The sequence below is a fragment of the Trematomus bernacchii genome, unplaced genomic scaffold (genome assembly GCF_902827165.1).
Source record: "Trematomus bernacchii unplaced genomic scaffold, fTreBer1.1, whole genome shotgun sequence".
NCBI classification, from domain to species: domain Eukaryota; kingdom Metazoa; phylum Chordata; class Actinopteri; order Perciformes; family Nototheniidae; genus Trematomus; species Trematomus bernacchii.
Genome location: NW_022987720.1, coordinates 6391810 through 6527141, shown reverse-complemented (window position 1 = coordinate 6527141; position 135332 = coordinate 6391810). Strand labels below are relative to the sequence as shown.

The following is a 135332-nucleotide window of genomic DNA, read 5'->3' as shown; positions in this document are numbered from 1 at the left end:
GGCTCATTCAAGTCCGTAGGTTTGCCTCGTTGATTTGGCTTAAATCCAAAATATTCCCACACCGGAGATGGAGTTAGGTTTTGCAACCAATTCCATTTAACTTCAAATTCCCCTCGAGTAAGTCACACGTTGTCTCCTGCTTGTCTCTATATTATTCATTTGGCTGCTACACTGCTGCACGTGGAGTGTCCTGACCTGGCTGTGTGTGAGCCCTGCCCCTCACAGCGCGCCTGGCCGGCAGCCACAGCGCACCTGGCTAAAATGCAGGTCACTTCCTTATGTAAACAAACACGCATGTAAACGGCAATTTATCGAGGTCAGAAAAGTTCATTTGTATTTATCGTACAATAAGTCAATGAATTGCTTATCGTGACAGGCCTAGGTAACTACTGCCTTATTAGGCCCATATTGAGCAGAGCATATTAAAGCTCCCATGTCATGCTTTTCCGGTTATTACCCGTCCCCTTGTGTGTTATGAAGGTTTTTATGCATGTAAACGGTGTGCAGAGTCAAAACCCTCAAAGTACACCCTGTAGCGAGTAAAACTCTAACACAGAAAATACCTCCCCAAAACGCCTCGTTGGAGATACGTCACTGCCCATTTGAGTCTTCCATTTAGTTCCGGGTACCGCCTGATGTCATGCGGTACCCGGAACGAAATGGACCAATCCCGAAGAGCTATGGCCACACCAGCAGCGGCGTGTTCCTCCTCCAGAGGTTCGAAGAACCGGCATTTCACAGACGAAAGCTTCCAAAAACATTGCCCAGTTTGAGGCCGGATATGCACAGCTTGTTTGGACCGTTTGGAGCAGGGGAAGATCTGGGTATACAACCTGTAAGTTTGCATTGTTATTTGTGTATTTATCAAACAAGACTGTTTAAATGTGTAAACTGTGTTGGACTGCTAAGCCATTGACACAGTGCTAACTGTGCTAACTAAGTTGCTAGAGTTTCCATATATCAACTCTAATATCAGCAGATGGCCTTGCATACATGTATCTCATAGCAGGAGAATGTCTGCATTCACACACAAAATACCTATTGACAGTATACTGCGGGTGATTTGCCGGTCAGTCGCGAAACGTAATTACATTATAGCTGGCGTAGCGATCTAACACACGGAGCTTGAGCTAGTTTTGGTCAGAAAAACATTTTTGTGATGCTACGTTGCTAGCGTTTAAATATATCAACTACAATGTCAGCAGATGGCCTTACATGTTTGTCATGGCAGGAGAATGTCTGCAGTCACACACACGGAATACTCATACAGTATACTCCGGTTTACCGTACATTGTGACCGTACATATACTGCATGTAGCTAACGAGGCTAGCTGTATGCTAGCGCAAAACAATGTATTCATGCAAGTTACATTGTATGGTAGCAGAATACCCGTATACGATTGCAATTATAAACACGTTATTGCTAGCCTAATATGAACCACTAGCTTTTGTTCATAGTAGTTTTATTACACTGCATTATAGTTGCCTTTCCTCCAAGCTAACGTTCATATCGTGTTAGCTACCAAGGTAAACAAAGCTAGGTTAGCATATTAGCAGGCAAGCTGTTCATTACACAACTACTACTAACGAATCTAAAACAACTAAGTTTCTCTAATATTTTGTGATTTGCATTTGATTTCGTCCAGCCAGATCCTGGCGGACAATCCATGACGGGGAAGGGATTCTACTACTACTGAGGCCTCGTGCTAAAAGGCACCGCACCGCACCGGCTGTGCGCAGGCAAGAGGAGGAGGAATGGATGATATACCGTGTATATATGTATATTTATGTTCATTTTGTACATTTCTAAAAATAAAGTTTAATGGAAATACTTAGTAGGCCTATCCTTTCTTCCCTGAATTCATATATAGCAAACCATGATTTGATTTCTCATCAAACAGTAGTAGTTTATAACGGGTAAAAATAACTTACTCTTTGTTATGAGAGTAGCTCGTAGGCCACAACGGAAAGACAAGGAGACATACACGAGTTTACAAAACCACGGCACATTTATTGTGGTAAATGCAAAGATAGGTGGTTGAGAGGATCGCAGAGTTAGTCTTCCTGCAGCCGCTTTGGAGAGAGACTGGGGCCGTAGTGTCCGGAGGTGTCCGTGATCGTGCTGATTAGCTTCTTCAGCTCCACCCCATCGTAAGACAAAGGCCCTGGGGCCGTCACACTCTTCTATAACAACAGTTAAAAATATATATGTATATAAAATATACCGCTGTACCGACGCCATGATAAGACTGATGTTACGCTGAGAGCAGCCGGGAAAAGCACTGACATGGGCGCAGCCTCTCTGGTGGTTGACTAATCAGAACGAGTGGCCGAGCTGACCAATCGGAGCACACTAGGCTCACAGGGAGGGGGGGGGCAAGAGCTCCAACGAGTCGTTTAGTGGAGAAAGTGAATACTGCTGAATACACATGCTTGACAGAGATGCTGTATGCGAAACCAATGTGAGTTTGGAAAATTTCACAGTATAAATCTATTTTAGTATACCTCAACAATGTAATTATGATCAGTGGAAATGGCCATGACATGGGCCCTTTAAGACCAAAACTCATGTACAACAACTTCCTTACTTGCAATAAATAAGCACTAATTAGAGGGTTATTGAGGAAAAACTCTATACTAATGGCCTATTGTTGTTTTTACATTGTTTTACATTGCGTTTACATTGTCAATTGTGTTTGTTGATTTGTGAAGCCCTCTTTTTTTGTGATATTGGGCTATATAAATAAACTTGAATTGAATTACTTGTAGAATATTGTCATGTAGAATAAGGCATTAATAAGTGTTTTATAATGACTAATAAAGAGCCAATATACTGCTAATATGCATGTTAATTAACAACTAGTTGATGGTGAATTTGTGTACCTTAAAAGTTTGACTGAAGTTTATTGTTAGTGTCAGAAAACATTTAAACGTTATGGGTTACAGCTGTTTCTATACAATTTGTGATGTAGCTTTGTTTTTGTTATTTGATATTTTGGTCTGTTTTGATTTGGCTGGTGTTGTGTTGCAGAGGCTTTTTGGTGCCTGTTAGGTTGTCCAGACAGAGTTTCATGACCAGCTGGCTGAGGATACATTTCTCTGGATTTAGCTTGAAGCACATTATGTCTGCCTGATGGTATGGGGGTTATTGTAATTCATGCTTTTGTATTTTAAATAAGAGGTGAAATTGGTAGGATATATACTGTATTTGGTAAAATGTTGGTAAGAATCCAATATGGTATTAAGTCAAATAATTGTGATCTTTGATAAATCTAAAGTATTTTATTCTTAGTATTGCAAAACGTTTCCCCCAGGTTTCTATTTTTTTTTACAGATATCACTGTAATTATTTAGGTTGTTTATAAATACGGTTTTATTAATAAGTTCAGTTATATGTAATGTTTGAGTGTAGGTAGGTCAGAACTTTAGATCATGTAATTTAAGATGCTGTCAAATTTAAACTTTCAGGGATTGGATGTTGTTCATTAGCTTTTCACTCCTTGCTCTGTCATTGACATATCTTATTATGTATTACTCATACTAATTATGATATGATTATTGTACAATACTAGACGTTTTGATGTATTGTTCTTTGGAATATTGTTTTATAATTCAATAAGATAATAATTCGAAATGCTGCTGTTTTAAAACAATGGTCCAATAGATCTTGATCTTGTTTAGTTTTGATTACTAAACTTTTGCCAGAAATTGTTTGACTTAAAAGATTATTTATTTTTAAAGACTTTGTTCCCAGTGTCTTGTTATTGTGTTTTAGTAATGCTTCTTTGAGTATTTCTTGTATTGTTGTAATAATTGTCAAACTATTGTTACTATCTAATTGAATCAGCTTATTGGTCAGTCTTGCCGAAACTCAGTTTTCAGTCAAAACTAAAAATCAAGTCTAGAATCATGATGCTAAAATATTCAGTGAGATTCATTTCAATTCACAAAACAAGCAATCAGACATTTACAGATTGGATTAATGTTTTTTATTGATGTTTTTCACTCTTTGCAGGAAGGCAAGTTTCAGTAAAATGTTACATTTTCAATGTTTGTACACAACAAACCATCCAACTTAAAATGAAAAACAGGTGTTACTGTTGAACTCATTGTTATAAATATGACAATTAACGAGTAAATTGTCCATACTCCTTCTGGGACATGTTTTGAACAGATGATAGTGTTTCATATGGACTTAGGACTCAGTATGTGAGGGTTCCTCAATGCTTAAAGGGAAATGGAAGGTCAACCTCAAGTCTTCCTTCACTAACTTTTATGTACGCTTGAGCGTCCGCTGAAGCTTGCTGCAGGAAACCATTAACAGTGGTATTGAACTGATCCACTACATGAAAAAACATGTCGATAATGTACTCAACTGAGTGGTTGAGCTGCTCAATATTTATGGCAGAGATGTGGTCAACAACATTCTTTAAGGCTGTGACAAAGTTGACATAAGTGAGATTGATGTAGACTAATACTGTATCTAAATAGTCAGACTTGACAGAGTCAACAAACTCCTGAGATTTCTCAACAATAGCCTTAAGGGTCTCACCAATCTTCTCTAGCATTGTGTCAACACTCTCCATATGTTTCACAAAGTCCACCAGTTTGGCAAAGATGGTCTTGAAAGTTGTTTTAACCTGATCCATGATCTGGCCTCCAGTGATTACATCACCAACTGGCATGCGCATTTTCACACTGCTGATCTGCTCAACAAAGGAGTTAAAGGAGACCTCAATGTTTTCATAGATAATATGGAGGGTAGAATCTAGAATAGTAGCAATGCTGCTGGTCAGCTTCTTGAGGACTTCAGGGAGGGTGGTCATCTCATCAGACCCAGGCAGTTTGAACTGGGTTTCCCTCAAGACCTTGACGACAGCATCAATAAATACCTGGACAGTCTTCTGGTACTGGACAATGATGTTCCTGAAGAAGATTGACAGCTGGCTCATTTGTGAGTCATAGTTGATTGCAGCTTCATAGGCCTCACTGATGCGGTTAACAACAGAGTTCCTTAACTCTTCCATGTAGCTTGTGATCTGGTACTTGTCAGCAAACATAGTGAATGCAGAAATGATGGAAGGGATTCTGGTCTTGAGTTCAGAGAGTACGACTTTGGGTGCCTCCATGTTGTAGGCGATCTGCAGGTTCATCTTATCAGCGTCCATTGAGGATGATTTGATAACTAGGACTTCAACATCATCCTCCGGGGCAGACTGTTTAATGGAAGGAAATTACATATTTTAGCTATATTTTAAATGTTGGCATTCATTTTCCATGTCAAAAAGGTAATGTTAATGATACTTACAGGATAACGACCATAGACTCTTGCACTCATCTGAGATGGGACTTCTCCATTGAACTGAATGCCCATGAACCCGGTTGAAGGGGTAGATACCGATGCACTGATGCCATCTTTGCCAGCAGCGTAACGAAGGTGAGCATCAGTGAATGTAGGACTGGTGATGTCCACGTTCAGGGTGTGGTGAGAGTTACTGAAAGAGAGATAAAGCATTTCAAATAAAAAGCCAACATTTATTTTTGACCTGGTATCATGAAAACAATCAATCAGATTTATACACATTGGAAAGAAGAAGAACAAAAACTGTAGATTGAATATTTACCTGTCATCAGCCTGGCGCTTTCTCCTAAAATGTGAAGAAAAGGAGTTAAATGCTTTAAACCTTGAATATCAGAAGTAATTATTCCAAATATGTTATGAAACAAAGACAACATTTTACCTCAAGGCTTGGGTAATGGCATGATTTACATCCATTTTCATGTCAGCGTGTGTCAGGACAACTTTGCTGACCATGTTCAGAGCCTCATTTTCAAAGTTGACAGTAGTAGAAACTAGTGAAATACATATTTTGTTATTTGGAGCTCAACAATGTTTGCAACACAAATCAGATACAATTAATGAGGAATTTAAATCAACTCACCATCCATGTCATAGTCCAACAGCACAATGACAGAGGTAGCAGAGGACTTTAGGGTGACTTTGAAGACAGGACCATCACCCTCTACTTCAGCTGCCACGTTTGTGGTGTACAGTGGGCTCACAAATTTGCCATTGGTAGAGATCTTCTGCTTGGTGGCTGTCACCTCAGCAACAGTTTTCCCAAAGATGGTGAGGTCCCCCAGGGTGTTTGGCTGAGAAATATCAATCTCAATATCAGCAGTCAAGGATGAAACTGGGGCAAGATCAATGGTAGCCTGGACCACATGCTTCCCATTGGTGCTAAAACTGAGCAAGTTTGCCTCGTTGTTGCCAGTATACTTCAGCACTGCATAGACACGACTCAGGGAGGCTTCAACAGCAAGATTCTCATTTACATCCATTGCAATGACTTTGTTGGTACCTTGGTTGAGCTTAGCATCAGCAATAATCTTGGAGGTGGAGCGTAAACCATCATTATTCAGATACAAATTGAAGTCATTATCCAGCACTCCCAAAAGGAGATAGTCCTCAAGCACTGTGCCATCCATGTTGGCCTTGTTTGTTGACTCCATGGAAACCTCCAAAAAGCTTCCCTCCAGCTTCAGACTATGGTCTACCTCTGCCTTTCCAACAGCCTTGATCAGAGGGAAGTTGAAATCACCTGTCATCCTGAAGGTGGAGACAGCATTGGTTTTGGTGTCTGCAACCAAATTTTGGTTTGCCTCAAGGTTGAGTATTGGCAGGGCAATCTTTGCAACAGTAGACACAGAGACAGCTGTTTCAAAAGTCTCAGTACTCATGCTGATGGTGCTGTCATGGGTGCATTCAATGTGAGAATTTTCAAGGGACAGGGAATTGGCCAACTTGATTCCTCTCCTGGTAGTCAGACTGGTGGTTCCATCGAGTTTGGCTTTAAGACCCTCAAACACAGAGGCTGTGGTAGCTCCCAGACGGAACACAAGATCTTCTTCAGCATAAAGTCCAGCATTAACATTCAGATTTAATATGGCAGACTTGACGGACAGCTCTGTGATCAGGTTACCAACAGAGGGAATCTGGATCAGACCCATCATATCAACAAGGGGGGCAGCCTCGCTTTTATGGTAAACAATCTTGGCATCCACATCCACAGTTTGCTCAGTTGTAGTCAAAATGTTGTTCAATCCAGTCTGCTCATACAGATTCAGATCAGTGATTTCTGGTGTACGGAAGTCAACGAATGGCAGGTCAAACTCAGGAATGCTGATGGGGGATGACAGGAAGTCAAGATTGGCCTCACTTTCGATGGCAACAAAGATCCCAGCATCATGTGGATTATTGTCAACAGTGTAGTTGTAGGATATTTTGTACTGATTAAGACGAGCCAGAGCTACTGTGTTAATCTTTTGGCTGTTAGGTTTTAGGGTGGCTGAGTAATCATTCTGCAGATCTATCTTAGCAATCAGAATTTCAAAAAGGTTGACCTTGGCATTTCCTTTGTTTTGGAAATCAAAGATGAGCTCAACAGGACGGACTACAATGTTGATTCCATTGGACAGGACTCCACTGATTTCGCCATACAGTTCTGTGTCATGGTTTGCTTTCAGCTCAGCCTTCAAATCATAAAGGTTTACATGTCCAGATGCCACCATCAGACTGTTCTTGATGATTGGTGCCTCTGCTTCATTGCGGACATTAAACTTGAAGAAGGAAAGGGTGCCAGATTCAGCAGTAATTTGCTGTTTCATTTTTAAGATGGTAGTGTCTGTGTCACCGGAGAAAGTTAGAGTGACAGTGCTGGGATTGATTGTCAGTTGCAAGTTGCTCTTGTGGGTGCCATCATTAGCATTGATTTTACCAGTTCCTGAATTGTCCACTGTTAGAGTGAGGGTGTAGCCATCTTGGCGGGCAACTGCTTTCTGGGTAACTGTCGCTTCACTCGTGACCTTGACAATTGGGAGGTCCATAACATGATTGTAAGTTGTATCGAGAGATGCAGACATTCCTTCTTCCATAGCAATAAAGGCTGTGTTCATAAAGTCAGCTGTGTAAGGTGTAGTGATAACCTTAATTGTAGTTTTGCCCTGGGCCTGGGCTGATTGGCCATAGAGAGTTACAGATGCCTGATGTTCAACTCCAAGATTAACATGGCTGAACTTAAGTGTCTCTGCAAGGACAACACGACTCATTTTTGGGAGTGCCAAACGAGCAGTGGAGTCTAGTTTGTAATTAAGAATTTCAAAACTTGGAGATGTGGCAAGGGAAGTAAGGAATCCAGTGAATTGAGGTGTCATTTCACTCTCAGTGGAGTTCTGGAACTCAGCAGAAGTCTTGACGGTGTAGATGGGAGTTTGGAATTTGATCTCACCATAGAGTTTACCGAAGCATGGGACCATAATATGAGTTGGAATGGTTGGCAATGTGATCTCAGGAAGCTGGAGAGACTTAACAAGCTTTTCTACAGGAACCTGGGGAATGGTAGGGAATGAGATCTCAGGAAGACTGATTTCCGGGAAGGACATCTCAGGCATTGAAGGAAGGTAGTTCATGGTCAGGTCTCCAAAGAAAGCATCCACATCAATCATTTTGATCTCAAAGTTTCCAATGAATTCAATAAGTTCAATGATTCTCTGCTTGATGTCCTCAAAGGAAATAGTGGTTGCGTGTACGGTATAAAGTCCCAGGATAGTGAATTCTGGGATGTCAAGCTGTGTTGGGATTTCAAACTGTCCAAGTTTATCCATGCTGAGCATTACAGAGGGCACAACAAGATCAGTGAGAGGAAGGGTGAAGGTTGGAATATTCAACTCAGCTTTCTTAAGTTCAACAATGAGTCCCTCAACAATCTGCTGAATCTCATTGATGATTTTTTGTTCAGGTGCCATGTTCTTAATCATCTCAACCATACTGGTTAACAACTCAGTGACCTTGGTGATGGCCCTAGTGTAGTATTTGCTCACAAAGTCCAGATAAGTGGTAATCGCAGCATTGACATTCAGATTTGTAATTTCTTCTTTAATGAACTCAGCCAAGGGCTTAATGATGTCCAGCACAAACTTATTAATTACATCTTTAACAGATGTAATCATTTCTGCAACTTTGATCTCTCTCAGGCTTTCCACAAATCCTCTGAATGATGAAAGAACAAGGTTGACAAAGTCTCTTGTTGCTTCAAGTTTCTGGGGGATTTCAAGAGCTCCGATCAGCTCATTGATGTAAACAGTGTACTCAGCAATAACTTGATTGGCATGATCCACAAAGTCATTATACTCCAATGACCTGAGCTTTTGCACAATAGTTTCAATATGCATATTCAGCTGTTGAATGATATCCTCAACGTGAGTTGTTTTCAAGTAGTTGATGGCATCCTGGAAGACTTGCACAAGTTTGGTAGGAATGTCTGCGTCCTTCACCTTGTTGACTACAGCACTGATTGTTTCCTCAATTTTCAACTGATGGATGAACTCAACAGCCTTTTCCAAGACAGCCTGGACCTTTTTGTCAACCTCAAACTTTACAATCAGCTCCCTCATCTTGGCATATAAATTGTTGATCTTTCCTAGGATGTCAAGATCCTGAATAATTTCCTTAACAGAAAATACAATTTCATTGAAAATCTCAGTAGGAATCTGACTCACAAGTGCATCAATGTAAGCTTTGAATTCGATTGATGAAATGTAATCCTTCAGCTCAACAACACATTTTTGCATGTCGAAGGTCTCAATCATTTGTTTCACATCACTCATGATTGTCTGTAGTTTAGCCTTGACTTCATATTTGGAATCCAAATCCTGCAGGAATGAGATGCTACTGCCCGTGAGTTTTTCCAAGTCGATCTGCTGGATCAGCTCCCTCATGGTATCAATCACATGCAAAACCATTGCCTGGATGTCATACTCCTCATTAATGGCATGCAGCTGTTCCTGGATCTTCTGGATGAGGGTCTCGGGCAGATTGCCACTAACAATAATGTCTTTCAGCATACCAGCAAAGTGGTGGATGTAAACTGACAGATCAGCCAGAAGATTCTCAACAGTAACCTTCAGGTTTGTCAAAGAGGCTTCCACGTCCTCCATGGAGATGACATATTCTTGGGTTAAATCATCAAAATACTGCTTCATCTGAGTGACCTTGCCTTCTACATTTAGTTGAGAAACAAAGTCACTTACATACTGGGGAAGAGCCTCAAGTTTAGCCTTTATCTCCTCATTGTTGATGTAGTCGTGCAGTGCCTCTACCACACGCACAACAACAACCTTGACACTTTCCAAGAATGCAGGGAGAGTTTCAAGTAAAGGAAACAGAATTATTTGACATTCTGTGATCTTGTCATACTTGAGGAAGGAAGAGATGGTGAATTCCTGGTTCTCTGTGGACTCCGCATTGAACATGTTTGTGAGGAAAGTGCCAGAAACCTCAATTCCAGTTCTCTCAGCAGTGTTGTAAACACTCATGTCCTGGTTAAAAGCGTGTTCATTCAATTTAGACTTCATTCTAAAACTGGTCTTCTGCTCTTGGGGTGACAGAACGGTATCCATCTTGTTGTCTAATGTGGTCTCAAGAGCAAAACCGTTATCTAGCTGCTGGTTTACTGATGCTCTGCATTCATGTGAGCTAGCAAAAGCCAGGGGTTGTGCTTTAAGGAGGAACTTGCCATAGAGCTGGGCACTATGCTTTCCATACATGGTCATGTCTCCATCAGCATTGAAGATTGCATCAAGGTTGAAATCAAAAGGAACAATGCTGCAACGGATGGTGTGATCAAAGCGGAATGGCTGTGAGTTGAAGCGAGCATCGTTGGTAATCCTTGCAGCAAGACCGACAACCTCAAGCTCAGTGTTGTGGCTCATGTGAGTTCCAAAAAGTTTTCCAATGGTGCTGCACTTTGCATTAGCTGTCATATCAGCATAGTTGACCTGATAGGTGTGCTTGATCTCTTCCTCACCATAGATGGCTTTCAGGTTTCCAGTCAGATCCATCTTGTAAAGCTCTGCCTGCAGCTGGGCCTCATTAATGAAGTTGGCAGCCAGAATGTTCAGGTTGTTATTAACATTTGCAGAGGCAGTGTATGGTTTCAGGTTGATGGTGATATCATGAGTGTAAGATGCATACTCACTGGCAGTAGCTTCAGCCTTTGAGTTGAAGTCAAGGCTAGAAAGAGTAATGGTCAAAGTATTGGCATTATCAACCTTGATGTCACGTATGGCAGCCTTGTTGGCGATGGATAGAGTAGCCGTTGAAGCATCAAGCCCAGCATTGAAGGTGTTTTCCAGGGACAGGGGGCTCTGGAGGGTATTTGTTCCACTTGTGGTCAAACCATCCTTGTTCATTTTAAGAGTAGCCTTATGGATAGCCTCATTCTCAAGGAGCTTTATGGTGGCATCGCTATTCACAGCCAGACCATTGACATCAAGGGAGGCAGTCAGCAGGGAGTAAACACGGTTTTCAGTGTGGTCAGCATTTGTCTCCATTCTCATTACAACTTCACCAGCACCAGCAGAGGCTTCAGCTTGGTTGTGGATCTTCATGCCAAGAACAACAGCATTTGCATCACATTTCAGTGACAGCTTGCTGTCTTTGAAGGAAAGCTCAGCAACATGGGTCAAGTGGTCTTCAAAGGCATTGGTGTTAGACACAACTGAGAGTTCACCATTGGCAAGCATTGCTGCAATTGTATTCTGGGCCTTGACAAGTGTGGAGTCAAGCTGAACCGTAGAATCGATCTTTGCTTCTTGCTTGAATGGGAAGATGGCAAATGACTGGGTTGAAATGGTCTTGCCATACACTGGTCCAGCAGTGAAGTCTCCCTTAAAGTCGCTATGGGCAGAGATTTCTTCAGCGTTCATTCCTGTTGTGCCATCGTGGCCTAGGATGAAATGAACACCAAGTGGGCTTTTGGCTTCAATCTTGCTGCTTGATTTCAGGTTAAGTTTGTCTGTGAAGGTTGCTTCTTCAGTGATAACAACAGTGGCTTCAAGGAATTTATGAGCCAAAGAGCTTTCCAAATGGGCCTTGATGGAATCAGTAGTGGCCAACACTCCAGAGCCTAAATAAAAAACAAAAGGAAAAAATGATGATTTAAAGATGAATAGCTATTGATTATTTCATTAGGGAACATTGTAACTGAAATCTAGAACGTTTTACTTTGTATACATCATTGGAAGTTGAAGACGAACTGAACACTCCTCAACCAAGAGTAAACAGCACATAATTGTAATGTTGAGTTAATGATAGCCATATAACAAATTAGAAATCATGAATGACATTCACTTTTAATTACCTGTCATCGTAAATGAGAGGATGTCAACTGGGGAGGTTCCTCTCACATCAAACTTAGCAGAGTAGCTTGGTGTATCAACAATATCTTTGCCGGCAGCCATTGAGGCCTCTATTTCATATAGGTTGCTTTTCATCAAAGTTGAAATCTCAGCTTTGCCAAAAAGAGGAATGGACAGAGTAAAGCTCTCAGGAACAACAAGCTCTGGGATGGGAATTTCCATGGACACAATCTCCAGTCCAAACTGGGGTAGTGACACGCTCGGTGTGGTCAAGGCTGGTGGGAAGTGAAGTTCTTCTGTTGACTTTCCTCCAAGAGGGAGAGGGATAGCAATGCTGAAGTGCTCATTGTTGAAGTGGTAGACAGCCTTTCCCTCGCTGTTATAAAGAAAAACGTAAAGTGCATTAATGTTTTGGGAAAAAACGATAATTTAAACATTTACCTTGTAGTTTTTCACACTTACGTCTTGAGGAACAGTGTCTCTGGCAGGGAAATCTCAGGCATATCAGGCACTCTGAAGTCCTTAATGTAATGGAATTCATCACCATGCTTTTCCATGTAGTTGTTTGTTTCCTAAAAAAGTGACAATCAGTCTTTTATTCATGACCAACCATTTAACAAATAGCAATGTAAATAAGTGTTAAATCCGAGATTCATACCTCTGCAAATGTATTGAAGATCTGACGGACTTTCATTTCAGTATGCCCCACCTGCATGTCAAGAAGTTGGTTGCCATACATATCTACCATATCAGCCATTGGCAAGCTGGTTGTCTCAGTGTTCACATCAGACTTGAACTCAACCTCAAACTTGCTGGCATCTGTAAATATAGAGAACAATATATTAAATCCAGAGAAATTAGGAAATATTTCTCTAATCCTAAAATTTGAATCATTCTGGGAGTAAAAGTATGCTAGCAAACAAACCAACACTTTGCTCACGTTTACCAACAATTCTAACACTGTCAGATGTAGCTACATTTAGGATGTGAAACTGGTTTATATGCTACTGTCTAAGAAGTAAATCACTTTTAACATGTCTTATGTCATAGTCTGAAAAAAGGGCCCTTTGAAAGTAACATTACCATATTTCATTGCGATTTTCTGCTCGGATTTGGCAGCCATAACCTTGATTTCACTTTTAAGTTCCAACTCCAATTCCTCATCACGTTTCATGTTAGCTGTGAAAGTGGCATCAGCATTGATTGAGGGGACAAGAAGTTGGACTTGCAGCATAGCCTCCTTCATCTCTTTCAAACTGAAAGAAAGGACACAGAGTTAGCTTAATCTCAAGGATGAGGGTGAAATATATGTCATTTTATGAGCATTTATGTTGTTTTTCTTACTTGGCACGGCCAACCAGAGAGAGCTGAGGGATGTTCTTGTTTATGAGGTCAAGAGAAATGGAGTGAGTTCCTTTGCCCTTGGTGTTTCCATCGACAACACCCAGCCTGAGTCCAGCCTCCACATCGTAGTCTGGGATCTGGATGTCAGCTGTGATGACATTCTTTCTCCTGTTATATTTCATGATCGCTCTGGCCTCAGTGGGCTCTGCACCTGATGTTGAAAAACCAAAAGGTTAATATATATTAACTGCACTTAATGTGGGTTTTTTCAAATTGAGCTATTGATAAGCCCTAAAGATCCTTCAATATTTGCCCCTACCTTCAGCCCTCAGAACAAACTTCACAGAGTCGACCTTCTGCCGTCCCTCTTCTCCCTCTCTCAGAAGCTCGTAGGCAATGGTGGCTGTGTACTCAGTGACTTCACCAGTGGGGTGGAGCTCCACGGCAAATCTGTTTAGATAATTCAGTTAATTAATCAATATTGTTAGGTAACTTAAACAAAAGACAATGATGTGCCGGTGGTTTAGAAAGTCTTGCTTACTTGCTGTCTCCTGTGATGGGGAAGAAGGGGGCTGTCTCGTGAGAGAAAGCATCGGTGTACTGAAGATCAGTGCAGTATTTCATTCCAGCAAAGAAGGGAGTGCATTCGCTAACATCAACCTTGTCCATCACCATAGGGGGGATGGTCTTCACCTCTGATCCAGTCACTGCCACCAAGGTGTTTCTATATGTTAAGGGTAGATAAGTTAGAATACAACTTAGAAAAAAATAAATTGAAGATTGAAGATCCCTCTCATTATTCTAATGCAGCCTTTATTACAGACACAAAAAAAGAGTTGCACTTAAGCTACAAATACAGCTGCTTTCCATCTTGTTAAACAACATTGTCCCCTTTAAAATGTTGTACATACAGGTATACATATTGTTGCTGCTTTCCAAGCAGAGTTGCAAGGCATTTTTTTCCTGTTACTTACGTCATTTTGATGAGCTTTGTAGGACGTGTTGGAGCAGGGATGGTCAGCTTCACATTGTCACTTTCCATGGAGATCTTTGCACTAAGCCCACTTTCGTGGAAAATGTTGGTATGCATCTCTAAACCAGAGTTGATATATTCAGGGATGTGGGAGCCAATCTGTGATACAAACTCAATGCCGGCGGAGGGCATGAAGGTCACTTCGCTCTGTGTGGGCAAATAGGAGAAAGGAGAAGACCTTTGGTGATCGGGTTTATCATAAAAATAAATACTTGTGTCATTATAACACATTTATGAATAATTACCATGTCACGGGCAATCTGAAGACCACCCTTGATGCCGGGGGTGAAAGTTCCAGACATTGTAATCCTCAGGGGCACACCAGTGGCAGTCGGCAGGAAGAATTCATTATCCATGAAGATGTAGTGGGCAAAGATTGTGTTGTCAGCCTTGGTCATCAGTGCCTTCATGATCTGTGGCAAATACAAATACACATTAGACATTTTAATAATTTACAAGGAACTTACAATGAATGCATTGTTTCTACTATGCTCTTTAAAGAAATGTCCTTACATCAGTTGGGAACATTTTGAACATGCTGTCAACCATCATGGCAGCAGAGTAGGCCAGCTCCTCCATTTCATTGGTCTTCAGATATCCCAGCTCATTACCCAACAGCCTCAGGTAAACCATCGCCTCGGGAGACTGTGCTGTCTTCATTTCATTTACGAGTTTGTTGAGGTTGCGTCCAATCTCCCTCATCAGGTTCTGTGATGCCTAAACAGAAAAGTCCATACTATATTACTTAATTCATTGCAGTTGGTATAAATCAAAATAAATTATCACTAATAACATCAATTAAACTTTTATACTTTTGATATAAAAACTATTTTTCTAAATACCTGTCTCTTCTTCCTGTCCTTCTTCAGAGCAGGGAGCATGTTCTGCAAGATCTCATTGACTCTGAGTGGCATGTTTTCAGAGACAAAGTACATTGTCTCCAGGGCAGTGTCGGGGAAGAATCCATTCTTTCCAAACAGGGCTTCCACAGTTGGCTCAAATCCATTGCCCTCCATACCAACCTGTTAGGGTGAAGAACATTATGACATGACACACTTACAGACCTCAGAACATTTTGTTCCTAGTTTATGGAAAAAACATAGCTCAAAGGGTTTACCTCCATCATGTCGATGTCATAGCCGAATGCCTTCAGAGTCATTTCAAGCATGACCTCCTTGGGCAAGTAGCTGCTACCCTCAAAGAACATGTTGCCTTCCACAGATCCAATCTTGTAGTTGCGAGAGAACTTGGTGGGGTCCATAGGTGCCCCGACCTCATTGCCCTGAAGTGCATCAAGGATCTTCTGTCTCAGTCTGAAGGACAGAAAACAAATATTACAGTTAAATATCTGATAATGATAAAATGGGGAAATATACTAACCATGTTGTACAACAACAAATGTATGACATTTGAATATAAATCTGAAACTGCGTTTCACTTACTCTCGGGTTGCTGGCTCAGTTGAGGACAAAATGTTGGTAATGTGGGAGATCACAAAGCTCTTGACTTGTTGGTCCTGCTCATTGGGCAGGGCATCAGCCAGCTGGGCCAGTTCAGTGGGCTGGGGGTCTTTCATGAGTACCAGATATGCAGCAATACGCTTTTGCATTGGGCTTGCGCCGTCCAAAAGCACTTGCATGAGAATCTCTCTGCCCTATGAAAGATAGACATCAATATAATTAGTAAAAGGTAGAAATAATTATTTAGACGTTTTGTCAAACCTTTGAATGAATTTGACTTGCCTCCTCTGGGACGGGAGTCAGTCTGAAGGCCTGGATGGCAGCCTGTTGCACAGCCAGGGAAGCATCAGGTTGGTTCACACACTGGATCACAGCAGATCTGAGTGCAGGACCAGCAGCTCCCATAGCTGCTGCCATGTTTCCAATAACCTGAAATCAAAGGACATATTAGTTTTGTGCTCATTGGTGTTTTATGTTATTTTGCTTTTGATCTGAAGCAAATGTTACCCACTCTCAATGTCAAGAAAGTGTTGTCCTTGTCACCAGAACAGTCACCCAACTGGGAACCCATGAACTCAGCAACAGCGAAAATCTCAGGGATCAGTTTGCCTTCAGCTTTGTAAAACCTGGTCAAAAACAAAATACATAATATTATAATTCAAAGCTTGCTTCTCCTAATAATCAAAAGAGGGAACATGTTTGCTGAAACATTATTCAGTGATTGAATACAGAATAAATGGGGGTTAACTTCACTCACCTCTTTACAACATTGCTCAGGGCATACATGATGGGCTTGCTGGGCTTATATTTGGCCATCTCGAGCATGTCATTGATCAGGAGGGCAGAGGGATTGGACACCAGTCCCATAGCAAAAACACCGGCATCAACCTCGAGTGAGGAAGTGTCAAAGGTCCTGAAGATCTGCATGATGGCACTGCTGCACTCAGGGGTTCCACACTGGGCCAAAACCTGGTAGGTCAGGGCACTGGACACTTCAAGAGCCTCTGGAATGGCGGGACTCAGGGTCTCGGTCTTCATTCCACGGACCATACTGACAAGCACGTGGAAGAGGTGGGCTCTCTTTTCACCATCAGTCTCGGGCAGAGAGGCCAGTTCTCTCAGGAGGTTCAGACCTGCATCTTTATCCTGGATAGCACTCTTGTCCTCAACAGCGTCCATGTGAAGACCCTTCACAATACCACCTGTGAAACAATAGCAACATAGTTATAATGTTACCGTTAGCTTTTTTTAATCAATCAAATGTATTTTGAAAGAATACACATTAAACAAAGGACTTACTGTGGTCAAAGACTCTTTCATTGCTAGGAGAGACCTGAACCAGAGTCAGTTCTTGCTTTCCAACATTGGTAATTCCATGTTCTCCACTGGTGAAAGAAAATCACATGCTTAACAATACTGTTGACCTCTTGTACAAGACATATCAGTATGTCACTTATATGACAACACACTTTTAAGAGTCTAATATGATGTTAAACTTACTTGTGAGAGAAGGGAAGGAGGATGTGGTTTTCAATGCATGAGCCAGAGGTCATGTGTTTTTCCGCATTGTCAAACTTGTAGTGGCAGGCCTGTGAGCTGCTGACCAGCTGGGCAAGAGGATAGTGCTGAAAAAAAGATCATATTAATGCAGTGAATTAATCAAAGTTAAGTTGAATAGTATCCTCCCACATACCACTTCAATTACATATACTTAATTCATGAATGTAATTGATTATCTGAAAGGTTCATTTTGCTACCTCAGCTAATTGGATATCTTACCATGCCAGAGATAAGTGCCAGTGGGCTGGTGTGGTCTCTCAGTGGGACAAATTTGTCACATCCGGACAGGTCCCTGTTGAGGCTGATGTCAGTTGCGATGTCCTCTCTTGCGTTGACTGTGGATTGGGTCTTGCACTTGCCATGGATGGTGGGCTGAAATAGATGATTAGAGATTTTTTGTATGTACTACAGGCAGTTTTTTTTAATCGTAAATACAAACATGACATACTTTTGAAGGTGCTACTAAAATATGCAAATTTCAAAGCATTCTTTCATGAATGTACCATGTTCTTGTTCTTGTCTTCTTCCAGCAGAGGCACAGCCAGGGCGGAAATGATTCCCCTTTTGATGTTCAGGATGGTAATTGTCTCACCTTCCTCGGGGTACAGTTTGACATCGTAAACTCCCTCAACCACGACCTTCAGAGGATACCTAAAACAAAATACATGATATTAAGATTAAAACTCATGAATAAGTTGAATTGTGATTAATGTTTGAAAGAAAATAATCTTTGATAGGGATTTTCATGAAGTGACATACTTCTCCATTTCAGCAGCAAAGGCATCAGAGGTGGCTGCAGGAGCGAACACAGGGTTGCCCTCTGTGTCCATATCGACCACCTCACTCAGGCTACAGCCAGTGGTGCGGACGATGTAACTGCAAGACTGGGGTACTTCAACTGAAACCTGTGAAAAATTGTATACGTTTATTTTTATCTCACCCTCTGAGAAATGTATAGAAAGAAAATAATCGGATGACTAAACAGATGATTGTGAAAAGATGTTTCTTGTACCGTGCATGAGCCCTTAGGTCCATTCCTGAGCTGTGAGGCTCCGTTGATGGCATTCAAAGATTCAGCTTCATATAGGTATTCATACGTGTGGAGGGTCTTGTACCTTTGGGCCACTACAAGAGAAGACAATATTAAGAATTGATTTTGTAAGCAAAAGCCATCTTATTACTTCCATAAAACTACTATTCAATTGTAGACTGGATGTATTCGAGTCAAGGAAACGTCTGGTGTAACTTACATAGGCAGGTAGGTTGGTCTTCATCTTGGGCAACTATTAAGAAAAAAGTCAGATTGTTTATACTTTAGAAATTAAAATGCAATTACAAATAATCAGATTGATTTGAACATAAAAACATTACATAGTAGAAACTACATAAATCCATAGTTAGTCTTCCATACTTATAACAGTGTTCATTTTTTAAAGATAATCATTTTAAAAGTGTATTATAACGTGCTTTAAACGATTCCAGTGGTGAAATAATTCATCACATTACACATTACAAGTTCCGCTCAGACTGAAAGAAAATATTCTTCCTCCTCTCCCAAGATTGGCAGAGGTCAGAGGTAGAGGTAACTTTACAAGAGAGTAAAACAGTAGACCTAATTCTCTAACTCGCCCAACAACAATATGTTTTTACTAAAAGACACTTTCAGAAGTCTATTCCAAAACCAAAGCATTTAACATTTACCATGTATACTGTTGGATATTTATAATGATTAGCATATACAAGCACAATTGAATGACAGTTAAAAGCTACAAGATTCTCTACAGTGATTTTTCTCTAAAATGTACTGCTTTATTTGCCCGTGATTTACTAATCTCCATTTCCAGCAACCATAAGCAATAATGTTCAGCATAATCTGCAGACTACTGTTCAGTAAATCAACAACACATTAAACAGCCTTGGCGACAGTAACCATCTTTTCAGTTTGCAATAATCTATTAAGATTTTGACCAATTTTATAGAAAATGTGTTTACAAAAATGTATTACCATTATTCACCAGAGATAACTGAAGTGAAGTTATCACATTTTTGTGTGCTTAAAGGCATTCTACTTTTGAGCATGCAGCTTTTGCATCTATCGAAAGCTGTATTTTCACATCGTTTTAACAGTGCTGTCTCAATTATTTCTGTTAGGATTATTATCCACATGCACTTATACTAAGTAATTTTCAAAGATATATACAAAGTTTGAGTGTTTTCCAAGAAGTACTTACAAGCCAAGGCAGCTGTGCTGAGGATCAGCAATACGCAGAGCTTTGTATCCCCCATGATGGGTTCGGTAAAGCTCTCTCCCTTAGTTGGAGCGAGTACTCGGTCGAGACTGATTCTTCTGCTAGAGCTTGGGACTTTTATACCTCAGCTGGGCTCTGTCAGGAGACTGGGAGGCACAGATAGTGCTTTGAACGCTCAAAGTCCACCCAACCCTCCTGTGTGGAGGGACAAAGGCAACAGTTGAAAAGATACCCATGGCTCAAAGCACTCAATTTAGTTTAATCTTAAAAACTTGCTCTTGTAAGAGCATTAAAAATGCATTTTTCATTTACAGATATATTAAAATGCGCAAAGGACTAGATGAAATATTTGTATTGATAAAGCACATTAAGCGTAGCTTTAAAAAAAATACTAATGAATTTAAAAAAACTTCACTATATGAAATGTAAATTAGCTATCCATGAAAATTAGTTGTGTCACAATGATTACAGTTTTCAGTCACTTCTAGGCCCATTTCCTTGTCCACTTGTCGATAAAAGCAAGACTTGCAGTAGGTTTAGTTATTATATACGCATTATTTTAATTGTATTATGTACTGTTATTCATTGTGCAGATTCTAATGGCAAAGGGTTAGATTTAATCTGGGTCAAATATTTTTGTATTTTGGAGTCGTAGTTAGAATTTAGGTTTCAAAGATTTCTCATTAGGCCGAAGTTGATATTCTTGCACTTCTGCTGCAAAAATACAAAGGTACTCATTGAAGATAACTAGCACCTCCACTGTTAATTAGATCACTGATAAACAGTTATTGGTGAGCACTGAGTGATCAAGGCGTGCTGCAAAAAACAAAGTCCCACTTGATCTGGAAGAGTGGATTAACTTGTCAGTTGATTTGATGATATTAGTAAAATATATTACATTAAATCTGCAACTTAATGTTTTAAATTAGATTGTGGCTAAACTTTACATTTAAATATTATGATAATGATCGTATACTTACAGTAATATAACTTGTAAAAGAGTTAGATGCTTGTTGTTCTGCTTCCACTGCCACAAGCCAAAATGAAAACAGTGAAAACATTTGCCAAACTAATATGGGTAAGATAATGAACTTTGATCTCCAAATATTCAAAGGTTTGTGCAGAGTTTTATTTGTTGTTTATGAGGGACTGCAGTCTAGTTCATGGCAGGTAAAGCACTAACCAGCAATAACCTTGGGTTTGCTAAAGTCTTTTATTTGTGTTATTTAAATGTAAGTATTAGTCATTCTTGTGTGTTCATATGCAAAAGAGATAATGTAGTTTATATATATTGATTTTACTTTTGCATATCAATCATATAACTGCACATGAATGTTGTGCAAGGGTCTGTTGCAATACATCCCCATCAGGAACTTTTCAAAGTTTGTCAGATACTGACACTGTTTGCACTGGTAGACATGTACACAGATAGAGTCCAAAGGGGCCTTAGCCTCTTTGACGCTTTCATCATGTCAGATTATGGTATTAATGTACATTTATATTATATTTTTAAAACATTTTATTCTTCTGAAAGACAATTTCAGAAGTTTGAAATGAATGCCGCCTCACCTCAGTTGAGTAACACGTCTCCGAGATCTCAGAGGGTTTAATGTTAGAGGACAGTTTGAGGGAAGGCTAAAACTATAAATATACACTTGTATTTTAATCATAAAACACATGCTGTATAAAAAAAGTTAGTGATGTGTGAAATATTTTATTATAAAATCAGTGTTCATCCCTTACAACCTAAGTTCACTAAGCGTACAATGTTAGGTTTTACAAAGAAAAGGATATATTGTGCAACCTTTTGCAGCCATCAACCTATTAAGTCAGACAATGGCTGCAGATGAAAATAGAAAATTGAAGAAAAGTGAAAAATTGGCACATAACCCTGTTGTCCTCCTGGTGAGGCCCATGGAAGTGATTATAAACTCTGCAACCCTTGTCACAGGAGACAGAAATGTTCTGTCACCCAGCATGGCAACTGTAGGCACTCTTACCTAATCAATCGTTGGGCATAAAGGTCGACTGTTTGATCGCCTGAACTTTTTGAACTTGTTCGACTTTATCATTTATTTAGTTCCCATTTCGGCTGAAAAGGTCCAGATAGCTTCCTGATGATAAATTATCAGTATAACTTCAAAACATGACAATTTGAAAGAGACACAGCAATGCAGATATGATCAGCGATATGCTTTGCTTTGTGTTATCAGTGGTTATCTATAGTCTTCTTAATCACATTTCCCCATAAAAATGATTCAGGTCAGCAAAATGTCACACATTCACTACTTAATTTTGCAAACTTAAAAATAGTAAAATTTTACAAAATGTATGGGAGCAACCATCGCCATGGTGACAATGATGTAAACAGGTAATCCATGAGGTATGTGTTTAAATATTTCACTGAAAAAGTAAAGAGGATAGACAAACATTCACTACAGTCTGAAGGGTACATCCTCTGGGGACCTTGAATTTGTGTTCCATCCATTAGTTAGTGGAATGTAACTAAGTACATTTACCCAAGTACTCTACTTAAATATAGTTTGGGGGACTTGTACTTTACATGAGTATTTCCATATGCTTCTTTATACTTCTATTCCACTACAGTACATCTCCAAGGGAAATATCGTAAAGAGTTACTAGGTACTTTTTACATATATAACAACTTGTGTTTATGTGATATATATGTTACTAATCTACTCAGTAGAATACAATGTATCCACCATTTGCCCAAAATAACAACTTACAGCATTATAAAACTCTAATATGTATTTTCTAATAATAAAACATAATAATAACATATTCTAAAATGATACAAAACCTTTAGAAAAGCCATCCTGCACAATTTGTACTTGAGTACACTTAGAACTTATGTGGTTTTACTCAACTAATTGTTACAAAAAACTCCTGCAGCAGGAACTGTGTAATATAGTTTGCAATATATTCAACTACAGTTTAATGACCTAATGTATTAGTCAATCAGTTTGGTCAACAGTGGCTGAAAGTGCAGACACAATGAAGTCATGCACAGGGTATCGCTGTGTCATAAACCACCATGCTCGCTCAAAGTGACATTGTTCTCCAGCTTTATCTGGAGCTGAGAGATAGCATGTTAGACCAAACCTGATAAAAACTTCACTGATAGAAAACATTATATGAAGAGAGATCAAAGTTTAGCACATACATGCAGCATATAGAATAAAGTCACATGTGCATAAATCCCTAAAGCTTTGCATTATTTGCATAACATCTATTTATTATAAGAGTCTCAGGAGCAAAGAATCAGAGAAAGACTGCTTTATCTTTTCCAATTTGATAGACATTGAACCCCTCCATCTTTGTTAAAAGTATTTTGAGATGCAACCCTTAGTCATTTTTGGAGCAGGAGTATTATTTGGAGAGTTAGTGCATAAGAGTTCTTTGTGCTGCCCATGTCATTCACTTCATCCCTTGTATTGAAAATGATATCTGTAAGGTAATTACAATACAAAGCACTGAGATACAATACTTTTTTCAGAAGAGCTTAGAAGTGTTTCTTGCAATCACAGAATCTAACTATGTGAGCATAGACACAGGATTACACATTTTTTTTTTATTTTTTTATTTAGCCTTTATTTATACAGGTGTAAAATCTCATTGAGACACAAGGTCTCATTTTCAAGAGAGACCTGTCAGTGGTAACACTACCACACAAAGTTACAGACAGACAGGACACTAAACACAGAGGCAACACTAAAATACAACATCGTAAAAAAAATAGTCATTGAAATCCATATAAAGTAGTCAGATATAGCAGGTGCAAACACCCACACATGATTGAATATATAAAGACACTTATTATTATTATCCTGGTTGAAAGTCCCTTCCCTATCATATGTGGGACACGCGCATTACTTCACTAGTACAGAACATTCCGTATACTGCCTAAAGAGAACATCATATATGTATTTGGCTCAATTCCAATAGACGTAAACACACACTGACCCACAAATTGTCATTGGACTTTGATTGGAAAAATTGTGTTGGATTTAACCTTTGATCTACATGTAAAGATCTGACTGATTGTATGCTGCCACAGTAACCATGTAATGTATGTACATATGAAAGGATAAAAGCATTGCTGATGGAATATACTGTACAGTACATCAGGCAGATTTATGGGTGTAATTGTTTGGTATGGTATTACATTTTAGTAATGCTTGTGTAACACAGATAGATGCAAACACTGGCCTTTCTACACACAAAACCTATAGCTTGTTCAGGAAGAGTAAACTATCACTGCAACAAAAAAAATGAAACCTCACAGAAATGGGGTTTCATACATCCTCTAACCACTAAATAATAAAACGAACATGCTAAAAGGTAAAATCCAGCAGATAAAAGGTTCATCTTGGTTTGTGCAAGCATGCTTATACTTGCTAACGATCACTTTGCATGTGCCTGCATTGATTATTGACTTGCTAGTTGTTATTACGCTTAAATACAGCCTATAACACATGCATTATAGTGAAGGGGCATCTTCGTGATCGCTATATTCCAATATTTCCATACAAGAACAATTCCCTTTATAATGTCAGTGTGTTCAAGTCATGCAGCCGTTCAGTTATGTCTACATCTACTTCTAAGAAAGTCTACTCAGCATGTCACAGCTCAATAAAAAGTAAAGTAGTGCAAATACGATAAGCAAGCTGCAGGTTTACAGCACATTTAGCTTATCAGTATATCAGCATGTCTGCAGTCGTTATCATGTCCTCTGCTTTGTAGCACGTCCAAAAAAAATGCATATAGAAGTTTAAAATAAAGGCTTTTGAGATGTAGCTGCAGGAATAGAGTTTGATTATTCAAACATATTAATTTAAATGACTTGACTTTTAAGAAACATATTAAGAAAGTATCAAATACTATTAAATTCAACTTGCAAAATTGTAAACAAATTAGACCTTTCTTAACTGTCAATGCTGCTAAGTCATACCTCCACTGTATGATTCTATCCCACATTGAATACTGTTTTACAAACTGGTCGTTTGCTTGTGCCACAAACCTGAAACCCATAGAACAACTTTACAAGAGAGCTATCAAGGTGTTTGACAGAAAGCCAAATTCATACCACCACTGTACCATCCTTGAAAAACATAATTTCTTGAGTTTTGAAAATGTTAAGTCTTTTAAAAGTATGTGCTTTATTTATAAAGGTTTACATGGACTGGCCCCCCCTCCCTTAGGGGAATTCATCCACAAAAAAGACACTGGACGCTGCACTGTCAGAAACCAGAGGAGACTGTGAAGTCCACCACAGACGGACCACTTTTGGACAAAATGTACTTTCAATTCAACAAGTCCTCCAACTAATACGACCAAATAGGCCGATTGTTCCGACCCATAATACGACCCACAGGAGCGTTACGTTACGTTTGTTATGAACGTATCTCAAATACGTTTATTTTCTACATATCTTCTAGAAACATATTTTCTCCCATGTTACGTTTGTTATGAACGTATCTTAAATACGGTTATTTTCTACATATCTTTGCCATTTATTGTCTTGCTTATAATAATGATAATAGTAATTTAACAAATATCATTTTAGAGCACACATTTGAAATCGACAATCGGGCTCGATATATGGTTAAATTAAAATCAGTAGGCGAGGCTGTAATTTCGCCAGCTGTTACTCTCATGAGCGAGGCAGAAAATAATAGTTGTATCATGCCAAAAAAAACAACTGCTGTGTCGTTTATTGCACCTCAAACATTAAAACAAATCCAGAGTTACGTTTTTATGTACTTCCTCTAAGAAGAAAGGACAGTAAAAGAAGAGCTCTGTGGCTTCAGGCTTGATCGCCGTTCAAATGAAAGCGTTGGTTTCCCCAAAAGTGGGCGGGGCTGTAAAGTGACGTAGATTTTACTCTCATCTATTATTCAAAACCATTCTATTTATTCTAACGTAAATTACATGCCAGTGTTTTATCTTTTTATTTAGCGATTTGTTTTTGCATGTTTAACTGGGAATGTTTTTACAGGAACAATACCGGAAACAGACGTAGGAAAGATCCTCAGCTCTGTGATTGGATTGTTTAGCCGCAATGCACGCTGGGTTTATGCAATGTGAAATCCGAAAACATTTAAAACAAATAATAATAATACTTTATTCCGAGTGTTCTTGCTTTTCTCTTTGGAAGTCATCACATAACGGCATTGTAATACACGGTTTGGCTGCATTAAATATTACACATCTGCCGTAGTTCGCTATTTATAGGGCCCTGATGAGAAGACTTCTAGACAAATAGGAAGAACTGCCGCCGAAACTGAATACTTGACGTGGATCATAAATATATCGGCAATTAAACAGCATCTTCCATTTATTTTCACACTATACGTCTCCTTGCAGTGGAAAACTAATTCGGCTGACTTTTATATTTGATCTAATTGGTAGATAGGTTATATTTACACCATAACGGTGCACAGCTGATAGAAAGGGATTTCTTTGTAGTTTTTAAAGATATTATTTACTGAACTACCTTTCCAACTCCTCATGCAGTTGACTGTTACAGGTCTATACAGGTTCATGGTATAATGCATAAGCTTCAAATCGAGAGACTGAAACTGAATTTTCCTTTACCGTTCTGTTTTAATTTCACAATAAAGTTAATAGTCATATTATGTTTGATATTATTATGTTTTATTAACTACACCACTGGTTTTTTAACCCTAGTGGTTAAAGCATGTTATTGAATTTTGTTGTTGAATAAGTTTTATTTGATGAAAACATTTAAATATTAAGAGTAGCCTACATACAAAATTGGGGGAAAGTAGAAGGCATGATATAAATATAGAATAGAAAATATCAAGAAGATACTGTAGTGATCTCTACAATAAAACAGTTTAGTGCAGGACGTCCAAAGATATTAACAGGAGGATGTGCAAAACAGACAAACTAATAAGGTTTTATTTAAACATTAAAGAACACTTTAAGTTAAGGTCTTCTTTTGAAAAAGAAAAAAATGTTGGGGGTATCCACAGATAAATATTAAGTCTGACAAAGTACTTAACGTCCAATATATTGCATAGTTTATTTTGGCACTTGACAATCACCTTCCCTGAATTTGACTCAGGTGTTACTAAAGTCTGATTTAAGGGTTGTTTATATTTCACATCATTAATCAGAATCTGCAAAGTAACTCAAATAAATGTAGTGGAGTAAAAATACCAGGTTAACCTCTGAATTGTAGTGGAGTAGAACAAAGTAGTATGCTGCTGTAACAAAAACATTTCCCAACTTGGGATCAATAAAGTATATCTTATCTTATCTTAAGAGGATCGATGGCTACTGCCATATTTGCAAAATTTGCAAGTGCATGTTTCAGGCTTATCAATGAACAACAGGAGGGGTCACAGACATAAGACCAGCTGTTAAATAAAGCTCTTCTGACCTTAGGTGTCATGTGGGTATATTAATTCACCCATTTATGAATTATATGTTTTAAATTTGATAACACCACTGTGTTTCGTATCCCTTAAACCTCCAGGGTGTACACAGTTTAATACTGGCAACTTCTAATTGTGGGAAATACGAAAACGTCTTATAAAGAGGGGGGGGGGGGGCTGGACCCGTCCAATTCCAGTTTTGGAAAGTCTGCCGTGGTTCCATTCCATTTCATAGAGCTGTTTGACGCTCAGCGTAACCTTGTCGCACTGCCACTCCAACATCCAATCAAAGGGCTTGATGACTAATCACGGGGTTTGTAAAGCAAGGCGGATGTTGTAGTCCCAAACGATAGCTGGGGATTCTGGGTAGTGTAGTGTCTTCGGAAACTGTAGTGTTTAAACTCCGAAAAAATTATTTGTTTCTCTGAATCGAAGGTTAAAAACACAAAAGCATTGTACACAATTTAAACCAATCAATATTGTGTAATTAACAAGGATAAACTGATGTTTTTTAGTGGATGAGTAATGCAGATATCACTGTGTAATCATTTGACAGTGAGGGGAATATATCCGGTTTTATTATGAAAACTTCGAGACCGGAAAAACTGTTTTCACCCACGCTAACTTTACATGGAAGCTGCCCCATATACACGTTCTCCTGGCGAGACCTCAAATCATCTTCGTAATATCTATCAAACTATAGATCCTACACATCCACTGGACGTGGATTCTAAGAGTACAATATACACTTCTCGGCAGAAATCGAATCAAAAAGCATTTTAATGGCCAAACTATTCCACAATTTAGGATTTTCCAGAGAGGGTTATTTGTGAATAAACGTCCCTCCGGAGCGTTTGCAATGAACGGGCCGGGAGCATGTTGTTTCTTACACGACCACTAGAGCACCTCTAGTGGTCGTGTAAGAAACAACATACACTTTAAAACGTGTCTCTGGGTCGTAATAAGGGCATTAACAATCGGCCTATATGGTCGTTTTTTGTAGGAGGACAGGCTGTTTCAATTAAAGGCAGCTCATTCTGGAATAGCCTCCCAACTGAGATACGGGATTGTCCCACTCTCAATAGTTTTTAAGGTCAACTCAAACAATGGTTGAGAAACAAACAGACGTGCAATCACCGCTAAATGCACTTCAAGGTTCAAGGTTCAAGGTTCTTTATTGTCAAACTGACATAGCTACAGAGTAATTATGTAGTTGAAAATCTTATGTCACAGGCTTCTCCAACAATGCAACATAATAATACAGATAGTAAAAGTAATACAAAAAGAAAAATAGTTATAAAATAAAGTGAGTATGTGGAATAGTGCAGTACGAGTCTATATACAAGTTATTGGAATGATATATATTAGATAGTAGATATATATTACTAAGTAGAAGATGAATGTTTTGAAATTGTTTCAGCAGTTCAATTGTTTAACAGTCTCACTGCCCGCGGGAAGAAACTGTCTCCGAATCTTTTTGTTTTTGCCAGGATGCTGCGGTAACGCCTGCCAGACGGCAACAGAAAGAACAGTTTGTGGCTGGGGTGATGGGGGTCTTTGATAATCCGTAGGGATTTCTTCCTGAGCCGCTGGGAGTAAAGGTCCTCCATGGATGGCAGCTCCGTCACTTTAATACAGGGGTACTGTATCTCCTCTTGCACTTTATGTATCGTTGCTGCTATATTGTATTGCCATGTCATAAATACTTGTGTATACTCTTGCTCTTTTGCACTTTTTGCATTTCTTGTATTTGTTTTTGCTATGTTTGTAAATGTCATTTTCTTAAATGTTTTATGTGAGGGACTGCGGATGGAAAGTAGCTCAAAGCTAAATCCGGCATATTTACGCTTGGTACATTTATTGTGTTACATTACTGTAAGTGTTCATTAATAATGTGCATTGTCCCGACCAAATAAACGATTAAATAAATAAAATCAATGATCAGAACACAAAAGTAAATGTATTGGTATTCTCTCAATGATCACATTATTATTTATTGTCATTTTGCAACACAGGGTTGTGCAAGAAAGCACAATTATTGTCCCATTTTGCTACTTTAAAAAAAAGGTCAGGAATCTAACTGTCTAAGAAAATAAGCTGCTTAGTAGTGTGGTAGTACGACAGTGGACACTTCTGTATCCTTTATCAGATAGTGGCCGGGTGTATGGTCTTTGGCTGGGATGGGGATTGTTCTTTAATTTTATTTAGACTCTTCACAGTCACCTCTTATCCCGAACACACAGTATTATAGATGGGTACCAATGATGTTCTGGGCTGTTTTAATCACCCAATGCAGTCCTGTTCTGCATATCCAATTCCTGAGTTGTTTACTGTTTCCAGTCAGGAAACTAATATATTGCTCATCTGGAAAAGTGATCAAACAATTAGCTCGGGTATTTTGACTTCTTAAGTTTCCTTAAGAAATAAAGCTGTTTTTGAGCTTTATTCACCAGGATGGAGATATGTGATGACCATGTCAGGATGTTTGTCATGCTGATTCAGGAACATAAATCTGTTCATTTTTCTCTACCTCAGCTGCAAAGATGTAGACAGGGTTGTGTGTCTCCAGCTCCTTTTATCTAACATACAACAATACGTTGTTCTCTGAGCACTCCCCTTAACGATTGTCCATTTCCTCTCTATATGTAGTCCTAGCGTTGTTTGAAATCTGGCCAATGATGATCTGTCCTATGCAAACTCCACAATGGAGTTCTCTTCATGTAATCGGTGCACAACATGAACAGTAGGGGACTGAGCACACAGCCTGGGGGAGCTCCGGGGTTTAGCAGAGTGACCACAGTGACTATGAATCTCGACTGCCTGAGGTCTATTAATAAGGAAGTCCAATATGAAGATGCACAGTGTGGTACTCAAGCCCATGGTGCTACTTCCGGGCACCGTCTCGGGCGCCTGCGTGCAAGAGTTGCTCCTCGTAGTTGTTGTCTTTTATCTATATATTTATTTACTTTCTCTAGCTCTTATACTTATTTATAGTAACAATGTGGTTTCGCATGTTTTATATTTGATATTTAGTATTTAATTGAATGTGCAATATGACTTGTCACCAAATGACTTGTCACTGTCACAGGCTGCTACAGTACCTATTCTCTACTGGGGCACTGTAATACGTTACTTTAAAACTTTGTATATTGTATATTGACCTATTGTATATTGCATACTTTTATTAAGATGTATCTGTATTATCTGTATTGTAATTTTGGAGCAACCTGGCAAAAAGAATTTCGGATTAATAAAGTTCTATCTAATCTAATCTAATCTAAATGTGCCATTCAGTGTAATAGGGGAGATGGGGTTGAATCTGGAGTTGAAACCAACTTCCTTTGTAGGTGTTGTTAGTTTCTAGATGCGTGAGTGGAAAGCAGTAGGAGACGGCATGTTGTTTGGATATGTTGAAATTATATGCAAACTGGTGAGGGTCCATTCTGGCTGAGATGTTGTTTTCATAAAATGCGAATAAGTGCCAAAGGGCAGTAGTCTTTTATCACGTGTTGTTAGTACACAGCCAGGCATGGTATGGGATAGTTTCAGGCCCGGCTGCTATCAGGAAAGATGATCTCACACATTATGTTTTTTGACATGGTTATGATTCTATCCAATTACTTTATATTTAATTAGGCTGGGTTAAATAATTATCTTCTGCTTGTCCCGCGAAAAAAGGATTATAAGGCCACTTTGGGGGAGCAACGTTTCATTGACTTATTATCAACTTTTTGATAAATATGGGAAAGTTGTTGGCATATAGCTACCTATTAACAAATGCATAAAGATAGGGAGCAACATTTGTTTGGAGACGTGTTTCTGGCCACCTAGTATACTCTAAAAATAAATGTTGAACATATTGAAATTTGCCTTTTTTTAATGCTGCAATCAAGTTAAACCTTGAATTCAGTATCACATGTTCCCTACATATTGACAGAGAAACATAGAGGGGAGCATTGCCCCTCTCTGTGTTTAATGTAAAGACGGTTAGATCAATATTTGAGGAGTACGTGGTGCTTTTACAGCTGCTGTTATTGCATGCACCGAGGGTCAACACATTTCCTATGAAGAACCTTTACTCTATTTTGCAACATGTCTAGACTTGAATTTAGGTATCTAATCTTTAGTTACATCAGCACAGTTGAAACCCTGTCATCGGAGTACGACTCCTGACCTTTCCCTGTGTTTTTTATATATCTGTTGTAATTTATTGTCTTTTATTGTGATTGTAGTAATGTGTTTTTATGTGATTGTAGTATTTACTTTGGCCCGACCAAAAATCGCTTTTAAATGTGCTTTATAAATAAACTTTGATTTGATTTGATTTGATCCAATACAACAGTCAGATGCCACTGTATATAGTCAAGTAACTAGAAAAATAATACATTGAGTAAGATTTGTCTCTGAAGTTATTGTAATTGTCTTGTGGAAACACAGTATGGACATTGACCTGTTCACTGTAAGGTAAGATACACTTAGACTAAAGGATAATAGGTTGCCACGTTACAACTATTTTTCTTAAGTGCTTTCACATGCCAGTGAAAAATGTGGTTAACAAATGTAATTCCTGTACTCATAAAAGGGGTTAGGCTGTGTTCCAATCTTTCTCATTGTAAACTAATTATATGATTATAATCGCCCAAATTCAATTATAGATTGAGGTTATAAAACTAATTGTCATTTGGCCAAAAGGTGATTCTAAGTTTTTTATTTGTTTTTACTTCACAGTAACAAGAACTTTGTCTCTTTTATTTACTCTGTGTGGTAAATAAATTAGCAGCATTAAACATATTCATGCCATGTTTTTGAATTGATTAATGATTATAATTTATAATCTTCTTTTAGTTTGCACAACAAATATATCATTTTTAGATACAGTATAAAGCTTGTATTTGTGTGTATGTGGTTGTACTCGTGTTTATGTGTTTTAGTTAGCGTAAATGTGTGAATACAAAAGTGATACTACTTGTGGGAACTTATTGTCCCATTAAATCAAACTGCAAGGAGAAATTACACAACATGGCACCACTACATCCAAATACAGAATACTCGTTAGTAATTGGCTAAAAAGGGACTGTGCCTGTGAACACCCCTACGACAAAGTAGCAGACCTGTGTGTCCAATAAAGTTTCACCATCAGCTGAGCTCAAGCTTTACAACAGACCTATCAACAACTCTACAGCAGAGTGGGGGCTGTCAGTGGCCTCTAGTGGATCATTATGTTTCTGCAGAACAGCACATAAATGTTCCCCCTCCATAAATTAATCCTACATAACTACACGTGCCCATTTTCAATCGGAGCAGTCATTATTTCCTGCTTTATTGTCCTTGAGAAAGAATTAAATAAAATCCTCACTCAATGTTAACCTTTTTCCTGGATTATATCATCAACTTGCTATGTGATGTCAAAAGTCCTAGAATTCAGTCTATTTGTAAAAAATAAGAACTACTATTTGATTTAACATACGGTATGTGTAGTTTAATTTATTGGTCAACTATCCGTTATTCCAGCACTCTCCTGGTGAGCTTTTTAATAAGTAAAGGAGAAAATAAATTTGACAACGGTGTCTCTTCTTGAATAGTCTAAAAAAGTTTTTTTTTAAATGAAAAAACAATTAACTCAAGGTCCACTTATTAGTTTAAAGTTCAAACCATCATGAGAGTTTGTTCAGCAGTGAGATGATTTTTGTCGATACTTAGCATGCTCAATTATCAAATGTGTATTACTAGGATTCAATGTTTAACATAATGGTTAATGGATGCCACTGGTTGTAATAATCATTGTTAATTAATATTTCAGTCCATCTATTAGATTTGACAGAGATTTCAACTCTATTGTCATTCTTAAGAACAAAACTTAAAAGCTAGTTTTCATGGACCTTGAGTCAAGTTTTTATTTTATATTATAGGCTAATTACCTTATATTGGCCTTAATGTGGCTATTGGGTAACCTTATAAATGGTTTGTGATCTAGTGGCTGCATGCTAAGCTATTTGTTCTATTTTTATTTGGCAAATTGACACTCAATGTGAGAGAGATCCTTCTGTTTGAAGGATGTTGAAACAATGCTTTTCATCCGCTTTACTCCAGCAGTGACAGGCTTGCGACAGTGTTGAGTTACAAGTTGGCAATAGCAACAAAAGCAACCTCAGACTACTTTATCACTGCTTCAAACCCCCCACCTAGTCTGTATTGTACTCACTCTTAGGTATAGATAAACACTCCATGTGCTAGAAACAGGTGTCAGGCTTCAGGAAGACACACACACACACACACACACACACACACACACACACACACACACACACACACACACACACACACACACACACACACACACACACACACACACACACACACACACACACACACACACACACACACACACACACACACATATACACACACAGTTAATTATTTATCCACTTACTGAAATGCTGACATACACACCGCCCTGCCTGCAGTGTCACTTTAGCCTGAGGTTACTGTCATAGGTACTGATGGAAGAGTGTACATCTTCAGAGGATCTGAGAGATAAATCATACAGGGGGAAAATTGAATTAGGTTATACCTTATTCATTATATAATATATACATTATGATATACCACTTTTTGGCTCAGCGTGTACCACATGGTCATTTGATGTATTAAATACAGGGTTTTTCATCCCAACACAATATGATGCTGGTGTTTGTAGGTTGTAATTAATTCCACCAAGAAGGCATAATATTAACACATTTGCTACTGTAACACTTTCTGTTTATTCTCTCTTTTGTGTACTTCGCAATCATAGGGGTATTACATCATTCAGTATAAGATGTCCTAGGCTACTGTAGTTTATCCATGAATTCCTTATAATCCATTTGTATACTAACTGTTTTACATGGGGTTCTGCATTGTATTGTGTATATTTGGTGAAGTTAATCAGTACATGTCATACTATCAAGATTTCCCCTCAAATGTGGACCGTTTATTTTAGATATTGTGCTAATAATAGTCTCCAGTGATAATTTTCCACAGAACGCTGCTGCGACTGTTTCTACGATGGAAGCAGTGAGTGTGGACGGATCCATTCTGTCTGCGGTGGGGGGTTTCTTTTTAGCACAACAAGTTGTTAAACCGTCATAAAATACATTTTAGCTAATGACTACATTTAATTTTGACACGTATTCTCATTCCTTTTATTCCAAACGATGCAGTTATTTCCAGCATTTAGACCAAGAATGTTAAATTGCCTTCGAAGGGAAAATAAAACCCTTTAGTTGTAAAGTGGGGAAGTCGGATGAAAACCGAGCTCTGTGCCACATCTTCCACTAAACGATAAAGCCGCTACACAGGGAACTGGAGGAAGAATCGACAAATAAGAAACAAAAATAACATTTAGCCTGTTAATATAATCTTTTTTCTGTCTGAAAGTGACACACCGTAGTTACAGCTACGGTGTAGCTGGTTTTTTGTTAAGAGTTTTATCAGTAGGAGGTTCGCTACTTAAAGTTGGCGTGAGGTGTGAAAGTGGGCTTAACCGAAGAGGACTTTTCAACTCCTTTATTAGGTAAGTTTACATCACTTTATATATAAAATACTGCTTAAAGCTATTTCCAGTCATCTCCGGTGCTTCCATATTGTATCCTGGTCTGCTGTGGCAATGTGTCCATAACGGAGGAGGCTGTTTATAGGATAAGGGCTACACCCTCCAAACCTCAGAGGTGGTAGAAGTACTCAAATCTTGTACTTAAGTAAAAGTACAAGTACCAGAGTGTAGGAAGGAATACTCTGTTACAAGTAAAAGCCCTGCAATCAAAATGTTACTTAAGTAAAAGTACAAAAGTATTAGCATCAAAATATACTTAAAGTACTAAAAGTTCTTAATTGGCCCATTCCAGATGATTTTAATTAAATCGATGCATTAAAGTGAATCAAAGCTGGTAAAGATTCCGATACTTTTAATTACTTTGTATACTGCAGGGTAGCTTGTGAATTTTACTCCATGTGTAACTAAAGTCCAATTTAAGTGTTGTTTTCATTAATCCATATCTGCAAAGTAACTAAAGGTTCAAACGTAAATGGAGTAAAAGTCTTAATTGGAGTGGGACAGAAGTACAAAGTAGCAAACAATTTAAATACACATGTAAAGTACAAGTATCTCAAAATTGTACTCAAGTACCATACTTCAGTAAATGTACTTAGTTACTTTCCACCACTGCCTAGCCTACATCTCACTTCAACTAAAAACGTTTTAAAGTGTTATTCAGCAAAATGATATTGTATTTAAGGCAAGCTTTCTACCTAGCTTGAAACATAATGTAAACCAATACAAATGACATAGTTGATATTCATGCATTCATTTTATTGAAGTCAGAGTAAGGCTGGGGCAAGTTTGAAATCATTATCAAAAAACTTTAAAAAAAAATGTAAATGTTCCTTTACTGGTAGGCAGAAGAAGAAGGAGTTCTCAGAGTATTTACTTAAGTAAAAGTAGCAATACTACATTGTAAAATTTGGAATTATACATCCCTTAAAACTGCATGCTTGCCAGGCAACTAATTTCAACTAATATTTCCCACTTTTTCATCTCCCACTTTTTTAATTCAACACCAAAGCCAACATGTGAAGAGTCCATCCAAAGAGAAACATCCTTTCAAACTCACTGGTCAAATAAAAATAACTGTGCTGATTTTCCAATAATGATCACTTGAGCAACGACTATTAATGATGCATTAAATCATTTTAGTTGATGGTCTGGTTTCTATTAGATTAAACCATTTTTGAAACCAACGTCACACATTTGAAATGCAATCACACAGATGTTCTTTTTTTCAGATACATCTCCTGACCTGATTGATAGTTACACCGTCTCCCTTTCTTAAGCCTTAGCACTACTATCCTGTTGCCTTGACGACTGGTGTGTCAGGGGACTTCATTCTGAACTACAGCATGTTTTTTTCTGACGCTAGTTCAAAGAGACTGCCACGAAGCAGTGCTGTACGTGTGAGATTTTGGAAAACTAATTGTACTCTTTCTTCCTCTAACACTAATGCCTCACCCACCTGATGCAGTGTCAGCAGCACAGAGCAGTACACATCAGTACAGAGCAGTACACACAACTTCAGGCTGCAGTGCTGCTCTGCCTTTCCACTGCACAGCAAGCACACCACACACACCACTACAAATTATGCTTTCTTGCTGTGCACCAAGCTATATCAGTTTTTTCTCTGTCATGTTTTTGCAGAGTTAAATAATAATACATCTTCTGTCAAATCTAGGACTGCAAATAATGAAAAAAATCATAATTTCCTATGGTAAAAGGTTATGGTGGTCTTCAATTGTTCAACAAACAGTCTCAAAAAGCTTTATGTGATTTATGTGTAGTTTGGACAAACAGTCCAAACCACACATATAATTGTTTTATTATAGACAACCAGGAACTATTTATAAATTAGAAGAAGGGACCTTAAAAAATGATCTTCTCATTTCACTGATAATCAAAAGAGCTACCACTTAATTCTGTCTATTGGCTATATCTATCAATTGTTTTGTTGCCAAACAGCTTGTTTCCTTGAACTGTCAGAAGCATAATGAGCTCAATCAGCATGTATCCAAACATACACCCTTCACCTCTCCCTTTTTTCCTTCCTTTGAAATGTCTTCTTCGCTAATACAAGAAGTAATGAGCATCTAGGAAAACAGTGGAGTGGCCTTCTTTGTTTTGACAAGCCCTTACCCAGGAAATGAAGTGTTCCTAAGAATGGCAAACAGCAGTGAAACTGGCCTGTTTGGGGGTTTACAAGATCTTGGGAGGGGGATACTTGCTGCAATGGAGCCAAATGTGAACCAGTCTCATTAGGAAGGGAACCCGCTGGAAAAAGTGGCCCATACAGTCAGAGCAGGACTGGCTATGGGGGTTGGGTACAAGGGGCGAGTTGCTGTGTATTTGAGGGTCATTTTAAACACCAAATCTGGATTTCGAGGGGCTGCTGCGTATCAAACAACACTCACAGACAGCTTATAAGACAACTTATTCTGCATCTGTTGCAGTGAGAGCGTGATTCTCTCTGCAAAGAAGATCATGTAGATGTCACAACAATATCTAGCAGTTATTTCTGACCACATTTCAAAATATTTTCCACTGGACACAAGGAGCAACCTTATAAAAAAAAATGACTGTCCCAGTTCCCAGCTGTGAAAACATCTAAAACATCCTGTGACGTCTCAAATGCAGGCCTGTGAATACCTAGGAATAAGATAGATTTTACAAGCACAAATGGAAAAAACAACATCGCTTGTCCCCCGCTTTCGATTTGGAAGGCTACTTTTTTTGTCCTGCTTTCTCTCATTTTTATTCCAGGATATGACTAACTCAAGTCATATTTAATACGCTCTAATTGTAACCCATGATTTGTTTGTGGAAATGTTTGTTTTTGTTTAGCTTTAAAGAGCATATTTCAGACGCCAGGAGAATCTCTAAAACTGTTTTGCGAGTTTGTTTTAACCAACATTCCTTTCACCAGAGAACACTCTGTTTTGCTGTTTTCCCCCCAAATTATAACTGTCTCCTCTTACAAGCCGACTCTTAATTTAGCAGCAGAGGGCCTTGAAATATCATGGCAGCACGTTTCAGTCTGCCAGCTGGGAATCTTACGGGTTTCATGTGGTTTTGTGAGTGTGAGGGAAGAAATAGCAACGCCCATATTTGTGTCTGCTCCGACTCAGCACTGAGCTGTCCTGGAAGAGGCCATGTGACCCAGAGCGGAGGAGATGCTGCTGCTTCCTCATCCTGTTTCATGTTAGAGCGGAAGGACGGCGGCCTGCAGGGCAGTGTGGAGTTTATCCCACAACCCTGTTTAAATAGCAGATAGTGATATAAGACTGTGAACGTGAGCGGCCCTTTTATTCTACTTGGTCAATCCTGCAATGTTAAGCCATAAAGGTTGCCACAGAGTTGGATAAGGCCCCACAAAATCGTATGATATTTTAATGCAATAGAAGGCTTTTGCTCTGATTTAAAGCAATATCACATCATATATTATATTTTTGTAGGGATTCCGTTTGGCCAAATCTGAACATTTAGCTCAAAGAAAAACAATCTTACAGAGCTTGTAGAATTTAAATCTTGAAACACTTATACTGAAAAAGAAATCAAAGTCAAGTCAAAGTCAACTTTATTGTCAATCTTCCAGTTTGTTTGTACAGACAGAGAGATCGAAATACCGTTTCCCACAATTCAGAATATAAAAACAATGTATATAAAAATATGTGTGCAAATATGTACATATATACACAGTCAAAGACACATTTTGACATGTGCACACATTAAGACCTAGATAAAAACACAACAATAAAATATATACAAAATAACAGTCATTTCAATATGTTGATAATGTACATCAGTGTGTGCATTTAGTGCGAGATTGTCGTTATAGCAATTAAATCACAACCTTTCACACTGCATCGGTTGGTGTTGAGCCTCATTCATTTAGGATAAGTTAGGACTGTTTTTGTAACAGTTCCAACATTTATTAAACCTTTAATTGCCCTTTGCTAAATTGCTGATTTTATAATTGAATATGCACGAATAAGGGAACTGTGGAGGAGAGCTGTATTTAAAGTGCATCTGGTTCCATTGATTTATTTTCCATCCCTAAGCCCCAGTGACATTGTTAAGACTTTATGTCACTGGCTGCTCCTCAGATCTGCCTCTCACGCTACTCTGTGACTACGATTCATGAAATTGCAGGAAATGACACCCCTGTGTGACAATTATGAGTAATGAGGGCGTCCGTGTGTAAAAAAAGAAAACCTCATCCAAATTCACACTGCGCTCATTTATTCTACGCCCAGATAAAATGGTGCTGTTGCCAATAACACAGGAGTAATGGGATTTCAATAACTGAACGTAAGAGAGCATGGGGATAATACATCTCTCTCTCTCCCGTAAAGTCATTATACGTAACACAGAAGAGTGGAGGTGTTATTCAGAAGAATGATTATGTAATTGAACCGCTGGTATTAGCTGGAAATAGTTTTTCTTTCTATGTGTCATACTTTTTCCATTCTTTCTTCCTCCCTGCCCCCGCACATCTCTCTTTCTGTCCCTCCCACACACTTAACCAGAGTCGTGTTGTAAAAGATTTGCTCAGGTTTTGCAAAATCTCTTCCTTTGATTTTCAAAAAAAGGATAAGCTGACAAAGGATACTTTTTTTCAATTCTTCAACTCTTACTAAGAAACCAAAATGCTTTCTTCTTATTCGAGAAAGAACATCTGCCCCCACCACACTGTTTGTAAACTTAAAAAGATAAGCAGCACAAAGTGTCCTAACCTTTTGCTTACTAACGGTTTGCATCATCAGTGGGCTGCATGCACACAGTGTCCCATCTGATCCTTAATATGCTGTTATGGCTTTACCCTGGATGTGTTGTGTTTATGCATCCTCATAACCTCAATCATCCGTACCCCTGCATACATGAATAAACCCATTTTGCAGAATATAACCATGGTAACGGATTTAGACAGAAGCCAGAGGTGAATAGGCCCAGGTAGTCAAATGCTTCATTCTCCCTGTTTACATTGGTATTTTTTGTATCCATCATTTGTCTTTCCATCTTCAATCAGTGTCTGAGCTCCACCTTCACAGATTATTGTTGAGCTGAATCAGAATCAGAATACCTGAATTAGTCCCACAGAGGGGACATGTACATTGTTACAGCAGAAAAGAGCCAAAGACAGCGTAATGTTACCTAAGCATGCATAGAAAAAGTACTAATGATTAAAAAAAAAAGAAATTATAATAAAAAAAGTTACACATTTGTCAAAAATACACACCCTGTAACAGTTCTGAGGATTTAGCAGCCAGGTATATATTGTACAGTTTTTAACGGCATATATATATTGCACATAGTTGGTATTTAATAATAGATTCATTTTTTTGGTAAGCGCTTTTACAGGTGCTCAAAGTCGCTTCACAGAGATAGTGAAAAGAAAAGAACAACAAATAAATATAGTTAAAGTCAAGCAATACAACAACAATCACACATTAAAAGCCAGATTGAAGAGGTGAGTTTTTGTACGTTTTTTGAAGGTGGTGAGGTCAGTGCAGTCTCTGATGGGTAGTGGGAGTGAGTTCCAGAGGGAGGGGGCAGCGACGGAGAAGGCTCTGTCCCCCCAGGTTCGGTGCTTGATGCGATCCATTTAACAACAAGAGGTGTTATAGTCTGTGTTGTTGTGTGTGAGGGGGTCTACTAGGATGTCTGACCATTTCAGTAACAACAGTCAGTATCAGTCTGACCTTTATTAAAGTGGATTAATTGAGAATGACAATGACCCAGGACACTTGCACCACCTCCACCATGCAGTTAAGGGTCGATAGATTATCACCCTGCCAGAGAATTAATAGTGTATTCACTGAGACGCACACATACTGTAGACACACATATTGTAACCTCCTGACATCTTGCTCCAGATTCCTCCCCCAGCCTGGCTGTTCATCAGCACACTTTTTACGATACAACAAGCTGAGAGAAATGATTGAACCAATGAATGATTTATGATACTCACATAGGGATATTAATGAGCGTTGTTGGTCACCTGCAGGAGCAGAGGAGGCAGAGCAGAGGACACGAGGAGAGTAGAAGCACAGAGGAGAAGTGTGAGGAGAAGGTCCACCCACCAGCTACCCGCCTGCCGTCCTGAGAGCGCTGAGTCATGGGGAAACAGAACAGCAAGCTGCGGCCCGAGGTCCTGAACGACCTCCGGGAAAACACCGAGTTCACGGACCACGAGCTGCAGGAGTGGTACCGCGGCTTCCTCAAGGACTGTCCCACCGGACACCTGACCGTGGAGGAGTTCAAGAAGATCTATGCCAACTTTTTCCCCTACGGAGACGCCTCGAAGTTCGCCGAGCACGTCTTCCGCACGTTTGACACCAACGGGGACGCGACCATCGACTTCAGGGAGTTCATCATCGCCCTGAGCGTCACGTCTCGCGGAGGGTTGGAGCAGAAGCTGCGCTGGGCCTTCAGCATGTACGACCTGGACGGGAACGGATACATCAGCCGGGCCGAGATGCTGGAGATAGTTCAGGTGAGGATAAACTGTATTCATTGTTTGTATATTCTGTGTTTATATATCAATCTGTTGTCTAGTTTGGGTCAAGATCAGCCTTATTCTGCATCTTCTGAGATGTAAATGCAACCTGATGAGGCTCAAATTATTATTTCCACTTATGATGGGTCTTATCAGTACATTTTCAAACAAATATACAGTATATCCATAATCATTTATATTCATTCCAGGCTGAAGGCAAAGAGGTTACTTTCTACAGATTTTAATTCCAAATAAAGCTGCAACTAAGTATAACTTTAATCTATGAATCTGATAGATGTTTATTGTCTGATTTAATAGTATAGTATGTCAAAAATATGCAAAGAAAACGATAAAGTCTAGTATTTAATAATAAAACATAGTATAGTATGTCTAAAAAATAAAATAAATAAAACATAGTACAGCATGTCGAATATAGTCAAACAAACGACATGCAGTAGTATACTATGTTGGGTACTATGTTGTTTGTATCGGCAAACAAACATAGTACTGTAAAAGGTATCTCGAAATATATTCATTGATCATATTCAGTTTACTAAAACATACATACAAAAAGCCAACCTTCACATCTCAGCTGCTGAGGACTTCTTAATACATTTGCTGCTAAATGACTGAAATAATTAATCAATTATCAAAAAAGCAGTTTCCAAATATGGATTCATCCACTCAGAGCTCAGAGTCTCAGAGCTTTCTGTGTTGAGACTGTTTTAGAGGTCATTTTCTGATATGTTCAGGCTGCCCCCTCTGTTTTCTTTCTTATCTCTATGGCTATATTTACTCTCCCAATATGGTGAGCTGAGCAGCCTGCAGCCCCAAATCAATATTGGCTCAGTACGTTGTTTGTGGATACAAATGAATGTGCAAAAAACTCAAAAGCATCAGAGCTTGTGTTATCAGTGAATGCTTTCTGTTTTTCCACAAAACCTCTCTCATCCCAGACCTTAACATGATTCTGAAAAAGTGTTGAGCTGTAAAAGATACAAATAGATGCATCTGAGAAATGTTCACAGTGTCTTATTGTGAGAGCAGGATGAGCTTCAGTTGCCAAAGCAGCAGCATTACCCAGGTAGCAACAGAAAGCAGGTCAACGCTTTCAGACAGACAGATGTAACAAACGGGTCAGGTGGGAACACTTCTTTTGTATCTTCTGTTCCTAAAAGCTTCACCAGACGACACAATAAAGATGCACATAACAGCAATCGTTTCCACTCCTCTCTGTAGGCAATTTACAAGATGGTGTCATCAGTGATGAAGATGCCTGAGGATGAATCGACCCCGGAGAAAAGGACGGACAAGATCTTCAGACAGATGGACATTGACAATGATGGTAAGAATAGGAGAAGTTGATTATATTTTTTCGTAAAAATAAGTAGTAAGAAGTGAATACTTACCCAAACCGACCCTTTAAAGTTGGACATAAATATTCATACTTTTTACCCCAGTGTTTACAGGAAAAACAACATCATCAAAACAGCCTGTCTTAGTCCCTTCCTCTTCGATCACCCATCTCATGTCCATTTATAAATGTTGTTTTAATAAAATACATGGAATGATCTTTGACATGAAACAATTACCACCACAGAGCAGGTTTCAAAACAACAGGACATTTGGAAGATAGAGAACAGAGAGAGAAAGACACTGACAGAGAATAGGACGTCATGTACTGTAACAACGTGACATAACATGACTCAGCAGATAATTAACAGCCTTTTGTATCTCTGCCTGCTGAGCCAGCTCGACGTCAGAGGCTTGATATTTAGTGTGAAAAGGTGATGCTGCAGCCATGTGCTGTGGACTTAACCATTTCACAAGCTGTAAGATATTTAGAGCCACTCCTCTGACATTGGGCAGTGTGTGTTGAAGCAGGAGGTTCAGGAAGTCTGGAGGTCAAACTGTGTGTCTGAAGTTTAATAAGATCAGCAGACCAGGCCTGGGGGCACAGCTGCAGCCGACACGCCTTCCTAATGCATTTACACAGATGCTGTGTGACGGAGAGCGGTATTTATTTTAAACTAATCACGGTCAACTGTTGCATTTTATCTTTGTGGTCGAACACTCAAACAAATGATGCAATATTGCAATATGCTGACTATTGGTCGGTGGAACACACTACCAATATACAAGATATACTGTTCAAAATTAAAATAGTGCAAGAAAATTGTTACTATTAAACCATTTAATTTTGAGTTACTATGCCGGGTTTTTGTAGTTATTAATTCATTTCTATCTTTATTTGTGTTGCTTCCAAAGAATATTTAGTTACCCCCTGTTTATAATCTAATCTAAAAATCCATATAATATGATAATATTTCTAATTAATAATATTATAGTTTTTATTTCTATTGGAATTTTTTTGCTATAATTTGATACAAATAATTAAAAATGTGTCATGATCTTACAAAGTGAGTTGGAACCAGTAATATTGATATATAAAATAAAATACAAGATGTTGCCAATTCCTATTTTTCTCAAATCAGTGCTGATAATCAGTGCACCGTAACATACCCTGAATTATAAGACTCAGCTGCAGGTTGATTTGTCAGCTATACATGGCTCAATTTTTCAGTCGTAACATGTCACTGCAAGTTCATTGTTATTTATTTTCTAAGTGTAGCACACTTTGCCTTTGCTGTTATCTGGGGCAGCAGAGAATATGTTGAAGGCACCGACACCTGAAATAACCATCAGAGATTTTCCTGCAGGTGTTGGAGGCTTTTTTCTGTGTGACTCACCCGTCCATCACACGCTCCACTGCCTGCGACTGAATCCTTTATTCTGGGTCTCTGCTTCACAGGTAGACTGTCTTTGGAGGAGTTCATTAAAGGTGCCAAGAGCGACCCGTCTATCGTCAGACTGCTGCAGTCGGATCAGGGAGCCTCTCGTCAGTTCTGAGGAGGAAAGAGACAATAACACACTCACACTCACAGAAACACAATCCGACCCCCTCACCAGACAATCCTTTCCTTTTTCAAACACTCCTTGTCTTATTGTTTACATGAATGAATACTTCTCTTTTGTCAATGTGGCCCCCTCTCTGTGGACTGACGTGCTTCAGTGGAGGTATTTTTCTATATCGCTTTTTCCAAAGCTCCCTTGCCTTGAAATGGCTTTTACCTGTTCTCCTTAAGTGAAGTGCCATATCATATATTTATACTGACTGGATAATATGCTTGCAAGTATTATCAATCCCATTATGTTACACCAAGAGGAAACTAATTATCACTTCTTATAATTTCAATTGTACCTGTGTTGATAAACGGCTCGTTGTTGTTCAGGATGTCACGTTGCTCTTCTGGACAACTTCTACATTTGGTATTGCATGCGCTCTGTGATGAGATTTCTGATATTGTAACAGTTTACGTGAATAAGGAGGCTGTGATTGTTTTTATCTGTTTTTATTTTTGTAACAAAAATTTTGTTTTCACACAATAAAGTCGTGTAAGAAAAATCTACACAAGAAGTCCCACGATATCCCCTTGTCCTGGAAAGACATGATGTAAAACCCAACAAGACACTCACTTACGGGTTTAAAAAACAGAAAAAAAAGATATAAGTCACATTAGGGTTGATTATTGAAGTGTTCCTTTGACAAGTCCACATTATAAAATAGGTTTTTTTAAGGGGGGCTGAGGAGGGGAGAGGGGAACAGTGTTTGAAAAAGACTTGAATGAACGACTGAAGTGCCACATTCAGAACCTCCTCCCTCCTCTCCTCAGCTGGGGGCGGCCGTTTAAATCAGCGACGTTCAGCAGGTATGTGAGGCAGGGGTCACTCCAGGGACACGACACAGCCCCCCCCCCCCCCCTCCCTCCTGGTCCTGTGTGATTGACAGATGTGAGAAACGGCAGGTGTCTCTTGTGTCTTTTCTGGAAAATTTCAGTAACTGGGCGACCGGGCCTCCCATTCGTCCACAGGAGAGAGGAGGCGGGTCGCGCAGGACCGGATCAGACCAGATTCCACCTGCCGGCCTGGATCAGGTCCCGCCCCGTTTGGGCTCATAACTCAATTTTAGACAAAAAGTCATCATCATCCAGGTCGACGTCACTGAGGTCGTAGTCGTCCTCCTCGGGAAGCTGCAGAATATAATCAAAGACAACTGTTAGCAAAGCATGGGATTAGAATTTCACTTCAAATAAAAAAAAATCCAAATTAGTAGATCTTTAAAAAGAGAAAACAACTCTTAAACTGAGACACATGGACTTTTCAAAAAGAAACCAAATGTAGAGGTTTTTGGAGAACTCCCAACTACCATATTACATAATCATGATTTATTGATATCCTGATTTGTTCTTCTGTGTGCATGAATGCAGCAAGGAGCAGGTAGAGGTAGCTAAGGCTGAAGCAGTACGCATTAAATCCCCTCTGATGTCTTTCAGGCATGACACTCGCTTTCTTGACTTTGCCGCAGGTCAGGACTATACACTGACTTTGACTGGTATTTAACTACACTGACGACTTTTCTTTAATAACATACAATCCTATGACTTTTGATGAAAGCTTCAAGCTTTCTGTCAAACAGCTGTAAACCTTTTGTCATTAGTTTTCCATCTTTGCCCATCATGTGATTTCTGGTCTGATCCACTCACCTGTCCATCTTTGCCGTCCCATGGTGCAACAGTGTGAACTTTGGGCATGGACCCATTTCCCAGAGTGGCAGTGGAGCCACGGCCCACAGAAAGCTCCCTGAAGAGAACATGAACAACATCGTTCAGCTTTGAGGCGTCATTTTATTTAGATATTTTTGTAATGCTAAAAAAAGAAAATGTACCTGAGGAACTCATGAATGCCCGTCTCACTGAAGGAGCCTCTGAGCAGAGCGAACTTCATCTTGCGTGAGTTGATGGCGGCCATGGCCGGGTAACCAAAGCCTCCGATCCCCAGAGCGGCCTCCAGCTCCATCTGAGTGCCCGCCTCCGTCCACAGCCAGCTGATAGAGAGACACAGACTATTAGCCACAGTCATAAGAGGTCATTTGTATAAACACCTGTGACTGGTCTATCATTCTTACCCCCAACTCTTCTTCTTGTACTTCTCTGCCATCTTCGTCAACACCTCCAGGTATCCGTTTCTACCTGCTGCGCCTGGTGAGATACAAACACAGAGGATGGCGAGCGAGTGAGTCAAGAATTGTTAGTAATAGATCTCAGCAGTTATTGGATTAGCTATTGAATAACACAGTATAACAATTAAACAAGTTTGAGCGGAAAAAACACAACAAATTGAGGTAATTAATCATCTTAAAGTTATGAAATGCTTGGTTTTTATTCAGTGTCAAAATCTCAAAGGTCTCCGTTGCGTTCTCTTTGGCGCCATCTATGGTGATGCGTGTTATTTGAAGGTTTATTTTTAGATCTCACTTTTACTAGTTTTTTAAGTTTGATTGTCGTCTCTTTCACTTGCAACTCTAGCAGATACTGAAAAGAAAAGACATCTAGTACGTAATACTGCAAATACAAGAGCTTTCGTCAGCGAGCCTCAATTAGGAACATGTACCTCTTTCTACAAGAGTGACTTAACAGATATTTCTTTAGGTGAATTTTAGAGCTCAGTGTGTAGAGGGTGAGAGTTGTGACAGTCTGGTCTCACCTGTGTCCAGGATGTGGGGCAGGACACCGATTACACACAGCTGACTGTCCTCACAGGTCTTCTTCAATGTGTCTTCACTGAGGATCTGAGAAAAAACATTAACATTATAAACTGATTTAGTTTAACTGATATCATGTATAGACAGACATCAAAGGGTCGAATACATATGATCCATGAGATTGTTTCCCCCTTTGAGGTGTGTTATCGTGCAACACTTCACAGATATATAATATGTATTGTTGTTTGACTGGAATGTTTAATTGCTGGTAGAATGAACTTTAGTTTAATCAACTAAGTAGCACAATATATTTAAAAAAGGGATTCTCTTGTGGTTAAAAAATGCAAAAAATATCACCTCTAGATGATTTACTTTTGCCTTTCTAGATCGCTTTTGTGAATATAGTCTAATGTCAACACTATAAACTTTCATCCACCAATGTATGACGCAAGAACGCGAGTGCACTGACCTCCAGCAGCTCAGGAGGAGGAGCGTGGTCGGAGAACAGATCCAAAGCCCTGGCGATGATGTCTCCTCGGGTGCGACCTCCCTGGTAGTCTTCGGGCTCCTCCCCTTTACGGAAGATCTTGATGGTGGGGAATCCACGGATCTACAAAATACAAGACACATATTTTTTTCCAGTGCTGCAAATAAATGCCATTGATTCAGTTGCTCATTAATAATAAACTAGAGATTCAACATTGGTAAAATACCCTTTCATTTATTTTGATGTTGCAATGATTGCTTAAACTCAAATGTTATCAGTACCTGGAACAGCATGACATGGAGCAAGAAATAAAAAAGTACAGAAAAAAAATTCTTAGGAGAATCAACAAGTTAGATTTCCTCATGCCTGATTGAAAATACATGTTCTGACTTACTGCATACCTGGTTTAATCGCTTTGTTCTCTCAGTAACAGATTTATTGTTCTTAAAGTCTATGTTTGAGTTTATATAAAAAAACAACAACACTCATTTAACTATTTAGTACCAAGATTTCAGATTAGACCATCAGGGATGATTAAAGGTCAAACCCACTCGTGCAAACAGATCTGACAGCTTGTGTAACATCACAGCATCAAGTTCAGACTAATTTGGCTATTTCATTTTAGTTGAACCTAAACCAAGGTTAAAAGCATAATTTGCAGCTGTGGCCAACGTGTATCACGAAAAAGGAGGACGTTCTAACTTTTCTTTGACTTTCATTACAGTAGTTGTCAGAACTTTGCCCCACAAGTGACTCCTCACTCACCCCGTAGCGGCCGGACACCGCCTGGTGGACGGTAGCGTCCATTGCTCCGAGACGAACTTTGCCCTTGGTCTGCTCCATCACAGCTGAGGCTGCAGCTGTCCACTCAGGCTCCAGGCTGCGGACCACATAAGAGAGCAACGCTTAAAACACACACACACACACACACACTATGATATACTAAAAAGGAATAATTCAGCAGTAAAGATTTTTTAAATTATAAATAAGATGTTTTCTTCTTTCTTAAACATCTGCTTCTGAAATGCTGCCCTCCAACGTAGAAAAAGTTCCAGAGTGGTGTCACATTAAAGAAATAAAAAACAGCTCAGATCTCAGAAACAGTTTTAATGAAGATAATAGTCTACTGAATAATACTTCCAACAGTGTTGTCAATCTGGTCCGTGGAATATCCAGATGTACTGGGCCATTTTATCCAGAAAGAAACATTGCTTAGTCTATCGAACAACGCATTTCAGTTCTTCGAGAAGCACAAACAAACCCTGATTAGCTCTGCAGTATTTGGACACCATACTCACTTTTTGCAGTGTCCACACCAGGGGGCGAAGAACTCCACCAGCCACACTTCCTCACCCTGCAGCACCATCTTGTCAAAGTTGTCATCAGTGAGCTCGACCACATCCTGCTTGCTGCCAGCACCACCACCACCACCACCACCACCACCACCGCTCTGTTGGGAGGCAGTGGAGAGTCACTCATCAATGCTGTCAGAAGTGTTTGATCTTATTCATTTTAAATAATGAGTCTGCGTCAGAAATGTCCTCCCCAGGATCCCTGCTGGAGCTCACCTGTTTGTACCCGGAGCCGCCGGACTTTCCGCTCAGCCGGTCCTTCACCAGACTGTTCAGAGCCTTCATCGCCCCGTCCACGATGGCTTGGCTAGTGCGACCCCCTGCAGAGCAAAGAGATGCAGAGCTCAGTTAATCCAACCAAACATGTATTATAGAAACTTAAAGACTTTGTTACAATAAACATTAACAAGGCCTGGGACCCCCCCTGGCAGTCTCTACTATCCACCCCATAAAAACATTAAATTAATGCACATCATGCAAACAATATCTTGTTCTTTATAATACTGTAAATCCTGCACAACCCCCTTGAACATCTGCACAGTTCTGCTCCACAATACCTCTTTTTAAATCTGCAAAGTTCTCCACTTTGAATATAGTATTTGTACGGTATTCAGTTTCTTGTATATGTGTATTTTGTGTGAAAATGTTCTTTATTTTTATTTGTTACAATAGTTTTTATAATGGCACCATATTTTGCTCCTTGTAAAAATAAACGTATTCTCTTCTGTGTTTTTGTATGCACCATTTATACCGAAGCAAATTCCTTGTATGTGTAAACCTACTTGGTAATAAACCGGATTCTGATAACTCCAACATTTAGAAAATACCCTAAAAGGCAATTACGTTTTTCGACTCATTGCCTAAGAGGAAACAGCTTTTAGCAGGGCCTGATAAGGTTACTCTAGATTTGAAGATGTAAAAAAAAAAAACGGAAGCTATTTTTTTGGTGCAGAGGTGTCGAGTGTACCTTGGTAGTCCTCTGGCTTGTTCTTATTGGCTCCGAAGACCTTGATGGTGGGGAAACCTTTGACGCCAAACTGGCTCCCCAGTGACTTGTGCTGGTCTGCATCCACGGCCCCAACCTTCACGATACCCTGAAGGATTTCAGAACAGACACGTTGGAGAGTGCAGTCTCAACTTTTAATTACAGCAAGCTTGTTATTCATTTCCTCACAGAACATTGGTGTGCTGATTCACAAACTCTGGAAGTGACGCATCGATAAACAGTAACAAGTGCCACAATCACTTATGTATGCAGGATCTGTCCACGCATACAATATTGTTTGGATAGATAAAATCTGAGGTGATAACTATGTGCGGAAAAGCACATTCCATGAAATAAACAATGAATAATATTAACTTTCAAATAAGAACAAGACTCACTAATATTTGACTACAGTCCCATATCTGCCCACGCCTCACGCCTGTTTGCTGTTATTCTCACTGCTGAGCTACAAACTTCTAAAACACTCGTAGGGGGAACAGAGCTGTGAACCTCGCAATCGGGATGCATCTTCAATGTTGTCTTTGCCGTGAGTGAAATAAACAATAATACCTCTAGCTTATCTGATACCATTATATCTTCCTTATTCAATTAGTTTTTCATGTCTGCAATCATCTAGGGAAAGTACATCGTCTAACCCATATGAGTCATATTGCTAATTGCAGTAAACAAAACGTACTGATATTTGATTTGACTGGTAAATGTCAGATGGCGTTTTGTTTACCTTGAGGGTAGTGGCAGCCTTTTTCCAGTCAGCAGTCAGACTCTGACAGTGACCACACCTGTGGTGATGAACAAGAGAAGAAAGGGGGTTGAATAACATTGATGGTTAGTGATTAATTACAATAGAAATACCAAAATAAATGACTGAATATCAACACACCCTGTATTTATATAACACATTTCACTTTCTGTTAACATGCTTAGGAAGGTAAATCTCCTGGATACTTGTTCACTTCACAATTTACTTCGCTCTTGGGATATAAAAGCATTTTATGGACCCTTTTATTGCCACTGAATAAATATGCAACATGCTTTTTCATGTTATTGACCTGGCAGATTCTTCCCATGACAGCCATGTCATCCAAATTAAATAAAAAAGGGCCACTTTTCAGAAGAAAGTCATTTTCTTTAAAGTGTGTTGTGTTCAGTGTGTGTAAGCATGTTGTCTACTTCTACCTATTGTATAACACATTGAATATTGTTTATATCCTGTGCCATTATATCCTGCACTTCGAATTACCTGAAAATAAACTTAGATGTAAATGCAATCTGACCAAATGAGGAACTACCAGTCTCCACAGATCATATGGTTAATGTTTCTATGAGGAGGAGCAACTACAATGAGTGAAAACTATGGCCCCTGTGCCACTACCAGGTTGATCTGAGGACACTTGTTGCCACTGAATATTGACCACCAAAGTTACATGGACTCACCAGGGAGCGTAAAACTCAATCAGCCACAGACTGTCACTCTGGAGCACCTCCTTGTTGAAGTTGGAGGGGTTGAGCTCAACAACATCATCACTGGCCGAGTAAAAGGCTTGGGCAGAGAGGACCAGGGAGCAGCCCAGCACTCCTGAGGACAAGGGAGACAACAAGGTTTACTTAACAATGCATGCTCAAATGTGTCCAATGGAATGGTCTTGGCACTGAAATGACATTGTAAGGCTATTATACACAGCTTATATGCAGAATGATGTAACAGCAAGTGAAATTGGCGTTTATTTATCAATTGATTCAACGATAACGCAGGCCTGGCACTGTTCTGTGCACTTAGCTATTCGAGCTAACCACAGTAGCCTAAACACCCCAGCACACCTCACGTTACAACATAAACAAAACTACTTTAATTACAGGAAATAAGTTACATGAATGCTTTCACTCACCAAGTATAAACGATCTCATGGTTAATAGCTGCTCTCTGCAAGGCTTCTGTGTTAGAAACTGCTGCCACTGCTTCCCTCAGAAAAAGTACATCGGAAAAACTCACCGTGGCCCACGCTGATTGGTCCACAGGCGGCGACGCTGAGCCTCAGCCAATCAGCGAACGCCGTGTAGTTTAAGGGGAACCGGTACGCTGAAGACAAGTGGAGGATAAAGAAGGGAGCATGTAAATTGCATCAGTGAAGATGCATTAACTAAAACAAGGATGTACCTCTTATTGTGTTACGCAAGAGTACATCATGTTTATACAGAATAGAAAGTAAAGTGATGTGTAAATTCAACATAAAAAAGGCTACTAAAAGCTACTGTTGTGTTTTCATTATTATGATTGGCAGTAATGGAACCAAAAATACAAATACAGACAGAAAGTATTGCCAGTATAATCAAATATATTGGTTGAGTATCAGATGTAAAAGTACTCACAAACAGCCCTTGTCAGTGTGGACTGGAATTTGTATTACTGATGCAACATCGTGTAACCATTATTTAATTTTGTAGAGAGGAGCTAATTTATGCCTTTAAATACTTTTGGATATGTTTTTGGATGTGTGTTTTTAAGCAATGCATAACATTTTACAAACTCATGTTCTGCAAAGTTACTTCAGCAGTTGTATAATTGCAGTAGACGTGTAGAGTAGTATAAAATTATACAATGGAAACCTTCACGTAAAGTACAAGTAGCTACCTCAAATGTGAACTCTACAGCATTACAATATTTAATGACTACTTCTCTCCTCACATTTGATAGATTCGCGGTAATACACAGTTGATTTACTAATCTTAATCCAAAAATTAAAGCTTAACTTGATGTTTTTGTTACTCTTGTCAGAAGGTTAAAACACTATAAAGACACTGACTTGACTCCACTGCATTGCAGGTTTTACTTTGGTAGTTTTTGGCTTTAAGAAGTGACAGTATTTTATAACACAAACACATCCTTTTGTTTTAATCACTTGTTAAAGGATTCCTATCATCAGTAGTTTCCACCATACTTTGAAAGCAGAACAACAGAAGTATTAAGGATACTGTATTGTGGAGGTTCTGCCACTAGGTGGAGACAGACAACACAGCAAAGTAGTGTCATGGTCTGTCTGACTGAACATTCATAATTCATTGAATGCACATGCAGAACTGGTCAGATAACTCAGAGTTCAAGTTGTTACAAATCAAATTCTGCAGTTATAATGGAGAGTAGCCTCATAAAACCTAATGAATTATTGCAAGATAATGCTAAAAAAAACAATAATACAAAAAAGAATAGCCATAATAATAATAACCCAACAACCATAATAATATCTATTCTTATTCTTATTCTTATTATTGTTATTGATGCACTATATTTACAGAGCCCATATTCTCACTAACTAAGCCTCTGTGTATTTGGAATTGTATGATTTATTTGGTGATAGCCTACAATACATTCAAAATGGATGATAGATAATGCCTCTAGGTCCGTGTATGAACAAAAACAAACTCTGGTTTTGTTTCCTATCAATCGATTACCCATAAACTTATAGTTGTAAGTCGAGCTTGGCTGGCATGGATGCCCAGCGGAGTGCGTGTCTGTGATTTTCCTGTTTGCTACTTCACAATTCTTTACTGTACATGCAGCATACATTTATAATGTGCTGCGCCTGGCTTCACTGCGCTGCGTCAATACAACCACACAGAGACATATCAACCGGAACACATGGATAGACTTAAAAATAAAAGCATGGTCTGTTTTGTTGCAATCAAAGCCTGTTGATAACAGTAAAGGCCAGATAACTCAATGTTCTTATGGCTGTGCTGAAGGTCTGTTATTTGAAGTTAGGTAAGTGATCCATGTGTGAGCTTGTACACATGCAGCAAACTAGATGAAAATAAAAATAAAGGTTTGATAATGGGAAGCGTTTTTTGAGACATCTGCTAAGTATTAAGATAGGTGAACTGATGGATGGAACAATTTAAAATATGATGGGCTCAAATTACATTAAGGAACGTTTGGAGGTGTAGCAAAAAAATAACTTAGGCAGATAGGCTTTTATTGGAAAGTTTTTCACCGGAAGTCTAGTGGTTTGATTATGGCTGACTTGACATTACGCGCACTTCAATGCCAACTTTTCAGAGCGCACAGGCGTACTGTTCTCTGTCAGACGCGGCTGTGTGGCGCTAAGAACACTTCACGCTGCAGTCACCTCTGAGCAAACATATCATTTACTCGCAGATTGGAGGGTTTTGGATGTTTTTCGCACAGCACCAGGGTTTCTGGTGACTTGTGTTTCACTTTGACAGTGCATCTCGATCACCTGGGCTGTTATTTGGTGGACTTGTTGTCAACAAAATGTGGGGGATCCAGAGGACGCGGTATGCAGACTGCAACGGATCTGAAGCCAGTGAAGAGAATGAGATTGTTGTCAACATCGGCGGTGTGAAACAGGTGTTGTTTGGGGACGTGTTGAATCGCTACCCGGACACGCGGCTGGCAGAACTGGTGGACTGTTCACTTAAGTCCCCTGAAGAAATATCCTCACTATGTGACGACTACGACCCGGACACAAGGGAATTTTATTTTGACAGAGACCCCAAAGCTTTTAAGTGTATCATTGAACTGTATTATTATGGAGAGATTCACATAAAACGAGGCATTTGTCCAATTTGTTTTATGAAGGAGATGGAGTTCTGGAAGATCGACCCTGATTTTCTGGACGACTGTTGTAAATGCCACCTGAATGAGGTAGAGGATGAACTTGCAGAGATCGCAGAGAAAGTGAGGACTATCCTGGTGGACAGAGAGGGAGATCCGTCTGCAGCTGGCTGGCAGCGCTTCCAGATGTGCCTCTGGAGGCTGATGGAGAAGCCGGAGTCCTCGCTGCCTGCGCACATAATCACCATAGTTTCTTTCATCTTCGTCCTCGTCTCCTCCGTGGTGATGTGTGTAGGGACCATCCCCGACCTGCAGGTGAAGGACTCGGAGGGTAACCTCACGGAGAACCCAACTCTGGAGGTCATCGAGACGTTGTGCATCGGCTGGTTCACTATCGAGTACATCTTGCGCCTGATCTCCGCACCAAACAAAATGAAATTTGTCCTGGCTTTCATGAACATCATAGACTTCATGGCAATCATGCCTTTCTTCGTGGTTCTCATTCTGACCTCCTTCGGCACAGGAGTAATGGAGCTGGCTAACGTGCAGCAAGCGGTGCAGGCTTTACGCATAATGCGCATTGCGCGCATTTTCAAGCTGGCACGACATTCCTCCGGACTCCAGACCCTCACATCTGCTCTGAAGAGCAGCTTCAAAGAGCTCGGGCTTCTCCTCATGTACATGGGCGTGGGGGTCTTCCTTTTCTCCGCACTGGGCTACACCATGGAGCAGAGCCACCCGGAGACCTTGTTCACCAGCATCCCACAGTCCTTCTGGTGGGCTGTGATCACCATGACCACGGTGGGATATGGAGACGTCTACCCCAAGACTACTTTAGGTCGGTGCAATGCTGCCCTCAGCTTTCTGTGCGGGGTGATAGCCATAGCGCTGCCTATACACCCCATCATCAACAATTTCGTTTTGTTCTACAACAAGCAACAGGTGCTGGAGACCGCTGCCAAGCATGAGATTGAACTGATGGCTCTGCGCTCGGGCGAGGGTGAGCTGGAGGCGGCTCCCGCTGCCCATAAACATGTGTGCGGAGCCGGAGTGTGGGACCACGCCATGCGCTCCTGTCACAGCGACACACACATCCCCTTACTGAAGGATCCTAGAGGAGGGGCGGGGGTCCAGACCCCCAGCATGGACACAAGCTTTGAAAGCACAGCCGAGGCCTCTGAGTATTTCATCTCATAAACACTAAAGACTCCAAAAAAAGACTCAGCAAAACAACAACAACAAAACATCGAATGAATCATTCATATTTGACCTATTCAAACTTAACCCGCACATTTCAGGGTTAATGGTACCACGATGACTGGATTGTAAATAGCCTCGTTAAATGATAGAGCTGCAGTGTGCTCTCTAAAGGAGCGTTAATGCATTTGAGGAATTGCGCCTTAAAGGGACATAAGTGTGAGATATTGACTTTATGAGCTGTGCCTTTGCGCAGTGACTAGGGTTGGGGAATTTTGTTTGAACTGCCAGTAGACACCAATTCCCCCATGTAGGCTCCTTATATAACAACCCCATCCCCAATCCTCACACTCCTACTGAAGACTGCACTGTAGCCTATTCCTTTGTACAGATATATACTATATTGTGTATCAAAATTGATGTTTTTTTTATAATAAAGATTCTTATCTCCACCAGGAGAAAAGAGAAAAACTCTTGTATGTTTATAAGGAGGGTGTACTGGCGTGACAACAAAACTGAAGAAAAGCCTGTTGGTATATAGAGACTTATAGAGCCATAAAGATAAAGATACATTAATGGTAAACAAGATACTGGGTATAGTAAAGAATAATAAAGTATCATCTGGACAGTTTGTTTCTGTTTCAGCGGGTGATCGTAAATGTAATTTCTGTAACCGACACTGCATTAGTATGAGGTATTATATCAGATATAAAACCCATCTGCTTTGCAGGCATGATAAAAGCAGTGTCTGTGTCAGAAGCTCACATGACTCCAGGATATGAACATTACATTTTTTAGCAGCCGTCACAACTCTAATCATCCCCGGAGGTCTAGTGGAATAACTGGATCCCCAAGATATGGGCGAGGGGAAGAAGCAACAGGCTAGAGGTTAGAGAAAAAAAATATCCCAATGGTTAAATTATTAAACTTCAACCTGAGTTTTTTTCAGAGTGCAGGCTAGCCAACCTGAACGTCTGGGTGGAAAAGATGAGAATATAAATAAAAAATATCAGGAAACATTATCATCTCAAATAAAAGGTGTGAGAGTATCAATAGGCAGTGTCAGTGTGTAACATGTGTCTTAAAGGTCACCTATCATGCTATTTTTAGGCAATAGCATAGGTCTCAGATATATACAAATATATTAAAAAAACATGTCTATGAAGTGTTTTGCTCAAAATACCAAACAGATCACCCATTCTAGCCATGCCTCATATACCTCTATTTCACTTCCTGTTTCAAAAGTGCTGATTTTATGTATATAGCTTAAAAAAAAAGGAGAGGGCTGAGCTCATGCGGGAGATTCTACCGGCAGATACTGCGGTGATGAAACGCCATATCATGGATTATCAAGGATTATTTCTGAAACAGTATGGAGCTCAAAGGCTTTCTCTCTTGCCGGTTATACCACAAGGTGAGTTTCTTTTTATTTCCTGCTTCTTCACACACTCTCCAGTACAGGTTAGCTCTGAGTGTTAGCGATGCATGCACCGACCATATTACGTCCAAAACAGTTGAGCATTGTTTCTGATAGGGCCGTGGGTGTAAAGCCAGCCTACATTTCCGATATTACGTCATATCGGACGCAAATCTGGATCAGCTCCGTTGTAGCCCCGTTTTTAGAGATTTGGGTACGGAGGAAAAGAGAGAGGGTTTTATTTTCTGACGCTGCGTGAGTTCCCTGACACACCGGGGACACATATTTATGTATAAAAGACATCAAAAAGTGCATTTTGCATGATAGGTCCCCTTTAATGCATTACTGCTCTTAGTTGGATGAAACTTGAAAGGATGATTTGCATTCACACTGTGCCCCATGTTTAAAAATGATCTCTAAATTGGCTTGATGGGCACTATACAGTACTTAAAGGTTAGAGTTTCACAGTTTGAAAGGTCTCAACTCCTACACCATTACTCTAAGTGACATGAAACGTTCTGCACCAAAAAACAATCTTTAGAAACTACATTAGTTGGCACGGTAGGGGAGATATAATTAAAGTTTGACACATTTAATTCAGATGTCATGTCTCAAATGTCAGTGGTTAGATTCTGGAAATGTATGATTTCTATCAAGACTGTGTTCCTGTGCCCAGTCTCTTTTTGTGACATTTTATGAAATGTCTTGAATGTAAAAACATGCTTTGTTTTGCCTGAGTTGGTACCTGAAAGTAAAACTCCAAAAAGTAAAATGTAAAGTGTGATTACTACAACAACCCACACATTTTAATCGAATGAAGAGGAGTGATACATCTTACTGCTGCCTCACTGACAGAGTGCCTGCTCATTGCATCAATCACTGGGACAGGATGTCAGATTGTTTGGAGGACACTCATTCAGTATAAGCTCTTTGCTGATTTTTTTGAATGAGCAACAGTTTAAGTTGTGCCGCTTGAAAGACAGATCATGATGGAGGTCCGGCAGGTCTCCGCAGCCTGTCCACCCACTCATGTCCTTAACAGCACTCTGCTATCTCTGCAGGCCAGCAGCAGATTCACACATGTCAAAGCCCGGGAGAAAGGCCTTTGTGACCGCTGACAGGCGGAGCTGGAATGTCAAAGGCATGTATTGTGTAACAGAACAATGTTCCTCCAGCAGATGCATGTAAATACACATGCGACTTCAGGTTCAAATTTAGATATACAAACACACTGCAGTGTACAAACATCCCCTCTCCTCTCCACCGCCTACCTTCAAGTGCACACAAATAATTGCATACACACACACTTCCTTACCCATATACCCACAGCCATGTGTGATGCAGTGAACTGCTGCGATACGCTGGCTAATCACCAATTTGTACACCCACATGTTGGTCATCTGCAGCATTCAGTGGGTGTGTAAGATGAGAGGTATTCCTGGGCCTTTACTCAAAACTGTGCTCATTATCCCTTCACAAGAATAGTCAGAGTCATTGTGAGAATGTTGGTTGTTGCTACTAAATCAATAAATATGTCTAGATGCTCATAGGCAATTTATTTTGAGACACAGGCTTTACTTTTAGATTTTTGGACCATTTTGAAGAAATGGTGGACAACATTTTTACTTGTCTCTTGTGCCTTTGAATTAAAAATAAGTCTGATACCTGTCTATAGGCAACACAGAATAGTCTAAATCCTTTAACCAGTCTAAGAAGATGCCTTTCTGTGTTCGTGTGTGTTCGAGGAAAGTTCTGGCAATTATATTACTTCTCTATTTTATGTGTACTGGTATTTACATCTTTGCTTTTATGGAGGAAGAATAATTAACAAGGCAAAGTCTAGCATGCTATGTTTGTTTCCATATCACACTTTAAAATGTCATTATATCTAGTGTTAAATTATGTATCCGGCTTGGAGGATGCTGTGAATAAACAGGATATGACATTCTGCCTCAACCCTCAAACACTTTATACAATATACTAACAAGCATTATCACATTAGACATTTAGGTGCCATCTAAAGTGTTTAAGGTGATCAAAATGTTTCCTGAAACACACGTGTCCCATCCAGCTGACTCGTGCCGATTGTTTTCTGGTGACGTACTGTCATGTTGGTATTGAGTTTCTCCCAACCATTTTAATGACAGCACGGACACACAGAGACCTTTCTTGCCTCTCGCTGCTCCCCTCTCTGTTGACCTTTAGGGCGGGGATCTTCTTCTCCACACATCTAAAAATAGGGGAATCCCTGTAGGAAACAAATGGTACATACAAATGGAGGTTCTTTACAAACTTCAGTTAAATTGGTTTTGCAAGCACGTTCCTAGAGAGTCTTTTGGTGTTAGGATCTTTATTGCTTTTTAATGATTGTTTTACAACTGTTAAAAAGTAGCTGTAATAGGAGAAGAAAATTGTCCTTTCACATTTCTAATTTCAATTTCCACTATATCTGAGAGTTTCAGTCATAAAATTAAGTATTATGATTGCTTTTTAGACTGGCAAATCTAATAAAGTGAAATGTTCAAAGACTAAGATTTCCAATATGAGGAAAGAAAATAAGACCAACAAATAGAAAAGAAGAACATTAGGCATTCAAAACACATCCGGAAGAGATTGCTCTCAAGGCCACACTAAAAGCAGATTATTTCTCCCCTCAAATGGTAGAAATGGGATATCTTTTATGGATTTATATCCTGCAGTAGATGGTCAAACACATTCATTTGAATAAGAATATGTTTGCATAATGATATGGCTTAACAGCCCATCTCCTCCGTGCACTATCTCTGTTTGAAAGATATTTTCAGCTGCAGGAGAAGGAAAAGGTAATATCCCTTATGTCAGATTGGAAAGGAAGAGAAAAAACATGCTTTAGGAGCAAATGAGTTTCATTTTTTCAACAGTTTAGGTTTAAAACGCTGCGTAGGTGCACCCTGAAGCACTTCGATTCAGGCAGAGAGCGGGATAAAATTGCATGACAATAATTACATACAATTAAATATGTCCTTCTATTCATATTATCTCTGTCCCTCCATTCTACATGGCATTTGAAAGGTAAAGAAATGGCAGAAAGCAAGAGTACAAGGTCAAAACAGCAAATAAGAAGTCATGATAATGGCATCAATGGCCTTTCCATTTGTCTCTGTTTCCGTCTCTTCGTTCTTACACGTAAAACTACTCAATTATTCCCCTGAAATAACTATACATGAATCTCTGAAACTAAAGAAGTATCTAAACAGATTGACAGCTTAAAAGCCACGTTGACTTGATGAAAGACATGACTGCCAAGTTTTTATAACAATGTTTTCATGAGTTAATTTTGATCTCTATGTCCATGTATGCAGAAACGCCCAATCTTAAAGTGACTTTTGTGTGCACATTAGCTGTTTGTCCGTATTCTATAAAAGTAAAAAACCTTCTAAAAATCTGCAGAAAAAAATATTTCCACATCTTCTCTTTCTACTAACCTTATCACTTCTCCCACCTGTCCTGATCGACTCTTGCAAAATCATCACGTCTGCACTTTCATGGCCCCTGCAGAAAATAATAACATTTTGAGTAACTTATGCCCTGACAGTATATTGTTTCAGATGCATTACTAAATAGTCTTGCAGCTGACTATGCCATACTCTTTCAAGATGTCAATGTAAAGTGTTAAACATTAAAGCCAATTCAGTTGTGCCAATACAAATAGGACTCCTTTCAAATCTACGACTGTGGCTCTGCACCCAGAGACTGACCAGTGAGTGCAGCCATCTACTGTTTGCTGGTACATAACCCTGGACTTATAAAAAGGGAAAATGTAAGAGGAAGTGGAATATGAGTAGAGAGATCTGCCTATAAAAGAGATTTCACTGGTGAGCCGGTTTCTTTTTCGCAAGACTGACTAATAAAGATGTGGTCTGAATCAAAGCTCCTGCAGAGAATTGTATGAGGGTTTTTGCAAACACTAAAGTTCTGCTCAAAGACAGCGGCAGGAGAATACTGAGTGATAGCTGGGGGTGTACTGATACTGTGAGTGAATCCCCTATTTATTTCAAACCATCCGTGAGTATCCTAATGGATAACATTCGTCTTGTATTACCTTTGGATGAAAATATAGTGTGTGCAAATGTGTGATAGATAGTGTAGACTCAGTTGACATAATATTCAGTGTGCAGAAAATCGTTCGCATAAAGAATATGGAAGAAAAGTTCAACGCTGCCCAGTCTCAGCGGGAGCTCTTGAGATTCGGCATGCAAGTTATATCTTCTTCTTTTTTCAGGTTGTTACCCGAGGCGAATACTGCTGTGCCTTTTATCTGAAATAAAAACCCGGTGGCTCCAGGCCATCACAGTTAAATGCTGAGCCTCAAGGAGGTGATGTGGCCTTTACTCACTAAAAGAATGTGTGGTGGCTCCTACTTAATATCTCCATAACATCCCTGCCCTCTACCAGCCCACTGCTGCCCCAAGAAGAAGCCAAGTTTCTGTGAATACAAACTCAGGGAAAGTTATCCAACGATCCTGCCTCGTGGAAAATACCTGATTATAATTATAGATTGAACAGTAAACCAAGGAAAGCAATCAAACTGTAAATGAACTTGTTATATTGGTCGAATCCATTACATTCTCTCATTATATTCCATTGGTTTCGTTTGTTATTGTTTCAAAAGCCTACAAAAGAGGAATGAATGACTGATTAGCCTGCAGCGTGGGTCTGTTGTCTCACATTGAATCGATACAAAAGAAACACTTCATCTAAATAATGTCCAAAACAGATGCCCACAAGCAGCTATAAAAGCTATTTAACACATTATGTTTGTTTATCGCACATATAGAAATGTAAAAATAACAGTACAGCTAGCCGTTTCCCCCTGCTGACTGTCTCTACGCTAAGCTATGTTTTTCACCACATCATTCCAGCTTTGATTTGAAAGCCAAAGCGTTTCAATGATCTTCTGATCAAATATTCCTCTAAAGGTTAAATAAAAAATATCATTGATGTTCAGCAGTGAAGGTCACACGACGAGTGATGCAGCACTGTTTCCCTCAGGCTTTGTTTAAACCAACTTCACAGAGGGCTGAAAATAATGTGAAATCCCTTCTTTACACTCGACTGTCTCCCCGCGAGTCCCCCCCGAGTACTCACTTATGAATATATAAATTAAAAGTCAGAAACCCTGATGCATTTATTCATGTTGTTACCCTGTAATGTATTATGTTGTGATGTTTGAATTGTTATTTAGGTGCGGTGTGTTTTGTGTTGCTTCTTGATTACTGTTGTGTTGACTGACTGCTTTGAACTGTCTGAAATAACACACTTCACATTTCTGCCAGTCCCCACATGAACTCGGGCTTTGAGGTCCAAAGACTGCTTCAAATAACTTGTTCAAAGCCTGTTAAAGCTGCCTAAGTTTATTCAAAATCAATCCACCCGTTGCATTTGAATCTAATTAGAAGGTTATAAACAACAACACATAAAATAAATAAACTCTGGCTCTCCTGTGTACAACGACCTGCATAATAAAGAGCTAAAACTGGGTCTGCTTACTGTCTGCTCCAAGTTGTTATTCCTTTCCCACTCAGTCACTTAGTTTATGTCCTTTGCTGTTAGTCCTCACTTCAAAATGTCTCACAAAGGGCACATTTCACTGCATCAGCCATGTTTTAGTGGCCCTGTGTCTCTTCTGCTGATAAATGTATGGACAGCTATATAAGGAAATTGGCCTCAAGGGACCGTTGCCGTAGTGATTGATCTGACCAGCTCTTGATACACTTGCCCCTGCTGATTATCTCATCCCCAGACAATGATGTTTTATAGAGTGGAACATCCTTGTCCCGCAGTTGCTTGCGACAATGATTGCAATTAATTCAGGGATGTGGGGTCATAACAACTATATTTTTTAGGAGGGTGTCATTAGAGTTATAGCTCCTCTGGGACATATGACTTGTCTCTGTCACAACATTACTCACACATGTCAAATTGTGACAGCCTTGTAATATTGTAATGTAAGCCTTGGGTACCTGCCTCGGGCTAAAGTGACACTCCTACATTTCAGAGGAAAAATGAAACATCTCTCTAATGAAAAATGTAAGATCAAGGCTAAAAGATGGATCGCTGCAATGAAAGTGAAATTCCCTTTGGAGAAATGAGATCTATATCAAGGCTTTGGCTTTCAAAACAGTAACATAACAGATGTGCTTATTTCTACTTTAATATAGGTACAAGAAACATACTTTTTTAAATTAATTTCAATACGAGGTATTCCATTTAACTATTTACAGAGATATTAGAGAAACGTGTCAAATGCATGTTTTTTAAAGTTAGTTAAATACCAAGAAGTATACTTTTACTCCTAACTGTGAGGGACTTAGCATAGCAACAATACTTAAAGGGGTCCTATTAATCTAATGTTCAGGTTTCGATATTGTTTGCCTCTACTGTGTTCCATGCTTTAATGTTCAAAAAGCAAAAGCACAAGCAAAGCTTAATAGGGCCCGTTGAACTGTTTGCCCAGAAATAATATTTATTAATATAATTACAGCATGTAACTCACCTTAAAACAATACTTTTTACATGTCCGTTTGTGTGTGGCTTAAACAAATGGGGTACAATATGTAACCAAGTAAGACTTAGAGCTGGTTGAAGGCTCATTATATGTTTGAACACAATAAGCAAGGCTAGCTGTTTCCCACTGCTTCCAGTCTTTGTGCTAAGCTTGGCTAATTGGCTCCCAGCTCCTCAATCAATGTAAAGCCAAGCCTGAAAAATGGATTACTGAAACAGAAACGTTTGCAGAAGCTTCTCAAATGCTCAAATCAATAAGTTATTCAATAAAAACCTTTATGCTAGCCTGCCCTCACACACTGTTGACCTGACCTCCTCTCGATCTTCATCATTGACCCATACTCTGACTCACAGTCACGACCTTGTTTTTACATGCTGTGAACAAGTTTTGATAGCTGCAGGCTCTACGAGGCTCTACGAAGCTCCACGCCAACCCCCCCAACAACAGGTGAAAGGTCTGATATGGGCACTGCAGAAAGAGCATAGGACAAAGTGAGCCTGAAGATAATCCATGAGCTCAGTGGGAAATAATGTCAGTGAGAAGATTTATAGCAAAGTATATGGGGAGTCATCGAGGAGATTTAGACATCAAACAGTGAAGGAATATCATGTTGTCTTTTGGGCCCTGAGGTAATTAAACTCCCTCGCCCCCTATTGTCCCATGCGTGGGTCACTGTGGGAGATTACAATGGATTGCAGTGTGGGGATCAATCTGCTGTCCCCAGGAAGACAAATTACAGAGTAGGACAACAAAGGAATAGTGCAGACGGAAGTAGCTAGAAAGATTTTACCTCTCACAGCAGCCTCGGATCAAAGCTGCAGGGATCGTACACAGAGCATCGCTGCGGAGGAATATTTACATAGTAATTAGAGAGAGTGGAGGTGTTCAGTCAGATGAGAATGGTTGAAGTTATGGGAGGAGTAAGAGATGTCAGTGATTTTCTTTTGAGGAGGCTATGAGCATGTAAATGAGATCAAAGCTGTTGTGTTTCCTGAGGGTGGGCTAATGACAAAAAACAGAAGGGGTCCTCCATATCTGTAAGGGGATCTTCAATAAATGATACACTCTTCCTCGTACAAGCGAAAAAACCTCGTATTGCCTACAGCATGCAATGTCATTGTAATTTGTCATGCTGTAGGCGAGCATACTATAGATAGATATTGCTATAAATCAGTTCACTGACTTAATTTAGATATAAACTGCAGTCAAAGTGCTACCAACAAAAGACTTGGTTTAAAATGTGTACTTCCCTTAATGAACAAACATACTCATACTTAAATTATGCAGCTGTGTAGCCTGTGAATTTCTTCCAAGGTTCTATTAACTTTTATCTCAATCTTTAATAATGCCATCTTTTACATTTTAGATTAAATATTGTATTATTCATCTGTATCTGCAACTACAATGACAAATAGTCTAGTAAAAAATGCAAAGTTTTCAAGTTAAATGTACTAGTTAAAGTAAAAAACATTATAATTAAAGGTGGGGTATGTAATTTTGGAGAAACCAGCTCGAGTGCGCTAGAATTTGAAAGTAAACAACCGGAAAAATCTGCCTCTTCCTTCAGACTTCCTTACAGAGCCCCTCCTCCAACACACACGAACACGCACATGACCAATGAGGACACGAGATAAGTTTGTGCACAGATGGAAGGCTGACAGGCAGGTAGGCCATCCAGTTATTTTAGCCGGGCCGGCTAAAATGATTGGTCGTGCTTTTTACAGTACCACGGCTTCCACAGATGAAATTTTTGTATGGATTTTTTGTCAAAGCACTTAAGATATTCATTGCTATCGGGATGTTAAGAGCATTCCATGGAATATAACAAAAAGTGTTTCTGAAATAAATTACCTACTGTACCCCACCTTTAAGTACAGCTTTTGAATAAACATGACTATTTTCTTTAGAAAACCGCCCCCGGCTTTTATTTCGGAAAAACACAGTGCTGATGAATTCTCTGGATGGAACTTTTAAATTATGTCTGACTCAAAAACAATTTCCTTTTACTTGAATTGCTTAAGATTGAGTAGGTAAAATTAAAATAATAAACAGCACGGCTGGATGCAGATAAACACTAAGTGGGATAATATGTATTTTGTTATTTTGGTGAAAGGCCCCTTGAGAAAAGAAGCAAGCTGTATCCGGCTGAGAAAACATCCATCAAATTGCTGTTTCATCTCTCCTAACATGCGTCATCACTGCTGTTTGTGTCTCCATTAATGTTGTGTTGTTGTCATGTGAATATTTTTGGTTTCTACTTCACACTTTCTCCCAGCACTGCTTATCCATCAATATCATCCGATATTGATGGATAAGCAGCTGCTACGTCTCTTTTAGGGTTAATGTGTTCTCCATGTGGTTGCTGTGTGGGGATATTGAGAGGGCCTCCATCAACACATTTGTTCCCGCTATAAAGCCGGCTGGATTTGTGGCAGGGTGTTAAACGCAACGTCCATCTAGAAAGAGCTTTCTAATGGCCCATTTCCCTGGAGAGCGTGCAGCCATTTACAACAACCAATCTCCTCACCTCTCTTCCCAAATAATGAGATAATGCACCAAGGTAACAGCACATTTCTTTCCCTGTGTTTTTGTAGTCAAGTGCAGGGTTTATTTATGAGCAGATCAGGATGAATACAATGCATCTAGGATTGTGATAAATGAAGATGCATGTGATCTTGCTATTTTGCCGCACCATCAGCCGCTTAATGGCTAAATTGATTAAACAAGCTAGATGAGGGATGTTAGTTTGTAGGCATAAACAAAATGCTGTCAATGCTAAGTAAAAAAACGTGTGGAGGTGTACAGATGGCAGTGGGATTGTTTTACTGCTGTTAAGTGTTTGCATGGTAATGGCCTCAAGCTTCTGAAGGCAGCAACGGTGTGATTCCTCTCCTCTCACCCACCTCCAGGTAAGCTTTTAATGAGACTGCAACCTCTTTCTTAGATCAGCCCGAGTATAAACACATATAACATCAGAAGGTGAGCTTCACAGTTTCAAGGTGTAAGAACAGAGATGCACCGCTGCAGTGACAAGTTAATGAACGCGTGTCTCGTTAGAGGGGAAACTTTGCCTTGGGAATTTATTTCTCTGTGATTAATTTTACCTCAGCCCACTGAAGTTACCTCAACTGCCCTGTAGGGACACTTTTTCATAAAACGGATGAGTTATGTTGGATGGCTGACTCATTTCTAATAGCTAAAGAAACATTCATATCCTCAAGCCAAAGGAGCAAAACTATAATATACATCTTGTAAAGGGAAAGTTTGACATTCACGTAAATTCACCAATTTGCTTTACTAGTGGAGAGTTAGATGACAATATGATACCAATCTAACAATTTATGTATGGAAAAAATGCTACTTTATGCAGCTAAAATCAGCATTCGGTTAGCTGAGCTTAGCAAAAGTGGATTTGACCAAAGGTAGTATACTGCACAATGGCCCTTTTGTGAGTGCTACTATTTTAAATAAATGATTAAAAAATATATGATTATAAATACGAATTATTACCTTATGATTATAAATATTATATTTGTATAATAGTTATTGATATAGAAATTATTATTTTTATTTAACATTATTTTGATCGACAACTATTATATTCCTGTTAGTTATCAAAAAAAAAATTAAATATTATAATTTCTTAACATGGAAAATACTTATCTGCAAATGTGTTGTTCTGGAGATTTTGGGGGGCGTTGGCTGACTCATTAGCCATTCTTAGTGACACCTGTGTGAAACACCTGGGGTTAACTTTGAGAGCTGCATCCTGCTCCGAGGAAGACGCGGGAAACAAGACATGTTGATAGACAAACGGCGTCAGTCTCCTACCTCGAACAATATCAACACCTGACAACCCGGGACATTTACACCGAAGACCGTGCTGTCTGAGTGGACCGAGGGTATCCTCCTGAGGAGCGGATATTGAGGATTTGCTCGCTCCCTGTGAGCTGGTAGTGAGTCAACAACCCTTTTCCCCTAGACAGGAAAGGTTGCATGCAAACAAAAGACTAGGAACACGTTTATGTCTAATACAACTCGTATCAAAAGGGCTCATAGGTTGCGAGTTTACTTGCTATTTCATATTCACTTTTATATCAAGAGCCTGACTCAGCAGCCCACCGTCAGAGTGACTTTCTATTTAAAGCTGTTAAATAAAAGTGTCCATGTAAAATCAAGAATATCCATATGAAATGTAATAGAGCATAAGTCAAATGGAAATTATTTGTTGTAGATGTCCATAGAGAGATAAGGGAAGAAAATGAATATAATAAAATTGTGTGTATTTCAAACGTATTTGTCAAGTAATTATTGCACTGATATATGTGCTAATGAGCAGCACTCAAAGAGGATACTGTCTCCACTATTATAACACCAAGTCAGAAAGGCCACAGTCATTTCCAAGTGTTAGCCTGACCTTTTAGATTTCAGTGTCAGTCAGTCATCATTAGCTGACAGTACGGCAGTGAGCCAGAGCGGCTCCATTATTCCAAACTAATCATTCTCATTTATCCAAGGAACAACCTGTATGCCATTATACGCTTAAAAAAACATCACAGCCTTGGGGATAACTTGGATGGAGATTAAATGTCTCTCCCCAAAGAACAGCAATAGTTATTGGTTCACTTTCCCCAAAGCAGATGTTTCCAACCAGACGGAATTATCTTACTCACACTTCCTAACCCTTTAACCTCCAGGATACAATTCAGAGAGGTGAAGTGAAAGACATACATCACACCTCTATGAGTTTACCCTTCACTCTTTTGGGAGCTTTTATAAACACGGTTTCATTTTCACAAGTAACTGCCTCTAGACAGGGCAATGTGTTATATTTTATTACAGTAATAACATGTTACATTACATTTAGGTTGCACTCACTGTGATCAAGGCTTGGGGACGTGTGTGTGTGGATATTCAAACAGAATGAGAGAAAGACTTAAAGAAAGAGAAACTTAGATTTAAACACACCCAGCAGAGGTAAGTAGAAGAATCAGTGATTGCACTGCCCACACACTCCCCACATGCTCAACAACATCATTAAAAACAAAAGGGCACGACTGAAACAATGCAGCAATCTGTGATGCAACCAACTCCAAGTGAGACGCATCCGTTGGATTAAGAACTCAATGGAAGAAACTAAAAAAAAACACAAGGAAGGAGGGAAGAACGCTTTGATTTGTTGCGATTCTTAAACACTACTGATGCCCATTTCATGTCTTGATCACAGCTTTTTTTGGACCATGCTTTCCATTAAGAAAGTATGATTAACAACCTAGTTTGTCCATACTTTGAATTATAGTACCCATTTGCCTTGAGATGAGGTGCATCACAGATACAAATAAATATAACCAGAATATATTAACGATCATCATTTGACTTGATAGATTTTTTGGCTGGGATCGTTTAGGTAAATTGTTTCTTAAATCGTAAATTCAGCTTTTTTATTTATTTGTTGTTGTTGAGAGTCTCACGCCACCCTGTGGGCTGACAATATCCCACCAATGGAGAGATCAAGTATAATAAATATAAAAAAATAATGCTGAATAACATAATGATTTGCAAAGTTTTATTTCTGACATACAAACAGAAAAAAAAATCATTTGAAATAAGTTTTCATTAAAATGTAAAAGGGTAAACCGAATTAATTCTGACTCTTTTTCATCACTAATTTTGAATAATTTGCAGTCCTAGCTCATTGCGAGTTAAAGAGACCACTTTCCGGTCTTTAAGAGCTTCAGGTCCTGCACATGTCACCTCTTCCAAAAAGACGACATTCTGAGGATAGACAGTGAGCCACTTCCACAGATACTCCATCTTCTCATCGCACACCCAGGGGTTTCCGCTTAGGATGACCTGGAACGATGAGTTTCTGTCCAGCAGCCCCGGGGGTATATACTGCAGCTGATTCTGATTGAGCATTAGAAGCTGAAGATGCTGAAGACCGTGGAGAAGAGTCTCCGGCAGCTCTTGGAGACGATTCTCCTGTAAGAACAGTTGTGATAGTTTGGCGTTGTGGGAGAACGTTGTAGGTTTCAAGGAGCTTAATTTGTTACCAGCGAGGTTCAGTGTCTCCAGGCGGTGCAGGTTCTTCAGGACGCCAGGTTGTAGGTCTTGCAGATTGTTGTCACTCAGGTCTAGATTCTTCAGATTGGCCAGTTTCTGAAGCAGAGCGACGGGTACACTTGTTAAAAGATTTCCAGACAAGTCCAGCCAGGTCAGGCTACTATTGCCAAGAACCCACTCAGCGTCAGCAACCTCAATCAGGTTATTCTTCAGCACAAGACTCCGAAGTGAAGCGTGGCTGAAGACATTTGGAGGAAGATGAACCAGCTGATTTCCTGTCAGATCCAACTCGTTCAAGTGAGGAACGTTCTTCAGTAGATCGGAAGGAAGGCTTGTCAGGTTGTTGTGATACAGCTGGAGGTTGTTTAAAAGGGGCACAGCGCTCAAATGGCTGGCTGTGATACTGCTGAGTTTGGTTGATTGGATCGATATTCGACTGGTGTTGGAGGGTAAACCGTCTACAGGGAAATTCATAAGGGAGCTCTGGCTGCATTGCACCTCTGCACCTGAAGGTGAACAGGAGCAGAGATCGGGGCAGGAGTGGGCGCATCCAGCCAGTGCAGAGAAGGTAAGGAACATCCACAGGTTCATCTTTAAAACACAGAGTAAACATTCAGTGTGAGAAGCAGATTCACACCGGATCACGCACATATTATTATCCTACTACAAAGGATCACAAGTAATATCACTGCTGTTAGGATGCGTGGAAAGGGTAGGACCCAAATGCAGACTACAATAAAAGGTAAAAAGGTCTATAAACAAAAAGCGAGCTTTATTTTAAAAGCTGAACAAAAACATGGCATGAAACACATAGGTAGCACAAAAACTGACCGTGACTGACATGGAGGGAGACAGGAAAAACCAACAATGAACCGACAAGGCACACAGGGGAAGACAAGACTAAATACAGAGAGGGGTAATCACAAGACAAGACACAGCTGGGGTAAGGGAGGCAGAAACACAAGGGCAACAGGTGAACACAATCAGACAATCAGACACACCAGGGAAACTAACGACAGGAAGGCAAACACAGGAAGAAGGAACAGAGAAGACACAAGGAGGAAAACATTTCAAAACAAAAGGTGGAAAATGAAAACATAAATACAAAACCGTAACAACTGCATTGTAAAACAAATCATAAATGCATAATCTTACCTTAAGGGCACGGGAGAATTCCTTCGATTGTTGATCACAGACTGGGTTTTATATGCTGAGTGAATTTGTTCCCAGCAATGAGTCAGAACAAAATGTTGCAAGAGGCAAACAAAACCAAGCAAACAAACCAGCTCATCAACCAGTGAGTGGTTACTTTTTTCTGTTATTTCCAAAAGTAAAGATGTTACCACACACACAAATCAATATTTTCTTTTCCCACTCCTGCCTGATTTTTATGCAGCAGTACAGTATATATGATTGAGTGTCTTTGATGTGGGCAAAATAACAGAATGAATGAGGTATTTGATTTGATTCTTCAATCCTTTTTTAATAATCACACAATGTTGGTGTTTACATTTCACTTTTAAAGAGCATACACAACTAACAGGCCGACATTACTAGACTATTTGTTTACTTGCTGAGAGTTATAGGGAAGATCAATTCAACTCATCTGTCAATTCATCGTGAGGCTTCAGACATTAGCTAATTAGCTTATCTTAAATACTGGAAACAAGGGGAAACAGCTCTGTCAGAAATAAGCATAGGGGAGAAGGGGGTAAGTTGAGCCAGTGGGTAAGTTGAACCACCCCCTGTAACCAGGCAACGCCTTATAGTTGTAATCACGTGACCAGAAATGATGCAAGCTCCTCCCATTTCTAGTTGCCTGTGAAAGAGAGATGCTCATTGTGGTCTAGTAAGTAAACGTTTTACAAAAAAACGTTTTTTGCTTGTCAAAGTAAATGTTCTAGATGTCAGCAATATCGGCTGTCATGTCAAAAAAAAATGTATCCAGGTTTAAACACATATATTGTATATGTTGATGTGTTATTAAACCATATGAGTCATTAAGCTAAAGATGACTGAATTTTAATGCTAGGCTATTTTTTCTAAAATGGTGGCTATGGGGTAAAGTGAACCATGGGCCTTGGGGTAAGTTGAACCAGTTTTTCAATGGAGAAATGAATGAAAGTAGGCCAAGTTGATAATAAGAGCTCATTGTAGGCTACATTTAAAGTTGAATTTACTCTGTGTTTGATTGGTAAGATGTATGCAATTGTATCACCATTTGTATGATTACTTTTCCTTTTAACATGTTGAAAAAAAAATCAATCAATTCAATCGAAATTTATATTAAAAATATTTGAAAAACTAAACTTGTATTTGGTTTGTTATTTATTGTTTAAAGTTACCTTTTACGATTTTTTTGTAGGTATGCCCAGGTTTGAACAGGTATGCCCAGGTTTGAACAGTGGTTCAATTTACCCCCTGACCTGGATCAACTTACCCCTAACCCGGGGCAAGTTGAGCCACAAGACCACTTTTCTTTTAGAAGTAATATTTTCACTGCCCTTGATCAAATATTAATTCTTATCATTGCCATTGATAGGAGACATCCTGAATTATAAGTGTGTGCTTTCATTTTTACTATGTGTCATTTCTCCTTGCTTAGAGGACAGCATAACTAAAAAATGGCTCAACTTACCCCACTCTCCCCTACCAGCACCTCTTAAGCTTATTTATTTAAGGTATACTTGAACCACAAAATGATCATTTGGATAACCATTACTCACCCTGTTTTCTTGAATTTTTGGAAGAATTTCTTTTTTTTCCTCACGTTTCAACAGTGGATTAAAGGTGGGGTAAGTAATTTTGGAGAAACCAGCTCGAGTGCGCTAGAATTTGAAAATACACAACCGGAGAAAATCTGCCACTTCCTTACAGAGCCCCTCCTCCAACACACACAAAGGCGCACATGACCAATGAGGGCACGAGATAAGTTTGTGCACAGATGGAAGGCTGACAGGCAGGTAGGCCATCCAGTTATTTTAGCCGGGCCGGCTAAAATGATTGGTCGTGCTTTTTACAGCACTACGGCTTCCACAGATGAAATGTTTTTAATGTATTTATTGTCAAAGCATTTAATATATTCATTGCTATCGGGATGTTAAGAGCATTCCATGGAATATAACAAAAAGTGTTTCTGAAATAAATTACATACCCCACCTTTAATGTCCAGAAGTGGGAGGAAATCCTTGACAAAATAAAGTAAATTGGGGGTGGCACACGGTAAACATGTATCAAAACCCTCACACAAGCATTAATTTACATAGTTGTATGGTCACATACTAACAAACATGCCTGGCTATATCCTTCCTATTTAAAACACTATTGCTTTACCAGCCTCACACTTCTCGTTTCTTGTCAGTGCGAGTCAACAGTGGTTTAAATTGTATGCATAGTATTCCTTTCACACATTATATCTGGTTTGCTAACCTCATACAAAATGATGATGATTTGATGAAGTCTTATGTGGTGTTAGTAAGGGAATTCGTCAAATATAGCCAAGTTTCCCTCTGTTTCCAGCATTAATGCTAAGCTAAGCGAAATGTCTTGTGGCTGTTGCGTCATATTTGGCTTAACCCATTTTGTGCGCAATTAACAGATCGACAGAAATTCTTAGAAGCTTTCTTTACTCGCACCATATTCAATAATACATTTAGGTATATTGACAAAATAATATGTTTCAGTGATTGTAAAATAAGACAGCTGAACTGGGTATATCATTTAATAGATTTTAAGTATGAGGATGGAAAAAGTTAAGACCACAGATTTAGTTCACTTAATGTCAGCGACATTAGTGAGCGCCCCGCCAGAGGCTGTGGGCGGGAACATGTGATGGTCTCTGGCAGGAAGACCTTCTTCTTGTTCTTCTGAAGCCACCTCCAGAGGTACTCCACCTTCCCGTCACAGTGCCAGGGGTTGTTGGTCAGGTCCAGCCCCTCCTCGTCCAGAGAGCTCAGGGGCTCCAGCAAACCTGCAGGGATGTGGCTCAGCTGGTTGTCATCCAGGCTCAGGTGTCTGAGCTGAGTGAGCTCTTGAAATACGTTTTGGGGGAGTAAGTTGAGTTTGTTTCGAGAGAGGAACAGATAGGTGAGGTTACGGGTGCTATGGAGTACGGATGGATCCAGGGTTTCGAGCTTGTTGTTTTGCAGGTTCAGCCTCTCTAGTTTGGTCAGTGGGACCAGAGAATCTGCAAAGATCTTCTCCAGACGGTTGTTGGCGATGTCCAGTGTCTCCAGGTGGGGCAGCTTCTGAAGCAGAGCAGTCGGGATCTTCGTTAGACTGTTCCCAGATAAGTCCAACCAGGTGATGCTGCAGTTATCAGGGAGCCACTCAGCCTCCGCCATCTCAATACGATTATTCTTCAGCACCAAGTCCTTGAGCGGGGCGGGGTTAAAGACGCCTGCAGGCAGGTCGCTCAGTCTGTTTCCTGTAAGATCCAACGTGTTGAGGAGAGGAACGCCTCTGAGGAGATGAGGGGTGAGGCTCTGCAGGTGGTTACTGTACAGGTGCAGCCCTCGCAGCCGAGGCGTGGCGTTCAGGTGCTGCTCGGAGATCGAGGTGATGTTTGTAAACTGGATGGTCAGAATGGTGGTGTTCTTCGGTAATCCCTCTGAGGGGTACTCTGTCAGGGGAACTGCATTACAGACCACCTCAGCTCTTCTGTGGTAGCATTTGCAAAGTGGCGGACAGGAGAGAGCGCTATGGAAGAAATATGCAAAGCAGAGGAAAGCGAGGGCACACCAGGACTTCATTTCTAGGAGAAGAGGACACAGAGTTAATGATCAAGAAAAATAACATAAATGGATAACATATCTCGAGGTATTTCAGCACTGCAAAACATACAAATTATTTCCAGTGTATAGGCTATGATGTTAATGCACATACACAACAAAATAAAACGTATGGACATTAGAGTAAAATGTATGTACACGAGTAGCACAATAAGACTTTTGTTAATAATAATAGAAGTTTTGTCCATATACATATATATTGTCCATTCCCTAAGTAACAAAATAAAACTTACTGTGGTTTTCCAACCGCTCCTTATATCAGATTCAGCAGCAGTCACTTGCGAATGATTGAGTCATTTGGGGAGCAGAATCCCCCGATGTAATCATTACTTATTAAGTAAACAAGGACGCGCTCAAAACAGTCATTTGTCAAGGACAGGCAGTTGCAACAGATTGTGAGACTCTAACCTGCAGGGAAAGTACAAAACCTGGACACTTAGTTTACGTTGGATTATTGAATAACATTTTACATTTCTGATAATTGTCAAGTATGATGTTTAAGTGTGTGCTTTAATGTGAGCATATGAAGTTTATGATTCTAATAGTTTGCCACGGAGTGAAATACATGTTTACATTATTTTGCACTTTGGATTTTTTAGATATGGGAAGGATGAGGAAATAGGGCATAGGTAAACATCATCCATGTAAAATGAGATCAATTCGATTTAATTTGCTCAAAATGTTAGTAGTATTCAGATACAGTAATTAACATTTTAATAATGCAGAAAACACAAGGCAGAAAAATAGCCCGTTTATAGAATACAATTGTACTATTGAAGTAAATCCTGTTTTAATTAGCTCATTGTTTCCTTAATTTATAATGAATCATTTTGTATTATCTTCATGTGTTGTATATAAAATCATAGGTTAAGAGTAAATAAGTAAAACTACTGCAGTAGAGTAAAAAATACAATATTTCCCTCCCAGATAAAGTAGAGTAGCAGCATGAAATTGACCTCAAATGAATACTTCAAAACAGTTTTGACACTCCTGAAAGAAATACATTTTATTTTCCGAAATGTAAATAAAAATCTGTATAGAAAGTGATGAGTGAAGGCTGCGTGCCACATGAGGTCGCCGCTGTTGGTAAAGCAGGTTTCAGGGTATTGAAGCAGAGCATAGAGTCACACGGCTGATAGACAGAATGGATCAGACTTGCAGTATGAAATATGATTTCAGCAGATGGGCAACATGACGAACCATTACATTATGTATGATGAGTGCCAGTTGGCTTTAGGCTGTTCTGAAAGATTTATTTCAGCCGAGCCCACTCACTCTACATGCACTTGCGAGATAGACAGACCTATTCTGGTAGAGTTCAAATAGTCTCCTAAAATACACAGTAGTCCGATCTAACGCCTGCCAAGGATCACCGCAGTGTTTCTATAACATTCTGTGTTTATAATGTCATTGTCTTTTTTTGGTATTCTTCATTTTATGACCTGAACATTCAGTATTGTACAGTCTAAAATACAGATTGTTTTTAATGAGTATATCTTTAGATGACCAAGATCTCACTGATACCTCACAAATAATGCATTGAGTTAAAGGAATTATGCTTTTTTGGGGTTTCCATTTCCTGTAGTGTGTTTTTATAGGTTTTTGTGCACATAAATGGTCTGCAAAGTCTACAATCCCAAAGTTCACTCCAGAGGGAGTTTCTCTCCCCCCCTGCCTGAAACGCCTCCACTTGACTCCTTTGTTTACTTCTGTGACATAGTGACATCACTAAATAACACTCGCTCTTATTTTGGCTAGCGATCCTACACATTATACGGGATTGGCTAAGGGGTGAAACCTCGGTTGACCAATCATAAAAGAGCTAACAAATCAAAGTTGAATGGACTCTGGTTTCAGACAGCGGGGGAAAAGAGGTGCTGCAGCACCGTATGAGAAAAGTAAAGCACATTTTGAACATTAAAGGGGACCTATCATGCAAAATGCACTTTGTGATGTCTTTTATACATACATATGTGTCCCCGGTGCGTCGGGGAACTCACGCAGCGTCAGAAAATAAAACCCTCTCTTTTCCTCAGTACCCAAATCTTTTAAAAACGGGTGTACAACGAGCGGATAAAGATTCCATCCGCTGTGACGTAATAGCGGCGGCGGACCCACAAGTTGCTATCAGAAACAATGCCTGAAGTGTTTTGGACGTCTTTGTTTACATTACTGTAGCAAGCCTCGCTAACACTCAGAGCTAAGCTGTACTGTAGAGCACATGTGTTTAAAAAGCAGGAAATAAAAAAAGGAACTCACCTTGTGATAAACCCGCAAGAGAAAAAGCATTTGAGCTCCATACTGTTTCAGAAATAATCCTTGACGTGGTTTAAACAGGATGGTGTTTTATCACAACCGAATTTAACTTTATCTCCGGTAGAATTCTGATCAGGCATTAGCTCCGCCGCCTCTTCTTTCTTTTTTTCAAGCTAAGGACCCAAGATCCGCGTTTCTCTAACAGGGCTTCAAAAGAGGGGTTTGAGCAGTATGAGGCATGGCTACAATGGGTGATCTGTTTGGTATTTTGAAAATAAAACTTCACAGACATGTTTTGTATAGGTATGGCCCTACAATATATGTTTCAAATATAGCATGATAGGTCCACTTTAAAGCATGTCACAATAAAGGCACAAAATACAAATATGAACCTGAAAATGAGCATATTAGGGCCCCTTTAAACAATCATGATATGTTTAGGGAGCTTTAAAGGGGCTTGTTGTTCACAAGTTTCACATATCAAGTCTTTTTGCTAAGCTAACCGGCTGAGTGTTATGAAGCGAATAAATGTATTCCCCAATATGAAACTATTCTTTGAACAATGAAAAAAACTGAAACTGAATTCACTGACACTACCTTACTATACAGAGAAGCAGGGGGAAAGGTTTTTCCTTAATCTTCCTGTCAAAAACCCCAAGACAAACTCATTCAGTGTCCATTTAATTTACTCCCGCTGCTTTTGATGTGATTATAGTGCAGGGAGGAGTTTTTGTATTTAATCCTTGAAAGGTTTCAAACAAGACATGAATACACTGATTAAATATTTAGGGTCATAGTCATGCTTTGTTATATCAAGACAAATCTCTCAAACCTCTACATTGGATTTTAAACAATACATTAAAAATGAATTACTCATTATTAGGGTTACAGAATTTTATTTAAATGTCATTGTCATGAATGGCGAGAAAAGAACACATGGTTTCTATTCAATTCACATTATTCTGTCGTATGTTATACAAGTCTACTTTGTATAATGAAAACCTTATTCATTTATAAGGCAAGCATACTGTATAATGTGCTGCTGACTGACATCCATACAAATAATCATATTCTATGAGCTACGCTTTCTGTGTTACAATACACAGACCTCTTGATCCTATATACAAATGTTCACACACATGCCTAACAAACATAAATCCATGTGATTCACTGCATCTGACAGAATAAAACGCCCATGTTTTTTCATGATGGTTATAAATAAGGCACTTTTAATCCATTTTTTTAACTTTTTCTTTGGATGTAGTCTCACTCTAATATGACACGCTCATTTTCATCTTGTTAAAATGAAAAAGGCAGCCTCAGTTCTCATGACGACAGCCAGTCTCTGTGAATGTTTCTGTCCATGATTAGCAGGATTCTTTTCAGTCTACTGCCCTGATGAAATAACACATGAAGGCACTGAGTCCAGACTGCGGGTGTTTATCCATAAAGATGAAAATACACATCTTTGATGAGCCAGGGTTAACTGTGAAGAGAGAGAAAAGGGAGAGAAAGAAAATGATGTGAACACCTGGTGATGCTACCAACAGAATGGCTGGACTTCAAAGGCACGCCCACACAAAATCCACACATATTAAACCAGGAAGCTTTCCAGTAGCCACACAATGCATGAGTAAAATGCAAAAAGAGCTGACGGATTCATCTTCAGTCTGCATGTTTGAAAGAAGTGAAATATGAAAGCATTTTGTGATATATGCGTATCGCTTTCTGCTCACAGTTTAATGAGAAGATTGATACCACTCACAGTAGTAAAGTAAAGATACAACCAGCAGACATATAGCTTAGTAAAAAGACTGGAAACAACTAGTCTGGCTTGTTTTATTCTTAAATAACTTTTTGTTTGAGTGAGATAGAGTGCTGGTAGGCAAAATGTGTAACCTATGGACGGGCCAGACTAGCTGTTTACAGTCTTCATGCTAAGTTAAGCTAACTGTCTGCAGCTTCATATTGAATGTACAGATATGTCACTGGTACCATCACTTACCTTTTTGCAGGAAAGTGAAGTGTATTTCCCCAAATTACCAACTATTTCTTTAATATTTGACTTCCTTCAAACATGCAGACCAATTCTCAAAAATGTCTGCTTAGTGCAGAAATAATTGTTACTTTCGTTGTAACCACGATGACATTCATAGAGTTCATGTTTCCACTCAGCTGTCAATTTAGAAATCACAAAAAAGCATGCCTCTGTCTCCAGTAAGGCTGCCTGCACACGGCAAACACATGCAGAGGTCCAGTTACCCTCTGACCCCCCTCTTTCACTTCATTCAGAAGAACATATCATCATCATCATTATCGTCATCATCCAATGGCCAACTCCAGTCTCTGAGGCCGAACTCAAGCAATCTGAAAAGTAAGTATGAGGTTTACCGAAGGGTCAAAAGCCTATCGAGCTTCATAAACTGCCAGGGTAATACATGCCCGGTTCAGCAGGGGGCAGTGTAGAGCTGCGAGGAGTTAACCGACTGATTGAGTAGTACTTGTTATACTGGGGTGAGTGTTAATGGACACGGCAGCACATGTTATGGAGACGGACAGGCGTGACAAGCTCTGTTACTTACAGTCTCCCAGCATGAGAGACGTTAGAAAGGTGGGGTCAGAGGTCAGTGGAGGATGATACGGAGCATGGGGCCAGCGCTGAGGGATGAGAGCCAGTTAGGTTGTGGAGGAGAAAGCAAACTTTTACAAGATGGTGGCAGTTAGCACCGCTTAAAATGGTTTCCTACTACTATTAGGTTGTTACTGACGCCGTGAGAGGCCATGTTTGCTACATCGTTATGTAAATGGTTCAGGAATCTTAAAGCAACAAATTGGTGAGCCACAGATTTAGGCCCCTTTAAAGTGCACAGGATTTAGAATCATCAAAAGAGAAAACAAGATAAGGGTTTTTGTTAAGATTGTTGATTCATTTTTTACAGAAAAATACAATTATATTTAGTAAAATAAGCAAAAATATAAAGCTTTTCACCCTGATATTTGTACACACAAGAAATGTTTCTCAATGCAAAAGGACACCATAAATAAAGGCATCTTGTGACATTAAAAGAAAATTAGGAGATTAGCAGATTAGTTGTCCAAAGTAAATGCATTGTAAATGGTAACTTTATAATGACACTTAATGTTTTGGTATCTGACATTTAATAATCAAAACATAGAAAATAATAATAAAATAATTCCTGGAGTTTTACCGTTAAAAAAATGACTTAAGGTTGTATTGGGTACGGCTACGGTATTTCACCAATTAGTCTTCACAGGAATTAAACGACAAAGCGACTTAATAAAAACGGTTTTTGGGGAACATCTCACTGTGTAGGTGGCTTTTTTCTTTATATAGCTTTTCCCTTGTTGCCAACATACCTGCTATAATAATGCAAAATGAATTAAATAAAATGGCGGAATTATTAAACCTGAAAATAACAAGTGCTACATTTCCTCCATATTGAGTTTAACATGACCATATCGTGGGAAAACAGTAATTCAAGTCATGTTAACACTGAAAACAAACTGAGTTTTAATATAAGTATATCTGTACGCAGTAAAATGTTCCTTGTCCTCACCTGGGCTTCCCTGAGGACGACTGCTGTCTGCTGGGCTGAATCTTGATGGCTCCGCGATGGGCCGACAGACGAGGCGAGGCCTTGGGTGAGGGTCTCGGGGAGTTTCGAGGAGACAGGCGTGGCGGAGCGTCAGGGTGGTTGTTTTGTGCTGCGGCGGGAGGACTCAGGGTCGGGTGTTTCCTCGGGATGCGTTTGAGGAGGTGGGCGACCCAGCGCTGCTGCTCCTCCTGAGAGCTGGTCAGCAGAAGCAGCTCTTTGGCAGTGGAGATGTCAAAGTTCACTGCAGAAGAAAAAAAACATATTCGTTAGATGATCTCCGGGAAACAAGCACAATGGTTGTGATGTTCACTTAATGTTGGACAAACGCTTCTATATGATTGAGCATACTGACCCTTGCAAGGCACAATAACTTCCTCCTTCTTGTCCAGGTGATCTTTGTGGCACTTGGTGTGGCAGCGACGGCACTCGAGGGCCGGCGGGGGTTTAAAAACGTTCCACAGGGGCCGGGTGCAGACCTCACAGCTGGACGGGAAGTGGTAGAGAGTGGGGATGAACTCATGGCCCTTGTGAGGGATGAAGGAGGGGCGATCCACAAACGTCCCCGGATCCACTGTCAACTCCTGATCACGTTTAATCTCGCCTTCATTGGCATACAGGATCTGGGGAAAGAAAGGAAAGGAGAAAATTGAATTGAGAAAAACGGATTTATATTGAGTCTGAACAGAGGGAAAAGAAAGAGACGGGTATGTCGGAGCTTTTCACCTGGAATATCATTGGAATTTCTTTGGCATCCGCACGGTACACATCCGTATGAGTGACAGGTCGGACGTGAAAAAGTTTTCTATAGGAGGAAGAGAGATTCACTTGATATGGACCCAGGATAATACGTGTAATCAATAGGAATACATAAATGTGTAGCAGCATCAAGTATTCTAGTATTACATGTTCAAACCATGCTTTATATGACTCACTCGATGTCCAGGGTCATGAAAGGATTAGCCTGCTCTCGATCCAGCTCGCTGTTGTAGAACAGGATCTTCTTACTGCTCACAACTACATACTTTGAAGGAAAAGGAAACAAGGGTCAAAAGGTTAGACAGGGAAATTGCTCTAATGGAAATGGTGATTACTTGGAAAACAAATCTGTAGGTATGAGATATAGTGGTGGAGGATACGTTACTTTTTTGTCCCAGCCAAAGCGCTTTGTGTTCTTGGTAGGAAGGGAAATCCAGCCCTGCAACCTGGAGTCTAGTTCGAGGAGAACAAAACAGGAAGATGTTAACACAAAGAGAACAGCCTTTAATCATGTGAAGCACTTTAAAAAAAACACCGTGACATTTTGAAATGGTGGCATTTCCTTCAAACAGACCCTCATCACTTAAAGAAGGAATGATTCCTCGCTAAAACGTAAGGGCAGAAAGCTGCAAGGAATATAAAATCTCTAATTAAAAAAACGAAATTCTCCGGCACACAACATGGCAGGTGTCTGGTGAGGAAAAACAAACTAAAATGAGCAGGTTTTTTTTCCACTTTTCTAGGAAAAACTCAACACACTTCACCAACTTCCCTTTTTCTCAGAGGAATAAATTAGACCAAAGCGGACCAGCATCACGCTGTGAGTATTTACGTGTGCAGTGAGCATTAAAAAGGATTAAAGCACAGCAGAGACAGTGACAAGTCAAAAGAGTAAAGGGATTAGCAGAACATTTGCAAGGTTGAACCAGGGTTGAGGGTGCAGTATTTATTTCTCAATTGAAATCTTTATTAACGTCCAATTTGAAAACATGGACATTTTAATGGATAAATAATGATATTAGGTCGATTTGAAAAGTGTTATTGCATCCCCATCCCAGGTTTGAACTGCCATGCAGCGTCACCTGCAGGTTCAGCCTCAGGGGGCTGTTCGTAGGTGAGGGCCAGGGGACGGGGGCCCTGCTCCGCCCTCCTGCCATATTCTTCTTCATCCTCAGAGTCAGAGTCAGAGTCGAAGAGATTGTGAGCAGAGCGAAGGTTTGGCCGGGTGTCGATGCAGACAGATTTGTGTGTGCGCTGGTAGGTGAAGGACCTTGATTCTGAGGTTTGTGAGTGAGAAATGCGCACTGTGCCGGACCAGGAAGGGAGAATTTGAGGTGAAGTGAGGACGGGGAAAAAAGGAAAAAGCATATAGAGGGAAAAGGTCAGAAAACAATTGGGCCTGGAAGAGACTCAAAGTGAAAACAAAGGAAACAGTGAGAACTCAGGAAGAGAGACTGCAGGAAGAGGAAGGAAGGAAGTGCATGCAGGTGAGGATGAGCGTGAAGTGTCCTTTGTCTACCTGGGTATCCGTCAAGCATTTCCAGGTCGTTGCCACTGCTGATGCTGGTGGTGTCCAGAGAGTGAATGCTGAGGGAAGTGATCTGACACCGGAGCTGCTCGATGTCGCTGTCTTTGCTGTCCAACGTCATCTGAAGCTCCAGACGCACCTGGTTCTCTTCTGCTATCAGCTGAGAAACACACACAAACCATTGTTTAATTGCAGTTCATTGTATTTCCTATTGTTTGCTGTTAGAGAACACATTCATGTATATATATTAGGGCTGGACAATTTGGAAAAAATAAGTAATTGTGATTTTATTGACTGATATTGCGACTAGGATAGATCCGTTTTGTCTTAATGTACATTATTTAATTCCATATTCTGTTTTTGCACATATCATATTCTATTTACATGTATATAGATTTTTTGCACTATTTTTTTATATATGTTGCATTGTTGGAGGAGCTCAGGTCAGAATATTTCATTGCCATTTCTACACTGTAGCTTATGTGCATAGGACAATAAAACCGTTGAGTCTTTCTTTTTTAATTGCCACATTAATCTCATTATCATTGAAACACATATCAAAATTGACATGGTTTCATTTTTTAAGAGAATCTGTACCAAACATATGTTTTGTTAAGTCTATTTGTAGGCAGCCCAACAATACAATTTTGGTTGATTGTGCAGCCTTAGTATATATTCATGTGATTTGTCGGTGTGCTGGAGTGTAGCTTCTGCATACTGACCGCCTGCATATCCATCATCTCTCTCTGGTACTTGATGATGTTGCTGTTGAGCTTCTCCTTCTCCGTCCTCAGCTCCTGCTGCAGCTTCCTGTTCAGTTTCTCCTTCCTGTGCACCTCAGTGTCGATCGTGCGCTGGCCTCCTCGCCCCGACTCCCTCCTGTTCATCACCTCGGTCAGCTTGTTGATAGCCTGGGAGCAAAAAACACAGCAGCTTCTCAGGGATCCATTTGTGGTTAATATGAATTCAGTATATACTCAGGGCAGCCTGCAGGGATATCCTGGCTGAGATAGATTTTTTTAAAACTAGTTTCAGATCTCAGTGATTTTGTCCAGAGTTCAACACTAGCCCTGCAGCTGAACAGTATTATTAACAACAAATGATGTGACATAACAGTTGTAAAAAGTCAGACAGTAAAAGTAGAAATGTATAGGAAATATCCCAGGCTTTCCAGACCTGCGTAGGCGCCCAGACACACACCTGAATTTTGAGCGTCCTTTCATTCTGCAGCAGCTTTTCAAAGGACAGTTTGTGAGAGTTCATCTGCTTCTCCTCCTCCATTGCTTTCTGGAGCTCTGTATACACAGCAGAGACAAATATTAAATCCGGGCTTATATACTTTACTCACTTCACATAACTTTTAGATAAGATATCAATAAATGATACTGCAACTTTGAAGACCAATATACTGCAGTTCTACAGAGGATTCCCGATTGAAGAGATTAATGACTTCTTTCATGACATTTTAACAACCCTATCACCATAAATCTTCTGGATAGGTAAGACAGATTTTGAACACGTTTTCCAGGACTGAGGGAAATGTCATTCCTGTAAATGTGTTCTCTATATGTGGTTCTCATTAACTTCACATGACACTCACGTTGCTGCATGTCTTTCAGCTGGTTGTTGAGCTCCTCTTTCTCGCTGGCCAGGTTGGCCACATCCACCGTCAGAGTGCGATTGGACTCTTCCAGCTGCAGGGGGGCAAACAAGATCAATTAATTGATATGGCACATTTAAAAACAATACATTTTTTGTCAACTCTTGTGGTTGTCAATGTTCTAATCCATCCGTCCAGGGTTGATTTGACATCTGGGTCACTAGCTAGAGACAGTTCACTTATTGATAATCAGCTTATTTAAACAGTGGGTAACTCCAGGGCCAAAGACCTGAAAATGACGCCCCCTCACCCTCTCTTAGTTGTCCTGACATTTTGCTGTATTTCTGGATGGCTGTGAGCTCATTATTAGTTTATTTGATCACATCAGACACTCAACAATTCAGCCAAGATAAACTAATATTGCCGTTTGTCATATTTTATGACTACATAAAATACATAAAGAATGTCTGTCTTGAGGCATTATTCGATTTTGAGTCTGGGAATGTTAGAAAAACTCACTTATGTACCTCTGAACTGTCTCCTTTAACCAAATCACACATAATAAGCTATTCTATGTGATCTTCATTCGATAACTTATGTTATATTTTACAATTTCTACTCACTGAACTTCTTCTGAAGGAGTTTGGAGCCCCCCCGGGAAGCCTGCCTCCCAGTTAGTAAAACTCTGATCTTATTAATGTCACCCTTTGGAGTTTCTGTACACCAGTAAAGCAGTTTGTAGTGCAAACATGCCAAGGATGTCAGAAATGTGCCATTTATATATATATATATATATATATATATATATATATATATATATCAACAATACAGGTTTGTTAAATACTTTAGAAACGTCTACTACAGGATCATTAGCTGGAATCTTATAATAAAACAAAAAAAAGTATTTGAAAGTGGTTCAAAACGTTCTGGATCTAACAAAAACATGTATTGATCTTACCGAGCTGATTGTGGCTTCCTTGTCTCCGAGGTCCAGTTTGTTTCTCGCCATCATATCTTTGATCTCCAGCTCCTTCATGATCTTCTCCTTCTCCAGATCCGAGTACTGCTCCTCAGCGAAGGAGCGAGCCAGCTGCTCTGAGTCCGCCTTTGTCAGACTGGACTCCAGCTGTGCTGACATGGAGCTCCTGTGGAGGAAAGAGTGGGACGAAATGTTATTGCCATATTATGAAGCTGTTATTATCACAGTCAGAAGCAGGCTGCCTATAGTTTGGACAAACATTATTCTTTGAATGACCTTTTTGTCAAAGCACGATTTGCCAAGCGAGCGTTACACTGGATCATATTTTTAACTTCTTGTCCACAGTTATCTTTGGCTGCAGGGCATCGGGGGCTGCTAATCTGATTCACTCATTCTGCTGAAGGTCAACTCCTCCATTTTGGCTGTGAGATGAATTCAGAGGGCAAATAACACTAATCTGGAAAGTGTGGTACATTATTTAAAAAACAGATACATCTTATCTTGGTATTGTTGTCCTATGGATGCGTTGCTATCACTAACATTCACCTCTTAAACCTAAATAATTGAGTTTTATTTTTATGATGCATTCATTCCTTTTACAACACCTTGTTTGTGTTACATACTTTATACTTTGCTTTACATTAACATATTGTTTGTTTTTGCATGTGCATGTTTTAGCTTGGATTATATATGTATTTTAGTTTGTATGTTTAATTAATAGTTGATATTTGGACAAGATAAGATGAGCCTTTATCGTCTCCCTTAGAATAAATGTGTGTAGGGCGTTGGATATTCACAAACTAAACCCATATAAATGTACAATTGTATGCTGGTAGCCCATAATAGAAATATCAGGTGTTACAGTGTGACTGCTTACATCTCCTCCTGATATTGTCCCAGTTGTAGCTGCGCCTCTTTGTACAGTTTACACCTCTCAGAACGCTCGTCCTTCAGCTCACGAATCTGCGTCTTGTAAAGAGTCTTCGGAGGGAAAACAGTTGGAGATTAAAAGTATTTCTCATGACATATTTGGGAATCTTTCTAATCAAGTCCCCTATTGTTGATCGATTGAGACTTTGTTTTGCAGTTCTGGCAGTATATCTTTGTAGAAAATGTGCACAAAAGACAAATTGATGGTGAGACTTACTGTGAAATACTGCTCACTCTCCAGTTGGTCCTTCAGCTCCTTCAGCTGGCCGCCGGCCTCCTGCCTCTCCCTGGAAGAGAACCAACAGTCTGTCAATCACTATCCACCAGAGCCAAAAACATTTGCCTCAAACCAGATACGATGAATACGATTCTCCACAGCAATTTGTCAACAACACATTGAGCTGCTCTGTGTGTGTATGTGTGTGTGTGCTCAATGTGCATTATGCTCAGTATGCGTGTTTGACCTGCGTAGCTCCTGGATCTGTTTCTCCATGATTTGCTTCACTTCCAGCAGGTGGTTGAGCTCCTGTTTGAGCTGTTTTTCGGAGGAGCTGAGCACCGACACCTGCTGGTTCTGCATCTTCAGATCGCTCTGGGTCATGCTGCGCTTGTGGATCTCCTCCTCCAGACGCAGGCTCAGACTCTTCACCTGCACAAACACAAGCATTTTCAGTTTTGGCACTAAATGACAGTTATGTGATAAATGTGGAGAACAGATGCTGCAAGTAATGTTTATATTAGTTATGTAATAATCAAATTCTTTTTTTTTTCAAAATAAGGATAAATGCCCATTGAAAAAGAGTACAAAATGTCATAACATTAGTTCAATAATCTGAATGGACTTGGAGAAATGTGCTAGGGAAAGCTGCAACTATCCACAAAATAACGTGTTTTTGTATAAGAATTATGAAATGAAGTATTCAAAAATGGTTTTACACAAACGCTTTAACTTTTTTCACATATGGAACCCTTTTCTGGACTACAATGGAGATGAGGGGGCCCAAGCATGGACGGAGATCTCAAGGCTTATTTCCATATAGTTTACAATGTCTAACAAGACTTGAATATGTAATTGTTGTGTCTTATCACCCTCAGTGTACACATCTGTATATCCCTTCTACTGTTGTACTGTCTTTGTAATTTTCTTTATATAATGTATTTATTTTTGGGATTTCTTTACTTATTTATTATTATTAAAAAAAAATGGTTCTCTTTTCTCTTTGATGTCATTTATTTATTTATACTTTTTATTATTTGATTGCATGTGTGGAGAGAATGTGTTCTGTGTTTGGGATAAGTGGAAAAAAAGGGGGTACATATTGGTATCATGCTCCTTCTTGATTGTGTTACCCTGTGAAAATTCAATAAATATATTTAAAAAAAATATATATATGTTTTACCTTCTATAAAGTGATTAATTCATTAATACTGGGACTAACCTCTTGAGAAAGTTTATCCTTCTGCGCCTGCATCTCGTTGAGCTTCTGCTGCGCCTGCTTGTAGTCGCAGTCCAGCATGGAGTGGGCCTTCTCTTGTTGCAGCAGCTTCGCCTCCACCTGCAGCTTCAGGCTCCTCTCCTCCTGCAGAGTGCACTCCATCTCTGAATCAAAACAACCATGAAATCCATCAGGGGATAATCCACCCTGCACTCAATACCACGGTATTGACAAAACAATTAGTTTTTGTCTTTGTTTAAAACAGCTTGGAGCACCAGATAAATGTTCAGGAGGACAATCAGAGGGCAGTGTATTGTATTGGAAAGCCAGGATGTTTTAGTTTGTTTCTCAAGGTCTACTTAATCAATCACTCATTCATCTTTTATAAGTGATGTATTGTTTCTTTTACAGCCACTTTTCATCTATCATACGATGAGCTAAGTAAAACGCAATTTGATCTCCTGAACACATGCTGATGCATCATATTTCTTCTTCCTAATGCTCACCTTTTAAGGCCTCAGACTTTGCCTCCCCGATGGACTCGTAGATGTTGTCTTTATCTGCGAGCTTGGATTTGGTGGCTTTGTGTTCGGCCTCCTCCTGCTCCAAACTCTGCTGGAGCGACTTCAGCTTGAAGGTCAGGTCGATCTCTTGGTTGCTCTTCTCCTATGGATTCAAAGGGGTTATTATACAGTCTTTTAATGGCTACCGATACATAGGATTTATTTGTACTGTAATAACTTGCATGGGAACAGGAAATGGTACGTTTTTAAAAAGCTGGAAAACAATGTCAATGTTATCTAGAAACGTCAAAATGAAGATTGCAAGGAGGAATATTTATTTGACTAACCTTAATTCTAAATGAGCAAATAAATAGGAAAATAACAACCAACCTTCTCAAGATCGTTGAGCTTGTCGTGTAGCTGCTTCTTTTCGGTCTGGACCTTAGAAACAGAGGACTTCACCTCTTTTACTTCTTCTTCAAGGCCAGAGATGCGTCCTGAGGTGGATTGAAATAAGGAAATTAAAGAAGGAATACATGTATTCCAGTGAGAGTAAACACTACAAGAAAATGCACCTGAACTGCTCAGTTTCAAACTAAAAATATTCTAGGTAAGATATGAAATACTTCAGCACAGGTTCAGTCTCCAAAGTGTGAAAAACAAAAACACTTAATGTTTATTTTCCTTCAACTAACTCCACCCACATGGAGAGTGTTACTAGGAAAAAAAGCACGAGGCATCGCAGCAAACAGGCAACACTTTTGTTTGACTGTGTCCCCTCTAACCTCATCGACTGGACTCTCTGTGCGTGTGCACGTGTACGTTTCCAAACATCGTCTCACAAGAGGTGCTGGCTCTGCTCCGTGTTTGGCTTTCACAGCCTCTGGCTTCACTCTCGGCCTTTTGAATAGATGTTTCCACCTATGATCTGATATTTCCCAAGGCCCGGTCCAAAAATGATTCACATCTAATACCAAGCCTCCAGCTCCAAGTTGTGTAAGGCCAATTTTCCTGCTACTGTGGAGATGTTTACTGAATAAAGATCACAGTTTGATTACCTGCAGTTATCGCAGTGAATTAACCTTTCTGACTGATATTGCAAACCTCATAACATTTTAATCAATGCATTTGAGTTTGGAAGATAGAAGGCTTGTAAATAATGGTTGGCAAAAAATAATGGTAACCACATTTCAACAGTATTTTTGATTTGCTCATCTAAATAAAGACTGTGGGCAGACGTTGTGTAGGTGTCAGGGGGGGGTCCAAAACTGAAGCTTAATATCGGGCCACAGGCCAAAAAGCACACAACTATTGTACTCTATTGCGTTGTTAAAATACAAATGGATGCTATGTTTCCTAGATCCAAAGTTAATTGTAATATCTTTGTCTCTGTGCCACTGTCTCACCATTTTCTTCCTTTGCCCCCCAAGTTCAGATTATGAAAAATATCAAGATCATTTGGCAACCCGACACATTTTAAAAGCATTCATAAATGGCCCCTATTTTAGATTGTTCACCCTCTGTCTGAAACCAGAGCCCAGTTTGCTCTGATCGGTTAGCTGTCCTGCTCTGTTGTGATTGGTCAACCGCCTAGGGATGTCCCGATCCTAAACTTTACCCATACAATGTATTGGAGCGCTAGCCAATAGAAGCGCAGGTGTTACATAGTGAAGTAAAGGAAGTAAACAAAGGAAGTAAACAAAGTAGTCCAATGAAGGCATGGGGGTGTGTGATATAAACTCAAACTGGGGGGGGGGGGGGGGGATTTCAGCCTTTGAGGCATGCACGAAAACCTACATAACTCACTACAGGAAAGGGCAAACCACCCAAAGCATAATAGGGCCTCTTTAAAAACCTGTGTGCCAACTTTGGCCCATGGGCCCCACTTTGGGCAGCCCTAGTTCCAATGGACTATTTAACTTAGACAATGTTACTTTTGTTACAAAGCAGTCAATGTAGCAACAAAAGACAGATATATTTTTAATGTTTAGTAGTTAGCTTAAACGTTAAGCTTAGGTGGAGTTTAAAAGCCAAGTCTCACCCTGCAGGTCAGTAATAGTTTCGGTCCCGATGCTGCAGCCCCTCCTCTCCTCCTCCAGCTCGGCCTGCAGCCCCCTCAGCTGCTTCTCCAGCTCCTGCTTGCCGTTTTCGAGCTGGCTGCACTTTTCCTGCATCTCCCTGAGGCTGAGCTCCAGGCACTGAGACTGTTTCTGCGCCTCTGCCTGACTCTTCTTCAGCCGCGCTGCCGCCTCCTGCTCAGCCAGCAGCACGGCGTTGGCCTCCTCGAGCTACAGACCAGAAACAGGAAGGATGAAACTTTTCCCTGCAGGCTAAACTGGGTCAGCGCAGCAGCACAATTAAAAGGGATTTAAATGAGGGAAAAGCAGAGGAATAAAGCAAACCGTTTCTTGCTTTAACATGGATTATAACATTAGAATATTTGATTTACATTCTGTATCCTACAGTGAAGCAATTTAAAACATATTTAAGTTAGCTGGAGTTAAAGGCTCCCCCTCACTTGTCTCTGCAGCTCGATGTTCTTCTCATTGAAGATCTGGGAATTCTGGTTCTTCTTCCTAAGATCCTCTAGCTGGTCCCTCAGAAGGTTCACTGACGATACCGATACATAAAAGAGTTAATGCAGTATGTGATATAACACATTCAGAAGATACTGAATACACCACCCACTAATAGCCAGCACATAAAACCATATATACTGTGAAAGGAACACTGGTATGTGGAGCTCCCATATATCCTTGTGGTTAATTAAAATGTTTAATGATCAACTGTAGGAGTCAGACTGCTATGTGAGACCTATTTTGCAAGTGAAATATATGAAAATTAGAACAAATTAAGACCTACATGGATTCTGTCAGCAATATTTTCTGCGTATGATAAAATACCATTGCATTTAAGAATAAGAAATGCATTTATTGATCCTTTTGGGGAGTTTCATGCCTCAATGTTCAGATTTGATATTCCCCAGGTGCTCACGTTCGTTCTCCAGGTTGCGTTTCCTGTCCGCTTCCATATCCACCTTGCGCAGGTTTTCAGCGCTCTGGTGCTGCAGCAGCGCTCGCTCTCGCTCCAGCTGCCTCAGCGAGGCCTCCACTTTCTGCCTGCTACTCATCTAATGGGGGAAATCACAGAGCGTCAGTGGAATGAAGTACTTTATCACATGTATATGGATTAAATAGGATCAATCCATCCTCACCTCCTCGTCTAACTCTTCCACAAGCTTGTCTAAACGGTTGTTGGCATTTCTGGGAAAGAAAGAACAGTTTTATTACAGACTTCTTCCCACGAATCATTGAATAAAGAGTACTATAACAATGGTACTATTCGTTTAATTATGGTTGAAAGTGATTTTATTTTCTCTTTCTTTCAACATTGTCCATTATGAGAAAGTCTCAAAACTCTATCTCTGTGGGATGTCACTTCTTATTGTGTTAAGCATTCAAGAACATTTTCTGCTTTCAACAACACAAGCAGGAAATCCAATTTAGTGATTATACTATATTATAGAATGTCTAAGTGCATGGGGAAATTATCACTTTAATTCTACCTTTTAAAAATGTTGTCATCATGTAGTAACATGTTTATAATGTCGGAGTTAGTATTACGTATCATGTTAGTTCATTATTGTTATCTGTCTTACTTGCACTTGTGCTCCAGCTCATCTTTGGCCTGCATCTCATGGTCGACCTGCTCCTCCAGCTGATAAAGCTTTTTCTGCAGCTGCTCGGACAGACAGAGAATCAAAATGATATTAGCTAAGAGCCATTTCCATCTTTGATTTTAGATCCCCTCTTTTACCATAATATTAAGACAACATTCACAAGAAGCCCACCTCTTTCTTACTGTCCGAGCAATGATCCTTTTCCTCAGAGTTTTCCTTACTCTCCTCTGAATCCTCCACAGAGCAGTTATTATTTACCTTCAGCAGCCTGACAGATAAAGAAGGAAGTGGAGAACCGTTAATGTCTTCAGCTGAGATCACTTGTGGAGCCTTTCCAGCCCCAACAGCATCCAAGACTACCCACATGTCCACATTTCTACAACCAAGTGACGCATTTAATCCAAACCAGATCCATTAGGCCAACTGGGCTCTCATGGGAAACTCAATATTCTCGCCAAATGTATTGCATTATTATATTCATGCATTAAGCAAAACACTGTGGTGCTGTGAAGAACAAGCAGGAAGGAATGAGGATATTTTAAACTTCCTCATCTGGATTAGTTTACCTTTGGAGAAACCCAAACCCACACTGTCTGCCAACTGTTTACCAACATGGTGGTGGACTAGTCATGGTGGGCAACTATCTCTATCCCTGGGAACCATTACATGACTCTGCCACATGGCTTCATAATGACAAAGTAAAGCCATTTTTTTGGCACAATCTTTTTAAGACAGATTTTGCCTGTGTTCATAATTCTAAAAATGGAAATGGATGCATACATACAGCCAACAGAAATGCTGACCTCAAGCCTTTTTTTTTTGTATTGCTTGCTCATCATTCATGTATTATCAAGAATGTATTCGTAATTTCTACCAGCGGCCGTATACATTTGATTGATGGTCATTTACTGACTTAAATGTCATCGTTTGCCCTTGTCTCCATTTTGTCAGATTCATGGAAAAGAATAAATTGCTTGCACACAATCAGTTGAATGCTGTATGAATAAAGCCTTACAAAAACATAACTCGAGGTTTAAAAAATGCTGAAAAAAGCACAGTAGGATCATAAATCTGCTACGTTTTTTTGACTACTTCTGCAACCAAAAGAGAGCAGTGGTTAAAAAACTCCATCATAAGCAAAGGTATTTAAAAAGGGGCTGTCAGAACAAGGCTGCAGTGTGGAGCAGGAACAGGCATACAGTGTCTGACTGCTGTAAGGCTGTATTAAAGGTAAGGGTGTGAAGCTGTCTTTTCTCCCTCTTGCATTACAGGCACAGTGCTGTCCTTAACCCTGCTTTCTGAGACTAGTACATATTAAAGTTCCCACACAAAAAGAGCTACATTTTGATTGTGTTAAATTACCAAAGTGTACTATCAAAAATATCAGCAATCCAGACAACAATTTCCAGGCACAACAACAGCGACAACGTGAAATACTTTGTCAGAATTGAACACTTACTGGTCCTCTTTGAAGTAAGTAAAGCCGATGAATGGCAGCTGGTTGCCCACAAAGGCTTTGGGTGGAGGAAAGGTCTCGACATCCTTTTTATCAACCTCTACTTCGTCAAAGTTGCTGGTGTCGATGTCGCCGCTCAGCTCAGGCACAACTGGAGCCACAGCTGGACGACAGAAAGAGAGAGAGAGAGAGAGTCATGGAGAAAGGAGGGAGAGGAGGAGGTGCAAAGCAAAAGGGGTTAAGAGGGGTCGAGAAAAAATAACAATGTTTTTGACACAAATTTAAAGATTAAAATCTGGCGAGACAGATATTTCAATTTACAGTACATATTGAACAGACTCTAAACATTTTTCAGGTGTTTGTGAGTAAATAATATTCCATGTATAGCTCTACTTGTAGTAAAGTAAGCTCTCTGCAGGTTGGCGTGAGTCTGACACCACTCCTTTTCCCACACAGTGCTCGCTTTGTGCCCCACACACGGTGCCTTTCACAAACCTAGCCAGCTCCGGTGAGAAGAGAGCAGGCGTACCTCACAAAAGTCTGCACAACACAACAGGCAGACAAGAATGTGTCAAAATAGCCAATCAGATAAAACTAAGCTAGTCCTTTAACCTATAAATAGTTCCTTATTGAGAAAAAAAGCTGCCATTATGGATCAAATTCCTCACACCAGTGCAATTCTGGCTCTGAGCAAAGAGCTCATTACCGTTAGGTCAAGTCACCCTAACCCTAACCCTCAGGGTGACAAATGTGACTCAAACATGGAGGAGAACGTACAGGGAGAGATCCCAAGCACAGGAAGGAAACAAATGAGGGGTAAATAAAAAGAAGAGGCAGAAAAAAAAGAAATGCTAAAATGTGGTGAGACAGAAAGAGACACAGGGACGCTCCATGGAGGCCCTTGTGGCACGACTTCCCAGAATGCTCTCTGATAGCGGGCGGCTAATGACAGGCAGCCGTGGCCACAGTGAGAGTGAGAGAGCGGGAGCAATACTCCAAACTGGGGCTCCCCTCTCATTAAAGCAGTCCACACAGGCCACACTGCCTGCCCCACCCGCCGCTACAGGGGTGCTGCCTCCATCCATCCATCCATCCATCCATCCATCCATCCGGCTTCATTTCATCACCCTCTCACTGCTTAATCATCTCTACAAACATGAAGACAACTGGGGGAATCTTCAATAGAGTCCAAACATGGAAAACATGGCCACACTCAGCAGGGAGTAAAGAAATCAGACACACAGGGTTAGGAGGTAAATGCAGCTCTGCGGGATGCCAGACTGGGAGCAGGAGTGTGTATGTGTATGTGTATGTGTATGTGTATGTGTATGTGTATGTGTGTGTGTGTGTGTGTGTGTGTGTGTGTGTGTGTGTGTGTGTGTGTGTGTGTGTGTGTGTGTGTGTGTGTGACAGTGGCACAGCGGTGGTTTTGTGTTACACAGTGCCAGCCAGTCTGGAGTTCAGTCAGGAGTTGTGTCTGTTGTCTTAATCAAAGCCAGGTGAAGCACAAGAGAAAGAGCCTGTATGTGATTATATACATACACAGGGGTCCTGTTCATATTTCCAATATATATATCTCTTTCCTTATTTCCTTCCTTCCTTCTTCAGTGATGTTGACTCTGATACAACTTCATAAGGGGAAATGAGCTTCAATATTTAAAAGAATACAGTAAAGTTTGAGCTTAATAACATAACCACCAATGGATGTCATAATTAATGATTAAGGTGATTTGTTTGTTGACCCAGATTGGTCAATGTCTTTCATCTTTCTTTGTTTTTCTTTTTTATATATCTAAAATAAATGAATTTAAGAAGGACTATACATACTGTATTCTTCATTGTTTGAGACTTTTATTAAATTGAGCATCTCAGTTTTATCACTGCGTATGCTAATATGGGTACTATCTAGAATCAAATCAGCTGTGTTTGATATTTTCTCATCTGTCTCTGAGCTATTCTTCTGGAGTGTATGCAGCTGGTTATCCCGCAGGTTCTGTGCATCATGTTTTCTGCTGCTCTGTACAGCATTCAGCAATATAATTAAAAGATATGGAGAGCATGTAGACCATATATGCAGGCCCTAATGGCTGAGGAGATGGAAATAAACTATGAACTCAGGCTGAAAAGACGCATATCTGCAGAGGAATGGGCGAGAGATGATAAGAAGTATACCCAAACATAGAAAGCAATAGAGGAATGGCCATGAATGGTGGAAAAGGAAGTACATTTCCAGAAATGGAAAAGTCTGCACCTGCATTGTAGGGAATACAAAAAAACACAATATTCTAAACTTGCACACACTTACTCTCTCGGATGTTGTCAAAGGTCCACTGGTCGTTCTTGAAGAAAGGGTGGCACTTTATCTCATCCACTCCGGTGCGACCCAGACGAACCTCCCTGCACACAACAACAGGACAGGAGTGTGAGCAGAGACTGAACACAAAACACACCCCGCTCGTCCACTCCACCCACCATCAACATGTCACCCCGAAAACACAGGCAAGCAGAGAGACCACTAGGCGCTGACCACACTGACCAGCATGGACTGCTGTATGACCGCTGGTGGACACTGGAACCTCCTCCAACCCAAGATAATGTAGATCCAAGAGGAGAGGAGTGACAGCAGGATCAGAGCACAGGAGCCAACATCAACAACTCTCACTGACTCAAACACTGACTGCTAGTGCTGACTTCCCTCCTTCTCCTCTCTCTCTCTCTCTCTGTAAAAGTCTACTAACACTTTTAGTCTCTCTTTCTCGCCCCCCTTTCCTCCCTCTTCCAGAGCTGGGTACAGGGCCGGAGGGGTGCGGCAGTTTGGGCTTGCCACGTGTGGGACATTCCAGACCCAGCCAAGAGGAAGAGAGGTCAGGGGCGGGGAGGGAGAACGCTTTTAAACCTCCGCAAAAAAAACAGGCCATGTCTCATGCCCAGAAAACTGCATGAGTGTTTAGGAGAAAAGCTACGCCAGAGAAGGACAAGGATGGAGAAACAGAAAGTGGCACCAAGAGAAGGTAGAAGAGAGAGAATTATACGTGAGGATTGATGAAAAACACATGGGAAAAGAAGGGAAGGAGGTGTGCTTACAGGAGTGACTCAGCAGGACAGTGACAGAGCATGTTGGTTAAGTGGTGAATTCATGTATCGGTCAGTGTTCAAGCTGTGTGTGTGTGTGTGTGTGTGTGTGTGTGTGTGTGTGTGTGTGTGTGTGTGTGTGTGTGTGTGTGTGTGTGTGTGTGTGTGTGTGTGTGTGTGTGTGTTGCTGGGCAGCCTCACACATGTGAGATTCTGTCTGTGGTGAGAGAATGGTGAGTGAGAAGGTAAATACACTGAGTGAGGAAAAATGAAAGGACGCTCTGTATTGAAGCAGAATGGGCCTGTGTTTGAGTCCACTCGGGGGCGGGGCTACTAATGTAAACAGGAAGTGGTACATGACCGTCACACTCGCGTTTTAATAATAATATTTGATGACACATGTCAAAATGGCACTATGGTTGCTGGGATCAGCACTAGCCGGACAGAAGTTGCTGATATGGTTTTACGCAAACTGATTAATGATTAATATTAGTTTTATTTAAAGTATTTTTCTGGCAATATTATATTTTGGGGTTTTTGTCAACAAATCCAATGGAAAAAAACAAACAACCATGAATCAATCCTACAAACAAGAGTTGATTGTTTAACCAAATCTTGACTTAGAGTAACTCCACCATAGCTCTCCATTTCCCTCTAAAAAAATATTAATCTGGTTTCATTTTTCTTCATTAAAATTAACACTGAATACTGTTGTTTTACACATGTGTTAAAAGCTACAGTGCCCAGCTGTCTAATGACACCATGTACTAACGAAGGGTTGTGCAACGTGTTGTGCTAGGTGATTTTTGTCAGTTTTATCATAGCTAACACAATTCTAACACTGTTTATTTAAGCCGTTGCTCATCCCAAATGGGCGACCACAGCCCGGTGTGAATTCAGTGGTAGGTAACAGAGATGAAGTGTCATATTCACTCACATGGTCCAAACAATGTCACTGCATTACTCCATAGTCATAGGCAGCCTGAAGTTAAGAAATACTCTGAATTGTTGTTAAAGTGTTATTAGTTTATATGATTTATATGACATGTGCGAACCTGTCAGTAAGAAAGGCACAGATGAGGTCTCTGGCGCCCTGAGACATCTCTTTGTCCTCTGGGAAGACGAGGGAGTTCTTGTGGTTCATGATCTTCCCATATGTTCCAATCAGGGACTCCGTATAGAAGGGAGTATCACCTGGGAGAGAAGGAGTTCACAACAAATAGATTGTTTGGATGGAAATGTGTGGGATTTTAACTGCCAAACAGTATAAAAACGATCATGATGAATATGGCGAGTCACTTACCGACTAGCAACTCATAGATAACGATTCCTACGGACCACCAGTCGCACTCACGGCCGTAGTGACCATGACCGCCCTGAGACTGAAGCACCTCGGGGGAGATGTAGTCCGGCGTGCCTACAGCTGTGTCACAGTGCACCATGCCTGTCTGTAAACACAAAAACACACACAGTTAACTATAGGGAGAAAGCAAGAATTTCAGTGAGAGGACAGAATAGATGCAACATATTTCCACAGACATGATGCAGGAACCATGACCACAACACACGTTACTCTTTTTAATGACCTCTCAAAAAATGTTCTTGTTTAAAATATCTCAAAAATGTTAACAATGCTCTAGATATTCTGAGACTAAAATGTTTATGTGACACTGTCTGCCTGCTGGAAGACTTTCAGAGAGCTCAAATGTGTGCAGCCACTTGTTGAACCTGCTATTTAGAAATGGCTGTGGTCAAAACAAAAAAGCTGGAGCAAAACTTCCTGACTCACAGCAGAGGCGGGACATCTGTTGTTCTCTAGATTGTATGTTTCGCACAATAACTTCTGGGGCCTTTTTAAAACAACCAAATGCAAGAATGCCAGATTGAGCTTCACTTTGCAACCTGAACACTTGGTGGTGCACTAGGGCATGACAAAAAGGCCACCAGTATTTATAGACAGAAAAGAACATTCAATCTATATTCAAATCCCGGTTTTCATCAAAATGAAAGAGCTAAAAAGTCAAAAATGCTCTTATTTCCACAACCTTATCTCTTATCCAGGTCCCAGACATTTGGAAACAACACCACACCTTTAACACGGTGACCTACCGAGTCCATCTTCATGCACGTGCCGAAATCTGCCAGTTTGAGGTGTCCGTGTTGGTCGAGCAGCATGTTGTCAGGTTTCACATCTCGATGGATGAAGCCCATGGAGTGGATAGCGTCCAACGCCAGCACTATTTCAGCCGTGTAAAAAACAGCCCACTTCTCAGGTATGTCGTAGTTCATGGTGAGCGTGACCAGGTCGCCTCCGGGCATGAACTCCATCACCATGTAGAGGTGGCGGTCGTCTTGGAAAGAGCAGAACAGCTGCAGGGCACGATAAACACGGTCACTTTTAATGTGCTTGAAATTCCAACTTGAGATGTCATGCCATTACTTTGATACAGACTACACTACAAGGAGTGGCTTTGTTGTTTCTGGATGATTTGTGACTCAGATAAAACAGACTGTTATGGACTACTAACTCCAATTAGATGCCAACATCACATCACAAGGTTATTAATCATGTGAAAAATAATGAGATAGTATATTACTTTACTAGAGTAAATAAAATTAGGAATATATTATAATAATGACATTATTTTTAAAAGACTGCTATGGCCACATTTCAGGCATAGCGATGTTTAATGATAACATTTGCTTTTTGGAAAATATTTGGAAATAAAACAATATATTTCTATATATAGATTTCTAATTTCATTGCCCCAATGACATATATGAAGCAAATATTGATGATATAAAAAGAGTAATCAAACAGCAAATGCAATAGATATAATCTTGATGCCAATCTTTGAAGAATCAACATTTCAACTGTGTAAGAAAGTACAAATTCTTATCTCAATAACATGCTTTGAATAGGTTTAATGAATAACAATAAAAACAAAACACGATGGCTTGATGGCTAGAATTAATATTTAGCCAATTTGGTGTATTTGCTAAATCTTCTCTTTCTCTTGAAGTGAACTACGCAAGTCATTTGGAAAGACAGGGGATACAGAAGTTTTAAATAAAAATCATAACAAAACTTAAGCAGACAGGGGGACCAGACTGAATATTTAAAGTGGACCTATCATGCTATATTTGAATAATATAGTGTAGGACCATACCTATATAAGGCATATTTATACTTTTTTTTTTTCAAAATACCAAACAGATCATGCATTTTAGCCATGCCTCATTTTGCTCAATTTGACATTTTTTAGCTCTGTTTTTGCAAGGGCAGATTCTGTGAGAACAGCACCATCTACAGGCCTGGCATATGTACTACAGCGTCTCCAGCGCTTTCGAACGGCAATGGCCGTGGCTGTCTCCTCCTGATTGGTGGAGTTGGCCCAATAGCCGTAGCGCCACTGTCCTGACGTCAGGACAGTGTTCAAATCTGGATCAGTTTTTATCAGATCCGTTGCAGCCCCTTTTTTAGAGATTTGGGTATGGAGGAAAATAGAGAGGGTTGTGTTTTCTGACACTTGGTGAGTTCCCTGGAACACCGGGGACACATATTCATGTATAAAAGACGTACAAAAGTGCATTTTGCATGATAGGTCCCCTTTAAACGATTCTAATTATATTTGGTAAACTATCTTAAGCATGATACAAATTGTATTGTGTGTATTCACAAAGGGGTCAAACATTTATCTAAACACTCTTTAGGGTCTTCATTGTAAGAAGGGCGTGTGACAGAGCACATGCTTATTTCTGTCATGGTTAAATGTTTCATCCTTACACTATGTTTCACATTTTGTGATTTCAGTAGAATAAAAGCCTGTGAATGAGCCCACCTGTACGACCCATGGACTGTTGGAAAAGGCCATGATGTGCCTCTCCTCCCAGAAGAAGGCAGAGTCTGACCGCTTTATCATCTCAAACTTGTTAAGCTGCTTCATGGCGTAAACCTTTCGAGAGGCCTTGTGACGAACCTGCAGCCGAGGAGGACAAAGAAAAGAGAGGGGACGTTGACGTGTAAACAGCGATAACTGCGCAGAGACAACCAGAACCAGATAGTAAGAGTGTCTTAATGACCATAGATAACATGGAACAGAGGGAGAGAGGGGAACCCATAATCAAAGGCACACACCCTTAGAAAGACATGCTTACACAAGAATTCAAACACAAACACACGAAGCATCCCCTCCAAACCCCCACACCAGGCTTCACGCTCCCCTCCCACACACTGAGCCTGTCCAGACTCGTTTCTACCACAAGACGCTCAGCAGAGACCAGATTCAAGCTTCCACCAGCACCAGAGACAGGCATCTGGATAAACTGGGGCTTTGCAAGGACTTACTGCTTGCCCTAATTACTTTTTTTTTTTTACATAATGAAGGCCATGATGAGGAGAAAGGTGGCAATTATACTTGGAACACCAACAACATGTTGCAGATGTTACATATTGCATATTTTGGTAGATTAGTAAGATTGTTGCTCCCTCTAGTGGTTCATATTTCTGGTATTTTGGTGCTAAAATGGCTGAATTGATCTTTATCTGCTCCTGCTCAATTCCCCTTAATATCACACAGCACCACTGCAGCATAATTAAAATAATAACACCGTTTATTTATTGACAAAGACTTCTCACCAGTCGCACTTCTCCATAGGCTCCTTTTCCGATCAACTTCACTTTGTCGAAGTCTTCAAGCTTCACCTGCAGCTCTCGGAGTTGACTCGCTGCCTTTTCATCTGCAGGAAAGATAGACGTGTTACTATGGCAACACACAGGTCAAGCTTCAACAATTTAGCGTCAAAAAGTTTGCACAGGGACAGAAATGTTTCTCGACTGACCAAAGTGAAAATGTAAAGTTAGACCAGTCAAAAGTGCTGTTTTAAAGGGGCCCTATTATGCTAATTTTCAGGATCACATTTTTATTTGTGCCTATTTTGCGACATGTTTACATGCTTTAATGTTCCAAAAGGGCTTTATTTTAAATGTTGAAACCCCAAAAAGCATAATAGAGCCCCTTTAAACCCACAGTATTTTTAGAAGAGAAAGACAGGTTAATAGTACTGGGGTTGGAGGACATGCCGATGTATTTATTTTATCTTACATAAGACACATTTTAGCCACAGGTTGACCCATGATGGTAATGTCTTTGTTTTAAGTTCAAACAGAGTAAAGAGCAACAGATTCCACAACAAATTGATTAAGCAAAAAAGTCTGTACAAAAGTGACACATATATGGGGCGAAGCCTGCGAGCTAGTTCAGGCAGTCAACTCGAGCACCAATGATACATTAACATGTGACGCACCTCGTCCCTCTTACAAACAACCAAACACATTCTCCTAAACATGCCGCTCTATTTAAGCTGCCAGGTCTTCCTGCCTCTGCCTCGCTATGCTGCTGCTGCCACTGCTGTGTTCACTTGCTATTGCTACGTTCATGTTCCTGCTGCTGTGTTTCATGTTGCTGCTGCTCGCCTGCCCCACCACCACCCCAGCTCCACCCCATCAGCTTCCACCTGTAGGCTCGGGGGATAGTTATCTAATCATCACTCAATGTTCTTTGTAAATCTGTGGAGTGATGAGGCCTGAGCCTAGACGCCAAACTCAAACTATATGCTGCTTATAATAAACATATTAAGAAACACGTGAGTTGTCTGACTGAACTAACTTTTAGCGATTTTTTGGCTATAAAATCTGTCAGGGCTGAACAGCAGTTGATTTGAATACCAAATCATGCTACAGAGGTGTTTATTCATGTTTCTTATCTTTTCTGTGACCTTTAGCTGAAACAACAACTACTGTAAACACAACACTTTGATACAAGGTGGCAAGTTTTAACTCGTTTAAACTAGTTTGTGGGCAATGACAAACAAGAAACATATACTCCGTTCCTCGTGACCAGAGTGATCTGTTTTGTATTTTCCAACTTTATAGGCATTTTTCAAGCTAAGCACGAGAATCTTGACCTTCACCAAACACACTGTAGCTCTTACATCGGCTCAGAAACGCCTCTATGTTTTTGTTTTTCCTCAGGGCAGGATAATTCAGATCATGAGCCAGCGCGTTCATGGAATCCTGAAACACAGAAAAGACGAAACATTGGGTTAACTTGAAACAAACAATTGAACAGAAACAAAGTATGGATTTTTAAAGCTCTACCTTTGGTCTAGTAACACATTATCTAATAATGTCACTCTCATACCTCCCATTTTAATCAATATGTTGTAAAAAGAAAGTGGGTTTATTATTGCTTGGGTTTTGCTGAACTAACAACAAGAGAAACATCTAAGTATAGTCATGTTTTCAAGCTGATTTGTTTATTCTGGGGAAGGGCATATATGTTGTTACGAGTCTTTCTTTAGTCTGTCAGGAGAAGTCTTGTAAGGCAATCCTGACCTTCTGCTGGCTGATAAAAAGATAACTGAATGAATGGAGGAAGGAAAGAAGGAAGGAAGGAATTACATTCTTGTAGGCTGCATGCTCCAATATGCAACATTAAAAGGGAAGAGAAAATTAGACTGCTAATGTGCCGCATAACAAAACAAGGACAAGGAGGACAATGGAGGTTTGCTGTAAAGACATAACAAGTCGAACAACAATAACTAGTCACACGGTGCTGTTGCAGCCCCCTGCCCAAACACAGATCCATCTTAACACACACAAACCCCTCCCGATGGCTTAACACAGGGCAGCGGCAGACTAAGAGCCGCGGCCTCAATAGTGCCATCAGCGCTCAGATCAGCGGTGTAGAGTTTCACTTAGAGGCACCATGTCTCTTTGATTCAAACGCATGAGGCTGGCAGGGCAGGTGTGGGGGGGGGGGGACCCTAAGTTCCCCAGAAACAAGGGTCAAGTAGAGACATCCAGTGTGTGTGTGGTAGAGCCACAGCTGTGTCTGTTTGTTCGGGGACGTGTGGGTGGGTGGGCAGGGGCATGTGGAACAATTCTGCACCTTTAAATAGCAGCGGTGCGGAGAGATCTCCCCCACCACAGACGGGTAGAAATAGACCAAAAGGCTCAGAAGTTATTGTGGGACAAACAGCTTATGGTACTGGATTCATGCTGAGCGCTCTAGGATCTGTGATCATTTTATACCATGTGTGTGTGTTGTAACTGCCATGGTAACTGCAGTAGCAAGGGAACTCAACAGACTGCGAGAAATGTTGAACTCTATGTACATATGTAAATTATACCTAATTATAGCAGATTCAAATTAAGCTTTTGGAGTGCCTTGGGCTACTTTTTTTTTGGGCTGCTGCATCTTGTCATGCTACCTTGTATCTGAAATCCGTTTGTGAAACATTAAGGCTGAACGTGCCCATTTTTTATTAAATCACCTGGAACAGAAAATAGGAGTATACATGTAAATGTTTAAAGAGTTAAAAATGAGTCTGCCACCAATGCTGGAGCTCTGTACCAACTCTAAATCCAGCATTAAATCTAATAATGAATTTCAAAAACGTTTTACTTCCTTGTCAAATCTGTCACAAACGAACAAGTGCGAACACAGATATCTATATCATCAGATCTAAAAACAAGTTTGGACAGATAGCTAAAAGGAACCCTGAGGAGTTTTTAATTAAATGGTTTTTTTTTCTTCACTGGTGACACTACAGAGCTATGTTTCAAAAGTGGGTCACAAGGACGTACCTGCACGCACACACACAAACATGCCGTCAACACGATACCGGTTTTACGCTATTGCACTATCAACAGTTGGCAGGGATGCAAAATGAACGCAGCGAAGCAAGAACAGAGGCAGTCAGGAAGAAGACTACCAGGTAAACATGGATGTTAACATTGCACAATTAAAAATTACAACATTTTGATTTGCAAATGTTGAGTGATACACTCAATAGGTGAGTTTTGTACATTTCTCTTTACTAATGAAAAGAATATTATAAGTATATGTGCTCATCAAATCTGCCTATTTGACCAGCTTCCTGAACCCAACCCTGGCTGCGTCTCACTTCTCTTATTTTTCATTTCCTCGCTCCTCGGTCTCAGTATCACCAGAAGTTGATTTGTCGGCGCCATCTTGAGTAGCGTCCCAGTGGCCTTATTTGTGCCGGAGGACCAAGGATCGAGGATCGAGGAGCGATAACGGAGGAGCGATAATCGAGGAACCACCAGACCATCCTCCGGTGAAATCCTCAGGCACTCGCCCCACCCCCTTACTGTGTATCGCTCACTGATTGGACGATGCAGCGCATGCACTGATCTGTTGCTTCTTGACATGAGAGCTAGTGATGGGAATTATGGCTCTTTGAAGGGAGCCGGATCTTATGGCTCCGTTCCTTTGCGAGAGCCGTTCAAAAGAGCCGATTTTTTTTTTAAGGGGGCGGGGTTAATAGGTTTATCTGCGAAATATACCTTTTATAATTCAATCAAATGTAGCCCTGTTTTGACTAATGATTTATATGTGTACACATATATAACTTAAATTATTCAATACATCCTTTGTACTGAAGTATTCAAAAGTAAAAATTACCTGGCTAGTTCGCGGGCGCGAGCCAGCTCCCGTCGTTCACTTAAAAGAGCCGGCTCTTATGCCCCTTTCACACCAACGCAACTCCGGTTCAAGCTCCGTGCTAGAGCTTTTCTGGTTCAGAACCGGTTCTTCGGTTTAGCGCCGGCTCTTTTCACACCGCTCAGAGCCCGACTGGTGCTGCCGCTGCTGCGTCATGACGTCACAGTTTACGTCGCTGAGTTTCTCCCCAACGCCGGAGCTCACCTCACAACAACAACGGGCCGGGGACTGCGTTGCTTTTAATCATACGAAGCCAGATTAAATTAAATAACGACTTCTCCAACCTTATACTTTTCTCCAGAGTGCCGTGGTTCATTGTTTATTAATGTGTTTCAGCGGCATTTACCGACCGCTGCAGTGCTGGCCGGCTGCTCTTCAACGGGAGTGTATTCTCCCGTTAGCTCCGGGTTAGCTCACACGGCTCTAAAGTATTCACTGTCTGACTGTCACACAAGCAGCTGATACATATCCCCAGTTCCCCTTAAGTGAATGTGTGTCAGTCTGAATTGACGCTGTTTGGTGTCAGTCTGAATTGACGCTGTTTGGCATCACAACGCTGTTATGAAAGTTTCTCTGGTATAACATGGGTGATGTTAGCATAGCAACCGAAGCTAAACTGACTACTTGCTAAGCAGTTTTCTACAGGCACTTTTTACCGACGTATTTTTCATTATGATTCTACTTGTGATAGTCGGACATGACAACCTGTGCAGCCCATGTATTGATTCCATCCGATAGCTGCTATAATAACAAACAAAACGTCTGCCTGCTCTCCACAATGATCAATAACAGCGAACGGATGGTCAAAGTAAGGTACAAATAAACAGAATCACACGTTAGTGTTGCCTGACTTTATAAAGTGTGTTTTTTTTAACAAGTGTGTGGTTGCGTTCTAGTCACTTTGCTCAGCACTACTGCTTGTTACAACTTTTATTTGCCGTACTCGCCTTAAGTGTTAGCTCAGGTTAATCTCGCCCCCCCTCCGACGTAAGCGTGACGTATGCGGTTCTTGCTTCTAGACGGACAACTTTTTGGTGCTCGAAACGAACCGGATTCCGGAGCTATGACGCTGCTCCGCTGCGGTGTGAACAGGAAAACCCGGTGCTTTTCAAGCACCAGCACCGAACCGGCCCTGAAACACCGTTGGTGTGAAAGGGGTATCAGAGCCGGCTGGTTCGCGACCGACACATCACTAATGAGAGCAGTTTCCCAGCGGAGTGAAGAAAACACATGAACCTCACGGGACTCACTCCTCAGTTTATACTGTGTTTTGTTTCAATTAATGTATCATTTAGTTACAAATATGTGATATATCTGAACAACAAAGTGGTCAAAAATCATTTTATTCATTTATTGGAAACATTTTCATGATCGCTTTTTTCGTTTTACATTTTCATTTATTGTCATTTCCATTCAGTCAGTCATTAAGTGCTATTTAATATGTTAATTTGCTACATATCCCACAAACAAACAAAGTGTACAATCCAATGAATGTTAATCTTACTGGGTTTTGATAGATAACATATCACTTTTTCTTCTCTCAATTAGTTTATTTCTATTGTGCACTCTAATCAATATTAATCAAACTATTGTTCGTTCATACATTTTAAGAATGGCGTTTATCTTTTTTGAGAACGACTTCTTATTTTATTTTATGTATTTGGGTCTACAACAGATGATACAAATGTTTGTGTCAGTAAATGTGTAGCCTATAGAGGTGGGGGTGTTTGTGAAAATAACGGGGACAGAGCTGGCTGTTGTCAGACGATCAGCTGCCATCACATCACAAACGGACGTCGCTTCACGTGATGCTCCGGAGGAAAGGACGTCCCATTGCTCTTAAAACTAATTTCCCTGCTTCTCGTGGTTTCCTTGCGTCTCTCCATGCTTCCCTGGTGGGAGGGACTAGACGCAGGGAAACGAAGCAAGTGAGGGACACAAGGATTCCATTTAACCGAAGTGAGACGCAGCCCCTGTCTGCAACCCCAACACAGCCTGATTTATAAGTTCCAGCCTTAACAATTGATAAACATAGGATTTCTTTTATTTACCATACTGTATACTTTGGGCTTTTATCAGAACTCACATGTGAAGTAAGCAAACTACGACTGGGGGTTCCCTTTCTAATTTTTCTTGGAGGAAGGATGTTGGACCAAGAATAACCTGAAGCTTGCTATAATTAAGAAGGAATTGCCAGAATACCAAGGGGTTAATGTCAATACATGTATTACACTGATAAAAAGAGGTATTAGCTCTTTATCTTGATATCATCATTATTCTATCATGATTGTTGTGATAGGTGTGACTTATTTGCTAATAACATCAACTACTTATTAACAATTAAGTCAATTAAGTCAAGCAAGTCATCACATGTCATCTAAACGAGAGTGCAAGGTTCAGAACAGCTAGAGCAGAAAATAATGAGATCTAACTGGTTTGATTTTCTCTTCAGGAATCTAAACAAATCTGAACATGATCCTGGAGTTTGGTTGTGTCCTCCTCAGACAACACCTCCCACCTCCTCCCATCACTGTGAGCTGATACTGCCTGAGCACAGTCAGCAACAATGGAGAGCTTCTTCGAATCGAAATGTAAGCCGTGCTGATCAAAAAAGAAATACAAGCAATACAGAAAAAGTTCCGACAGCTTATCTTCTCAAAAGCTTAAATCGACTCAGAATCAAATCCTCTACAGATAAACAAAATGCCAAAAAAAAACATATTTTGTGCCAACACAACAAAGATGATTGTGGACAAACAGGAAATAGTGATGTGAGGTCATGGAAGGTTTACTCCATCTCAATTCCAGGATGTGACTTCAGCTTCCTGTGTGACTTCAGCTTCCTGTGTGGCAGCTCCCTGCGTTGGGCAGCCATTGTTAGGACCACTACAAAGCTGCTTGAAACAACATGCAGCGGACTAGAAATAAGACTGAGAATAATGACTGGTTAGTTTGGGATGATGTGGGCTAAAATGGATCAGTTCACATTGTTATCTGTTGTCGTTGAATGACATGAGACTGCTCTGGCTTTACACAGGACCTGTGACTCATCAGCCCTGAGAATAGACATGGTGTCCCCCAGCAGGAAATATGCAGATGCAGGGCTGTTTTGTTTAAACAGCCAGTATGCACAACATCAAATCCCCTTTAACCGACTCATCTGTTCAATAGGTTGACATGTTTATAATGATCCCACGATAATCTGTGTTCTTCTTTGTGCCAAATTTCCCGAGAATAACCTGACTGCCAACCACAGCTGGTGGCTTCCTGCTATATAAAACCAGTATGAAGCAGCTCAACAAATTTAACAGTAAAGGGATTTTTCAGAACATTTTTACATTGATTATTCCATTTGTTGAGGGAAAGCGTGACGATCATGTAGAAAAGCATGTTAATCCAGTCTAAAAAATGGCCTCAGGTATCTCAGGATTGTTTGGAAGGGAAACTAGAACATGTTTTCACTTCCAGAGCGCTTTGTGCACACTTACAAAGTAAAGAAAGTTCTGAGCTGAGGCCTGGTGGGAAATACTATCAAGACAGAGGCCCAGCAAACAAAAGCTGCTCCATATCAGCTCAAAAGTGTGTAATTGTTGACAGAAGTTGAGGCAGATAAGCTGAACAGTGGCAGTATGTTTCAACAAAGTTGGCCCAGTACATTCTTAGGACAGGTTAGAGAGAGGGCACGTCAAATTAGAGGCCACACCAAGAGACTAATCACAAACATACAATGATGAAGTGACTAGGTAAAATGAATGGGTACAATAATTAGAATCCAGGGCATGCACTGACTGTTAGTGAAAATTCACTTAAATGCCGCTTTTAGAAATGTATCATAATATTGGATAATTATAAACCCCTGTTATAATTTCCCTTTTAACCGTAACAGTGAGGATTGCATTGAACACATGAAAAGGAGGCAACACATAGTTTAGGTGGGGTTTCCCCTTCTACTGCATGATTCCTGACTAAAAGCTAAAGTAATGATAAACAAATGGCAACTAAACTTTTCACAAGCTGTTATCATATCCAGTAAAGATGATGTAATCCCTCACTCTTACAATAACATCAATGAGTAAGTGTTTTTTTAGATTGTGTAACTGGTCTTTGATTTGTTTACTCCAGCTGTCCTCTGAGACACGGGACACTTCCTTTCAGGTGATCTTTGATCATGACAGACCAACAACTCGGAGCACAGCTATGTGGGCTACGTGTAAGAGTGTGTCTCATAAATTTGAGTAGTAAGACTCACCTGTATCAGACACAGAGGGAAATCAAACTTACCAGTAGCGTTTCCAAGTTTAGTCCCGACAATGGATCCCTCATGAGGGACTCCAGCTTCTCCAGCCGGCTCTCTAGTCTGCCCTCGGCTCCCAGCATGATTACAGTGCAGTGTATCCAGGTCAAATGGCATTAAACAGCAGAAATACAAAAACACCTGTAGGCCTGTTTTCAGTCTCGAGACACAGGCGCACGGGGGGCACACTCCGCTACTGCTTGGCTCTGCTCCTCATGTCAGCTCTTCTGTAAACTGCTTGAGTTGCCAGGTTAATTATTTATCCGCTGCCAAAGTACACAGTCCGGCTCACCCTCCTTCTTTCATTAAAATCTCACAACAAAGTGTAAACAAAGCGGACTTATTTGAGAGCCGGGAGAAGGCGGGCTCCACTACCTGCTCCCAGGTAGATACAACAAAATCTGATCCGACCACAACGTGTCCAACCTGTAGAGACTGCTGCGAAGTCAGACAGCATGACTTCCGGTTAGAACTATCAAAATAAATCTCTAATTAAACATTACACCTTAGAATACAATGCTGCAGTTTATAATGTTAACAAATATGGTAAATCTAAATCTAAAACCTTAATAATATGTTTATTTAAATGTAATATAACTGTTCTGAATTATGGCTAGTTTATGCACAGACATTTTTTTTATTTAAACATATTTACCGTCTGTTTTCAGCTATTATTTCAACGTGTGTCTTTTTATGTGTGTTTTCAGCTGAGAAACACATTTTCGACAAAGCACCATTCTGCATGAAACTCATTATAAAGTTTTATATAACTTTTTTCTCACAATTGTATGTTGCATTTTATACATCAAATCTAAATAATTAAATTATGACAAAATACTACCATAAAACAATCTCATTGGTCAGATTGATTTATGCTTTTATTTTGAAGGCAAGCCCATGTATCCGGTTTATTCTTCCTTAATGTAGGTGACTTGAAAACAAAACACATGAATGCCATATCAGTTTCTTCTTTCCCTGTGTAGGTGAGTACCGATAAGAGTTTTCCTGTGCAGCAGTTTTGCTCCATATCTTACCCAGTAAAGTTACCCCAGGCCGGGTCACCACCAGTCCCCTAACTGCCTAGTGCCTCCAATCCCTGAACCCCCCCGAGCCCTCACCGAGAATTCCTGATCACTTATCTCATTCATCTCTTTTATCGTCACAGCTCAGGGCCTCGACCAACTTTCAGTATTTTAGGAATGCTGATGCGCTGCCTTGCAGACACGCTGGCACTAAAAATAGTAAATGACAGGGACTGCCGTGTGCTAGTTGTCCTTATCTACATTTACACATCTAAATAATTGTTTTATGGCTATACATTATTAAGGATAATATTTAAATGTAGAAGGTTACAGCACAACACAAGATCAGTGATTGGTTGAGAATTACATTTGCTTATTTTTTAAATAAATGGAAACAATTAAAGAACACAGAACACATTATTTTGCTCTTAGAATAACTTTTATTTATTTTACTTTACAAAGAGGTCTTCACCAAAGCTCTTGGTTACTGAATCTATATTCAAATACAAACAATCTGTGAATAAGCTATTCAGACAGTGGGCTAAATGTTTGATAGGGGAGGTCAGAAAGTACCAATGCATTTCAGGCAACAACAGCAATATCATTTCTGACACAAAAGTATTTTTTTTGTCCAAACATTGGATTAACACACACACTGTATCAGGTCAGAAATGGCAATGATTAAAATGTGCAATAGAACCAACAATGGCAGTCTTTAACAATGTCTTTTTAGGCCTCTGGCGTCAGAGCAGAGGACTACTTGTTGACACCCCAGCTATTTGCATGGAGTGATGTCATCACTGACAAAGTCCCCTGGCCAGCCGAGGATGACACTAACATAATGGCATGACCTGTGATGAAGATGTAGGCTGGAATGAGTGGGGAGAGATGTGTCACACACACGCGCACACACATACACACACACACTCACACAAACATTAACCGATAGGCATTTCGTTTTGGAATGATGGCAGGGGTGGGTCACATTTGGAGTTATTCTAGGAGTTGGTAATGATGACTACTTATCCCAGGGGCAGATGAACTCTTCATTAAAAAGAGGCCTTGAAGGGCAGCCTGGGTCCTTTTGACACTGCTGTAATTGATGTAAGGAAAAAATAATGGCAGCGAGATGTTGATGAAAAGCGATTGACTTGGCATTGCATATCCGCTGGCACTGAGAGCAGTGTTATGTTCTGTGTACTCATATGGGTTTCAGCAGGCTGCCTTTGGGCCTTCTGGTGCTTTCTCAACTAAGGGCAGGTGCAAAGTTACAAAGGCAAACACTGCTCTCTAGTGGGGATGCAGTATATAAACATAAAGACAATAATTACAGAAAAAACAAAACAAAGGAAGAAATAAAGCACTTTGTTGTGAAAATCTACAGATGCATCATCCATAAATTAATATAACATCATATAGTATCTGTGTGGAGTACAACAAGAAAATCTTACAATGGGACAAGTGTTGAAAAAGTGTCAAAGTAATCTAATCAGGATCATCTCTCATCAGGTATCCGGTATAGCAAAGGAAACTAATACTGATTGCTGCGTATTACAGCATTTGACGGTTGAGTGTAATATTACTTTTCTTTTACTACCAGTCTGATTTCAAGAATTTATGATCAGATCGAGGGACATTAAAACAAATTTGAATCAGGTAAACTGTCTTGTGCCTGACATGATGCTAAAACATATTCAATTTCTGATTTGCTATCAAATCTTTGGCAGATCATGTGAAAGCTGAGGGACCAGCGTTATCTTTTAAGTGTTTACAGACCTTCTCAACTAGTAGGTGTCCACTCATATTTTCAATGAAGTTTTCACCTTGTTTTATAGGTGGCAGAGGGAGAATCATTTCCCTTCAGAGCCAGGCTCTCTCCCGGCAGTATATAAACTGCCCAATAAAGACCTAATCTCACCAGAAATGGTCTCAGAGTAATCACAGGCAATCGGTTGTGAGGGATCAGCTTCAGAACCAGTGGGTTACTGTGTACCATATTTAGATTGGGCGGTGAGGTAGAGGGGAAAAGGGTATACTATATTCCTGGCTGTCGGTCAAAAAAATAAAAAAGCTCCTGAAGTCTGAGCCCCTGTCGGCCAGGTAACCCAAAACCTGGAGTGGGGAGTCAGCGTGGGATATGGGGAGAGGAACAATGTGGCTCTTTGTGCAAGCCGGGCAAGGAAAACAAACCGTTTCCCCTGGAAAGAGATCATGTTCAGGCTCCATCTGAGAAGACCACACAAGGCTGATCAGAGCCCTGTCTGCTGCATGGAGCAAGGAGAGGAGGAGGAGGAGGAGTAGGAGGAGGAGCGCATCTGGGCAGCCACACTAACACACACAAACACACACACAGACACACTTCAGGGCAATGTCAGACTGGGAGAAGATCTGAGATGCTCCATTTCAAGGGCTCACTGAACACAACATAACACTCCAGCAATACTCTTTGGTCCAAGACAAAACGTGTGACTGTGTTGTGTTCTTCCCTCACGTTGACTTGTGATAATATGGCCATCTGGACTGCTTCCTGTGTTGGCACCCTGCTGGTCTACAGGCAGAGCAACACTCTGGTGGGCTGACAGGCTGAGGGACAGGCTGGAGGGTGTGAACACTGGCGTTGTCCACAAGAGGGCGTGGCACTGAATCTGGCACCGCCATACAGTGTTAAACAGGGAGTCTGTTCATTAGATGGAGAAAAAGGGAGAGGGAGAAAGAGAAATGAGATGTTATAGATTCTGGACTGATTCTAATTTCAATTTCTAAGATATCTTATATCAACCCCTTCTGCTCTGGTCACTTATTCCTTAATCCAGCTATTCTACATAAACGCCAAGAATGAGGCTTTTAGTCATTTCAACACTCAGATAACTGTCGCACAGGGCACAATCAAACTAAGAACATCTGGCCTCTTTCTGTCTCACACACACTAACACAGACCTTCATTCAAACACACACATATTAAACGTAAACACACACACTGTCATGTAAGGGCCAAACCAGGGTTCTGTACTCCCTCTGTCCCATTGCGTTTTAGTTTCAAACGCTCAGCGAATACCCATGTGGTGGGATCGGATTACACGGGGCTATAAAATATCCCAAATAAAGGCAGGGAAAACTGAGACGAAAAAACGGGCTGTTTCCTGAGGTGAAATCCTTCACTTGGCTGCAGATTCTGTCAAAGTGGGAGATGTTTTAAAGACTTTTAGCAGTGGGGACAATGGAACAAGACGGCAATGTTCAACTCAGAGCACAGAGGTGGCGAGCTAAAGTAATACGCATACGGCAGCCAGCTCCCATTACACACAACGCAGGGCCATAAATCCGTCTGCACGACACAAGCAGCATGATGTGATTTCATATGTATTGGTTACTAAGGGGACGCACTGACCCACAACAAATGACAAAGGTTGGAACTCATTGAGTGAAAGGGAAGCCTGTAACTTAGACACAAAACATCTGGGGTAAAGTATAAAGGTTTATGTTGTGCTTTCTCTATCAACAGCCATCATTTTAAAACAGATATATAACCCGTGGCCTTTAGAGAGAAAACCAGGCCAGTTGAAATCAAACCTGTAATATCAGCAGATTAATCTCATGACGTAGAGTAAAATGGTAACATGATCTTGTTATGCTGAGATACTAGCAGGTGAGGAAGATGGGTGGTGTTACAGCCATTTATACTACCAATCAGGAGAGTGAAATTAAGATGCTCTTTGATTGGTTTAAAGTAAGGAGGATTTCCTGCTCTACTCTAATAACAACATCTGGTTGGCAGGGGACAGCGGTGGTGAGTGAAGAGAAGGAAAGGGATTGAAATGTGAGAAGAGAGGAGAGTGCTAAACTCCTACATGGGAAAGAGACGAGCCGAAGCCAGAACAGGGTGTCATTATGACATGTGTAATTGAAACGCTCTGGTTCTGCCCCTGTGTTTTCTAGTGAAGCCCCAGAGCCTTATCACATGAGGGCCAGCTTTCATATTCACAGCGCCTTATAGTCTGCCTGACAATCACCTCTGTCTCTGCAGTGACCCCAGAAACATGTCTGCACTGCCTCACCGTTCATACAGCAAGAAGCAAGAGTTTGACTTGGGGGTCACACTTGATCAACCTCACTTGATCCGTCCCTCTGTCTCAGTGTCAGGTTTGTAAGACCATCCCATAACCTCAAGGTCACGGTTTCGATTTATCAGCAACCATCTGTCTTACACCTACTACCTTCTCATACATTGCAAACGACTACGGATAAAAGCATCAGCTAAAAAGGTACACATTGAGAAATGTCTCCCTCCCTCTTAAACACATACTCGCATATCTTTGCAAAACTGAGCCTACAAAACAGGATGCCATGCAAACAAAGCATTGTAACTGTCAGTTTGTGTTCAAGTGATCGCCTTTCAAAGTGACTCTCTCTGCCTGTGCCCTCCACCTCCTTTCCCTGCTGTAACCGTAGAGCCTAAAGGAGTGCCAGGTTACTAGGATTCTCTCTCATTGGCGCCATGCTGTTTAGTGACCATGTGCATACTGTGAGACCTGTGATTAAGCTTGCCTTGTGTATGTGTGAATGTGTGTATGCGCCCATTTTCCAATCCCTCTTCAAATACCGTTTATACTTAATTGCTCGTTTTTAATTCAACCAAACCAGAACATCACATTGATGGGTCTTGCCACACACAACAAAGCCATGGGATTTAAAGAAATGTATGAAAATACAGTAAGGGTCATGTTCCTATACTCTTGTATCAAATGCAATGAATCCAACTCATGGGCAGCTTGTGGTAACTCTGTTGTTGATGTACGAGTTAGATAACAAGGAAAAATAGTGTTCTCCTTTTTTCAATGTACGACTCTGTAATATTAGATGGAGCAGCAAGTGAAAGCAAGTCTATCTATACTTTGCCTTGTAATAGAATCTCTCTCACCTCCATCCTCTACTTATTCTGATCGCGGATTCGTAGGCATCGCCTCTTCACAGCTGGCTCCATGTCTCCAGCACTGGCCGTATTAGCAGGGCTCCGCAGGCAACCCTTGTCCCTGAGTTTGGGCAAGAGCAGAGGGGTGGTGGTCCCACCTGTCTTTGGCGCTGTGGGCAGGGCATAGGCATGGTCCTCATCAGGAACATGGGGGTCATCTCCTACCTCCCCGACTACTGCTAAAGGCTCTTCTGACTGACTGACTGGCCCCTCAACTCGCACTGGGCCAATAACAGAGCACTTGTTCTCCTTGATGGCCTCCAGCTCACTGAGCGCAGGGTCAGGGGGTGGTGCTGGTACTCTCAGGGGAAGGGGGGGAGTCTGGACTGGCGGGTGGGGATGAGTAGGACATCCCGTTTGGACTGTGGTCCTGAGATTTCAGAGCAGAGGATGTGGCATCGTAAAGATGGCCGCTCCCTGTTGGGCTGGTTGGGTTGTGTAAAGGTGTGTGGGAGTCCTGGAGATGGTAGAGAGTGTCATGTGGTGGGGACTGTGGTAGAGGAGGGGTGGGTCTGATGACCTCTTGGAGCCCTGATCTGGGACCCTGCCCAGTTCCTGACTCTCGCAGCCCCGACAGGTCCACTACTCCATTGGCACTTGGCTTAACCTGGGTCCTTTGGAGAACCCTTTGGATAACCTGTCGCTCCGACTGCTGCTGCTGCTTAAAGTCTGTCAGCCCCTCCGACCCTGATGCTGAGTAGGGGGATTCATTGTACTGTGCTCGGGGGGAGGATGCTCCACTGTGAGGGGTGGATGTCGGAGAAGGGAATGGCCTCTCTGATTTAACCCAATCCGTGTTGGGATGACTTGGTGAGGGGAGACCTTGACTCATAGTCGCACCCCATTTGTTGGCTACAAATCTGCTCTCCCCTTCAGGGACCCCTGGAGATGGCGGCCTGGTAGCCCTAGATTTACCTCTGTCTACCCCCTCTGGCACAGGCTGAATAACACCACTGTGACTTGGAGTTTCTACGTTTGCCTTAGTAGGGAAAGGAAAAGGGATAGGAATGGGTATGGGGATAGGTAGGGGGACAATAATTGGATAAGGCACCAGGATAGTGGGGTGGGGCAGAAGAGGGCTAAAGGAAGGAATACCATAGTTCATCATGTGATGCATTGGGACTGGACCTCTTTGCATCATGTTCAGAGGAGGGGAGTGCAAGCCAGGGAAGTAGGCGCCTGGGAAGGGATGCATCATAGGTGGATTCATGGAAGAGTTCGGGGGCTGCATGTGAGGAGAGTGAGGAGGTCTGTAGATGGGGCTTGAAGGTGGGCCTGGGTGCCTGGAAGGGTTGCCAAGGGGGCTTTTCAGGCCCTGGGCATGAAGAGGAGGTCTGATGAAGGGCATGGGGATTTGAGGTAAAGGCTGGTGTTCCAAAAGAGGATGAGGATGATGCGCAGGATGAAGGTTAGCAGGGCGGGGGGACATATCCACGGCAGGGGGAGCAGACAGGATAGGTCTCTCCAGGTTCTTCAGTCCAGAGACAGGGAGCTTTGAATTAGAAAAGGATGCTTCTGAGGGGGACATGGATTCTGCTGATCCATGGATTGCCGTAGGCCCTCTAGGAGAAAGGTTCCTATGACGGGGATCCCCTGCGCTGCTGATGCTGCTCCAAGACTCAGGAGTGAGTAGCTTTTGCCCGGCCCCAATGGTGTCCGCCCTCCCCTCCTGGCTGGTTCTGTTTGGGCTGGAGCTGGTGAGAGCTGCACGGGCTTCTCGGTAAAAAACGTCCATCTTGTACTGATTCAGACACTTAGTGCTGCAGAACTGGAGTCGTTCTTCTCCAGATCCGAAGTCCAGGTATTCTTTAGTGTGACGAACATGCTTGCACCAATCGCACACCTGCGGTACAGGGGAAAGAGACTGTGGAGGGTCAATTCAGTTATAAATTCAGTCTGGAAACTTTAAGAAATGTTTACAAATACACAGTAATAATAGGCTGACTTTCTCTCAATGTCTTAAGGTTAGAAGAAAAAGAATAGCTGGAATATACAAGCATAAAAAGCCATTTACTCATAATAACACTTCACATTGTAAAACAAAAGATTGCATTGATAGTGTCCTCTTACTCTGACATTGCTGTTTATCTTCAACACCAGTCTGGGCGAGTCCTCTGTATGGGGGTGCTGAGGGGATCTTTCACCGTGGAGGTCTTCATCTCTGGCCTGACAGGGGAAAACCACAATATGACACTCATGACATAAACCAATGTGAAGCAGTTTGACAACCCTGAGGTAAAAACCCCCTCTTTTGATGGATTTATTCTCCAATTTATGAGGAAGTAGCTGCGGTTACATCAATTGAAAGTGCTACAGTGAAATCATTCTGCGGTCATTAATGCAGAAAAAAAGGTTAAAAACTGTTTGAACTTCATACATGACACTCAACCCTAAAGGTCAAGACAACAAAGGGAAACCACTGTGTTGTGAAACAGATACAAGTCTACAAAGGAGTAGGGAGATAATGTAGGTGATGTATTGACATATTATTAATGGCCTTGCCAGTATTAATATAGGAAATTCCTCTTGATTCATGAAAGCTGATCTGCTGTGGATCTGAGTGCTCCCCCATTTCTGTGACCCATTGAGTCGTGTTGAGTTACGAAACATGAGGCAGCTGAAGGTAAGGTATGCACTGAAAGTGGACACCTCGCCCCAGGCCTCCTGGCCTTCCTCTTAGACAAGCAGCGACAAGCCAACGGCAATGTTTTCCTCCCGGCCTCCGAAAAACTAGAGGGCTTGTTTCACAGATAGTCTGTTCAGCCCTCCTTATTGTCTCTGTGAATAAACCTATCACAGTTTAACCAACAGTGAAGGTGAAAGGCGATATAGCTGCTTGTCACACCGCACTTCTAAAGAGGGTATATCCATGTCGTAATGGAAGGTGAAAAATCATGGCAATGTGCATCAGAGCGGTTCTCCATACTTTCCTGTCCAGAGCCACTTAATGGCTGGCCCCTCCTCCATTAACGCGAAACTGATACTAAGTGTCCTCTACAAACTTTGACCTCCCTCGCTCCATTCCTATACTGGGTCGTCCATCTAGATAGAAAGTGTATTCTCAGAAATCCTCTCTTTTAAAAGTAATGACCTCAAAAGATCAGAAGTTTCTGTTTCTGAAGGTGTTTTAACCTGCCAGAAACCACTTGATACCTGGGTCTGCTGTGTATAGAGTAACATAGCTGGCAAAAACTTGGACCATATCATTTGAAAAATCTAAACATAAATCTACCGATAATCATGCCATAAATACAAATATTCCCAAAATCTCACCTAGAAGCTTGCCCTAAAAGTGAAACTCATTAGTGAAGAATACATTGTGGTTTGCTACTGACCTTATTGCGTTTGAAGTAAGCGCGCCTGCAGGCGGCAAAACACTTCTCACTGCAGAAGCTTTTGAGCTCTGAACCCATGCATAGAGAGTAGCGCTTTACCCCTTCCTTCTGGCACCAAACACACACTATCTGCACATTCTGTACATCTTCAACTGCAGGGGAAACAACAAATAAAGTCACGTCAGTTTATGAGTGCATTTTGCAAAAGTTTTACTATTGCGCTTTGCTTAAACAGTCCTCATCTCTGTTTCAGTTGTAAAGCCAGAGTTAGGGATGCAAGTGTAAGACTGTTATTGTTGAAGATAATTTTTACTGTGACCATATTCAAAGTCGTTATCTTAATGTCAGTATGTTAACGTATTATTGTACACTGGCCCACAGTTGGAGGGCCACCAAAACGTCAAGTGAGATATTTCCGACAATTAAATAATTTAAAGAGTACTTAAATATTATTTCAGGGAAGCCAGAGATAGGGCTGCACCCCCTGTTATTTCTCAATATCTGCACCACCACTTTATGAGGTCCATAGGGGTACGAACCCCGACACAATTTGAAATGTTTTAAATTAAACAATGATGGGTTCGAGATTCAACATTGAGTGTACAATGTAAGAACTGTAGCCCTTATTATATAACTTCAATTATATGTACAGTGCAGCGGGACAATCACTGGGTTGCCATTACTACCCCGTTCACCCTGATAACACAGATGCATTTGGAAGTCAACACATGTCTATTTTTATCATTATTTAATTCTAGACTCTAGGCTTGCGTACGCTGTCAAAACATCAGAAAGTGTAATGTTTTTCAGACACATCGGTGCAATATTATAATTTGATATGGACCTATTTAACTTGTTCAGATGAACTAAGCCGATTCCTCATGAGCTGCAACTAGTTTTTAGTTTAAAAGCAAAATAACTTTAGTTATCGATCTCAGATGGGTATTTTAGAAGAAAGACAATTCTTGGAGCAAAAGGACATATTGTATTACATTAACAGTATTACAATTTCTCTAAAGATCTTTTAGGAATGTCATGAGAAAAAAGGCTGAAACCAATATATGCCCCATCCACATTGCCCATCATAAACTCTTAATTTCAAATATAGACCTGCTTCAAATTGACAATTATATGGGCATGTGTAAGTCTGAGAGCTACAGCCATGCCATGAGCTAATTTACATCACTTGATGTGTAGTCGAGTAGCACTACCTGCTGATGGCTTTATGAGGGGGACAATGACAGGGGCACTCTTGTGCTCGTTGGAAGTGGTGAGGGACGAGCATGTTGAGGAAGAGGAGGATGAAGAGGAGGGGACACTGGAGGACTCTCTCTCTCCACTCTTCATGGCGAGTACCGAGTGACTGACTTTGGTGTCCACGCTCTTGGATTTTGGCACTGAGTTCTCTGAAAGACAAAAACACAATATAAAGCTGTATATTTTTCATGTAATACAATAGCATACATCCACGGTATGGCTAACATGACACTGTAACGTCTTCTTTGCAAATAACAATGACCTACACTGACTTTCTAGAACAGTGGTGTTGAGAAACAATAGATGCATCTGAGTGAATGAAACTTGAGAAGTTGCAACTACAGCAGAGTACGTCTGGCTAATTTGAACAGTGACTCAATGTCTGCACAGAAACCTGCAGAACCTGTCAGTGTAAATTCAAGAAGACTCTTTTCTAACAGTGAACTCTTGACACCTGCCCTCACCTTTTAGCACAGACACATGCTGACGCCTCTCTCTGTAGTTTCTGATCTCGTTGGCCTCCGAGTCTCTGAGGTCCACCTTGTCATAGCCGTACCATCCCAGGAGCTCGTTCATGGTGCTTTCTGCAAACGTCTGCATGAGAAAAAGAGGGAAATAAATCACTGATTAATGCTCTATGTAAAGGGATACGGTAACTGAGCCATAGTCTGCCTGCAAGTGGGAAATTGTGACCGTACGTCCTAGGGTTGTTAGTGGAACTTTTTATCCTATGTTAAACATAATCAGACCTTCCTTCTCAGAATCAATGCAAGGGATTCTTTCTCAGCCCCAGCCCAGTTGGGGAAATGAATATGGGCACAGTGGAGTACAGTATGACGCTTTTTCCATGATGTATTCAAGTTGTTTACTCTTGCTAAATCTGAGACGGAAAGGTTTAAAACCTAACACCAGTGTGAAATCTATGAATCATCCTTTGTTTATCTCTCTTAATTGGAAAAAAGAGGGAGAAAAGAAAACTGTTCCCCGCAGATGGGATGTGTGGTCCCTTTTTTTTTTTTTTTTATTACGTCCAGATGAAAAAAAAAAAAACAGAAAACACAAAGGTCTCTCTCTTTATCCACCCACCTCTCTCTGTGGCTTTGGGCGAACCGGATTGGAGGAGAAACCTGATCCGGAACGGGCAGAAATCAGAGCGGGACACCCTACACCACAGCGAGGTCCCACGGTTCTCGGAAATGCCCCACTCCTCTCTCCAGTGTCCACCACTCTCACTCTATTCCTCTGCTTTCCATGTCCCTCCCCTTGCCTCTCTTCCTCTCCTCTGCCCCCCCCTTTACCTCCCATCTTCACCATCCTCCCTTCCACTCCAGCACCTTCCAGCCCTGACACCCGACACAGCTCTGCCTCTCAGGTTTCACCCTTTTCCAGCACAGCCAGTCTGCTGTGGTGGTGTTGTAGTGCTGTAGTACTGACTGCACATTCTTTCCCCTGCTTTCCTCACTCCGACCTCTGCTCTGCTCTAGGGCCTCAAAGAAATGGATCTCTCCCTTGCTTGCTCACTTTCTGCTGTGTGTGTGTGTGTGTGTGTCTGGGAGAGTGTGTGGGTGAGTGCAAGCAGTGGTATCATATCCAGCTAAATATGCCTAACGATGATTAAAGTTAAGTATCCGGTGTCTGGTGCTGCGCTCGGGTCTGACGTGGAGGGAGTAGGTCCGAATGTGGTGTTGAAACAGATGTATTACAGAGACAACACAAGGCTGGACCTCAGCTGAGCTAGAAATCAGTGAGCCTGCCTTCCTGTCTGTCTCTTTCTCTCCCCCTTATCCTCCCCCTTTGACTCTTTTTATCTTGTCCCATCACATCTAATTTGGGTATCCTCTTCTTTATTCACACAGCTCAGTTTCATTTAGTCTCTCTGTTTTCTTGTTTTTCCCCCACCAGTCCACTTCCCACAATATTGTTTTTGTTTCTTTTTGGCAGTTCAGACAAACATCTGCTTTGTGAGAGTGACAAGCCATATCCCAAACCACAGAGAGAGTTGCAGCCAAAGGCAACAAACTGGGGCCGACCCTGAGATTCAGCCCAGCAGGCTCACATCAAGAGGGGATAGCGTTTCACATGTTTTGATTAAAATTAGTTAATTTGTAACTCTACACCTCCCCTGGATATCAAACGCTACAATCCAAACCACTTACACATTAAGAACACATTTCCTCTCTCACGAAAAGGCCAAAATCTCCTTCCTTCGCCCCAAAAGAGTTGCTTGTCTTTTTAGATTTCTGAGCTCTTGCTTGAAGGAGCTTCAGATATCACTTACAACCACCGTCAACACTCTCAAATACCCAGTGTCCAAACCCAAACAAAGCAGACAATCCATGGATTAGTTTCCATGCAGTAATGGGCTCATAATGGTGGGAGGGAATCAAAGTCTGTTACTGTGATTTAACTGTGACTGTCCTTTAAAGATAGAAACAGAGGAGGCATTCTTAAAGGACATGCCCCAATGAACATTATCTCTGCATAGGCAAGTTATTCTGGTGTGAAATGAACACAATTTAAAACTGTTTTATAGTGCTTAAGTGTTTTCCGGTGTATGACATTGACTATTTGTAGGAAATACATGCACTCTCTCTTTTGGTGAGTACAAGGGCAAGCCTCTGTGGTACAGCAAGTGCGCACTGAAAGAGCGGGGAAGAAGTGACGCACATCTGGATCTCCGCTGGACATTACGGTGAGCGTGTCCGGCCACAGCTGGCCTGACATGGCGTCCCAAGACCAGTCCACTCATAATGACTGCGAAACTCTATAATTAAAACTTCCTGTGTCTCTGTGTTAGACATTTCGAGTTTACATTTATAAGAAAAGTTTAATAAGGTTCTGTCCTCCAAAGGGGAGCACATTTTAAAGTTGTTTTTCTAAATGTGCCACAAAAGTATATTCATAACCTATTGCTTACATAAAAGACACAAGGAGAGCATTCACTGAAAACAAACACAGTATATGTTTAACTTTTTCCAGTATTGAGCTTTGCCCAGTTCATTCTCCTCTCTGAGTGGAAAGTGATTTTGCGCGTAGTACAAAAGTTTTGGCTGGGTCAACACAACTCTGTTGATAGAAATATAGAAGTTGGAAACAAACTCACTCCCACCTTCATCTCCTGGTTGATCTCCCTTTTCACGGGGTGCGCAGGTTTCCTGCTGCGTTTATTTTCCGGTGGTCTCCCTTTCTCCATCTCTGGCATAGTCCTTGTCTGGCAGGATCCGAACCGGATCAGTGTTGGTTGTCAGCTGGAGGTTTTTAGAGGAGAAGCTTATAGTGAAAGCTGTCACTCCCGGTGACAGCGGCTGTCATTCCCGGACGTCTGAGTCCCTCATCTGGGCTTCACACCATTGGAGTGGACTGAACATGCATGCGCTCCAGGCTGGAGGCTCCGCAGCAGAACAATCCGCACTCTCTCTTCTGCAACGCTGACAAACACCTGCAGGTAACAAAGATAAGGCTTCCGGTTGAGACTTTCAAACTAAATTGTGAACTTCAACCTGACATAATGTGTTTTCTAAGGACAACCAAGGTTATGATCAACAATTAAACTTTAAACAGTTGATCTCGGTATGAATAAAAACAAAACTGAAAATTACCAAAATGATTAATGACCAAAATGTATGAAAAACGTAATCTTTAGGAAACTAAAACGTTGCTGATGCTGATCATTTCTTTTGTAGCCTATTTCAAATAATAATCCCAATTGAAGTCCTTTTGAATATTAACAGCATGTGTGCCTCAAACCTGACAATGAAAGCTCTCCGTCTTGGTTTAATCAAACTAAACATCACAAGTCAAACTCACATTAAAATCAAACAAATCATTGACAAAATACCATGTTAACCATAAAACTGTTCATGTTAGACTTAATTGTCTCTGTTCTCTGTATCAGGTCTAACATATTATATGTTCAAAATAAAAGGCTATAGTATGGATATGTTTTTTGTATTGTCTTAATAAAGTTATCCTTTAGACGCAAGACATCTTTGGCTTTTATTGTGAAATCAAAGTTACCTAGCTTCCGGTATAACTCCTGCTCTCTCTTTGTTAAACTTGACGCTGCCCTCTCCGGATAGGGAAGGGAGGGCCCTGTGATTTGATGTAACCCAACACCTGGCGCCCACCCCTCCCAAATCTCAACAGATACATTTCATAAGGAATGCAAAGACTGTGTTTTATCTGAGGGGACACAGTACTAACACTGTCTGTAAACTCGTCTTAAAATAAAGAGATGAAAAGAACGCTGTGAGTTAAACGATACCATGACAGAATGTAAGGGGCTTTTCTCAAATGGCATTTCTTTGATCACTGATTCCTTGTGTGACATTGTTTGTGTATTTGTGTGCACTGCATACAAAAAACCCACCTGTAATGTGCACGTTTGGCTCCAGGGCAACCTTTGCTTTTGGAAAACTACCACAGGCATGATTTACAGTCATGGACGAGCACATATTGCTTATGATTATTCTAATGGTTAGGGCCAGATAGTTTATTACGCTTACAACAATATCATGTTTCTAGGTCAAGTAAGGAAAACATGGAGAGGGGCGAGTTGCATTCAGCCACATTAAATGTTATTTCATGTTGGAAATAAATAATATGTTATAATCATTTTTTTTGCATTTTCATTGAAGTGTCTGCACTTGAACTCGCATCGGTTTCATATAACTACTCGTGAAGAGTTAGGCCATAAAGTTGGTAATGACATTGCCAAGTAATAGGCAAACTGGGCTTTAGATGACACCACACAGAAAAAAAATGAAATGTGTTAGATAAGATATTAGGTTCAACTTAATTATTGCTTTAGTTTCAACTAACCTAATACAATTATGCGTAGGCTGTTGACATAATACATTTGATTAAAGTCAATGTGTAGGCCTACTGCATTCTGTTTTTCCTTCGCAGAACTTTCACTTGGTGGCTAAACCCCATGCAGAGAGACAGACAGGTAGACAGACAGGCGGGACGTGAGGCCTGTTTCAGAGCCTCTCTCCTCTCTGGTTGGAGGAATCCAGGGACCACGGCTCGTGTAAACAGAAACCCGATCCAGCGCAGGGCTTGGGTTTCGCCCCCTCGTACACCCGCTGATGATACCCGATCCGGGCCCAGTTTTGGGAACAGGGCTTATCTGATGCCTTACAAAAGGCCCCTCTCTCCGGCTCTCAATAACAGCGCACATCTGGTGCCTCTGCAGGGAGCGCTGTCCCTTTAGGTTCCTCTGGGGGGTGAAGGCAGGGATAAGACCGTCTCACTGTTCCTTCTCACTGTTCCTCAAGAAACACACAAATGAGAACACTATACGTCCAAAGTTACACTCCCCAACATCTGGACCGAGTCATACAAATTGGCCACTTTGAGTATCATTACTTGCATTATTGTCCATAAATACATGACTATACGATGATACTGTCCATTTAGAAGATGATTGACAATGTTATACTGGTCTTCACAGAATAAAGATATATAGTGTGATCTGCTTTGGTTTACAGTAATGTGTTTTCTCCTGTAGAGGGCGATGTCCACCTACTCCTTTTGAATAGTTGTGCAGATGAATATAGCCATGGTGTTTTCCCTGCATCAAATGGCATGCTGATGAGGGCATCTGTGTTTCTGGATCAGCAATAAAATACACTGAGCTGTAGCATTTACAACTAATTTAACTTTGTTTTACCTGTTATGATAAAAAGATAAGCAACAACACGCACACTTCTTATCATACAAACAAATAAGTTGTTGCTCGTTAATCAGCTTATAAAGATGTTCCTCTGTAGCTCCTGATTAAGGTGTTAAGCTGTTTACTTTTCACGAGTGTTATAATAATTTATTATGTTTAGATACACTTTTTTCTTAATTAAAGTTATTGCTTTACTTTTTCACTAAATTTGATTGGCATTCACTTTTTTGCAGGGAAGAAGTATTCAGATTATTTACTTGAGTAAAAGTACCAATACTTTAATGAAAAAATACTTTATTTCAAGTAAAAGTCCTTCATTCAGAATCTTTCTTCAGAAAAAGTACAAAAGTATTATCAGCAAAATGTACTTAAAGTATAAAAAGTAAAAGCAGTAATTTTGCAGAAAAAATGCCTCCATGTGTGATTTATTATTCTGTGACATTATTAGTTAATAGTGTTGGATCATGTTGCATCATTTTACTCATAAGTTCTGATACAAAAAAATGATTAACTTTTTGTTCAACAGTATGATGGATAATTGTACTTTTTTTTACCTTAAACATTAAGTCCACTAGTTTATTATTTAGAGCTGCATTATGTTAATGGTTCTGAAAAGTAGCTAAACATGTAACTAAACATGTAGTGGAGTAAAAGTAGATTTACAGAAGTTTAAAGGAGCATTTAATGAAAATACTTTAGTAAAGTTCAAAATTGTTGTTAAGTACAGTACTTGAGTAAATGTACTTTCCACCACTGCTTTTCTTGCATACTGAATGTCTGTCCATTCACAGAGAAAAAAAGAGACATTTCAACAATTTTAACGGTACAACCTGATATACTAAAGCACTCTGTAGAAACTAGCTAATATTAAAGGGGACCTATCATGCAAAATGCACTTTTGTACGTCTTTTATACATGAATATGTGTCCAGAAAACACAACCCTCTCTATTTTCCTCCATACCCAAATCTCTAAAAAAGGGGCTGCAACGGATCTGATAAAAACTGATCCAGATTTGAACACTTTACTTACATCAGTAAAGTGGCGCTACGGCTATTGGGCCAACTCTCCACCTATCAGGGGAATGTGGGGTTGGGCCACGGCCGGCCATTGCCACTCGAAAGCGCTGGAGACGCTGTAGTACATATGCCAGGCCTGTAAGTGGCGCTGTAGTCTGCCACAAAAGCAGCGAAGAAGACTTCCCGCCCATAGTTACCATGGTTACCCTTCTGTTTATTCTCCGCTGTGGCTTTTTTTCTCCCTCCCCGAGGCAAGCGTTTGCTCCCGCTGCATTAATTCAATGCAATCCCTCCCCGTCGAGGCAAGCACTGTAATTCTCTCCGGTTAGTCCACCAGCAGATGACAAACACCCACCTCTCTGCCTCTTCCAAGGAACGAGGGGACCGTGCGGCAGAGTTTCAGTTTCAGTTTCTTTCGCCGGTCAAGATGTCCGTTAAAGTTTAAATATTCCGGACAAAATTAGAAAAGTGCCGGTCAAAAGGTCTTCTTTGTTATTTATTGAGCTTTAAAACAAATGAATAACAACTCTATAGGCCTATAATAATATAATAAAACACGGAGGACGGAGATCTTTTTTTCTCCCCCTCTTGACTTGATCAGAGCACGGCTCCCCTCTCCTGCAGGGGGGCGTGGTCAGCTGCAGCTCACAGAATCAGCCCCGTAGACAGCAAACAGCACATAGAGCGAAATGAGGCATGGCTAAAATGCATGATCTGTTTGGTATTTTGAAAACAGAAACGTATAAATATACCTTATATAGGTATGGCCCTACAATATATCATTTAAATATAGCATGATAGGTGTCCTTTAAATAACATTAATAACAAGGACTACTTCAAACTGATTACAAAGTTACAGTTGAATCCTGTGCTGAACACTAGGTGTCGCTGTGGCCAAATGTATAGCTATGGCCTGGCACGAGAGCTCAACAGGTAGTGATAACTTTTACATTTGAGATTTTTTATTTTTCCTCAGATCTATGTCCCTTTATTTTCAATAGAAGTTACATAAGTCTGACTGAGTTATATCAGTGGAAATAGGTATTGACATCAGAAATCTAACGGTCTGAATCAGTATCACCATGGTAACATAACGGTGGGAGCAGTGTGCAGGTGAATAAAGATGGTACCCGGCTTTACTACGTTGGTGAAAGTGGTTTTCTCCTCAGAGCAAGGCATTTTATCATTTGGAAAGAAAGAGGACAGTTTGGGACTTGGATGGAGCATGCGCGCTCAGCTGACTTCCTTAATGTTTTATAAAATTCCACTACTGAATACAATTAGCATGGCGTGTGTCATCGTGTGCACAATTAAGAATCCTGTGTTCAAAACCATTATTATTTGCATATATTTACATATATTAAATGTAAACTCTTTCTTCAATCATGTCCGGGATTGTGTAAGGGTCCTATCGGCTACGTCACAGACCTGTAGCTGATATAAAAAGCTCCGTCTGATGCTGCGACTACATTAGAGAGAAGCAGCGTCTGTGGGCAGTCTCCTCCATCTGGTCAAATTACTGCAACAACAAAACAAAAAAGGCGAGAAAATGTCCAAAATGACGATCGTTCAGCTTGGAGTGATTGTGTTCGCCATATGTTTATCAACACAGGTATGCTGATATATCTTTTGTGTATTTATACGCTTCCAATTACATTTTCATTAATTAGGAAAAGGTTGACATTCATTTGGATGTGATCTCTATTTTTTACGGATGGAAATGACCGTGTGCCGATGGGTTATTTGACTTTAATTATGTTTTTAGATGGAGTTTAGACGCTAATAGTCGGTGTGATGGGTTGGATTACATCAGGCTAGACAGTACATTCTCCTGGGAAATTAACATGACCCTGAATCAGTCGATTTTTAAATTGGTTTATGTCTTTAATTAAACTTTATTCTCTGCCATAATTCTGTTTTTCACATTTAGCCTGTTTTTACCTCTTGATTAGAGTACACTCGGGTGAATTAATGATTCAGGTGCAGTGTATTGTCTAGCTGTGCAAAGGCGGGGTGAGAATCTAAAGTTTCTTTTCGGTGTGTGCCAAACGCAACCTGATACGCACGAGCAGTAACTTAGGTCCCTTTTTTTTGTTTTTCTTGTTGTAAAGCACAAACCCTATCATCAGTAAGATGAGTAATCAAAAACAACTGTGGAAACAATTTGAAACTTGGTAAAGGTTGATTGACATTTTAATTGAACACTGTTTTGGATTTAATTTTGTGTGCAAGATCTCAGTAGTTTTAGTCCAGATAACAGCTTCCTGTAAAATGTATCAGGGAATCTGCCATCTATGTAAAGCATTCATCATAAGAGTATTTGTGTCTTCTTTCTGTTCAAATGTATCAGACAATTTGCATTCTATGTACAGTAAAGCATTCATCATAAGAGTATTTTCGTCTTCTTTCTGTTCAAATGTATCAGGCCATTTGCATTCTATGTAAAACATCAGATGATTATCATCAGTGGATTCCATTGTATGACGTCTCAGCACCGAAAAAGAGGCTTTGTTGCAGTACAGTTTGTCAAGTTTTAAACCCTCAACCCTACCCCTCCTCTTCTTCTTATTACAACAGGCGGCAGAAAACAGCACAGACCCAACATCAACGACCTCCACCAACCCTAACTCCACCACCATGGTCACAGACACCAACAGCAGTTCGGCCAACTCCACAGACACCTCCGGAGCAGGCATCTCGCTGCACGCAGGCACCTTCTCCTTTCTGATCCCTGTCACCATGGCAGCCTCTCTCCTGCAGCGCTACTGTTGAAGCCCCTGGACTCCCAAAGCCCCCTCTTTTCTGCCTCTGCACCCCCCAGTCCAACCTCCCTCTTCTCGCCTTCGCCGCACTACACAGAGACCACAAGACTAACATGGATGGACACACCACAACCTTCTTTGTCCTCCTTAAGTAATGATAATATTATGTAATTCAAGACATTTCTTTCAATACAAGGGGGTTTAACCTGGAGATCGTCACCCCCTCAGCCCCTTGCATGGCTTTTGTTTCCATAGTCACGCCATCACATTATGGAGATGCTCAGGGCTGCGGTTGTCATGTCACATGTCTTGATTAAAATGCGGACCACTTGAGTGTACAGAGGTTCTTTCTGTGGCTTTAAATCCACCTGGTAATCAGAAAGGTGTTCGTTTAGTGAAGTTTGGCACATATATAGGCGATTAAAAACAAAATGGTGGGTCGGATTTTTAGTTGGGCTCTTTCATAATTTGGTTCTTGGGTCTTTTTATTAGAAATGTCAACGAGATGTATGTAGCAAATAAGTTGCCACAAGATTTGTGTCAGTTCTGCCTTGTGATTTTTAAAGATGTGTGGTCTTTTACAATGAGGGTTTGATTGACACCTTTACCCCCTTCATCCATGGGTTAGACCCAGGAAATGACTGTCTGTATAACCATATGGGAAGGGTTGATGTTAGATTTATATTTCTCCCTTATAGTTTATATTTTGTATACATGGAAATGTTGTACTGTTTATTAGTTTGGATATGATAATGGAAGAAATGACAATGTACAATAAATAATGAAAAATGACGACAACTTTACTTGTTTCTTTGATATCTGTATTGGTTTATCTGTTCAAGGAAAGCAGCACTAAAGCCAATATTCTCCTTTTGACTGGATCTTTAGGGTACGGTGATGTTGTATTCATCATTTCTTAGCTGCCAGCATGTCTATAGACGGGCAACTGCCTGAGCTTGAGGCCAAAGATGGACTCAGTTTTCTCTGATCCCCCTTTGATTTCCACGGGATAAGTGTCAGAGTGACTCTAACTGGATATGAAACAGTACAGGCTCTATGGTATTCTAGTGATTTACAAGGTCTAAACAAGCCTGCATACAACATTGAGATAACGATTCTTCCCCTGTCTCTACCAGGAAGACAGAAGCGATGTAAGCTGTTAGCAGGAACCTGTTATTTCAGTATATCATTATTTAAATCTTTCAATAACTGGAAGAAAAAATGTAATCCTTAAGATTCCCTGAGGGGTAACAATAACATATTTGATAAGGTGAACAACTAAAGCTTCTTTGCTATTACTTAACACTGTCTTTGTTCAACTCTCTAACAGCTCCAAAGCAAGGAAAACATATGTACAGTGTATAGACAAAAACTAATAGTAAAGAGATGAATACGTACATATTTATTTTAAATACACATAAATGAAAGAGTTTAGCTTAATAGGAAGTCATGCTCTTGGGAACAAATCATTTTATATAGTAATTTGCCAGCATTAAAAGTAGAATATGTTATTAAAAAGGCAGATTTTTATACGTAGAGTAATAAAGAGGAATGCGTGTTGTGCAGTACTGCAATACAATATGTAGTGTTTTGAGACAAATCTCTTCCATGTCCTACCTTCACGGTGCATTGATCTGCTTTCTTTTTTTGGTTATTTTCTGGCAAGCAGTCAATTGAAAATATTAAAACCCGACCAACGGGAAGCAAAACTACAAAAGCACTACTGTATGCATGTGTGGCTGATCACAGTGATGGCAGAGTGAGTAGCGTGCAGCTCGGAAATGCATCAGCACCAGTAAAGCCAGCCTCATGTCTCATTAACTCATCCTATTGTCTCTCAATCCTCTCTGCACTATTAACCTCTACCCGCACAACGCTGTTCCCTCATCTCCGCTCCCTTTTAACATCCTCTTTCCGGATCTATCCATTTACTGTCCACCAGTCTGGTCTGCAGGGACCCTATAGACGTGGGCTCTCAAAAATGACTAAGGGTTTTCTTCTCCTGGAAGTATTTCACTTCTATATGATAATAATTTACTTGATTTTAAGTTTGAAAAGAGATGACAAAAAGAATACGAACTGAAACATTCATCATCACCAATTCAAAAAGCCCATGCAACATTATTAAGCATTCATCTTATCATTTGCTTTATCAGATGTTTGGATAGTCCCACTGTAGATAATGACGAGAAATTATGTTTCTCGTATGATGCCTTTTACATCAGGTGTATGTGGTGGACTTGAAATCAATACAAAAATAAACCCACTATCAAATCTTTTGGTGGAATTACTTCACTAAAACCCTTCATACTATTATGTCATAGTTATAAAGTGTTTGCCAAATCACTCTTTGGTACAACATGGATTGACAAATGCAATTGGCATTGCTGATAACACAATCATTTGTCTGTAAATGAACATGACATCTAAGGGCTTAAGTGCGTAGGTGGCTGCATTGTGACGCTCTAAAAACAGAAGTAAAGGCTTCTTTGTTCAGCCCTATGCATGCAGAGCCCACTATAATTGATTTAATTACATTTAAATGGTCTGGAAATTGACAAATACAGCATGTTTGTTAAGAAATTGTCTTGCTTTGAATTGACATTTGATGGTAATCTTTGAGCCCTTATGATAAAAGGGAGGTGGGTAATGAACACCTGCACAGTACTGCAGTCTTTAAAGTCATTGCAGGCAGTTTTGTTATTGGATTGCATCGTGCTATGAAAAAGGTGTCCATGGTTCAGTGAATAAATAACATAACATAGATATAATTAAAAAGGTAGTAGTTTAGTATGGTATTTTCCTCTTTTAGTGTGTTGGATTACATTGGCTATGTGTCAACTACATTTGTTCTATCCCTGTATACTTTCATACATTTCATGTAAAGCTTAATTTAAGGCTAATAAAGTTTTATAAAACACTACATTTATTTTGTCAGTAGATAGCTGTGTCATCAGCATGGAGGGTTCAATGAAGAAAGTCAGTTGTTGTCTAGCAATCTTACTGCTATGGATTTACTGTCGACACATTAACGCAACCACTGTTTGTGACCAAATTCAAATACAGTATATAGACTTTGAACTAATAGGAGTTCAAACACAAAATGTTACCAAATAATTCAAAACATGAATCACATTAACTCATGACCCTTTGCTTTCATTCCACAGAGAGAGCCAATCTCCAACCTTGATACATTTTGAACAATGACGCCTGTTACGCAGAAAACGTTCAACTGTCTCCCTAAAACTCGTAAGAATTTAGCTTATGAGTCTATCAGAATGTAGTATGTACAGTAATACTTACTAATACAGGACTGCCGAGTCATTTCTACAGAGAGAAGTGCTCCTTTCCTCTTTTTTAATGATCCAATATGGGAAGTCACAAGAGTTTTTTGCCACATTGCGGCAACATTACCATAAAGCACTTCCCATCAGTCATAGAGTTTACAGTGCTTTGCTTTGTCTGTTTATCCATTGTGTCAAGTCCAATCTGAATTTCTGTATAAGCCAGAGTTGCTGCTTCCATTGACATCATAAGCATGACTTCCTGTGTGCCAGTGTTATTCTTTTTTCCTGTGAAGATCCATTAGACACAGGATGTTAGCCATGAAAGCAATTGTGCACTGTAAGCCTTCATGATGTAGGTAAGTCGCTATCATGTTACATCAAATGACATTTTTAAAGTGGATTTTTGTATCTATTCGATGACACTTTCTTTGATTAAGTTAAATTGACTTTTAGTAATAGAAAAAAGAAAGAAAGATCTTAGTTTAATTATGTTTTAGTACATGTTTCACTTCCATTCTCCTTTATCTTGTCAGTTTACTAAAACATACTATCCCTATATACCTGAATAACATACAGTGACCTCTCGTTTGGTTTTAGGAGTGACACCCAGTAGACCTTTAATCATTGATTGGCTTTATGAATTATTCAGACGGCCGCCAGTGTTGCAGGGGACAATGTCACACACACATATAACGCTCTACTCCCTGCCCACATGGACACCCTTCTCCTTGGGGCCTTTCTTTGTGTGAAAGCAAGTGGTGCAATGACATAGTCACTGATCATACACTGTGAAGAGAGGTGAGAGGTGTGTACGTATTTAGTTGCTCTGTGAAAACGAGTAAAAGCATATTTATGTGTGTTTGTGTGGCAATAATGTAACGGATATTAGATACAGTCGGCACGTTTCTGTCATTATGGGCCCCCCTGACTTGTGTCAAGTTTCAGGACTGTAGTAAGACGACTCCCTACAGAGTTGCTCAGGAACAATAAAGTAGCTTTTTAGACAACAAGCATATATTTTTCAGACAACAATAAAACATATGCCCTAGAATTACCCATTTCCAAAACTACAAATAGCTTGATTTGCAATGATTCTGCTATATGGGAGAGTTTATAGCTTTCAGTCTGACTAGGAGATGGTTTTGGGTTCATGAATAATCCAGTTTACACCTCACCCAATTTTGAGGCTTGGTGTCACACCTGTCCAACCCTGTGCTTGTTGCCTAGTGTCCAAAAAACCCCTCTCTTCTCTGGAGGAGTCATAGATGGGAGATAATAATTGTTTGACTTCTCAAATGGTCAAATCAGAAACACGCTGTTCTCACAGTAACCTCTGTACAGCAACAACTAATTTGCTTGCTACAAATTAAAAAGATAACAGATGGCAGCTAGATCAAAACAATCTATTATAGGGGACACATTCATTGATAATACAGATGCTATAAAGGGAATTACACAATGGTACCACTCTTATTATATCCTTTACACAGTGTTTATAAATTGTAACTGATGGATTGTATTAATAGTTAATAATATGATTTACAAATGCTTTATAGATCAAGAGTATTTGTGGGTTTTCATACTTCCCGATGAGCCTCGAAGACAGCCGTTACAACTAGTGGGTCTTGAAAACACAAGTGTCCTGCCAGAGGATCATAACCTGGCGACCCTTTTTTATTAAGGTCTTTTAACAAATCTATATATTATCCTTTTACAACACTATTCATTATCTTACAACACTGAAGCAAACCAAACAGATATTGTAACTGCTAACTGAGGTTTCCTTGGTCAAATTTACTAACAATTCTCAACCAATTGTGTATCTATAGCAGTTAAATGGACTAACCAAAAGTCTCTCCAAGTCAGGTGTGTTTTCAAGAAAAACAAACCCATTCAAATGACTGTTGTGCTGCTGAAGAACCAAATTTGTTAGCGAACAACAAACCAAGTCACAAGCACAGAATAAAAGCACCTTCTGAGTTACTTGTTTACCCAAGACATTTACACACATTTACATTCTTGCAAACTTTCCCTCTCACATTTGCAAGTTTTCCATTTCATAAACATGCACTAATAACTTTGAGTTCAACCTTTACTCTCAAATAAACTCGTTTATTTAGAAGCAAACGGTGACTCTAGTCATCACAACATCAGCAACTATGTACTTGTATCCAAAGCACACTTCAAAAGTAAATACATATAGTTACGATGATGGTAATGAAGAGCTGCATATTTAAAAAGTACTGTCAAATGTTGTTAGGGTATATACCTGGCTACCCACATTACTGCACAAATACAATCAATCATTTCATTGGATGTGCTTTATATACATAACTCAATCATTATCTGTTATCTAAAAAGCTTTACATGTTAACGCTCTGTGGTTTCTCATGGCTTTGGCATTGTTACATATTGCGATGATTAGATTATCCACATTTTTTTCTCTATGTAAATCATCTGTTCCTGTCAGCATTTGACTGTCTGGACTGGAACGAGATGTTGCTGTCCTTGTTTTGAGGACATGTTCCTCCTCTGTTTATTATCCTCAATTTGAGCCAGCTAAAATCAATTAATTACATGATTTTGAGTTGTTTTTTACCAAGAAACTGTCAAACCTGTTACAGATGTATTTCTTGTTAAAGCTGCTCCATTTGGCTAACTGGACTGTCATTTTCCATTGATTTCGATATAAGCCAAAAACACGGACAGATATAGTTGAAAAGATATCAATGCAAAATCAAACAAAACAAAAAAGGCAACAAACCCCTTACGTACAAATTAAAACCTCAATAATAAAGACATTAATCAGCAAAGACAATCCAATAGAAGACAATGGATTGTCATCTAAATGGACCAACATTAGTTAATGGACCAGACAAGCATTTAATAGCTCAAGAGAGAGTAATAGAAGTCATCTCATCCCTGCTAAACACAGGGCTCATGCTGAGGCATACATGAGCTTTTAATTGTTTTTGTTGCTGCACCAAA

The 135332-nt window shown here is 40.3% G+C and overlaps 7 protein-coding genes across 7 annotated transcripts; 2 read left to right on the top strand and 5 right to left on the bottom strand.

Annotated features, from left to right (window-relative positions):
* Positions 1 to 3971: 3971 nt before the first annotated feature.
* LOC117492689 (apolipoprotein B-100-like) lies at positions 3972 to 19929 on the bottom strand. Its single transcript, XM_034143083.1, has 29 exons — positions 19827 to 19929; positions 18846 to 18878; positions 18608 to 18720; positions 18355 to 18500; positions 18099 to 18246; positions 17815 to 17967; positions 17536 to 17660; positions 17335 to 17420; positions 16793 to 17237; positions 16547 to 16661; positions 16318 to 16464; positions 16018 to 16229; positions 15693 to 15888; positions 15418 to 15597; positions 15089 to 15292; positions 14821 to 14988; positions 14517 to 14722; positions 14084 to 14266; positions 13862 to 13992; positions 13543 to 13753; positions 13282 to 13454; positions 12857 to 13017; positions 12661 to 12770; positions 12201 to 12574; positions 5943 to 11966; positions 5742 to 5853; positions 5625 to 5648; positions 5309 to 5495; positions 3972 to 5216 (listed from the first exon to the last, which is right to left on the bottom strand). The coding sequence occupies exons 1-29, from the start codon at positions 19879 to 19881 to the stop codon at positions 4221 to 4223; spliced, it is 11418 nt and encodes a 3805-aa protein (XP_033998974.1). The 5' UTR covers positions 19882 to 19929; the 3' UTR covers positions 3972 to 4220.
* Positions 19930 to 34592: 14663 nt separating this feature from the next.
* On the top strand, positions 34593 to 44602 carry hpcal1 (hippocalcin-like 1). The gene is made up of 4 exons (XM_034143065.1): positions 34593 to 34820; positions 40858 to 41346; positions 42589 to 42694; positions 44162 to 44602. The coding sequence occupies exons 2-4, from the start codon at positions 40969 to 40971 to the stop codon at positions 44257 to 44259; spliced, it is 582 nt and encodes a 193-aa protein (XP_033998956.1). The 5' UTR covers positions 34593 to 34820; positions 40858 to 40968; the 3' UTR covers positions 44260 to 44602.
* Positions 44603 to 44746: 144 nt separating this feature from the next.
* pdia6 (protein disulfide isomerase family A, member 6) lies at positions 44747 to 51810 on the bottom strand. Its single transcript, XM_034143064.1, has 13 exons — positions 51683 to 51810; positions 51231 to 51372; positions 50518 to 50575; positions 49758 to 49884; positions 49007 to 49110; positions 48737 to 48888; positions 48204 to 48318; positions 47421 to 47561; positions 46954 to 47038; positions 46376 to 46448; positions 46136 to 46294; positions 45954 to 46050; positions 44747 to 45440 (listed from the first exon to the last, which is right to left on the bottom strand). The coding sequence occupies exons 1-13, from the start codon at positions 51699 to 51701 to the stop codon at positions 45363 to 45365; spliced, it is 1350 nt and encodes a 449-aa protein (XP_033998955.1). The 5' UTR covers positions 51702 to 51810; the 3' UTR covers positions 44747 to 45362.
* A 2247-nt stretch (positions 51811 to 54057) lies between these two features.
* Positions 54058 to 56067, top strand: LOC117492672 (potassium voltage-gated channel subfamily F member 1-like). The gene has a single exon (XM_034143063.1). It carries the CDS (start codon positions 54064 to 54066, stop codon positions 55561 to 55563), a length of 1500 nt encoding a protein of 499 aa, XP_033998954.1. The 5' UTR covers positions 54058 to 54063; the 3' UTR covers positions 55564 to 56067.
* A 13012-nt stretch (positions 56068 to 69079) lies between these two features.
* si:dkey-90m5.4 (leucine-rich repeat-containing G-protein coupled receptor 5) lies at positions 69080 to 74673 on the bottom strand. The gene is made up of 4 exons (XM_034143297.1): positions 74614 to 74673; positions 73346 to 74343; positions 70422 to 70481; positions 69080 to 70181 (listed from the first exon to the last, which is right to left on the bottom strand). The coding sequence occupies exons 2-4, from the start codon at positions 74339 to 74341 to the stop codon at positions 69192 to 69194; spliced, it is 2046 nt and encodes a 681-aa protein (XP_033999188.1). The 5' UTR covers positions 74342 to 74343; positions 74614 to 74673; the 3' UTR covers positions 69080 to 69191.
* Positions 74674 to 77515: 2842 nt separating this feature from the next.
* LOC117492453 (rho-associated protein kinase 2-like) lies at positions 77516 to 109414 on the bottom strand. Its single transcript, XM_034142718.1, has 32 exons — positions 109005 to 109414; positions 102187 to 102268; positions 100832 to 100932; positions 100035 to 100172; positions 98302 to 98562; positions 97496 to 97640; positions 97248 to 97386; positions 95426 to 95517; positions 93124 to 93283; positions 91836 to 91932; positions 91644 to 91723; positions 91200 to 91248; positions 90980 to 91115; positions 90504 to 90595; positions 90027 to 90273; positions 88376 to 88482; positions 87989 to 88148; positions 87486 to 87646; positions 86511 to 86695; positions 86264 to 86333; positions 85994 to 86097; positions 85096 to 85282; positions 84138 to 84231; positions 83738 to 83832; positions 83260 to 83448; positions 82529 to 82697; positions 81395 to 81462; positions 81186 to 81274; positions 80977 to 81055; positions 80606 to 80873; positions 80215 to 80494; positions 77516 to 78122 (listed from the first exon to the last, which is right to left on the bottom strand). Exons 1-32 carry the CDS (start codon positions 109098 to 109100, stop codon positions 78119 to 78121), a joined length of 4224 nt encoding a protein of 1407 aa, XP_033998609.1. The 5' UTR covers positions 109101 to 109414; the 3' UTR covers positions 77516 to 78118.
* Positions 109415 to 110465: 1051 nt separating this feature from the next.
* LOC117492774 (sine oculis-binding protein homolog B-like) lies at positions 110466 to 122989 on the bottom strand. The gene is given in 8 exon segments (XM_034143163.1): positions 110466 to 112716; positions 114958 to 115323; positions 115325 to 116851; positions 117079 to 117174; positions 118344 to 118495; positions 119555 to 119749; positions 120065 to 120194; positions 122710 to 122989. Coding segments are annotated over 7 exon segments (2550 nt in total). The 5' UTR covers positions 122803 to 122989; the 3' UTR covers positions 110466 to 112716; positions 114958 to 114966.
* Between the last annotated feature and the right edge of the window lie 12343 nt (positions 122990 to 135332).

Coding starts and splice junctions, on each gene's coding strand:
- hpcal1 (XM_034143065.1), top strand. CDS start 40,969: ATGGGGAAACAGAACAGCAAGCTGCGGCCCGAGGTCCTGAACGACCTC. Junction 41,347..42,588: donor AGATGCTGGAGATAGTTCAG/GTGAGGATAAAC, acceptor TCCTCTCTGTAG/GCAATTTACAAGATGGTGTC. Junction 42,695..44,161: donor GATGGACATTGACAATGATG/GTAAGAATAGGA, acceptor TCTGCTTCACAG/GTAGACTGTCTTTGGAGGAG.
- LOC117492689 (XM_034143083.1), bottom strand. CDS start 19,881: ATGGGGGATACAAAGCTCTGCGTATTGCTGATCCTCAGCACAGCTGCC. Junction 18,721..18,845: donor AGACCAACCTACCTGCCTAT/GTAAGTTACACC, acceptor CTTCTCTTGTAG/TGGCCCAAAGGTACAAGACC. Junction 16,662..16,792: donor CTGAGCAATGTTGTAAAGAG/GTGAGTGAAGTT, acceptor GTTTTTGACCAG/GTTTTACAAAGCTGAAGGCA.
- LOC117492672 (XM_034143063.1), top strand. CDS start 54,064: ATGTGGGGGATCCAGAGGACGCGGTATGCAGACTGCAACGGATCTGAA.
- LOC117492453 (XM_034142718.1), bottom strand. CDS start 109,100: ATGCTGGGAGCCGAGGGCAGACTAGAGAGCCGGCTGGAGAAGCTGGAG. Junction 97,387..97,495: donor TATCTATGAGTTGCTAGTCG/GTAAGTGACTCG, acceptor CTTCTCTCCCAG/GTGATACTCCCTTCTATACG. Junction 90,274..90,503: donor ACATCGAGCTGCAGAGACAA/GTGAGGGGGAGC, acceptor TCTGGTCTGTAG/CTCGAGGAGGCCAACGCCGT.
- si:dkey-90m5.4 (XM_034143297.1), bottom strand. CDS start 74,341: ATGAAGTCCTGGTGTGCCCTCGCTTTCCTCTGCTTTGCATATTTCTTC. Junction 70,482..73,345: donor GTGAACTAAATCTGTGGTCT/TAACTTTTTCCA, acceptor TAGTCTTGTCTT/CCCCTGTGTGCCTTGTCGGT. Junction 70,182..70,421: donor CTCCCTCCATGTCAGTCACG/GTCAGTTTTTGT, acceptor TGTGTTTTAAAG/ATGAACCTGTGGATGTTCCT.
- pdia6 (XM_034143064.1), bottom strand. Junction 50,576..51,230: donor ATTGAGTTTTACGCTCCCTG/GTGAGTCCATGT, acceptor TCATCACCACAG/GTGTGGTCACTGTCAGAGTC. Junction 48,319..48,736: donor TGGTGTGGACACTGCAAAAA/GTGAGTATGGTG, acceptor TGTGGTCCGCAG/CCTGGAGCCTGAGTGGACAG.